Source organism: Macaca nemestrina, chromosome 6 (genome assembly GCF_043159975.1).
Source record: "Macaca nemestrina isolate mMacNem1 chromosome 6, mMacNem.hap1, whole genome shotgun sequence".
NCBI classification, from domain to species: domain Eukaryota; kingdom Metazoa; phylum Chordata; class Mammalia; order Primates; family Cercopithecidae; genus Macaca; species Macaca nemestrina.
The window spans coordinates 41,779,669-41,922,287 of NC_092130.1; the positions used below are offsets into that span (position 1 = coordinate 41,779,669).

The 142,619-nt window shown below is 46.5% G+C and overlaps 2 protein-coding genes, 2 long non-coding RNA genes, 3 other non-coding genes and 2 pseudogenes across 8 annotated transcripts in view; 5 read left to right on the forward strand and 4 right to left on the reverse strand.

The window, feature by feature from the left end:
• Window positions 1–524: 524 nt before the first annotated feature.
• Window positions 525–51,379, reverse strand: LOC139363761 (uncharacterized). Its single transcript, XR_011624654.1, has 4 exons — window positions 50,566–51,379; window positions 49,957–50,269; window positions 48,653–48,797; window positions 525–3,960 (listed from the first exon to the last, which is right to left on the reverse strand). It is a non-coding gene; the product is annotated as an uncharacterized lncRNA (long non-coding RNA).
• Window positions 35,437–35,540, reverse strand: LOC112424145 (small nucleolar RNA U13). The gene has a single exon (XR_003014816.1). It is a non-coding gene; the product is annotated as a small nucleolar RNA U13 (small nucleolar RNA).
• Window positions 36,330–39,777, reverse strand: LOC105467252 (large ribosomal subunit protein uL1 pseudogene; annotated as a pseudogene).
• On the forward strand, window positions 40,589–40,930 carry LOC112424077 (large ribosomal subunit protein eL37 pseudogene; annotated as a pseudogene).
• Window positions 51,380–54,164: 2,785 nt separating the features above from the next.
• On the reverse strand, window positions 54,165–78,178 carry LOC139363762 (uncharacterized). Its single transcript, XR_011624655.1, has 6 exons — window positions 77,948–78,178; window positions 76,251–76,350; window positions 65,053–65,208; window positions 57,119–57,232; window positions 55,898–55,959; window positions 54,165–54,678 (listed from the first exon to the last, which is right to left on the reverse strand). It is a non-coding gene; the product is annotated as an uncharacterized lncRNA (long non-coding RNA).
• Window positions 78,179–85,040: 6,862 nt separating this feature from the next.
• LOC105467075 (heat shock protein family A (Hsp70) member 9) lies at window positions 85,041–107,124 on the forward strand. The gene is made up of 17 exons (XM_071098361.1): window positions 85,041–85,218; window positions 86,328–86,386; window positions 86,598–86,685; window positions 89,724–89,905; window positions 92,079–92,203; window positions 93,763–93,836; window positions 93,924–94,030; window positions 94,325–94,487; window positions 94,762–94,854; window positions 100,022–100,231; window positions 102,329–102,556; window positions 103,770–103,874; window positions 104,455–104,572; window positions 104,937–105,031; window positions 105,620–105,712; window positions 105,891–106,031; window positions 106,361–107,124. Exons 1-17 carry the CDS (start codon window positions 85,138–85,140, stop codon window positions 106,436–106,438), a joined length of 2,040 nt encoding a protein of 679 aa, XP_070954462.1. The 5' UTR covers window positions 85,041–85,137; the 3' UTR covers window positions 106,439–107,124.
• On the forward strand, window positions 101,297–101,364 carry LOC112424138 (small nucleolar RNA SNORD63). The gene has a single exon (XR_003014809.2). It is a non-coding gene; the product is annotated as a small nucleolar RNA SNORD63 (small nucleolar RNA).
• Window positions 103,389–103,456, forward strand: LOC112424137 (small nucleolar RNA SNORD63). The gene has a single exon (XR_003014808.2). It is a non-coding gene; the product is annotated as a small nucleolar RNA SNORD63 (small nucleolar RNA).
• A 12,261-nt stretch (window positions 107,125–119,385) lies between the features above and the next one.
• LOC105467074 (eukaryotic translation termination factor 1) overlaps window positions 119,386–142,619 on the forward strand; it is a 39,156-nt gene continuing 15,922 nt past the window's right edge. Inside the window, exons 1-2 of one of the 2 annotated variants that reach the window (XM_011716428.2) lie at window positions 119,386–119,523; window positions 119,684–119,915. Coding sequence is in view for 1 of the 2 variants with exons in the window: in XM_011716426.3 (XP_011714728.1) it covers window positions 119,702–119,787 (86 nt within the window). In the remaining variant the exon portion in view is untranslated. The remainder of the gene's footprint in view (window positions 119,524–119,683; window positions 119,916–142,619) is intronic. The other variant, XM_011716426.3, reaches the window with a different exon arrangement.

Consider the following 142,619-nt stretch of genomic DNA (forward strand, 5'->3'; position numbering starts at 1 on the left):
CCTGAGCCCGCAGGAGGGGCAGCACAGGGGCCTTCTAAGGATGGTGCAGGTGGGAGCAAGAGCTGAGGCAGGGAGGAGTGGATGAATACTTCCGGGAGATAAAAGATTTGAATTGCACCTCAAAACCCAAAAGGAGGATGCATTGTTGAGGCAGGGAAGATAAAAATAAGCAAAGTGGAAAGCCGAGGATTTGAATTTAGACAGATCTGGGTTCACATTTCAGCTCCATCTCAAGCTGTGAAATTTTAGGCAACTTCTGGAGTCCTTGGTTTCCTCCTCCACGCTCCACAATGGTGATTATTCCATAGTGTTGTTGCAGCATTCAATGAAATAATGTACAAAAGAAACTTACCAGCCAGGTGCTGTGGCTCATGCCTGTAATCTCAACACTTTGGAAGGCAGAGGTGGAAGAATCACTTGAGGCTAGGAGTTCAAGACCACCGTGGGAACATTGCAAGACCTTGCCTCCACTAAAAATTTAAAAATTAGCAGTGTGCCATGTCAAAACCTGTGGTCCCAGCTACTCGGGAGGCTGAGGTGGGAGTTTGAGGTTACAGTGAGCTACGATCACACCACTGCACTCCAGCCCAGCCAACAAGTGAGACTTTGTCTCAATAGAAAGAGAGAAAGAAACTTACCAAGTTTTCTGGTATATATTAAGCACCCACTAAATGGCTGCTATTATTGTTATCACTATGTTGGTGATGGGGAGTCAAGAAGTGGGAATTGAAGAGCAGACCTTCTTGTTTGTAGAGACGGGCAACCAGAGTGAGTAGGGGAAGAAACCCCCAGACAGGGGTCTCTAACAGAAGCCATCTGTGGTCTCATGAGGGCCTAGCCTTGCCACTCTGGTGCTGTCTCGTTGACTCAGATATAGGCTTTGATTTCCTTGGAGAAGCTCAGTTTACAACAGGAATAAGCAGCATCTTGGGAAATTCGAGTCCCAGAGACTGGGCAGAGTCGCTCTCACTGTCAGATAAAGGGGCCCCTGTTCTGATTCCCGTCAGTGACAAAGGATGACGCTCAGGCTGCCACTGAGCATGAGGGCCAGGCCAGAAGGAACAGTGGTTGGGCAGGTGCCAAGGTCTTGGGAAAAAACTGAGGTCCCAAGAGAGAAACCAGAGCTGCCCCAGTGGGTACTGCCTTCCCTTTTGTGCCTCTCACTTTTTGCTCCCATCCCCAATTTCTTTTCTTTGCTTCTTCTTTTACTTTTTTTTAATAGAGATGGGGTCTCGCTATGTTGCCCAGGCTGTTCTTGAACTCCTGGCCTCAAGTAATCCTCCTACCTCAGGTTCCCAAAGTGCTGGGATTACAGACGTGAGCCACCACAACTGCTCCCCCAACCGATGTCTAATCCCTCCAACCCCTATCTCTGACAAGGAGGGTGGGACCAAGCTGAGATGTGTCAGGGTAGGTGGTGATGATACCATAGACACTGGGAGTCCTCTCCTAGAGGTGCTGGTTACAGTATTGGGCTTCCTCCTACATCACTAGACCTGGGGGACCCATAAAAGATTGGAGGGCCAGGAAAATGAAGTAGCAGTCCTAAAATCCTGAGAGTGAGAATTCACAGCTGTCGGCTTTCCCTCACCCCATTTCTTCTTTTCTTCTTCTTCTCCCCCCGCCCCCCTCGCCGAGAGAGAGTCTTGCTCTGTCACCCAGGCTGGAGCGCAATGATGCGATCTCGGCTCACTGCAACCTGCACCTCCAGGGTACAAGCAATTCTTCTGCCTCAGTCTCCCGAGTAGCTGGGATTACAGGCGCCCGCCACCACCCCCAGCTAATTTGTGTATTTTTAGTAGAGATGGGGTTTCTCCATGTTGGTCAGGCTGGTCTTAAACTCCTGACCTCGTGATCCACCCACCTCAGCCTCCCAAAGTGCTGGGATTACAGGCGTGAGCCACCGAGCCCGGCTCTTTTCTTGTTTTCTTCAACCCAAGTTTCCTGTTTCTTCTTTCTCTTCTCACTCTCTTTTCCATTCTCTTTTTTCTGCCTCTTCTTCAGACTCGCTTTGCAAGTTTTCAACTTCTGTTCCCAAACCCCCTTCACATACAGAAGAGTCTGTGTTTCTCCTGTCTCTCTTCTCATTTATGTCTCTGATTGCCTTACCCAGAGAAGGGACCCCTGCCTTCTCTGATGGAGGCTTAAAAGAGAGCAAAGCCCCAGGGCTGGGGTAGCTGAGGCTCAGCGGACCATGGGGGTGAGGCCTGGGCCACGTGGAGATGGAAGCATGAGCCGGCTCATGACTGCGTAAAGACTGGTATTGATTGGGCTCTGGTGACTCATCACTCAGCAGAGGGGTCTGGGAGAGTGATGTCACTGTTGACACTAGGGCTGCCCCATCCCTGCCCTGAGACCTTTTCTTGCCTTGCTGACTTCTTTTCACCTCCCTTTATAGGGCAGGGCTAAGGAAGCAAGTTTCACCTTTGATGACATTTAGAACCACAATGTGGTTTTTTTAAACCGAGAATTTCCTTCCCACATCCTCACCTCCTCCTCCTCCTCTGCCTGTCTTGCGGTGGGGGTGGGTATACTCATGTGCACGTGGGCATTCTCTGTCTCACACATGTGTGCACATTTCTTTTATGTATGTACAGCTCACGTGCATGCACACACACACACACACCCTCACTCACACTCACACATACTCCCACCTGCCATCTGTTTCCGTCAGTTGGGGGAATCACATAAACCGGGCCTCCGAACTGTGCAGGGGGACTGGAAGGGGCTGATTCTCCCAGATGGGGACCTGAGGAAGAACCCCTGTGTGCTCTTGTCTGCTGGCACCTCGATGCCATGTGCCTCTTGACTTCAGAGGCTGCACCCTTGAGTCCCAGTGAGCCCAGCATTTGGGTAGGCACATGTATCCTTGAGAAGGTGCGCTTCCAATTTCATAATCAGAAGAAAACTGAGGTGGAATTGGGTTGTGGGCTGTGAGTAGGGACAGTGGGGGTATATGGAGAAAGACATAGACTAGGAGGGCCAGAGACTAGAAACTGACTCCGAGACAAATGTCATCATTGTCCCTTCTCCCACCCTCCCCCAAATTAGATGTATATTTCTTTCCCTATACATTTTGAGAAGAGAGAAAGTTACATCTCTCTTGGTAACCAAGTCCCAGGAATCTAGCTTAAGCCAGGGCAGAGGAAGAGTTCCCAACATGAGGCTGAATATTAACGCTATGTAAATCACATGCAAATGTATTGAAAGCAAAAATAAATAGATGGTGGGTCTTGAAAAAGGAACAATTAGACTGAGGTGAAGGCAGTGGAGGAGCCACAGCCTAGTAACGGGGTAACTTCTGGAGTCTGGGTGCAGGCTGTGCACTCCTGTCCTCTAGAGATCCTGGCCTGTCAGTGGTTGGTAAAAAATGGTTTGTTTTGGCCATAAGCAACTAACTGACAAGTCCTTATCAAATGCATACCTGGCCTGGTGGCAGAGGTGGATTTTCTGGGAAGCTAATGAAGCTTGGGGGGCAGTGCTCCTCATTTGTACAGGCCCCTTCCAAACCCTGCACTTAATTCATGTTCATCATCTTGTATTTTTTTTCTTAAAGAGGGCCCCCCAAATTGTACAAGCTTTGGGCCCCACAAAACCTGGGTTCACCTCTGCAGTGAAGGGGATAATTGTGTAAAATGTTGACAAGCTCTCTGTTCTTGGTTTAATTAGCAGCCTCCTTTGAAATAATCTCTATCAGAGATGTGTCTGTATGCACAGCCTTATGCGCCCCTTTGCCTAGGTGGAGGGGGCCCCATGGCTGCTCCTGTCTCCAAGACACCAAGATTTTCTGCCTTGAGACTAGGGTAAGAGGAGGGTGAAGGAAACTGCTTTGTTTCTAAAGGGAATGTGGCGGAAAACCCCAAGGAACAAGTACCTGATAATAAATAATGATAATATCTTACCTTTGTAAAGCCTTTAAGAGTTTCCAAAGGGAATGTGTCATTTGAGCTTCACAATACCCTGAAGCAGGAAGGAAAGGTATTATGGAGATTTGTTACAGACAAGTAAACTGAGGCTCAGAGGAGTCTAATTACAATAATAATAGTTCAAAAGCACAAAGCTATTTTATCAGCTGGAACAATCCCGTATGTTCACTCATTGAATCTGCACAACAATTCTATGAGGTGGGTACAATTATTATCTTCATTTTAGAAACAGGGAAACTGCACAGAGAGGTTAGCCAAACTCAAGAGTAGCCCAGCCAAGATCCGAACTCAAACAGTCTGGCAGCTGAGTCCTCGCTCTCAATCAGTACGTCACTCCAAAACCTTGTACACAGTCATGGGCTAGACTTCAAGTCCTGAGCCGTCTGACCCGTTTCTCATCACCACTAAGCACTAACACGTCCCTCTGAACCAGAAACTCAAAGCCTAGAGGGAGGGGCAGGAGACTGGTGGGAAGTCCAGGTGACTGACCATAAGGATCAGAGTCTAGTCTTGGAAATGGCCCCTCAGGACAGATGAGTACCAGTGTTCCTCCTGGACCGAAAGCACAGGGCAGGAGGTGAGCCAGCAGGCACCAGCCCGCCTAGAGCCCGGGGAGACTTCTTAAAGAAGCTGGAATGTGTTGGTTCCTTTCAGGAAACAACGTTTGACCACCTCTCCCCACTCCTTACTTACAGTCAAGTAAACTGAGGCTCAGAGCTGTCTAATTACAACAATCATAGTTCACAGTCAAGCATGATGGCTCATGCATGTAATCCCAGCACTTTGGGAGGCTGAGGTGGGTGGATCACTTGAGGACAGGTGTTTGAGACCAGCCTGACCAACATGGCGAAACCCCGTCTCTACCAAAAATACAACAATTGGCTGGGTGTTGTGGCGCACACCTGCAGTCCCAGCTACTCGGGAGGCTGAAGCAGAAGAATTGCTTGAACCCAGAAGGCAGAGATTGCAGTGAGCCGAGATTGTGCCATTGCACTACAGCCTGGACGACACAGCGAGATTCTGTCTCAAAAATATATAATAATAATAATAGCTCATGAGCACAAAACTATTGTATCAGCAGGGACAATCCCCACTTCCCAGACCAACGATATCAAGATTATGGTCAGAAGTGTGTTTAGGGAGATTACCACGGCAACGAGGTAAAGGATGATGGACTAGGAGCAGGGGTGTGCTAGAGGGAGACTGGTTAGGAGATGGTGGCAGAAATTCAGGTGAGAAGTGATGAGGCCCCACTTGAACCAAGGTGGTGGCTGTGTGGCTGTGGTATAGAGAAGAGAGATGCTACAGGGGAGAATGAATGAAGGGAGAATAGGCATGTCTTCTTCAAATGACACAGCCCACATACAGGCCCCAGTGGAAGAAGCGGGGTAGACAGTGGGAAGTGCTGGCGGTGGCGGGGTGGTGGGGAGGGCAATAAACAATGAGGCCTGCAGGATGAGCAGCCCCTGGAAGCTGCCAGAGTTGCTAACATCCCATCTTCCTGCTCTCCCCCAGTCAGTCAGGCTGGCCCTGCCACTGGGCTCTGTGTGTGTGTGTGTGTGTGAGAGAGATGGTGGGGACAGGGGGGTGGTGCTGGGGCTGGGGAGAAAGGAGAAGTGTCAGCCCTGGGCTCTGGGGCCACATACAGGGAGGTGAGCTATGGGGAGCATCACAGAAGCGTGATTTAGAGTCTCATTCCCACCGCCCTTCACCGTGCTGCAAGGACAGTTCAATGTAATATATGATTACCGCCACCCCACAAGGCTGCACTGTACACAGAGCTCCCACCTTCCTCCCGCTCCCTCCTGCCTGCCCTCAGATTATAAATCAGTTTTCAATCCTGAATGCTACCTGTAAATGTTCGCACTCAGGATCCTCGCCTCATATTCCTATGTCTCTGGGGGGTGGTTCAGGATGTGAATGGCCTGCTTCCCCCAGTCCTGATTCTGACATCCCAGCCCCTGATTGATGGTGAGAGGAGCAGCAGGGAAGCTGGAATTGGCTCTAGGGTCTCTGGTGCCCTGGCCTGGGGAGAGGGGTGGGCAGCTCTGGATCTACCTGACTCAGCCAGGCCTGAAGTGGACACTCCCCAGTGTACAGAACTGTGGATATGCTCCGGACCAATTGGTGGGAAGGCACTGAAACTGACCCCTCCCCGAAAATGACAACTTTTTTCCAGCTTTGTCAGATGTGCCAGAGCAGGCAGGTGAGCAGGTTCACTAGAGTGTCCAGAAGACAGCAGCCTCCCCATAGGCTGATCTGGAGATGAAGAGGCACAGCCATGCCTTTCCCCGAGCTGGGATGGGAAATCCCACGATGCACCTTTGAGATGATGAAAGGACAAATCAAGAAAGAAATTCTTGGCCAGGCATTGTGGCTCATGCCTGTAATCCCAGCACTTTGGGAGACCAAGACAGGCGTATCACCTGGTGAAACCCTGTCTCTACGAAAAATACAAAAATTAGTGAGGCATGGTGTCACGTGCCTGCAATCCCAGCTACTTGGGAGGCTGAGGCTGGAGAATATCCTGAAACCTGGAGGAGGAGGTTGCAGTGACCCGAGATAACGCCACTGCACTCCAGCCTGAGCGACAGATCAAGACTCTGTCTCAAAAACACACACATACACACACACACACACACACACACACACACACACACACACACAGAAAGAAATAAATTTTTTCTTTCTTCCTTTTTTTTTTTTTAGGAGACAGTCACCCCAGCTGGAGTGTAGTGGCACGAAGCTGGCTCCCTGCAGCCTCAACTGCAGGTGTGTTATGTCACCACCATTTGCCGATTACCCCACCTGAAGAAGGCCCCCCGGCCCTGACCTATTACTTTCTATCTTAGCACCCTGTTTGTTCACTTTGTGGTACTAGTTATGATTCATAATATTCTATATTGTCTAGTGTCTTCATTTTTTGTGGCTTTTCACTCCTGGACTGGAATCTCTGTGAAGGCAGGGGCCACATTGCCTAGTCAATACTGTATTCCAGTGACTTAGCATCAAGCTTCACACATCACGGTGTTAGTTATATACTTTTTGAATGAACTGAATGCATGGAGCCGGGGTGGGGTGGCTGCCAAAGAGAAGGCCTTCAAAGCTGAGGCTGACTGTGCCTGCTCCCCTGTGGCAGCCCCATCTGCAGACAGCAGCTGGGCAGCTCCTTCCCAAGGAGACCAGGCTCACGACCCCGGGGGAATTGAGAGGCCTCTCCAGACCTTGGCCCCCTTCCTCTCCCTTGGAAACACTCCAGTTGTGACCCCTCCTAGCTGTCCCTGGAGCTGCCTTCTGAGGACCAGGGGTTAATGGCCAGTGTTTATCACCTCCCACTCCCTGACAAGATCCCCAGGTCGCTGGAAAGCTTGGCCCAGCCCAAACTGATACCTTGCATGGGCCAGGGACTCAACCTGGGGACAGCAAAGAGGGACTGAGGAGGAAGCTCCTCCAAGCATTATACTATCCATGAAGTGAATGCAAATGAACTGAAAGCACCTTTTGAATAAGCAGCTTTTACTGAGAGAGCTGCTCTAATCCCTAAATGGCTTTGCTGACAGGGAGGAGCTTCCTGGTGGTGGAAGGGGTGGGAAACGGGGTTGCACTGTCAGGAACCGGCTCTGCAGCGCCCTTGTCCTTGCACTTTTAGATTCCAGACACGCTTCTTGTGGCTAATGGAACTCGAGATCTCTAACCTTGGCCTCCCTATTCCACTCCCTGCCCCTGCCCCCAGAGTCTGCCGAGCCCGGCCTCTGTGTTTCCAGGAGGCTGAGGCTGCTGGGTGCTGGGTCTCAGTTTGAGTGATTCTCTGGGACTGGAAGCAGCTGAGCACAGGTCCAGTGATGTAGCCCTGTGGGCTCTCTGGTGACCACGTGAGACATCCCTGGGCCTGTGTATACAGGTGTGTCGCCGTGTGCGCCAGTGGGTTTGTGTCCATTTACACACCCCCTGGAAACAAGTGTCATTGTGTTTGTGCCTCTGTGTGTCCCCACCCCCACATCTCCATCCATCTGTATTCCTCCCCAGGTTAGAGGGGGCTGGCCTCAGCTGGGGAGTCATGCTTTTTCAAGGACTAATGACTTTTATCAGAATGATAATGAACTGACGACACAGGGAAGCCCTGGGCTCTGGAGAGAAGCCAGAGAGGGAGCAACTGGGGACAGAGAGGAGGCTTGCAGGGTTGGGAGCCTAGAGGACTATGCCTCCCAGAAAGGCCAGCCAGCTCCATTCAGCTTTCAGCGGGGGAAGGAGACAGGGACAGAGGAAACCCAGGGGATGTTGGAAACACATTCTCCATTTCCCTTCCCTGTCCCTCCTGCCTCTTCCTGAACCCGCCATTCCCTGCTTTGCTATTCCTCTCGCCCTCCCAAAGCACTCCCTTTGACTATGGGTCTGTGAGGCTAAGGCTGGCTATTCCCCCCAGCCCTGACCCAAAGCCAGGTCCTGCCCAGAAATGGAGCGGGAGCTGCTCCTAGAATTCTGAGTGGGCAGACACACATAGGTGGCCTGAGCAGGTCTTGAAGCACCAGAAACTGTAAAGCTGCCCCTTGGGCATGGAGCTTGTCAAGGCTAATTGGCCTCAATATTCTTTCATAATGAATGTAGGGCCAGGAGAGTTGTCAGTGGGGAAAGGAGAGGAGAATTCAGAAGCTCACAGAACATCCACACCAGGGACTTGGGAGATCACAAAACCAGGAACTGTTCTCATTGGTCAGAGAAGATAAGTGATACCCACCTCCCAAAGATTTTGGAAAGATTTCAAGCAGAGCCTGCAGCGTGCACGGGGCTCCCCGCACTGGAAAAGCTCCTTCGCCTGCTGCAGAGAGGCAGCCACCTCTCCCCAAGCCGGAGCGCTCCAGCCCCTTTAGCACAGGCCGGCATGCAGTGAATATTCAATAAATATCAGCTGTTGTGGATATTAGCATAATCTTCTGGTGCAAAAAGTCTCTGAGGGTGGTCGCTGCAGAGAGGGGTCAGTTTCTAGGACCCTGGGATTCAGAAGGAACGGGACAGTGCAAAGCAGGCGTGGTACCAAGAGACCCAGTTTAAAGACCAAGGAGACAGGCATGCCGGGCCCCTCCCATGGCCTCTCCTTCTCCTGCCCCAGTCTTTCAGGGGGCGTCCTCCCTCCGGGGCCTGCAGGGAGTCCTCCTTCTGTCCCAGGCAGGCCCAGTGACCTTTTGCTCAAGTCTGCAAATATATTCTTGTCTAGTCTTGGAAATGAAATTGTGCTCAACATTTGTATAGGGCTTTTCCATTGCCCAGCCCTTTACAGACATTAGCTAATTAAATGGAGGAGGGGTAGAAAGGAGCTGGCCTCTGTAGTCAGGGACCCCAGGCCCTTTGGACCTGGGCCCCAGTCTCACTCCTCCCTTCTTTCCTGCAAGATTGGCCTTCCTCTAAAGAGAAGGCAACTCCTGAGGCGTTGGCCACTGAGTCAGAAAGCAAGGGAAGCTGGGAGCTTGGTAATCATGGAGTGGGTAAGGGTCTTCCTGAGGTCATCCTGTCCCACAGCCACACCCAGCAACAGGCTTAGTCTGAAAGTGCAGGTCTGTGTCTGCCATGAGTGGGCCGAACACACAGGGCACACAGCTGTGTGGCCTGTTCTAGGGATGGGGCTAACCTCTCACCCTATCTAGGAGGCACAATTGTGGACAGCTGCTCCCAGCCTGGAGCGAAGCACAGAAGCCTCTACCTGCCCCGGTCTTCCTGGCCAGGAGGATTGGAGGGGAGCCATCCAGGGTCAGCAGAACAGCTTGCCCTGCCCACCCCTCCATCACCACCCTTCTAGAACTGCCCTCCAGGACACAGCAAGTGAACTCTCACCTGGGGAGGGTGGCAGGGGGGAATTGCGGGGGAGGGAGAGAGACCAGTTACGGAAACTGACATAGACATAGGGAGGAAATAGGCCATATTTCGAACTGAGACTGTGAAATAAAGGAAAGGAAGAAGACTAGAAGGAGAGACGGAGTAAAAAACATCTTCACGGGGTGCCCGTAGTGTCAAAGATTGAGGATTTCTTCGCGCAGCCACAGGCAGCCCCATGTTGGATTCCTCTAGCCTGAAAGAGCTCCCCCTCCCACCCCACTGCCTATTATCCCTCATACCCATAAGAGACGGCATCACGGGTGCCCACTTCACAGGCGTGGGCTTCTTCACGGGGCAGGCGGTGCACGTTTTCCTCCCTGATCCCGTCAGAAACTGGAAGGTGGAGACTCGCTCTCCTTCCGCGGCCTGACTGCACCCGGCTCACCCTGATCCCATCAGCCTGCTTGGAGCCAATTGAAGAATCAGCAATTCTGGAGACCCCGCCAGGTCCAGGAGAGGAGGACCTGACCTCCCCGCACCGTAATTATCTGTCTCATAAAAAACAGGCATTGAACTTCATAAAACCAATTAGGGCTACAGGGCCAGGTCATGGAAGCAAACGGGAATTTAGCTCTGGTGACAGTGGCAGTCAACTCCAAGGACAGAGCAGTATGTGACAGCTCCGTCCTCTCAGGCCCAGCCCCAAAGGCCACCCAAACAAAGCTCCTGTAGATGCAATAGAAGAGGTTGAGGTCAGACCCAAGGAAGGACTGGCTGGCAGGGGCAGGGAGCACTGGAGTAGCTTCTTCCCTTTGTGACAAGCAGCCCAACAGAGCCTGAGTCCTCCCTTCACAGCCTTCTCTGGTTCCAGAAAACCTCAAGAGCTTCCCATCATGTTACCAAGGCAACTGCAGCCCTGCAAGATTCACAGTGAGGATGGAGAGAGAGCAGAGACTGACAGGAAGCCCAGACAGAATGCCAAGGTGGAGGCACACATCTGAGACTGAGCAGGGAGGCAGGGGCTTTGGGCCAGAGCAAACAGCTCCTGCCTCTCTGTTTGGGCTGTTCCAGGATCTGTTTTCCTGCAGGCTGTGAGTTTGTTTTACACACCCCAGTCCCCTGTGGGCGAGAAAACAGCATCAAAGCTTCCTTCCCTGTCAGGTGGGGATGCAGTGGGGGCAAAGGAGGGCTTCTCCACAATTTCCCAGCATGGCAGATGCTGCAGCTCCTGGCCCAGCCCACGGGCAAGGGTTCTCCTGCTTTCAAAGGCCAGCAGGACCCTCCGCCATCACCACCTGCTTGCTCCACCATGGTCCCCTTGGGAGGCAGAGTCCTGCCAAGGGATCAGCAGCACAGGCTGCATTGGTTGGAATTGCAGAGAAGTGTGTTTGGCTCCTGGCTTGGTCATTTTCTAAGACTCCATGACCTTGGTGAAGTCACTTCTTGCTCAGATTGTTTCCTTAGATGAAAATGGGGATAATATGATGAATTCTTAGGATTTAATAATATCATATACGTCATGTGCTTACACCAGGCCTGGCACTGAGTCAATTTTTTTTTTTTTAAAGCAGTTTGGGAGTCTCTCTGAGCCTATTCTGGCTCGGGAGGCTGCCTGATTTAAAAAATAATAATAAGTTAAATGAAAAAGAAAAAAAAAGCTGTTAAAGGCTGGGCATGGTGGCTCAGGCCTATACTCCCAGCATATTGGGAGGCCAAGGTGGGAGGATCACTTGAGGCCTGGAGTTTGAGACCAGCCTGGGTAATATAGTGAGACCTCATCTCTTTTAAATTTAAAAAAAAAAAAAGCTGTCAAAATTTTATCATTATTGTTACTATTCTAATTTTTATTATAATTGTGTGTACCTCTGTTTACTCATCTATAAGATAGAAATCATGATTAGTCCTAATTCAATGAGTAGTTTGCAGATTTCATGAGAAAACACGTGAAATGCCTTGACCAGCACCTTAGCCATGGGAAGTGTCAATGAATAGGAGTGATCCCTACACTCCCCTCCTTACCCCTACCCCAGGCCTTCAGATTGCCTACTAGGGAGCCACCACCAAACTGGGCCAAACTCCCAGTTCCCTAAGTAGTAGGGGCTATGGAAATGCGGTTTCTGGAGCTGTAGTCAGGGAAGCCATTCCTTTTTGCTTTTCTTTTCCTCCTTCCCTGCCCTCTGGGGAAGTCATTCCTAATTGCAGTGCCAGTGAACTTCAAACTCACTCCTGGCCAGGAAGGAGCCTTTGACCTCTGTGCTTCCTCATTTCTGTCTCAAGCCTGAGGTTCCCTGAACAGGCTGATGTCCAGCTAATGCCCAGTGTCCTGGAGAAAAGGAGTAAATTCCATTCTAAATGGAAAAAGTTTTGCCCCTATACAGAGGGCCAGGTATCAGGCTCGGGGTGGGGAGACACACGGGGGATGGATAAGGTCTGCACCTCTTCCAGGTGCCTAAGTTCCCTGTCTTCTGTTGGCCCAGCTGAGGCCTTATTTCAGCAAGGAGATCTGAGATGTGACTGAGGAGGGTGGACTGCTCCCAAATCCTCACTGCCTTCTTCCCTGAAAATACCAACACTCCTCCAGGCCCCGTCATGCTTTTGACCTTTGAGAGGGATGAAGAGGCTGATTTGCGATGGGCTTTAAACTGACACAGTTTCCTCATCCTTGGCCCTTTCCACAGATGAGCACCTCACTGGTCCATTCCCATACTGGTTGCACAGGTGGGTGTCTCAGGGGTCTGCAGTGTGCCACGAGCTAAAGATGGGCTAGAACTGCAGCTGGCAGAATTTAGATGAAACCTCAGGGAAAACATCCTTGGTGAAAGAGCTAAGAGACACAAAGAAGGCTACAGGCCCACGCAATTTTCTTCTCCTCAGGTTTTCAATCAGAGAAGGCCTCTTCCCTACCCACTACTGCCCTAGAGAGCTCCAGACTTAATGCCTCAGTAGGGCTGATAGCTGTGAGAAAAAAAAAAAATCGCAAAAAAAAATCATGTTTTAAGAAAGTTTATGAATTTGCGTTGGGCTGCATTCAAAGCTGGCCTGGTGGCCCTCAGGCTGTGGGTTGGACAAGGTTGTGTATCCACCCATAGCTGTCAGGACATTTTTTTTTTTTTTTGAGACGGAGTCTCGCTCTGTCACCCAGGCTGGAGTGCAGTGGCCAGATCTCAGCTCACTGCAAGCTCTGCCTCCCGGGTTCACGCCATTCTCCTGCCTCAGCCTCCCGATGGGACTACAGGCGCCCGCCACCTCGCCCGGCTAGTTTTTTTGTATTTTTTTTTTAGTAGAGACGGGGTTTCACCGTGTTAGCCAGGATGGTCTCCATCTCCTGACCTCGTGATCTGCCTGTCTCAGCCTCCCAAAGTGCTGGGATTACAGGCTTGAGCCACCACGCCCGGCCAACTGTCAGGACATTTAAAGAGGGTAGGGCAACCCCACCCCACCCCAAGGCAATCCTGTGGCCCTGTGGGATGAGGTAGACCCCTGAAGGCCTGAGAGTTTCTACAGAGCCAGACTCTAAGGCAGGGGTGTCTAATCTTTTGGCTTTCCTGAGCTACGTTGGAAGAAGAACTGTCTTGGACCACACATAAAATATGCCTGTAATCCCAACATTTGGGAGGCTGAGGCAGGCAGATCACCTGAGGTCAGGTGTTCGAGGCCAGCCTGGCCAACATGGCGAAACCCTGTCTTTACAAAAATACAAAAATTAGTCAGCATGGTGGCGTGAGCCTATAATAACAGCTACTTGGGAGGCTGAGGGACGAGAATCGCTTGAACTGGGAGGTGGGGAGGTTGCAGTGAGCCAAGATTGTGCCACTGCACTCCAGCCTGAGCGATAGAGGAAGACTCCAACCTCACCCCTTCAAAAAAAAAACAAACCAACAAACAAAAAAAAACCCACTAACACTGATAGCTGTGAGAAAAAAAAAAAAAATCGCAAAAAAAAGTCATGTTTTAAGAAAGTTTATGAATTTGCGTTGGGCTGCAATCAAAGCTGGCCTGGTGGCCCTTAGGCTGTGGGTTGGACAAGTTTGCTCTGGGGGGAACAGATGACTTGGTCAGATAGAAGGGTCCAGATCTAGGGATGACTTGGGCCTGTCCCAAGTACAAGTCCACAGACTCCAGACTTGGGCCTGTGCCCTCAGCTCTGCTGGCAATGCCTTTGTCGGCAGCCCAGAGGTCCCATCCTCCACACCAACCACCACACCCAGGACTGCCCTCCATCCTTCGGACAGAGAGAAGTTGGAGGTGCTAGAAGCCAAAGAGCCAGCTACAGGCATCGTACCCCCCATGCCATCCCCCTAAGCCAATGCTCACGCAGGCCCTGTTATCGGAAGCAGAAACTCCTGAGTGTGGGAGGCTTTGGGGTGACAGGGTGGGGAGGAGGAAGCCAGAAGAAGACAACCGGGAAGAAAGTCCTAACAGTGTCAGCTCCGGGTGAGGAATGTGCTGTACCCCGCCGACCAGCTCAGTAGTCCAGGCTCAGCCCATTCCCATCTGATGGGGCCAGGAACAGTCACAGAGGACTGTAAGATCTGGGAGAAAGAGAAAAAGCCTTTTTTTTTTTTTTTTTTTTAAATGATGAAGAAGGTGATGAGCAGGTCATGGGCCATAGCAACACAGATTAACCTGGCGAAAAGTTCCGAAGAAAATTGGGACATTCAGTTCTGCCAAGACAGTCAGATCAGGGTGAGCTACTGGCGGCTGGCAAAGGGTCAGTGGTTACACTGTCCCCAGCCTAGGACCCAGCCAGCCTTGGCCATAGCTGGAGACTTGCCCCACTTGCTGATCTCCCAGAGGCAGAGGCCAGATTCCTTCCAGTCCAGGGAGTCTGGACAAGTCATAAAAGTGTTTCCTCCGAGTCTCTGTCTGGTCCTGCTAGAAGAAAATTTTTTTTTTTTTTTTTTTGAGATGGAGTCTCGCTCTGTCGCCCAGGCTGGAGGGCAGTGACCGGATCTCAGCTCACTGCAAGCTCCGCCTCCTGGGTTTACGCCATTCTCCTGCCTCAGCCTCCCGAGTAGCTGGGACTACAGGCGCCTGCCACCTCGCCCAGCTAGTTTTTTGTATTTTTTAGTAGAGACGGGGTTTCACCGTGTAGGCCGGGATGGTCTCAATCTCCTGACCTCGTGATCCGCCCGTCTCGGCCTCCCAAAGTGCTGGGATTACAGGCTTGAGCCACTGTGCCCGGCCGAAGAAAATTGTTTGTCCATCTGTCAGTCTGAAGGTGAGTGGGGCTGGGTGCTGTGATTAACGCCTGTAATCCCAGCACTTTGGGAGGCTGAGGCAGGAGGATTGCTTGAGACCAGGAGCTCAAGGCCACTTAAGCAACATAGACCCCATCGCTACAAATAAAAATGTAAAAATTAACCAGGTGTAATGGTGAGTATTTGTAATCCTAGTTAATAGGGAGGCTAAGGTGAGAGGATGGCTTGAGCCCAGGAGTTTGAGGCTGCAGTGAGCCATGATCATGCCACTGTATTTTAGCTTGGATGACATAGTGAGACACTATCTCTTTTTTTTTGGGCGGGAGGGATGGAGTTTCGCTCTTTCACCCAGGTTGGAGTAAAGTGGCATGATCTCGACTTACTGCAACCTCCGCCCCCCGAGGTCAAGCGATTCTCCAGCCTCAGCATCCCAAGTAGCTGGGATTATAGGTGCCCACCATCATGCCTGGCTAATTTTGTATTTTTAGTAGAGATGGGGTTTCACCACGTTGGCCAGGCTGGTCTCGAACTCCTGACCTCAGGTGATCTGCCCGCCTCTGCCTCCCAGAGTGCTGAGATTACACATGAGCCACCACCCCCGGCTGACGCTATCTCTTAAGAAAGAAAGAAGAGAAAGAAAGAGAGACAGGTGACCGCGCCAGTCACCTTCAGATTGACGGACAGACAAAATTTCTGATGTTCCAGGAGCCACGGCTAAGACATCAGCCCAGAATCCTCTTCTCGGATGACTCAGGAGCGCCCCCTTCTGTCTGGTTTGGCTGAAACCAGTGTGGGGGACAGGGAGAAAGAATTGTTAGATTCTAATCAGAATGCCCAGACAGCTGCTGCAGGAGGAGGCCCCACCAGAAAGGTCCTCACTTTAGGCTGCCCCCCTGATACTCCCACAGCCTGAATCAGAGCTGGACTTCCCCAGGGGGGATGAGGACCAAGGGGAGAATGTCTAGAGTGTGGTCGACCCGAGAGGACGCCTAGGCTGTCATACCTGGGCCTGGCAGCCTGGCCTGTGGGCACATGCCCAGAGCTCTGGAGGGCTGTCCAGCCTGCAGATGTCCCTGGCTTCATGAGAAAAGTCATGGTGTGGGTAACAAGACCAGGCTCTTCTTCTGAGCCTAAGAAAGAAAGGGCTGAGACAGTCATTTATCTCAGGGCTATGAGTGTGTTGTAGGGGGAAAAGCCAGCCATGGGAAGCACAAGAGGGGAGACGCTGCTTCTCTCCAGCAACTCCCCCCGGAGCCAATGAGACATGTTTCCCAAAGGACCTCCAGCTTCCTGTGTGCAGGTGCAGAAGAGACCTGCAGACTCCTCTGGTGTTTAGTTCTAACATTCCATGACCTACAGGATTGCACAGCTCACCCCCAGGCAGCGGCTGCCTTGTCTCCTGGACCATCCACTGCTCCCCTTTCCTAGTTTATTCCTTAGTCTGATTTTTAAAAATTTATTTATTTATTTGCCATATAGAGTCCACATTGGATCTTCAGTCTGATTTAAATCTATCTTGCTGCATCTAAGTGGCAGCTAGAAGAGAGGGAGGGGGAAAGCAAAGGGGATGCTGAGAAACTGAGGAGGAGAAAGACAAAACAAGGAGGAGTGGAGAGGACTGAGGAAGACCCGAGCAAATATCTGAGAGGATCCATCTGCCTGGTGGAGAACAGCTTCAGCATTGTCCCTAGTCACTCTCCCTGTCAACACTTCATAGCTGCAAGTCCACGCTCACACTACATGTAGGTGTGGACACACACACACACACACACACATCACATACTTAGGCTGTGGGGAAGACCTGGCTGTGTGTGGGGCTCGAGGGAGCAGTCTGCCCCCACCTGCATACTTATCTTCTCCTCCTCACGTCTCCCCAGCCCCCAGCCTTCCAGCACTAGTTCTTTGTGCTTTCAAAGCAGCTCCCTCCCAGAATGCTACCTCCAGGAAGTGCTGAGCTGAGAGAATGGGGGAATGGAAGGAAAGGGAGCTAGTCCTCTTCCCTCCAACAGCACTGCTCCATCAAACAGCACCCCCTCCTCCCCTCACCTCCACCTCTTTCATCACTGCCACTGACAGCTGCAAAAACAGCCCTTCTCATCCTGAGCAGTGGGCTGCGGGGATGTGCCCATCTATTTCCTATCCACTTCCCGGGGCAGGAGACAGCTGAGGACAGGGTAGAGAAGCAGCATCGCTATCCGCGCCAATACCCTCTCCCTCCCTTCCCCCATAAGTAAAGAAACAAAAGAGAATGCCCTCCAGCCAGGCCCTAGAACCAGTGTGCAGTCACCCCAGCTTTCTAAAATCCCTGTCCAGGCTGCCCCTGGCCCTGTTCTCCCAAGGTAGACTCTATTTCTCAGACCTTGGAAAGTCGCTCTAGGATATCTCACCGTGAAAGATCCACTCTTGGAATGCTGGGAGACAGTGATGGATTCGCCCACACACTAGCAACCTGCTTCCATTAACTCCTATGTCCAAATAATTTCTTTAAATCACCAAGGATGAGGCTGGGGAGGGGAAGGCAAGCCTGTGACATCAATCTCCAGCAGGGATTCCTCCTTCAAACTTGGCCAGGGCCAGGCAGGAAAAATACCCAGCACATTTTTCTGGGACCAAACTATGGAAATGAGACCCCAGCCCACCCCGCCACCCACAGTGCCTCTTCTCACCTAAGTTCTTGTCCACCCTCTCCCTTGGCTCTGTGGAAAGACAACACAGAGGCTTTTCCACCCCTTCCTGGAGGTTTCAGGGCTCTGGCTGCTCCTTGGCAAGGTGTGGGCTGCCTCCTGGGGCATCCCAACCCCCCTAGCAGCCAAGAGAGCATCTCCTGTGTGACCAGCACCCAGGGTGAACCAAAGGGCAGGGCACGAACTAAAAGCTAAGAGCTGTACCTCAGTTACCAGTTTACCATTCCTTCTCAAATTACCCCAATTGTTGCCCTCGTTTTACAAAAGAGGAAGTGGAGACTTAGAGGGGTCAACTTGTACAAAGGTAGCTGCTAGAAAGGGACAGATCTGAGTCAAGCACAGGTCTTCCGTCTCCAAAGTCTGCTGTTAGGGAAACCATGTCCCAGTAGGGAGGGGGAGCAGGAAGCAGGTGACATTTCAATTGCTTAGTGTTCCCATCTACCCTTGGCTCTGGAACACAGGTTCATCAGCTCACACCTACTGTTTTAGCCCCAGCCCGGCTTACCCTGCCTGCTGCTAAGCCAGCCTCCAGCTAGGAAGTTTGTACATCTTGGGGATGGGCCAGGTGGGGCCTGGAAGGCAGAGGGGAGAGAGAAAGGAAGAGCTGGCATTTTGACAGGGCCCAGGAGCAGGCAAGGGGAAGAGAGCTGGGCAGATGGGCCTGAACCGGCCATGTGGGGAGGCTGGGCCTTGGGAAAAGCGTAGGCATAATGGGGCCTGGCTAAAGCACGGCTTCACCCATTTGGCACTTCTTCCTTCCTCCATTGTCCCTATTGCTCCGAATTGTCTGCTTTAGATGTGATTCTTTCCAAATGGGCACCCTCCACCTACAAAGGGACTGGCATGGGAGAGATTACTGACATCATAGTCTTCTTCCAGTAGCAACAGCAGGCTGGGGAACTGGCGGCCCAGACCACCACAGGAGCAGTTTGTGATGTTCTGTTCCAGCAGATTGGAGAGGGTTTTCCGTGGCTCAGACCTGAGGCTGAGGAGCCAGAATAGAAAAAGCAGGAGAGAGGAGGCCCCTGAGCTCTTGGACAACCAGTGGGCTTGTTGATGGCCTGGAATACAGGTATCCGTATAGGCTTTCCCCTGCGAGAGGGAGAAAAGTCAGCACTGTCCAGCCCTGTGGCTCTGATGACAGTGGGACTTAGTGCGGGTGTCCCCCTTAGAGGTGCTCTACCTCTTGCAGGCCCTGAAGTTCCCATAAATGAAGGGAGAATGAGCAAGAACCAGTCACTGGCACTTGCTGGTTTCCATTTCTCTTATGTTGTTTGCAACCTCTGCCTCCTGGGCTCAAGTGAGCCTCATGCTTCAGCTTCCCAAGTAGCTGGGACCCCAGGCATGCGCCACCACACCTGGCTAATTTTTTTGTATTTTTTGTAGAGATGGGTTTTTGCCATGTTGCCCAGGCTGATCTCAAACTCCTGAGCACAAGGGATCTGCCCACCTCGGCCTCCCAAAGTGCTGGGATTAAGGGTATGAGGCACTGCACCCAACCTGTTTTTTCTTTTCTTTTTTTTTTTTTGAGATGGAGTCTTGCTCTGCTGCCTAGCCTGGAGTGCAGTGGTGCAATCTCAGCTCACTGCAACCTCTACCTTCTGGGTTCAAGCGATTCTCCTGCCTCAGCCTCCCGAGTAGCTGGGATTATAGGCATGCACCCCCACGCCTAGCTAATTTTTGTATTTTTAGGAGAGACAGGGTTTCAGCACATTGGCCAGGCTGGTCTCAAACTCTTGGGCTCAAGTGATTGGCCTTTCTTGGCCTCCAAAGTGTTAGGGTTACAGGCGTGAGCCACTGCACCCAGCCTGTTTGTTTTTTCTATAGTCCTTTTTTAAAGCATGACTCCATGTCTCTCTGAAGCAGAAACTCACCTCCTGTCTCAAGTGTTTCATTGAGTGGAGGTGGAGTGGTATATCTTTCCTTTCCAGAATCTGGGAGACCTGCAGTGGTTTGAGTCGTCTAGTGGAACTGCCTTAGTCAGTTCAGGCTGCTATAACAAAATACTGTAAACGGAGTGGCTTATAAACAACAGAAAATTTTTTTCTTTTCTTTTTCTTTTTTTTTTTTTTCAGAGAGAGAGTCTCACTCTGTGGCCCAAGCTGGAGTGCAGTGGCACTATCTCGGCTCACTGCAACCTCTGCCTTCCAGGTTGAAGCAATTCTCTTGCCTCAGCCTCCCAAGTAGCTGGGATTACAGGCGTGCACCACCATGCCCAGCTAATTTTTGTATTTTTAGTAGAGACAAGGTTTCACCATGTTGGTCAGGCTGGTCTTGAACTCCTAGGCTCAAGTGATCTGCTCGCCTTGGCCTCCCAAAGTGCTGGGATTACAGGCGTGAGCCACCGTACCTGACCAGAAATTTATTTCTCAAAGTTCTGGAGGCTGGAAATCCAAAATCAGAATCAAGTTCTGGGAGGGGCCTTCTTCTTCCTTCAGATGGCCAGCTTCTCATTGTATCCTCAGCTGGCGGAGCACAGAGAGAAGAGGCAAGCAAGAAGCAGCAAGCTCTCTCAGGACTCTGGTTTTAGAGACCAGGTCTTGCTCTGTCACCCTGGCTGGAGTGCAGTAGCACAAATAGCTCACTGCAACCTCCAACGCCTGGCCTCAAGCAATCCTCCTGCGTTGGGCTCCTGAAATGCTGGTATTACAGGTATGAGCCACCATGCCTAGCCCCGTTCATGAATGAAGGCACTAATCTCATTCATGAGGGCTCCAATGACCTCATCTAATCCTAGTTACCTCCAAAAGCCCCACCTCCTAATATCATCACTTTGAGGGGTAGGGTTTCAACGTACGCATTTAGTTGGGGAAACTTAGTGTACAGCAGGGACCAAACACATCATGTCAAGAGAAGCAAGAGACAAATACTTCGAAACTGGCCTTGATCCTTAGAATATCATCTGGTTACTCTTAAATAAGGGCTCTCCAAATGCTGCCTCTGTAGATCAAAGCCAAAGAACCCAACTCATCAAGAGTGGCTGCAAAAGGCACAGCCCACACAGTCTGAGCACTAGAGAGGATCCCTAGGCATCCCCTAGATTCCAGGCCAAAGGCCCTCACCACCTATTTGGTGACAGACTCAAGTATGAGCTTATGGATTTTGAAATGGAAAGCAGCTGGTTCGGGAAGGAGTCCTTTGCACATAGAGGTGCCCAATAAATGCTGGATGCTGGGAAACTAATATACTCCAAAGGAGGCCAATGTTCTGTAATTTGAGGAGAGGAGGCTGAGTAGGAGTAGGGGGTCTTGCTACTTCAGTCAAGGTAACCCGGAAGCCTACTCTGCACCCCTACCAAACTGGAGGTGGGAGGACAGGTTACCATTAGGTCAGATCAGCCTCCTAAGCTGGTGTGAACCATTCTCAGGCCACCGCTGAGCCTACCTAGGCTCTGGTCTTGTCTAGACACTTCCTCTCCAGCTGAGGCTGGGAAGCAGGTGTAGTCACTCACAGCCTCACTCTTCACGGTGCTGCCATTAGGACCCTGATTAGTAGAGCCCCATGCCGGGTTGCTAATGGGTTGAGGACATTAAGCATAAATGCTTTCCCAGATATGGGCTTGAGCAGAGCCCAGGAAGAAACAAATATTTTAATCTCAAATAAATAGAATGTCGGCGGGGAGGGGTTGCCTCTGCTTACTTGGCATCTGTTGTCCTCCCATCCTCCACCTGCCACAGTTGCTGCCATTCTCAAGTCCCAGGAATTCCCTGTCCAGGCAGTGGGGTTCATGGCAGATCTTCACTCACCCAGGCATATGAGAATGGAAGAGATTCTCAAGTTTTAGAGGGAGGGGACTCTAAAACTTGTGGACTGCCTTGTCCTATAACCCTGATGGTCAAGAAGTCCTTGACATGGAATTTGGATGACTCTTGTGATAACCCAAGCACACTTCCCCTTGGTTGGGGAACTGGAGAAAAGGACTGAAGATCCATGAGGGACACCTTTTGACACAAACTAGTTGCTTTAGACCAGTGGTTCTCCCAGTGCGGTTGGGACCAGCAGTATTGGCATCCGCACCAGCTGGGAACTTACTAGAAATGTAAGTTCTCAGGCCTACCCCAGACCTACTGAATCAGTTCTGGGTGTGGCAGCAGGCAAACTTGTTTTTTGATTGTTTGTTTGTTTTTGAGACAGTGTCACTCTGTTGCCCAGGCTGAAGTGCAATGGCACGAACACAGCTCACTGCAGCCTCAACCTTCTGGGCTCAGGTGATCCTCCCACTTCAGCCTCCAAAGCAGCTGTAACCATAGGCACACACCACCAAGTCTGGGTAATCTTTTGGTATTTTTAGTAGAGATGGGGTTTCACCGTGTTGCCCAGGCTGTTCTTGAACTCCTGGGCTCAAGTGATCCACCTGCCTTGGCTTCCCAAAGTGTTGGGATTACAGGTGTGAGCCACTGCGCCCAGCCCAAACTTGTTTTAACAAGCCTTCTAGTGGTTCTTATCCACTTTCAAGTTTGAGAACCGCTGCTTTTGGCTCTCCCTCTCGGACTGAAGGGGAATGTCAAGAGAAGAAAGAATTATGAGGGATGCAACAAACAGTCTCATCGAAGGAAAAAAAGAAATTGGAACTTTCCCAATGTGGAAATCTTGAGCCAGGCCTCAGAAGAGGCCTCTGATCCTCTGCGGCTGTAAATGTCAGAGCAGTGTCTAAGTGGCCCTGTGAGGAGGGAGTCTGCGGAAAAATAACCAAGCATGACCTTTCGCATTTTGCTCAGAGCAAGGCAGGATAATGGAGCAATCTTTTCAGGTCATTTATCTCCTACTCAGCTTCAGCTTTTCTCAGCTACCTTTCCCTCCAGCTGGGGCCCCCTAAAGCCCAGCCCTCCTCTCCTCCACCAGCCCTCTGGCCAGGCCCCCTGCCCGTCTATCTTTCCCCCTCCTCCATCAAATGAGAACTGGTTCAAACTGTTTCTATTTTCCTTCCTTCCTTTCTTTCTTTCTTTCTTTCTTTCTTTCTTTCTTTCTTTCTTTCTTTCTTTCCTTCCTTCCTTCTTTCCTTCTTTCTTTTTCTTTCTCTCTCTTTCCCCCTTCCTTCCTTTCTCTCTGTTTCCTTCCCTCCCTCCCTCCCTCCCTCTCTCTCTCTCTCTCTCTCTCTTTCTTTCTTTCTTTCTTTCTTTCTTTCTTTCTTTCTTTCTTTCTTTCTTTCTTTCTTTCTTTCAGACAGAGTCTTGCTCTATCACCCAGACTGGAGTACAATGGCACAATCTCAGCTCACTGAAACCTCTGCCTCCCTGGTTCAAGCAATTCTCCTGCCTCAGCCTCCCAAGTAGCTGAGATTACAGGCACTCGCTATCACACCTGGCTAATTTTTGTATTTTTAGTAGATTCAGGGTTTCACCATGTCTGACCTTAGGTGATCACCCACCTCGGCCTCCCAGAATGGTGGGATTACAGGCCTGAGCCACCGTGCCTGGCCTCAAACTGTTTCTTAAGCAGACCAGCAAGGAATGAGGCCCTATTCCATAGGGAATAAGAGGGAGAAAAAAAAAAAAAACACTATAACCTGTAATGGGGCAGCCTCTCTTCATACCCCACCCCCTTTCTTTCCTTTTCCTTTTTTTTTTTTTTTTTTTTTTTTAATGGAGTTTTGCTCTTGTTGCCCAGGCTGGAGTGCAATGATGTGATCTCAGCTCACTGTAACCTCCGCCTCCCCAGTTCAAGCGATTCTCCTGCCTCAGCCTCCTGAGTAGCTGGGATTACAGGCATGTGCCACCACGCCCAGCTAACTTGGTATTTTTAGTAGAGATGGGGTTTCTCCTTGTTGGTCAGGCTGATCTCAAACTCCCAACCTCAGGTAATCCACCTGCCTCGGCCTCCCAAAGTGCTGGGATTGCAGGCATGAGCCACTGCACCCAGCCTCCTCCCTTCTTTCCTACTCAGGCCATACCAGTTCATCATTCCTCCGTAAAGAGTGAAGCCACCCTTTCCCTGGCCTTGTACACAACACCTGAATGGTCACACTTGCAAAGAAAGAAAAGGATAAAATCTAGGCTCCTAACCAATCCATATGTTTCCCAAGGGCCAATAGTGCTCTATAGCTTATTCTCCTATAACTGCCATACTAGATAACGAACACACTAGATTCCTAATGAATATTTCATACATTGAACTCAAGGGAGCTCCTAGAAGCAAGAAACTAAGGAGTCTGTTTCCAAATTGGACCCACAAGAGGAATCAAGACATGGGTCCTCCTGAAATGACTAAGGAAGAAGCAGCCTTCTGCTGCCTGTGTGCCCGTGCACTGCTGTCTTCATCTGTTCATTCACTCCACAAGCATGTATAGCACACCTGCTATATGTGGACCCTAGATCATATGTTCTAGTGGGAAAAACACATATGTAAGTAAACATATAATATTTCAGGTGATGTTAATTGCTTCAGAGAAAAACAAAGGATGGTAAGGGGAATAGGGATGGTGGGAATGGGGTCCAAGAAAAACCTCTTTGAGTGGGTGTCATTTGAGCAGGATCCAAAAGGAAGTGAAGGAGCCACATTTTCAGCTATCTGGGGAAAGAATGTTCCAGGCAGAGGGTATAGCAGCTGCAAAAGCTCTGAGGTGGGGGTGTTTTACAAGGCTTGGAGTGAGTGAGGCTGGAGTGGAGGAGTAAGGGTGAAAGATGTAGGATATGAAATCAGAGAGAAATTGGTGCTCAAATTATGTAGGGCCTTGTAGATCATGGTAAGGATTTTAGATTTCTTTCTGGGTGAGAGGGGAGGTCATTAGAAGGTTCTACACAGAAAAGTGACACGTTCTGATTTAACGGGACTACTCTGGCTGCTGTGTTTAGAACAACCTGTAGGGGGCAGAGCAGAAACAAGAAAACCACCCAGGAGACTATGTCAGAGCCGGGAGTTTTCCCCTCAAATTCATCCTTTCCTTCCACATTTTAGCTGGGGACATGGCTGCTCAGAAAAAGGACTACATTTCCCAACTTCCCTTGCAACTAAACGCAGCCATGTGACAAAAAGCCCGCAAAGAGGATGTGAGCGGACCGGGCGCGGTGGCCTACGCCTGTAATCCCAGCACTTTGGGAGGCCAAGGTGGGTGGATCACGAGGTTAGGAGTTCAAGACCAGCCCGGCCAGAGTGGTGAAATCCCATCTTTACTGAAAGTACAAAAATTAGCCGGTCGTGGTGGCAGGCGCCTGTAATCCCAGCTACTCGGGAGGCTGAGGCAGGAGAATTGCTTGAACCCAGGAGGTGGAGGTTGCGGTGAGCCAAGATAGTGCCACTGCACTCCAGCCTGGTGACAGAGCAAGACTCCGTCTCAAAAAAAAAAAAAAAAAAAAAAAAAAGGTAAAACGTGAGGTGATGGATATGTTCATTAGTTTGAAAATGGTAATCATTTCACAATGCATACAGATACCAAAACATTACATTGTACAGCTTAAATAATATATACAATTTTAATAGAAATGGGGTTTCACCATGTTGGCCAGGATGGTCTCGATCTCCTGACGTCGTGATCCGCCCACCTCGACCTCCCAAAGTGCTGGGATTACAGGCGTGAGCCACGGTGCTCAGCCTCTAATTCTTTTTTTGAGAGAGTCTTGCTCTCTTGCCCAGGCTGGTGTGATAGCTCATTGCAGCCTCTGCCTCCTGGGTTCAACCGAGTCTCATGCCTCAGCCTCCCAAGTAGCTGGGATCACAGGCACACACCACCATGCGTGACTAATTTTTGTATTTTTTAGTAGAGATGGGGTTTTGCCATGTTGCCCAAGCTAGTCTTGAACTCCTGGCCTCAAGTGATCTGCCTGCCTTGGCTGGAATTACAGGCATGAGCCACCGCCGTGGCCTGTATTGTACCTAATTCAAAGGCTCAAATTGCCTGTAATTTCCCAGGCAAGCAATGACACTGGGTGGTTCTGATGAGGGTGATAGTGGTATAACTGCGGATAAGTGACCAGATTCTGGCGATAATTTAAAGGGTAGAACTTGACAACACTTCCCGAGGGATTGGATAAGGGGACATGAAAGGAAGAGAAGAACCAGGAATGACTCCAAGACTGGGGCTCTAGTAGAACAGATTTGCATTTATTGCCCTGGGGAAAACTGAGGGACTGCTGAGTCTGAGACGACTATGAGAGAGATTTACATGGGGATGGCAAGTAGCCGCTGGATATGACCACGACCTATCAACACAGCTGGCTTTAAAGTCCAGAGATAGATGGAATTAGTTAGGGAGTGAGGATGGATGAAGAAGAACAGAGGTGTAAGGACAGCCCTGAGGCATCCAGAGATGGGGAGGTGGAGCCAGCCAGGATATGATGGAGGTAGGAGGAGAACTGGGCGTGTCATGGAGGCCAAAGGAAGAGCGTGTTTTATGAAGAAACCATCCATGTCAAATGCACTGCTAGGATGAGTAAAATGGGGACTCAGAAATGACAGGTGAAATTAGCAACATGGAAATCACTGGTGAGACTGACAAGAGAATTTGCCGTGGAGCACTGAGGACAAGCAGGGATGGGAAGAGAGGAAGTGGAGACAAATACAGACGATTCTGAATTCCTGGCAGGTAGAAATCATTAAAGCATCTAATTTCTACCCTTCCTATCATAGTTCTAAGCCTTCTAAAGGACATGAGGGCACCCAGCAACTCAGTCTATCCAGCTCCCCTTCCACGTTGGTCTGAAGGGCTCTGCAGTCTCTCCTCTCCCAAATTCACCCTGTTGCGGGGAGCCCCAGCCTGCCTGCAGCTCTGCCTCTGCCCTACTGGCTCCCAAGGCCGCTCTCAAGGACTACCTTGGCACGTTAGGCAGCCAGGCCTGACTCTCCTGGATCACAATTAGTGCTGCTGCTAACGATGTTTGGCCTCTGTGGAATAGCAACCTGGGAAGTTCTGATACTTCCAATTTTCCCCCTCAGTGCTTTCGCAGATGCAATTTCCCAGCCAGTGCCTTGTGCTCTCCAGCCCTAGGCCCTGGCTGCCTCCTTGCCAGGGAGAATTAAGCCTGTGCCTCAGATGCCACTCCAGAGGGCCTCAGCAGTTAGGTAAAACCATCTCCTGGCCACTATCATGGCATTATCATATTAACACAGGCACTGGCTTTCAGGGAGGCAGGGGGCTGCTATAAGGAAGAGGTGGAGGAACCAGGCCAGCCCTACACAGCACACAACGAGCATTGCTAGTCAAAAAAAACGGATGGCTGGAGATAAAGGAGCCCTCCCAGATGAACTCTGGAGTTTTCAGTGGAGATGCAGCTCAACCATCTCCTCTTTCCTGATGAGGAGCCCACCCAGTGCTCCTCTCTCCAGCAAGGGAGGGCTGCAGCAGCCAGAACCCTGGACACTGCCCCACGGCCTGGCGTCCTGGGGCTGGCGCCAGACCTGGTCAAGACGGGCCCAGCTCTTCTCAGCCACAGCAGTACCAAGTCCTGGACTCTTGCCTTGAAAGTGCCACTCATAGGAGTGTCCTGATCTCCCAGGTCTGGAGACTTTACTTCATTGCTCTGATGGGCTTCCAGCTCTCTGGGGCATGGGGCTGTGGTGGGCTCTACATCTCAGGGTCTTGAAGGAGAGGCCAGAGGGTTGCCTTGGGTTAAGGGCACTGGAATGAACTGGACTTTGGCTTCTGCTACATGGGATAAAGATGAAAAATCAACATTTCTAAGGTACCTACTACATGGGAGACCAAAGGTAAGGTCTTTTTATTGTTGTTGTTGTAGTAAAATATACGTAACATAGGCCAGGCACGGTGGCTCATGCCTGTATTCCCGACACTTTGGGAGCCCAAGGCAGGTGGATCACCTGAGGTCAGGAGTTCAAGACCAGCCTGGCCAACAAGGTGAAACCCTGTCTCTACTAAAATACAAAAATTATCCAGGCATGGTGGTGGGCACCTATAATCCCAGCTACTTGGGAGGCTGAGTCAGGAGAATCACTTATATATATACACACACACACACACACACACACACACACACCATAAAATCGACCATTTTAGCCATTTTAAAGTGTCCAGTTCTGTGGCATTAGGTGCACTCATACTGTTATACAACCATCACCATGATCCCTCTCCGGAACTTCTTCATCTTCTCCAGCTGAAACTCTGTGCCCATTAAACACCAACTCCCCCCAGTGCAGGATCTTGCATATTTATCTCTTGTGATTTTTGTTCTGAGGTAGGACATATCCCCCCACCTTTCTTTTCTTTTCTTTTCTTTTTTTTTTTTTTTTTGAGACAAGGTCTTGCTATATCACCCAGGCTGGTCTTGAACTCCTGAGCTCAAGTGATCCTCCTGCCTCAGCCTCCTGAGTAGCTGGGAACACAGGTGCGTGCCACCATGCCTGGCTCCCAGTTTTCACAGACGAGGACACTGAGAGGAAACACAGGAAAAGCAGTGCTGCCTTTCCCAAGGACAAACAGTCAGGAAGAGGACTGGAATCCTGGTCTGCCTGATTCCCAAGCTCTCTGTGGTTTCCCATCCTGAGCTGACCAAGATTTAGGGCCACTATGGGAATGGCATCATCGAGTGATGTCACTGATGATTAGTGATTTCATACATGATGTCACAGACTGAACACAGTGGCAAGGTTTCTAGACAGCATGGCTTATACTTCTCAGGAAAGCTTCCCAAAGCAAGGCCAGGTGCTGTTAGTCTTTGGCCCACCACAGAGCGTTCAGAAAGTGAGGATTCCTCACACTCTCCTTTAAATTAGTGCCTGGCTCCAAAGCTGGCTGTGCTCATTCCCAGGCAGTGAGCCCTCGACACCACTCAAGGGCTCACCCTCTGTGGAACAGTGAAAGGAGGATGGGCTAGGGAAACAGACAGACTTGGGTTCCGATCCTGGCTCTGTCACTCTGTACCCATTTGAGGTAGACTCTTACGGGAAAAGAGACCCCTTGAGTTAGCTCAGGCACAGAAGCTTAGTATAAAAATACATGCGGAACCACTTCTGGCCTGTCAGGAAACTCCAGGGGCAGGTGCTGAAGCTGGGGAGAATCTGGATTCAAGACTCCTCAGGGAGGCCAAGCATGGTGGCTCATGCCTGTAATCCCAGCACTTTGGGAGGCCGAGGTAGGCGGATCACGAGGTCAGAAGATCAAGATCAGCCTAGCCAACATGGTGAAACCCAGTCTCTACTAAAATACAAAAATTAGCCGGGCGTGGTGACACGTGCCTGTAGTCCCAGCTACTCGGGAGGCTGAGGCAGGGGAATCACTTAAACCTGGGAAGTGGAGGTTGCAGTAAGCAAAGGTCGCGCCACTGTCCTCCAGCCTGGCGATAGAATAAGACTCCGTCTCAAAAGAAAAGAAAAAAAGACTCCTCAGGAGCTCTTCAGAAATGAAAAGGTCTTCCTTCTCAGGCTATGCCTGCCTGCCCTCAATGTGATTCTGCCACACTGGGCACATCTGCATCTCTTCCAGGCTGTGCTCCCTGCTGGGGAATTCTGCTTCAGGTTGAGGTTACTAAGAGGGAATCCTATTGGCCAGCTGTCTTTCCGCACCAGGCAATAAGTCAGAGGAGACTGGCTAGCCCATGGATCAACGGGCTAGGGTTAGAACCTCCCTCTGATGTAATCACCTAGGGCAGAAGAGGCAGGGGTAGGTAAGTGGTGATTTAAACAACTAGGGTAGAGGTGATGTCATATGGTATGTAATATGGCCTCCTGCAAAGTCTTTGCCAGTACAAAGTCCCTTAGAAGGGATCGTAGGGTGGGTAGGTAAACAGCACTAATACACTATATTGTGTATCTTTAGGCAAGTTACTTAACCTCTCTGGGCCCGTTGTTTTCTCATCTATACAAATGGGACCATAACTCCTACCTCATAGGGTTGTTATAAAGATTAAAAGCCCACTGGAACTCCAAGAAAAGACGAAAGGGGACAACGAAAGTCTCAAAGTGCCTGGCACATAGTAGTTGCTTGATAAACATTGGTTTCCCTTCCCTTCCCTTCCCTTCTGTAGGAAAGGCCGTATTTTGTTCTCTCTTGTTCCCTTTGTTCTTCTTTTGTTCTCTTTTAATACATTTTGTTCTCTATCGCAGAAATGGGCCTCCTAGCCAACCACCTAGTAGAAGAGAAAGAGCCACCTCTCTCCTTTTTTTTTTTGTTTTTGTTTTTGTTTTTGAGACGGAGTCTCGCTCTGTCACCCAAGCTGGAGTGCAATGGCACGATCTTGGCTCACTGCAACCTCTGCCTCCCGGGTTCAAGCGATTCATTCTCCTGCCTTGGCCTCCCAAAGTGCTATGATTATAGGCGTGAGCCATTGCTCCCAGCCGGAGTCCTCCCCTCTCTTATAATCCTGAAGAACCACTATTACTAACCCTCTTCAAGAACCATTGACAGGACGAGTGATGGGGAGCAAAGAGGGCGCCTATGTCAAAAGGAAGATAAATGTGCCTCATGCTTAGGAAGACACTATGATGGAATGCCTGGACAAAGCAGCATTTTTCTTTGAAATGCTATGAGACGATAAAAATGAAAATAGGTCTTCTCCAACTCGAGGGCCTAGGGTAGAAGAATTATTTCTCAGTGGTTAATCCATGCTCAAAGGAGTTGTCCTAGGCCTCATTCAATCATTGACTCAGCAAATATTTATAAAATGTCTACTATGTGGCTGTCTCTGCTTTCATAGAACTTACAGTCTCATCAGGGAGAGATAATAATCAAATAATCTGACTAATGAATATACAAATACAAACACGATGAGTGTTATGAAAGAAGGGGTCAAGATTCTATGAGAACTTTTAGAATCTGACCTAGATTGGGGAAACAGACCATGTTAAAGATTTGGACCTTTATTTTGAGAGCAATAGGAGGTTGCTGAAGGGTTTAAACAAGGTTTTGGCATAATCAGATTTGCGTTTTGAAAAGATTGCTCTGGTTACAATGAGGAGAACAGATTGAAGGAGGCCTGTTGTGGTAATGCAGCAAGAGATAATGGTATCTTGCTTTGGTAGTGGTGATGGTGGTAGAGACAGAAGTTATGGATTAAAGAGATATTTAGGAAATAACAGCGTTGGCTGGGCGCAGTGGCTCACGCCTGTAATCCCAGCACTTTGGGAGACTGGGGTGGGCAGATCACTTGAGGTCAGGAGTTCGAGACCAGCCTGGCCAACATGGTGAAACCCCATCTCAAGAAGGAAGGAAGGAAGGAAGGAAGGAAGGAAGGAAGGAAGGAAGGGAGAAAGGAAGGAAGGAAGGGAGGAAGGAAGGAAGGAAAAGAGAGAGAGAAAGGAAGAGGAAGTAACAGCATTTACAGGACTCAGTGATTGATTAGATATGGGGTGAGGAGGAACATGGTGACAACAAGGATTTGGGCTTATTTAAATGCATGGAAGACCAGAAGTAAAGTCTTAGACATATTGCCTTTGAGACACCCAACTGCCAAAATTGAGCTGGCAGCTGGATACACAGTCTAGAGCTCCAGGGAGGGGTCACGGGTGGAGATGACAAATGTGTGGGTCATTTTCTCAGAGGCAGTTCAAAGGCAGTAGATGAGCTCGCTTAAGGAGAGAGTAGAGTAAGAAGAAAAGAGGTCTAGGACCAACTCTGAGGAACTCAGACATGTCATTTAGGGCAGTGGATCTGAAAGTATGCTCCATGGAACCCTGGGGGATCCCCAAGACCCTCTCAAGGGTCTGTGAAGTTAAAACTATTTTCTTTCCTTTTCTGTTTTGTTTTTGTTTTTTTCAGACAGGTTTTCATTCCTGCTGCCCAGACTGGAGTACAGTGGTGCGATCTTGGCTCACTGCAACCTCTGCTTTCCCAGGCTCAAGTGATCCTCCTACCTCAGTCTCCCGAGTACCTGGGACCACAGGTGTGTACCACCATACCCAACTAATTTTTGTATTTTTTGTAGAGATAGGTTTTGCCATGTTGCCCAGGCTGTTCTTAAACTCCTCGGCTCAAGCCATCACCCTCCCACCTCGGCTTCCCAAAGTGCTGGGCTTGAGCCACCGTGCCCAGCTTAAACTATTTTCATAATAGTGTAAGATATGATTTGCCTTTTTCATTGTGTTGACATTTGCACTGATGGTGCAAAAGCAATGGTGGGTAAAATAGCCTGCACCTCAAAACAAATCAAAGCAGTTGTGCTAACCTGTGCTAGTAGTCATAGTACAATTCACTGCCATGCACATGCACTAAAAAAATTTCACATTTACTTAGGAATGTTCTTCATCAAATGGTAAAGATTATTAATTTCTACTAAATCTCAATCCTTGGGTACTTCTTAAAAAATATTCTGTTGGGCGCGGTGGCTCACACCTGTAATCCCAGCACTTTGGGAGGCCGAGGCGGGCAGATCACCTGAGGTCGGGAGTTTGAGACCAGCCTGACCAATATGGAGAAACCCTGTTTCTACTAAAAACACAGAATCAGATGTGGTGGCTCATGCCTGTAATCCCAGCTACGCAGGAGGCTAAGGCAGGATAATCGCTTGAACCTGTGAGGCGGATGGTGCGGTGAGCCAAGATCATGCCATTGCACTCTAGCCTGGCCAACAAGAGCAAAACTCCATCTCAAAAAAAAAAAAAGAAAGAAAGAAAGAGAGAAAGAGAGAAAGAGAGAGAGAGAGAAAGAAAGAAGAAAGGAAGGAAGGAAGGAAGGAAGGAAGGAAGGAAGGAAGGAAGGAAGGAAGGAAGGAAGGAAGGAAGGAAGGAAGGAAGGGCCGGGCGCGGTGGCTCAAGCCTGTAATCCCAGTACTTTGGGAGGCCAAGACGGGCGGATCACGAGGTCAGGAGATCGAGACCATCCTGGCTAACACGGTGAAACCCCGTCTCTATTAAGAAATACAAAAAACTGCCGGGCGCGGTGGCTCAAGCCTGTAATCCCAGCACTTTGGGAGGCCGAGATGGGCGGATCACGAGGTCAGGAGATCGAGACCATCCTGGCTAACACGGTGAAACCCCGTCTCTACTAAAAAATACAAAAAACTAGCCGGGCGTGGTGGCGGGCGCCTGTAGTCCCAGCTACTCAGGAGGCTGAGGCAGGAGAATGGTGTGAACCCGGGAGGCGGAGCTTGCAGTGAGCTGAGATCTGGCCACTGCACTCCAGCCTGGGTGGCAGAGCGAGACTCCGTCTCAAAAAAAAAAAAAAGAAATACAAAAAACTAGCCGGGCGAGGTGGCGGGCGCCTATAGTCCCAGCTACTCGGGAGGCTGAGGCCGGAGAATGGCATGGCGTGAACCCGGGAGGCGGAGCTTGCAGTGAGCTGAGATCCGGCCACTGCACTCCAGCCTGGGCGACAGAGCGAGACTCCGTCTAAAAAAAAAAAAAAAAAGAAAGAAAGAAAGAAAGAAAGAAAAAGATATTCTGACAGGCAGGCGCGGTGGCTCAGGTCTGTAATCCCAGCACTTTGGGAGGCTGAGGTGGGTGGATCACCTGAGGTCAGGAGTTCGAGACCAGCCTAGCAACATGGTGAAACCGCCTCTCTACTAAAAATACAAAATTACGCTGGGTGTGGTGGCTCACACCTGTAATCCCAGCACTTTTCGTGGCCAAAGCGGGTGGATCACGAGGTCAGGAGTTCAAGACCAGCCTGGCCAAGATGGTGAAACCCCATCTCTACTAAAAATACAAAAATTAGCCAGGAGTGGTGGCAGGCATCTGTAATCCCAGCTACTCAGGAGGCTGAGGCAGAGAATTGCTTGGACCCAGGAGGAGAAGCTTGCAGTGATCCAAGATCCCGCTACTGCGCTCCAGCCTGGGCGACAGAGCGAGATTCCTCTCAAAAAATAAATAATAAAAAAATAAAAAATACAAATACAAAAATAAAAATAAAAAATTAGCCTGACATGGTGGTGCGTACCTGTAATCCCAGCTACTCAAGAGGCAAGGCTGGAGAATCGCTTGAACCCAGGAGGCAGAGGTTGCAGTGAGCCGGATCTCACCATTGCACTCCAGCCTGGGCAACAAGAGGGAAAACTCAGTCTCAAAAATAAATATATATATATATGTGTGTGTGTGTGTATATATATGTATATATATGTGTGTATATATATGTGTATATATATGTGTGTGTGTATATATATTCTGACAAAATAGGAAGTACACATAAAGCATTTCTGCTGTATCCCAAGTACAACGATAGTCTCCAGGAAAAGCACTTTTGCAATTGTTTTGAGTTTCAAGCAGAACTAGCCTTTTTTTTCATGGAACACCATTTTGTTTTGTTCTGTTTCTTTTTTTTTTTTTTTTTTTGGTTGTTTTTGCTTTGTTTTGTTTTTTGAGGTTTTTGTTGTTTTGTTTTTGTTTTGAGACAGGGTCTCACTCTGTCACCCAGGCTGGATTCCAGTGGCATGACCTTGGTTCACTACACCCTCGACCTCCCGTTCTCAAGCGATCCTCCCACCTCAGCCTCCTGAGTAGCTGAGACTACAGGCACACACCTGGCTAATTTTGTTTATTTTTTGTAGAGACAGGGTCTCACTCTCTTTCCAGGATGGTCTCTAACTCCTGGGCTCGAGTGATTCTCCTGTCTCAGCCTCCCAAAGTGTTGGGGTTACAGGTGTGAGCCATGGCGCCCAGCAAGGAAAATTATTTTTACTTGAAAGTATAACAGAGAGGCAAACTATGATTATTCAGATTTGAGTGTTTGGCAGATAGTTTTCCAAAAATGAACAAAGTAAGCTTATTACTTCAAGGAAAACAACTGACAGTATTTGTTGCCAATAATAACATTCAAGCTTTCAAGTGAAAAATTAGAATTTTGGAACACTTGTATCTGTCACCATGAACTTGAAAACTTCCCAATTCCTAAAGACTTCTTTGATGAGATTGATAGTGATATAATGAATGTGATTTAAAAAGTATTGTATAATGAAATGCATCAGCATTTAGAAGCTATGTATAATTCAGTGGACCTATATTTTCCAAATGACCAATACACAATGTTACAAAATCTCTTCAAAGTTCAAGATAAACCAATGGATTTTAATGTCATAGAATAGGAATTGATTGACACGGTCTTAGATTCCACATACCTTTAAGAAACTACTATGTGTCCTCATTAGTATAGTGTGAGTAAAAAGGAAAAGAAGAAAAAACTACTGTGTGTCAACTTTTGGAGTAGTGTCCAAGAAAAACTATCCACAATTATCTGAAGACTAAAATATTCCTCACTTTTCTAACTCACTGAGGCCAGATTTGTTTCATGTTATGGATTAAAGAGATATTTTGGAAATAACAACATTGACCAGGCACAGTGGCTCTTGCCTCTAATCCCAGCAATTTGGGAGGCCAAGGCAGGTAGATGACTTGAAGCCAGGAGTTCAACCAAAAAAACATATTGAAACTGATTAGGCCAGACATGGTGGCTCAGACCTGCAATTCTAGTACTTTGAGAGGCCAAGGTGGGTGGATCACTTGAGGTCAGGAGTTTGAGACCAGCCTGGCCAACATGGTGAAACCCTGTCTCTACTAAAAATACAAAAATGAGCCAGGTGTGGTGGTACACACCTGTAATCCCAGCTACTTGGGAGGCTGAGGCAAGAGAATGACTTGAACTGGGGAGGCAGAGGTTGCAGTGAGCTGAGATCACACCACTGCACTCCAGTCTGGGTGACAGAGAGAGACTTTATCTCAAAAAAAAAAAAAAAAAGAAAGAAAAAAGAAAGAAAGAAAGAAAGAAAAGAAATGGATTCATTGTAATAAGAGAATCCAGGTATTTTTGATTAAGCCAGTTATTAGAGATTTGTAAAAATGTAAAACATGCCAATTTTGTCACTATTTTAGGGGGAAAATATAGCACTTTTTTCACCAAAATGTGTTAGTTATGTTAACACATAATGGTTTATTTTTGTTATTTTAAATTTAAATGGATTAATAAATATTCTTTCAACTTCTCAGGCTGTCTTTTTTTTTTTTTCACATCAGATGGGTAACCTGCCACCATCATAACAAGGTTTGAGGGAAGCACATCTCACGCACAAGCATGAAAACCCAGTCATCATGCTTATGAACTACAAAAGGATCCCAGTTTTCATTTTGAATATAGTAAATATCAATAGCGATAACCATATAAACAAAAGCTCTTGGAGACGTCAGTCATTTTTCGGAGTATAACGGAGTTCTGAGACTGAAAAAATTTAAGAATCACTTATTTTTTTGCTTGTTTCGTTTTTGAGACAGGTTTTGGCTCCATTGCTCAGGCTGGAGTGCAGTCGTGCAATCTCAGCTCACTGCAACCTCTGCCTCCCAGACTCAAGCCATCCTCCCACTTCAGCCTCCTGAGTTGCTGGGACTACAGGAGGGCAGCACCACACCCAGCCAATTTTTGTATTTTTTAACAGAGACAGGGTTTTGCCTTGCTGCCCAGGCTAGTCTCAAACTCGAGAATTGCTAATTTTAAAATAGCCATCCACAAGGCACAGTGGCTCATGCCTGTAATCCCAGCACTTTGGGGGGCCAAGGTGGGCGGATCACCTGAGGTCAGGAGTTTGAGACCAGCCTGGCCAACATGGTGAAACCCCATCTCTACTAAAAATACAAAAATTAGCCAGACGTGGTGGTGCGTGCCTGTAGTCCCAGCTACCTGGGAGGCTGAGGCTAGAGAATTGCTTGAACCTGGGAGGTTGAGGTTGCAGTGAGCTGAGATCGCGCTGCTGAACTCCAGCCTGGGCAACAGAGTGAGAACTCTGTCTCAAAAAAAAAAAAAGAAAGAAAGAAAGAAAGAAAAGAAAACAGCCACCCATTTGTTTTAAATGATTTATCATCTCCATGGACAAACAGCTGGAATAAGAAATCTCTCCTGGCCGGGCACGGTGGCTCACGCCTGTAATCCCAGCACTTTGGGAGGCCGAGGCGGGCGGATCACGAGGTCAGGAGATCGAGACCATCCTGGCTAACACGGTGAAACCCCGTCTCTACTAAAAATACAAAAAATTAGCTGGGCGTGGTGGCGGCGCCTGTAGTCCCAGCTACTCGGGAGGCTGAGGCAGGAGAATGGCGTGAACCTGGGAGGCGGAGCTTGCAGTGCGCCGAGATCGTGCCACTGCACTCCAGCCTGAGTGACAAAGCGAGACTCAAAAAAAAAAAAAAAAAAATCTCTCCTAACTTGTAAGTATCTTGAGGGACAAGGAAACCTTACAACTCACAAACACACGTGGTATTTTGGAGCTCTGGAGATGGACTCCATCAGTTCCAAAAAGCCTCCCACAGAAGCTTCCCATCAAAAAGCCCCACCCTGTCCTCATCCCAAGCAATGGCTCAAACGATTTAGTGAAACTCAACATCTTATTCAATCAATGCCACCCTCTCTTCTCACCAGCACATTCTACCTTTGATTTATCAAGCTGAGATTGGTCAGGAGTAGGGCCGCAGGAAGGGAGGATGAAGGGGGCAGATAGGGTCAGACCTGGTGTTCTAAAACACCAGCACATTCAATTCGTTGGGTATTTTGCATGAATTTCCTCTTGAGTTCACAGGCTCCTAACTCAGCAGAATTAAAATGGGATGAAGTAATTAGAGCAGCAGCCTGTGAGGATGTTTTGGGCCTGGTGTGCATAGGGAATGTGGGGCAGGGGGAAAGAAAAGAAACAAGAGAGCCTTAAGGCAGAAGATGAGGAAAGAAATGCACCCCAAGGGTCAACTCCTTGGGAAAGACTCTCCCAGCTTCCCTGGGTCACTGGTCGGCAGCCCTCTCCTTGGTTCTGCTTCCTGAGAACCTACTCCTGGTCTGGCCCTTCACAATCAGGCTCCAACCTCCCTTTCTAGTCCCCTTTTCAGGCACTTCCACCAGATGCCCATGACCTCTACCCACGCTAAACTCATTACCCTAGCCCTTCACTACGGTCTTTTCTGTCTTTTTTTTTTTTTTTTTACTTGGAGATGGGGTCTCACTCTGTTGCCAGACTGGAGTGCAGTGGCGTGATCTCAGCTCACTGCAGTCTCTGCCTCCTGGGTTCAAGCCATTCTCCTATCTCAGCCTCTGGAGTAGCCAGGACTACAGGCGTGTGCCACCACGTCCAGCTAATTTTGTATTTTTAGTAGAGATGAAGTTTTACCATGTTGGCCAGGCTGGTCACGAACTCCTGACCTCAGGCCTCCCAAAGTGCTGGGATTATAGGCATGAGCCACCGCGCCCAGCCTGCTTACACATTTACCTCTCCTATGAGATGATTGGTTCCCAGCCTCTGGATGTCACGCATGCATTGCATTTTCCTCCCTAAGCAAATCACCACCTCATGATAAGACTTTCCCCCTTTGGTCCCCAGACTGACTCCTAAATTAGTTTAAACCCACAAGCTTTAAGTTATAAGCAGCGTGATGCAGACTTGTGGGTGTGTCATAGTTTGAGTTTAGGTGCTAATGGTATGTTGAGAGCATGCATGTGACTATTTCAGGGATATAATTTGAAGGGATTGGTTTGTGGATTATTTGTGCCTGGGCCATGGAAACTCTGAGTACCTGGCTAATTTTGATAAAAGCTGGTGACCCTATTCAGTTACCCTATAAAAGAGCCAGAAGCTCCTCCCTGGGGCAGCCTATTCACGTTTCACCAGTTTTTCCTGCCAGGTCCCTCTGTAGAATTGCTGTCCTTCTCCAACGAGATAGGATGAACCCAGATCTCTTGGGCCTGTAGACTCCCGGAACATCAGCCATCTCCTCTGTGATGTCAGGGGGAGCAGCCCTTGTCTAGAAAGGAGATTGCTGAATCCCAAGTCTTTCTCTGTTTATCTCTGTCTCTCTCTCTGTCTCTCTCTTTGTGGCACTAAGATTTATTAGAATGTGCCTTAACATAGGCACTGGGGCTTTTGCCTATGGTGTTCCTGACATATAAAGCCCGGATGTTCTGCCAGTTCTTCCAGAGCAATGATACCTGGAAGCTGAGAGCCAGATGGACATTGTACACAAGCTCGTCGTCTGTCATCCGGACATGGCCAAGAGCCATGCCAGACAGAGCCCTTTCTTCCTCTGGAACTTGATTGTGGACTTCCCCTCATCAACTTTGGCCACCATGTCTTCACTGTACGTCAGCAGGGAAGGGAATCTGCCTTCCTTATTTAGGCCTAGGCCCAGGATTTGTGGGATCTGCCTGATCACAGACCCTGAGGCCAAAAAGGCATCATACTTGTTAAGCAGCTTCTTGTTCTTGTCAAGTTTCTTCAGCACCTCGATGTCCACGTGGGAGACACCCACAGCCTTGGCCTCATCCCAGTGCTGCTGGTCCCCCAGGACACATGTGGAGAACGTGGGGCGGGGAGTGGACTTCAGATGACAGTGCCCAAGAAGCGTTCATCTTTCTGAGGGTCACAGTTCTTCAAGCGGATCTGTAGCTCCAGTGTTCCCAAAAGTTTCTGGCACTTGCACTGGTTCCTGTCCAGGACTTCCCGCACTGCCTCCTACAGGGTCTCAAGAGGCTGCTGCTCTTGGTGTCTTGCGCAGGGGTAACAAGAAAAGAGCTAATCCTGCCTCTCTTGAGGCCTGGGGCTCTCCCATTTCCTCCCTTCTGAGTCTAAGGAGGGTGGGGAGTGGCATGAGAGCCTGCATTTGTCATGTCTGGTAAATCCATATTCCCTGAATAAGGTCCACTTTATTAGATGAGAAAGGGTCACTCTTAGTCCCACTTTGGTTTTGTTTGTTTTTGTTGTTTTTTTGTTTCGTTTTGTTTGAGACAGTCTTGCTCTATTTCCCAGGCTATTGTGTAGTGGTGCCATCTCAGCTCACTGCATCTTCCGCCTCCTGGGCTCAAGTGATTCTCCTGCCTCAGCTTCCCAAGTAGCTGGGACTACAAGCATGTGCCACCATGCTCAGCTAATTTTTTTGTAGTTTTAGTAGAGATGGGGTTTCACCATTTCACCATGTTGACCAGGCTGGTCTCAAACTCCTGATCTGAAGTAATCCACCTGCCTCGGCCTCCCAAAGTGTTGGGATTACAGCCATGCCCCGCCTTAATCCCACTTTTGAAATAATGAGGAAATGAATCTTTAACCAGTAACACCACTTAACACACACATGCACTTTTTGTGATATGACAAAAGATTGCTTAATTTTCATTTTGGCAAGCAAGGAAATAAACAAATCAGTGATGACTACCATCTACTATGAACATGTTTTGAGGAAAGAATGTACATAAGAATATAACTTCAAACTAAAGAGAAAAGATCTTATATTGAATACATTTAATTTTATGTAAAGACTCACTACACTGTCTCTTGCTTTTTCTCATTTCATCATGCTAGTGAAATGGACCAGTGAATACCCTAGCATGGAGTCTGGAAAGAACATAACTAGTCCGTGATCTCCTCTAAGCAGGGAGTGGTATTTGTTCATTTATGTATTCGCAGAACCTAACTCAGACCTAACTCACAGCACTCACTACATCTTTGTGGAATAAAGGAAGAGAAGAACGGAGAAAAGAATTCCTCATTTGAGGACCAGGATAGGAGACAGCTTAAGCCCCACTGGACTTGGGACCCTGGAACAATTGCCTCCACCAAATTCTACTCTGTGACCTCTTTTTTCAGGGATGGGGGATGGAAGACAGAGTTTCACTCTTGTTGCCCAGGCGTGATCTCGGCTCACTGCAACCACCGCCTTCCGGGTTCAGGCAATTCTCCTGCCTCAGCCTCCCGAGTAGCTGAGATTACAGGCACGCACCGCCACGCCCAGCTAATTTTTGTATTTTTAGTAGAAACAGGGTTTCACCATGTTGGCCAGGCTGGTCTCGAACTCCTGACCTCAGGTGATCCACCCACCTCAGCCTCCCAAAGTGCTGGGATTACAGGCGTGAGCCACCTCACCCAGCCCTGTATTGTGGTTTCTATCCCTGTCTCCCCTACAAGACCGTGGTTCTTGAAAGGCAGGTACCATGATTTTTTCCATTCTCACATCTCCAGTGTGTGACACCACTTCTGAATAAATGACTGGAAGGAAAAAAACCCAAGGAACCAACTAACATCCTTTTTTTCTGGGCATTTCAGAATCAGAGGCAACTATGGATTAAGGGACTACAATTAAGTTCTGTGAAAGTTGTCAAAATGAAAATAAAGTCACTAATGTTAAGAAAATCCGGCTCTCTGGTCTCGGCTGCAGAAGCGAGATGACAAAGGGAACGTCATCGTTTGGAAAGCGTCGCAATAAGACGCACACATTGTGCCGCCGCTGTGGCTCTAAGGCCTACCACCTTCAGAAGTCGACCTGTGGCAAATGTGGCTCTGCCAAGCGCAAGAGAAAGTATAACTGGAGTGCCAAGGCTAAAAGACGAAATACCACCGGAACTGGTCGAATGAGGCACCTAAAAATTGTATACCGCAGATTCAGGCATGGATTCCGTGAAGGAACAACACCTAAACCCAAGAGGGCAGCTGTTGCAGCATCCAGTTCATCTTAAGAATGTCAACGATTAGTCATGCAATAAATGTTCCGGTTTTAAAAAATAAAAAAAGAAAAAGAAAAGAAAATCCGGGCAGGGCACAGTAGGTCATGCCTGTAATCCCAGCATTTTGGGAGGCCGAGGCGGGCGGATTACGAGGTCGGGAGATCAAGACCATCCTGGCTAACACGGTGAAACCCCGTCTCTACTAAAAATACAAAAAATTAGCCAGGCATGGTGGCACGCACCTGTAGTCCCAGCTACTCAGGAGGCTGAGGCAGGAGAGTCACTTGAACCCTGGAGGCGGAGGTTACAGTGAGCTGAGATTGCGCCATTGCACTCCAGCCTGGGTGACAGAGCAAGGCTCCATCTCAAAAAAAAAGAAAAGAATAGAAAACCCTGACAAACAGAATCAGGGCAGGCCATGAAGAGAGGGTTTTCATGTTTGTATGCTTGATTTAAAAAAAAAAAAGTCACAAAAGACTGTAAAACTCACAACCTTGCATGAAGGCCTTCACAACATTACATAAAAAATACTTATGCAAGGACATCTGCCCAGCAACTGCCTGTCCAAGCTCAGACTGGCATCACCCTTGGTATTGATGTTTAAAGCCAAGGATAATTATTTTAAAATAATTACGGAATCTTCTTAATTTTTCCTTTAAAAGCCTTTATCAGGTTGGGCACAGTGGCTCACACCTGTAATCCCAGCACTTTGGGAGGTCAAGGCGCGCAGATTGCTTGAGTTCAGGAGTTTGAAACCAGCCTGGGCAACATGATGAAACCCCATCTCTACATAAAATATAAAAATTAGCCAGGCATGGTGGTACACGCCTATCGTCCCAGCTACTCGGGAGGCTGAGGTGGGAGGATTGCTTGAGCCTGGGAGCCAGAGGCTGCAGTGAGCCAAGATCATACCACTGCACTCCAGCCTGGGCAACAGAGCCAGACTGTGTATCCAAAAAAAAGGAAAAAAAAAAAAAAAAAGGCCAGGCGCGGTGACTCACACCTGTAATCCCAGCACCTTGGGAGGCCGAGGCAGGTGGATCACCCGAGGTTGGGAGTTTGAGACCAGCCTGACCAACACGGAGAAACCCCGTCTATACTAAAAATACAAAAAACTAGCTGGCATGGTGACACATGCCTGTAATCCCAGCTACTCAGGAGACTGAGGCAGGAGAATCACTTGAACACAGGAGGCAGAGGTTGCAGTGAGCTGAGATCACGCCATTGCACTCCAGCCTGGGTCACAGAGCGAGACTCTGTCTCAAAAAAAAAAAAAAAGCAAGACTTTGTCTTTTACTCACACAGTTTACTATGGCATGCATATTCGTATTCCCATTGCAATGTCCATTCCAAAATAAAGACCTTTTCTTTTAGAAAGCCTCTCTGATCGTTATTTAGGTTTACAGTTCCTTCTCACATAGGGTATAAAAAGTGGTCTGAGACAACTCCACTCCCTGACCAAAACACCAGTGCAGATTTCATAGCCTTTAATGCCTGAGGCAGTGCTGAGGCTGGGCAAGGAAAATTCAAGTGTCCTTTCATCCACAAAGTCACTAACACAAACCCATTCACCCTCGCCTTGAAGCTACTAATGCCAAGAGCACCAACAGAAGCCTTAGTGCTCAGGAAAGAGAAAAAGGGCCTGGGTCGAGGGCATCAAATTCAGGTTTTCGTTGAAACTGAAGTTGTAGCTGGAGAGTAGTCTGGGTGTGTTGATCCCTCCTAAGCCCTCGCCAAATATAGAATGTGGGAAACCATATGATCTTACCCATGAAACTGTCCTTGCCTATGGTCTTTTTCTGCTTGTTCCTAATTGCTATTGTAATTTTAATGGGTCCCCCTTCATCAATTCCACATTCCATATCTTTCAGCTATTATACTAAAAAAGTAGGGTAGGCAGGAAGTTGAGGCTGCAGTGAGCCATGATCATGCCACTGCACTCCAGCCTGGGTGACAGTGCAAGACCCCATCTCTAAAAAGAAAAAAGAAAAAAAAGTGGAATAGGATGTGCTCATTGACACATAACTTTTATGTAACTTGGGCATGCCCAGATTCCTCTGACCCAGGCTCCACCTGCCTTCTGACAGATTAGCTCTAAAGGAGTTCAGAAAATGCCACCCCAAAATATGCTGCTTTGGGCCTCAAACTGAGGACACTTGGGAAGCAAATACAGGGAGACGCTTTCTCTGAACTTCCCTCATCTGCCTAAGGACAGATTTTCCAAGAGGAACTCCATTGTCATGAGTCCCCTCCCCAGAAATTTCATCAACCAGGGAAGATTAACCAGGAGAGGAAACTAGAGGCCCACTTCATACCCAGACCGTCTCATGATGTCACCTGTTCTTCTGAGGGCCCATTAATCTTTCCCCAAAATCATTTACAGTCCCCTAAGTTGCCTATATCTCCCCTCACACCTCCCCCCACATGAACAGAGCATGTAAACATCTACATCTCACTGGGTTTGGAGGTACTCATTTTTCTTTCATGCAATGCCCCTGTGCACATAATATATTTGTATAATTTTCCTCCTGTTAATCTGTTGTCAGTGTACTTCATAGACTCAATAGTTGAATCTCAAAGGATAGAGGGAAAGTTTTCCCTCCCTTACAGCTCATTCCAGCAATTTCTAACTGGAAAATCAGGGATACATGTGCCCATCCAACACCAGACACACTTGCAGGATCACAGAATTTTAACCTTCTCTGGAGCCCTACAGCAAGCTGGAGGTTATCATCCCCCAAGGGCAGGGAAGGAGTTGGGAAAACCACGGGACAAAGTGCCCAGAGGTTAGGGAAGACCAAGTGGGAGAATGAAAACAAAGACTGCCATACATTCAGCGGGGAAAATAACCAAAGGGGCCCGGTGAGGTGGCTTAACGCCTGTAATCCCAGGACTTTGGGAAGCTGAGGTAGGAGCATCGCTTGAGCCCAGGAGTTAGAGACCAGGCCTGAGCAACATAGCAAGACCTCATTTCTACAAATAATAAAAAAGAATTAGCTGAGTGTGGTGACCCGCACCTGTCATCCCAGCTACTCAGGAGGCTGAGGCAGAATCACCTGAGCCAGGAGGCTGCAGTGAGTCGTGTTCATGCCACTGCACTCCAGCCTGGGTGACAAAGCGAGACTCTGTCTCAAAAAAGAAAAGAAAAGAAAATGACTAAAGGAAGCAGGAAAGAGCCAGAGAAGGAAGATGACAAGAAAAGAGGAGGGAGTGTGTAGAGGTGAATGATCACATGGGTGAAAACAGTGAAGAGGGAAAAGGGCATGAGGAGGGGGCCAAACCAATTAGAAGACACGTTAATTTCCTCAAGAGTCAGAGCAGTCTCATATCTGTTTGTTTTTCTCGAATCCCCTATTTAACCCCCGAAAAACGTTCAATACATACTTCATTGATTCCAGCTTGATTGATTGATTGATTGATTTTGAGATGGAGTCTCACTCTGTCACCCAGGATGGAGTGCAGTGGCTCGATCTCAGTTCACTGCAACCTCTACCTCCTGGGTTCAAGCAATTCTCCTGCCTCAACCTCCCAGGTAGCTGGGATTACAGGTATGCGCCACCACACCCAGCAAACTTTTGTATTTTTAGTAGAGACAGGGTTTCACCATGTTGGCCAGGCTGGTCTTGAACTCCTGTCCTTGGGTAATCCGCCTGCCTCGGCCTCCCAAAGTGCTGGGATTACAGGCATGACCCATCAGATCTGGTCTCCAGCATTATTTATGAACCATGCTTCCAACAGGAGACTCCAACTCTCTGGTTCATCAGAATCCTGTGCCTGAGACTTCTGACATTCATGGTACCATCTAAATTCTCATTCTATCCCAGGTTCTCAATGTTGCCTTTGAAAGGCAGGACTTTAGGTTGTATACCTAAATACAACCCCAGGGGAAAACTGCTCCCTGTGCTAGGTCTGTACACCTAAAAGAAGGCTACAGACCTTGGTTAACCCATCAAATTGTGATTTTGCCCATATCTGCCAGCTGTTAGTAAATAAATTCCTTTGCCTGGATGCAGAAAAGATCCAAAATATCCATGTTGAAGATACCTGGTTTCTGGTGCACACTCTGCCTGTCTCCCCTTGCTGGGAGTAAGCCTTCACAGTAACTGTTGTTGTTTTTTTGTTTTTTTGTTTTTTTTGAGAAAGGATCTCACTCTGTTGCCCAGGCTGGAGTGCAGTAGCACAATTACAGCTCACTGCAGGCTCCATCTCCAGGGCTCAAGCAATTCTTCCACCTCAGTTTCCCAAGAAGCTGAGACTACAGGTGCATGCCAACACACCTGGCTATTTTTTTATTTTCTAAAAAATTATTTATTTTCTAAAAAATATAGAGGAGGTCTATCTATATTTAAATAAAAATATAAAAATATAAAAAATATATAAATATAAATATAAAAAATATTTAAAAATATAGAGGAGGTCTATCTATATTTCTCTATGTTGCCCAGGCTGGTCTTGAACTCCTGAGCTCAAGTGATCCTCCCACCTTGGCCTCCCAAAGTGCTGGGATACAGGGCAGAGAACTTCTAATGCATTTCAGCATAGCGGCTGCTTTCCCAGGCTAGGTCGCTGAGCCAGCCTCCGTCTCTATCCTCCTCAGCCAGCTATTGCTGGAACTGCCTGTACCCGCTGCTCCCTGCCCTGGCTGCCTCTAAGAGAGTGCTTTAAGGCTGGGTTGCTTCAAGCACTCTCTGCCCTCAATGCTAGCTTCTCAGTGGCTTGGCAAAGGTGCTTCCAACTCTTTTCTTTCTCCCTAGGGTCATCTTGGTAGGAATACCAGCATCTTAATTTCCTCTTTTATAAATCCTTACCTGATTTCCCTTCAGTTTTGCAGTTAAATCTACTGGTAATTGTGAAATAGCTCATGTGAAAAAAAAAAAATCCTCAGAGCCTAGAAGCCTGGTCCTCAACTTCCAGCCCTCTTTTCTCATGACCAAAATATCCTAGAGCCTTCAAGTGTTCAGTACAGGCCCTGTTGGAACCTCTTTGAGCTCCACTGTTTATCTCTAGAAAAGCACTGAATATAGCAAGAGGCTAGAGGCATGCTGACATCTGCTCGTCAGCAGAGCAGAAATGATGGCTTTAATTTCCTTTCTCAATTAATTCATTCCCAGGCTGTTCCCTCCCCACCTTCATAAGCTGGTTCTTATTTCAAAAAGTGAAAGTAATAAAGCTGCTCTCCATTACTCATTCAGTTGCTTCCTCCAGCTGCACATACCCCACATGCTCTTCCTCAACCTCTCCTCATCACCTTCTTTTTCCTCCCTTCTCCCTCTCCCTCACCCCTTCTAGAGGGAGTGCAGGGTCATTGCTCTTCCTCCAAGTCCTACACTCTTCCTACAACCTTCTGAGCTTATTCTCGCTGGGTTGGTTTTCATGGTGCTGAATACATACCTCTTGATATGCTTTGCATTGATTGATTTCCTCATGCCAATGTTCCAGGCATACTTCTCTCAGAGATGACCCTAAGAAAAAATCTGCTGCCCCAGAGAAACTGAAAAATCCCAAAAGATTGAGTGCCTAACAGAGCTGGATTTATTCCCTCATTCCAACAACAGGAATTAAAATCTCAGAGCTGGACTGACCCATAATGCCCAGGCACTGGCCCTAACAGTGGGTCTGGACCAGGAGCCAGGATTTTTGTGGGGACCGCCCTCTGTAGGCACCTGGAGGCACCTGCATGCTGCATGTTTGGACATGTTTGGGCAGTGAAATATAAAGAAATGGGCCGGGCGCGGTGGCTCACGCCTGTAATCCCAGCATTTTGGGAGGCCAAGGCGGGCGGATCATTTGAGGTGAGGGGTTTGAGACAGCCTGGTCAACATGGTGAAACCCGGTCTTTACCAAAAGTACCAAAAAATTAGCTGATCATGGTGGCGTGCACCTGTAATCTCAGCTACATGGGAGGCTGAGGCTTGAGAATTGCTTGAACCCAGGAAGCAGAGGTTGCATGACCTGAGATCATGCCAGTGCATTCCAGCCTGGGTGACAGAGTGAGAGTCTGATTGAAGAAAGAAAGAAGGAAGGAAGGAAGGAAGGAAGGAAGGAAGGAAGGAAGGAAGGAAGGAAGGAAGGAAGGAAGGAGAAAGAAAGAAAAGGAAATGCAACTGAGCGTATAGGGTAAGGCATGGGGCTCTGGACTCAAAACTCAGATTTAAGTTCTGCCCTGACATTTATTACCTACCTGACCCTGGTTAAGTTACTTCTCTACCCCTTAATTGTAAAATAACAGTACTTCCCTGGCTGGCAGGACCAAATGAGAGCATGTATGTAAAGCATTTAATGCAATGTCTGGTGCATGAAGAGCATTCATTAATTGTAAGAAGTTATTATAATCATAAGTGAATAGACATCACTAAGCCAGATAAGCTGTTAAAACTCATTGTAGGCCTCTAAATTAAAAAAAAATACAGCCTTGCTATTTTTTAAAAGTATTGCCTCTAAGAGTTGCTTTAATAAATTGCTAGAAAGGAGTGATTTATAAGTATCATATTGTTGGAATGCAAACAGATACTTCAAAGAGGTAAAAGTAACTTGTTTTCTTGAGTGGGATAAATATTCCCCTTGGGATCTTGTTTACAAACTCAAATATCTTGTAAGCAAATGATGCTAAGAGAAACTCTAGCCCTTACTTAGGGGAAATGATCACAAAAACTGTATTCTGAGCTTTGAGTAAATGAGGTTTCTACCCTGCAGAAAGGAGCCATTGCCCAAATGAAATACCCTGATTTCAAAAGCATGAGGAAAAATTGTCAATCTTGAGGTTTTCCATTGTATACATGTTTATTCTGATGCCGCGCAATATTGGGTAATGGCCAACCTACTGCACAAAACAGTTTTCAAGTATTCATGTGTAGACTATCTAAAGGCAGCTATCTAACCAACCTTGTATATGATGCTTTTTGTTCTGTCTGCTTATATCTTTACTGTTTCCCAACACACACACATGCACACTCACCCAATTCACATCCACACTCACACAGACACACATATTAACACACATTTACTCACAGGCATGCATAAACTAACACACTAACACACACGTTCCCTCACTTTTTTTTCTCTTCTACACACACATACACACACACATACACACACAACCCCACTTTGCCCAGAGCAAGCAGAGCCCAGAACTCTGTCTTCTGGTGGCTATGGAAGGATCCCATGACCGCTCTGAAAAGCATCTCTTTGTTCCCTTTCTCCCCTCACTGTAATATTTCCTTTTCCTGAATATCACGCAGCAAGGGGCAGGGAGGGGGAAAGGAAGGAAAGGAAACCGTGGTCTCCCCCGAGCCCAGCAGTGCAGGCTGTGTGAAGCAGAAGGCTCCTGCTGCTGGGTGCTGGCATCTCTCCTGCCATTTTTTCTGAAACTTTGGGGTGTTTTTCTCTTCGCAGCACCCACGCTCCCCTCCCTTTCTGCCAAAGCTCCTTGTTGTGACACAGTGAGCGGCTGGTGGGTGGGGGGAGGGGAATCAGCTAGGTGGCCTCCCGGCTGAGTTACAGCTCCCCCTCCAGGAGCAGGGAAGGCAGAAATGAGACCACAGACAAATCCTAGAAGCCCCCCTAGTGCTGATCCCCCTACATACCCAGAGCGTCTGTGCACCCCCCGACACCCACCCATACACAGACACACACACACACACCCCAGATGAGCGTGGCAGGCACAGCCACACAGTCAGTAACACTCAGGCGGGAAACCCCATGTCACATTGCCATGGGTCTGCCCAGAAGCAATCCATGCCCCACGCCCCTCCTTTGATCTCTCACCCCTTTGCTGGGCCACAGAATGTTGCTGAGTGCTGGGCCTTGGGTGCGTGGACTCCGATACCACCGGCACTTCAAGCACAGGGACCACCAGCGGCAGCGCCAGCGGCTGCCCAACCCCCTCCTCCCAGGGCTCCAGCAGTACACCCTGAAAAACACACACAGTCCTGGTTGGGGGCGGGGCAGAGGACGTGTGGGGTACATCTCATGGGCTGTGGCCTCGCTCCCCTCGGGTTCAGCTGATGGCCAGCAGTCCCTGGGCTTGTCTGAGGGAGAGACATCACTACAAGAGGAAAGGAGAAAGGATTCAATGACCTCTCAGAGCTCTCTCAAAACTCCGGGAGAACCAGTCAGTGAGAGCCAAGTGACAGGTCTGAATACCGGAGGACCCCGCGTTGCCAAGCTAGGTCCTGGGTCAGGAAAGTCAAAGGACATTGCCTACTGTGCGGTGATAAAACAGGAGACTCTGTGGGCTCAGCTGCAAGTACCCAAAGATGGGCTCCATCATTTTCCTTGCTGGCCACTGGAGGGCCAATACCCTGCCCTCCTCCCTCCCCAAGACCTTCTTTTTATCAGGCTGTTTCTCTAGCCCCTCTGCTTTAGGCACATTATTTTATTTTAATTTACATAACTCCACTGGGTGTTACTGTAGAAAAAAAATTAAAAAAAAAAAAAAAACCAGGCCAGGCACGGTGGCTCAAGCCAGTAATCCCAGCACTTTGGGAGGCCGAAACGGGCGGATCACGAGATCAGGAGATCGAGACCATCCTGGCTGACACGGTGAAACCCCGTCTCTACTAAAAAATACAAAAAACTAGCCGGGCGAGGTGGCGGGCGCCTGTAGTCCCAGCTACTCGGGAGGCTGAGGCAGGAGAATGGCGTGAACCCGGGAGGCGGAGCTTGCAGTGAGCCGAGATCTGGCCACTGCACTCCAGCCTGGGCGGCAGAGCGAGACTCCGTCTCAAAAAAAAAAAAAAAAAAAAAAAAACAAAAAAACACCAAACACAACTTGTGGTTCAGGGATTTTACATGATTTGATCAAGATTACAGCCAAGTGCGCGGTGTGGCGTGTGCCTGGAGTCCCAGCTATTTGGGAGACTGAGGCAGGAGGATCACTTGAGTCCAGGTCAGGAGTTAGAGTGCAGTCTTCATCCTGGGTAATATAGCAAGACCTCATCTCTCAAAAGAGAAAGAGAGAGAGATACAGAGAGAGAGAGAGAGACAGAGAGAGAGAGGGAGAGAGTGAGCTAGAGAGAGAGAGAGAATACACAACTAGCAAGTGAGGGAGCCAGGGTTTGCCCCCATACCTGGGTAACTTCGTAACCTTGGCCCTTCCCACTGCTTCTCAGGAGCTCGCCACTGGAACCTTCCCAGCTTCCTCTGAGTGAGCTGGAGAGGGAGTCTGGTGTTGAAGAGAGTGTTGGGGGAGGTAGAAGAGGCATCTGCCTACTGACTTTCTTCCAAGGGAACAAAAGTAGCACAGCCTGGGAACCCTCTGCGCCGTCTTCCAAGCCTTGGGAGGCAGTGCCCCGTGGCTCCGGTGATTCTCTAGAGCTATTTCTCCTTCAGGACCCCACACTTTCTTGGCCAGTGTGCTACATGGCTGCAAAGATCCCAGCCCTGGACAGGCAAAGAATGTGTTGATTCAGAAACAGTTTTTAAATTAATAAGCACATGGTGATTCAGGCTGTTTGTTCAGGGCAATGTGCTGCCTAAATTGGAATGTGCCAAACTCCCTTCTCCCCCTTCCCCTCACCTTCTCCCCCTTCCCCTCACCTTCTCCCCCTTCCCCTCACCTTCTCCCCCTTCCCTTCACCTTCTCCCCCTTCCCCTCACCTTCTCCCCCTTCCCCTCACCTTCTCCCCCTTCCCCTCACCTTCTCGCCTTTCCCCTCACCTTCTCCCCCTTCCCCTCACCTTCTCCCCCTCTCCAGGTCCTGGCTGTTCCCCATGTCATTCTGGTAGTCAGAATTCCAGTTCCTCCATACCCTCAGGTGGGGCAACTGTTAGTCTGCAAAGCCCAACTTGCCAACTGAGCAGCTTCCCTGGGCTCTGAGGTCTCTCGTGTGTGTGTGTGTGTGTGTGTGTGTGTGTGTGTGTGTGTGTGTGTGTGTGTGTGTAAGGTGCTTTTTCTTCTTAAATTGAAAAGTGATTAATCCATCGGTTCTCCTCTCTTCTGGAACATGTCCTAGGAGGACAGGTACTACTCAGTTTCATATCTGCTGTCAGGAAGTAGGCATAAGCAGCTCCTCCTTGAGGCAAGACCTACAGGTTGGACTGTCTTGAGGATGATCAAACTAGAAATTATTCTTCCTAGAGGGGCTGCCATCAGAAGTTTATCTCATCTTATCTCCCTTCAAATAGAGCTGCTCTTCTCTTCAGCCCAGACAAACATAATACATTCAAATACTCATTCGACAAGTATTTATTGAGTCTTTATGAGCCAGAAATGGTTCCAGGTATAGGCATATTGTGGTAACGAGACAGAGAGGCACCCTACTCTCACGGGGTTTCATTCTAGTATATGGGGGTGGGGAGAGGCAGATAAGAAATGAGGAAACCAATAATCAGTGCCAGGATATATATCAAATAAGATATGATAGAGCAGGGATCAGATCAGCAAGCTATAGCCATGGGCCGAATCTGCCTACTACCTGTTTTGTAAACAAAATTTATAAAGTAAATGAAGAGGCTAACACAGTGGTTCATTCCTGTAATCACAGCATTTGGGGAGTTTGAGACCATCCTGGGTAACACAGCAAGATCCCCATTCCTGCAAAATAAATATTTTTTAAAATACCCAGGCAAACTTGGTGGGCACACACCTGTGGTCCTAGCTACTTGGAAGGCTGAGGCCAGAGGATCATGAAGGTACAGTGAACTGTGATCACACCACTGCAGTCCAGCCTGGGGAAAAGAGTGAGACCCTGTCTCTAAAAAAGAAAGAGAGAGAAAAAAAGAAGAAAGGAAGGAAGAAAGGGGAAGGAAGGTTGAATGCTCAGCAGGGGCCTACTTTATTTTCTCTTTTATTTTTTAATTAATTTTTGAATAGATAATATATTTAATGAATCTACATTTTAAAAAAAATAGAAAAAGATATGCAGATAAGTCTATTTTCCTGCCCTGTTTCCTAGCTATCCACTTTCCTTCCCCATAAGCAACAAAATGTTAATTTCTTGTGCCTCCTTCCAGAGAAATGTATTCATACAAAAGCAAGTACATGTGTATAGTCTATGTTTTTGCCCCCAAGGAAGCTATTTTAAATTGGAAGATCGGGAAAGATTTGTGATTTAGGATAAAATTTGAATAAGAAGGTGCCAGCCAGGCAAAGATCTCAGAGCAGCAGCTTCCAGGCTGTGGGAACAACTAGTACAAAGGCCCTAAACTAGACCTGACATGGCAGGCCCTGAGATGAGAAAGGAGGCTCATGTGTTTGGGACATGCTGGGCCAGAGGGCAGTGATTTGACATAAATTGGAAGAAATTAGAAAGCAGGAAGATTCTACTCTTAAAGGCTCTATAGGCCAGGCATGGTGGTTCATGCCTCTAACCCTACCACTTTGGGAGGCTGACGCAGGCGGATCACGAGGTCAGGAGTTTGAGACCAGCCTGGCCAACATGGTAAAACCCTGTCTCTACTAAAAATACAAAAATGAGCCAGGCATGGTGGCACATGCCTATAATCCCAGCTACCCGGGAAGCTGAGGCATGAGAATTGCTTGAACCCGGGAGGCGGAGGTTGCAGTGAGCTGAGATGGCGCCACTGCACTCCAGCCAAGGAGACAAAGTAAGACTCCATCTTAAATAAATAAATAAGGCTCAGCCGGGTACGGTGGCTCATGCCTGTAATCCCAGCACTTTGGGAGGCCAAGGCTGGTAGATCACCTGAGGTCAGGAGTTTGAGACCAGCCTGGCCAACATGGTGAAACCCTGTCTCTACTAAAAATACAAAAATTAGCTGGGTGTGGTGGCACACACCTGTAGTCCCAGCTACTTAGGAGGTTGAGGCAGGAGAATCGCTGGAACCTAGGAGGTGGAGGCTGCAGTGAGCCGAGATCGTGCCACTGCACTCCAGCCTGGGAGACAGAGTGAGATTCTGTCTCAAAAAAAAAAAAAAAGAAAGAAAAAGAAAAGAAAAAGAGCTAATATAAATAAAGAGAACAGCAATTAGCACAGTAACCACTCAACAACTTTCTCCCCCTCCTCCTCCTCATTACTTGGTTTACAAAACACTTTCTCATCAATTATCTCATTTGATATTTGCAATAACCCTGTGATTGGGCATGGCAGGTGTTACTGTTTCCATTTCACAGGTAAAAACATTGAGGCTCAAGATGATTAAATACATCGTCCAAGTCACAGAGCAGAAACAAACCCAGGTGTTCTGACTCCACATAGCGCAAGCTTCTCTCCTTATGGGGAGAGCAGAGGGCAATGTAAGCAGGCAGAAAAACAGGAACAAGAGAAAGAAGCAGGCAGCTTTGGTAAACCCAATTGCATGTCATTTGCACCAGGCATGCTCTCTCAAGAGAAGCCTGCAACCTCTGCCTTCTGGGTAGTCTCCATATTCCCAGATCACAAGTCCTAGCTCAGGAAAAGGAGCAGCTTACTGATGGACAGCCTCAACAGAGCAGGAAAATTGTGAACAAGAGAAATTCACCACCTCTATAATCTCATTAACACTGCAGACCTACACGCACATGCACCAGACCTGCAGGTTGTCAGCGGTTAGTTACTAAGCCTGAGGCCTGAAATAAATTAGGCTGCATCTCAGAAAAACAAGGTTATGTTACTCATATTAAGTATTCGTGTGGATTAAAATGCCATCTACACCTTTCTTTTCTCAGGGCCCTGCTGAGTGGCTAGAAGGGCTATCTTCCACACGCGCCACTCAGACTCTGTCCTGTCGCTTCCCAAAGGGGACTGGCCGAATTGAGCCACCTACCCCTTGTCTATCAGAGCCAGGCTATGAGGCCCCCAGGTAGGGGCTTCAGTGTCTGCCTTTGGAATGAAGTTGCCTTCTGGGGTTGCCCCTGGCAACCAAACTGCTTGAATGTCTGTATCTCTTAGAGGAGACTTGGGAGCTGGGGAGGAGGAGGAATCGGTCCCTGAACAACAGGATGCAGGGAGCATGTCAGGCATTGTCCTCCTTTCCACCTTTCAGCCCCTAGACCCCACCTCCTGATGAGAACAAGTGTTGTCCCCTCACCTGGCTTCTGCAGGTCAGCAGAATTAGCCTGAGATTCTCCCTGAGGACAGGGAGGTTGGGGAGAACCTGCCTGCTTAGCCTACTGCAAAGATCCAGGTACCCAATACATCCTTGGTCAGTTCCTGGCACACCATATGCCTTCAAACGCCTTACACCATTTTGTTCTTTAAGCTTCAACATCCCCTTCTCCAGGAAGCCTACTCTGACTTGGCTTTTGGCCCCAGGCAGAGATAGTGTCCCTGCCTGTGAAACCCTGAGTATCACTCTATCATAATACACATCACTCCATTGTAGATGTATCTGTTTTTATTAGCTCCTCGAGGTTAAGGAGTGTGTATTATTCTAGCCCAGGACCTGGCACATAGGCACAAAATAAATGCTTATTGAATGGGTGACTGAGTGAGAACACAAGACTGTGACAGGAGAGCATTTCCCAAACCAGCAGTCCTGTAGTCCATTGCAGATTAGTAGGAATGTCGCAAAAAATAAAAAGGATTTCTCTGCTTAGATAATGTTGGGAAAGAAATTCCCTCCCTTCCTGAAGCAGGAAGATCTTCAAGCACTGGCCGGAGGAAACAGAATGTGTAGAGCACAGAGGGGCCTGAAATTATTCAGCTCCAACCACAGCATAGGGTGTGCAGAGGGAACAAGGAACCAAGACAGTCCTGAAAGCTGAATTAATACATTTGGGACAGGCAAGTGGCAAGCTCCAAGCCTCATATTAGGAAGACAGATCTGGCCAGGTACGTAGGGTGGACTGGAGGGAAGAATCAGCTGGCAGGGACACTTGTCAGGAAACTGTTGTGACAGTGCAGACTTGATCTGTAAAGGGTGTAGACAAGAGCAGTGACAGAGGGAAATGAAAGCAAGAAATAAACTACCCAACTCTATTGGATGGCTTCTTCATCAGCCCGGGGATGGCAGCTGCTGCCTGACCCTGGTTAATTGCCAGCCTGTGGTTGCCATCTGAGCTGACTGGCCACCAAACACTTGGTGCCCTGCAGAAATCCTAGCTGCCATTACCCCTGGTGCTGAGTAGTGTGGGGTGGAGGGTAAGTCTAGGAGAGCATTTCCCAAACCAGCAGTCCTGTAGTCCATTGTAGATTAGTAGGCATGTTGCAAAAAATAAAAATGAGTTCTCTGCTTAGATAATGTTGGGAAAGAAACTCCAGAGTTGACAAAGGGAGAAAGTTTCTCTACTGGAACATGTCAAGGAGCCATGTACCCCTTTCCTCAGTGTTTATCAACCTGAAATGGCAATGGAGCCCTTTTCATACCAGCCCCATTCACAGCTCCTAAGAGAGCACTCACTTCCTTAGAGGTACAGCTTCACTCACACTCCTACCTCAGAAGCAGTACAGAAGCTGCTTACAAGCTCTGGCTCTGAAGTCAGTGGGTCTGGATTCAAATCCTAGCTCTACCACTTGATGGTTATCTAGCCTCTCAGTTTGCTTGTCTACACGATGGGGAAAATATTAGAAGCTACTACAGTAGGGTTGTTTAGAGGATTATATTAGCGAGATATGCACCTAGCACTGTACCTGGCACATAGGAGTCCCTCAAAATTTTTGAGCTACTGTTTTTATCCTATGCAACCATGTGCTCTATAATGAGAGTTCAAGATCTGAACCAGGGCAACCTGGTGAGGGGAGGGTGTCAAATTATCTCTCTGGAGATTTAGAAGTGGAACGCAGGGCCAAATGGTTGGCAGTGGAAATGAAGGCGGACAAGATGCATAAAAAGAGGAGCCAGAATCTGAGATCGAGGCCTGAAGAGTCACAGTCAGCACCTCATCACGAGTCTGCCCCTCACTCTCTCCCCATGCTCACAACCCCATTTTCTGGCTGCCCTTGTTTGCCCTCCCTGTATCAGAGCAGCGTCAGGCCCTCGGATGTTTCCAGCCAGTGGCCTCCACCAGGTGCTTATTGACTCTTACTGTGTGAATGAGAAGTTCATGTCATGTCCTCATGACTACAAGGAACACCCCTTCCCCTATCTTTTACTCCCCCTTCCTCTCTTCTTGTCCTCACTGCACACGCACCTTTCCAGATGCTTCCCTTGAACCCGATAGCTGTCACACCTTCCCAAGAGTGGCCTTTGGATCTGGAAGACAGAATGAATAAAGGAAATCATTCCTTCCATCAATACAGCATTTTGCAAAGTGATTTTATATGATTTTGATAACACTGTGAGGAAAGTATTATTATTTCCATTTTAGAGATGAATAACTAAAACTTACAGAACTTAGCAATATCTCAAGGTCACACAGCTACACAGGATAGAATCAGGACCTGAACCCTGCACTTTTCACCTCTAAGCCAGGGTCATGTCCACTGTACCCTCCACCCTGGCCTCCCTGCCAACCCAGGACTCAGGGTCAGGCCACTATGGCTGCAAATCACAGCCTTTATCTAAGAACTTGTCTCTGGGCAAGTCACATACAGTTCTGTGTGTTCATGGGTAGGCACCACCCCCAAATACCTAGCTTTGTCTCTGAAAGTGACTTTTAAGAAGAGGTGAGCTAGTCAGGGTATTCAGGGATGCCAGGAGCAAAGTCTTGGATCAGAGCTGCTCTGCCTGCTCGTGTCACACTGCTCTCCTCTGGGGGAAATCCCCAGCAGCTGTGATATGCTTAGGTTCAAGATTCTGCCCTAATGTGGTCTGACAGCAGCTAAAAGGCTGGAGTGGGAAGATCTAGGACTGAAAATCCCTCAGTGGAAACCTGGTTTCCTGTTACTACCCTTTGTGTTCTCTGTATTTGAGGGACTCAGGAAGACTCAGGCACCATGATTATCTGGCAGGTTTTGAGTCTCATTCCTTAGCCATGGGAAGAGGCACCTCCTCCTCCTCTCCATCCAGAGAGGGCCTGAATCTAAGCACGCCAGGTAGATGAGTCTGTGCTTTCCGTGTTCCCCCTTAAGACCTGGCCCTCTTCTCCTCCTGCAATGGCCAGTATCTTGTCACTCACGACCCCGCTTCTGGATCCTGGGGCCCGCCTCTTCCTTCCCTTCCCTCTCCTTATATGCCAGCATCATCACAGAATCGCTCTGAGGGCACCCCAGAGTCCCTCATGTTTTTATCTTGTGAATTCCAGAACTGACAATTTCTTCATTACAAAGAGGAAAGGGTTGACTCCTGTAATCCCTGGGAGACCAAGGTGGGAGGACTGCTTGAGGCCAGGAGTTTGAGACCAGCCTGGGCAACCCAGGAAGACCCCATTTTTACAAAAATTTAAAAATTAGCCATGTATGGTGGTGTGCACCTGTGGTTCCAGCTACTCAGGAGGCTGAGATGGGAGAATCACTTGAGTTCAGGAGTTTGAGGCTGCAGTAAGCCTTGATTGTGCCACTGTGCTTCATCCTAGGTGACAGAGATGCTGTCTCAAAACAAACAAAAAACAAAGGGGAAAAGATGTATTCCTTATCATCTTCCCTAGCCTGTGGGGCTGAGAAGGCAGGTGGTCTGAGCCCCCCTTCTACCCTATCCAAATTGCTGTCCTTCCCAGCTCCACCTCAGCTGCCAAAGTCTGCCATGGTGCACAGACAAAGGGAACCACAAAGCTCCCCCAGGAAACCAAAAATGCCAACACAACAGATTTATAACTGTGAATAGACTCCAAGAGATCATGGAGGAAAACTCCAAGCCTTTTTAGTTTCTACACACACACACACACACACACACACACACACACACACACACCAACACACTCTTTCCTCCACCCCCAACAGCCCTCCCTTAAGAGAGATGTTAATGGAGTCGTCCATTAAATGCAGCAGCTGCCAGAGCATTCGGCTGACTGGGCAGAGGGCCTGAACCCATTTATTCCAAACTGCAGCCCCCATCACATATCTCAGGTTTTTATCTTTTCATTTCCACACTGTGCTCCGGCCAGGTCGCTGAATGCCAGCTCCCGGCCTGAGAACCCACACACTTCCATGGAGTACACACTAATGCCTGCCTGCCTAACAGCCACAAAGGCCGTGCATGGAGGGATGGGAGGGAGGCCAGTGGGAAGGGTAAATCAGTACTCATATCCCAAAGCCCACTCACAGTCAAGAAAATGTTGCTTAAAGAGCCCCACTGTGGAATCTTTATCTATGACAATTACTTATAACTGAAAATTTGTTACAATGTCACAACATCTAAAATCCATTCTCAGCCTGGCACGGTGGATGGCTCACACTTGTAATCCCAGCACTTTGGGAGGCTGAGGCAGGAGGATTGCTTGAGCATAGGAGTTTAAGACCAGCCTGGGAAACACGGCAAGACCCCATCTCTATGAAAAATACAAAAATTAGGTGGTCCTGGTGGCATGCATCTGTAGTCCCAGCTACTCCGAAGGCTGAAGTGAGAGGATTGCTGGAGCCTGGGAGTCAGAGGCTGCAGTGAGCCAAGATGGTACCACTGCACTTCAGCTTGGGTGACAGAGTGAGACTTTTTCTCAAAAAATAAAATAAAATTCACTCTCAAGAGGAAGACTGCCTGTTTCTGAAGACTCTGTCCCCAAGACCAGTGTCACCTGTCATTTCTAATGGGTCCCTGTCCTGTTCTCCATTGTGAACTATTATAAAGCCAAATACTTTACCAGCTGTTTAGAATGAAGGCAACAAAACAAGTTTTATATAGTGTGGGAAAATTCTAGAGTATCAGCTGTATACAATCTGGCAAATTGCAGGAACATGGCTTGATGGAAGAGTGGGACTCTGACTTAGCACAACAGTCTGCCTTCAGTTCTTGGTTCTTCCTGCTTCTCTCAGCTTTCTCTTTGACCTTCTGACTCTTGGAGTAGCCATTCTACAAACATTATCTGAGTGCTGCTATGTGCAAGCTGCTGCTCCTGGCACAACCCTTGGGTTCATGGCAAGACTGCCTCCTCCTCATGGTTCTCCAATACCCCTAGCTGGCTTTCTGGACCCTATGACTAGGAGCTGAACTGATTTGTTCCTCTCTTATACTGACCTTGCCTTTCCTCACACCTGAGTCTAGAAAGTACCTCTTATAATTGACTGCTGAACCCATCATTTATGTTCCTTTTTTTTTTTTTTGCGATGGAGTCTTGCTCTTGTCGCCCAGGCTGTCACAACAGCATTATCTCAGTTCACTGAAACCTCCGCCTCCTGTGTTCAAGTGATTCTCCTGCCTCAGCCTCCCGAGTAGCTGGGATCACAGGCACCCGCCACCATGCCTGGCTAATTTTTGTATTTTTAGTAGAGATGGGGTTTCACCATGTTGGCCAGGCTGGTCTTGAACTCTTGACCTCAAGTCATCCACCCAACTCTGCCTCCCAAAGTGCTTGGATTACAGGCATGAGCCACCGCGCTTGGCCCATCATTTGTGTTTCTTAAGCAATTTCATTTGAATGAGCTAGATGTACTCTACAGTCAAAAAGGCAAAAAGACAATGCATGCTGTAATGGACACAAGTTCCTCCCCAAGTGTTGCTTCCTTAGGGGATCAGTCTCCTTAGTTATTCCAAAACCACATGGTCCTGGGAGTGGCAAGATCCTCCCCTCGACTTCAGGGGTAAGGACATGACCCAGGCCTAGCCCATCAGATTACTCCACGCTTCTAGGCACAGCAACTGATTCAGAGGAGGACACAGAACTCAAACCAGACAAATCACAGTGGTCTCCGGGCTTCTCCAGGAGCTATAGGGGAAATACATACTCTCTCTGTGGAATGGTGAGTTCTGAGGGTAACGCTGGTTTGGAGCTGCTGGTGGCCACCTGACTGCCCTATGTGGAGAGTCTGTCTGACCCTGAAGCAAGGCAGCAACAAGCAAAGCCAAGGAACAGAGATAGTCTGTACCCCATGCACCATTTGTTTTCTCTCTCTCTCTCTGTGTGTGTGTGTGTGTGTGTGTGTGTGTGTGTGTGTTTGCTTCTTTATTTTCTTTCCTGAGACACAGTCTTGCTCTCTCACCCAGGCTGGAGTGCAGTGGCACAATCTCAGCTCACTGCAACCTCCGCCTCCCAGGATAAAGTAATTCTCCTGCCTCAGCCTCCTGAGTAGCTAGGATTACAGGTGTGCACCACCACACCTGCCTAATTTTTGTTTTTTGTTTTTTTGAGATGGAGTCTTGCTCTGTCACCCAGGCTGGAGTGCCGTGGACCGCTCTCGGCTCACTGCAAGCTCCGCCTCCTGGGTTCATGCCATTCTCCTGCCTCAGCCTCCTAAGTAACTGGGACTACAGGCGCCGGCCACCACACCCAGCTAATTTTTGTATTTTTAGTAGAGCAGGGTTTCACCGTGTTAGCCAGCATGGTCTCAATCTCCTGACATTGTGATCCGCCCGCCTCGGCCTCCCAAAGTGTTGGGATTACAGGCGTGAGCCACCACTCCCGGCATTTTTGTATTTTTAGTAGAGATGGGGTTTCACCATGTTGGCTAGACTGGTCTCAAACTCCTCACCTCATGATCCACCTGCCTTGGCCTCCCAAAGTGCTGGGATTACAAATGTGAGCCACTGTGCCCAGCCTGTTTTTTAATAAGCTGGTGTTTTGAAATTTTTATTTATTTTTGTAGAAATGAGATCTCACTATGTTGCCCAGACTGCTTTTGAACTCCTGGTTTCAAGCGATCCTCCCACCTCAGTCTTCCAAAGTACTGGGATTACAGATGTAAGCCACGACGCCCTGGCCATGATGCATCATTTGAAGTCATGGATCTAGTCTTCCCAAAGCCAGTCGACCATTTTGCTGGAGATGTTTGAAAGAAAACAGCTACCTTTTAGTTAGTTGTCCCTCTGGGACACAGTCCTTATACTACCTTCCTGTTTGTTTGTTTGAGACAGAGTCTCGCTCTGTCACTCAGGCTGGAGTGCAGTGGTACAACCACAGCTCACTGCAACCTCTGCCTCCTGAGTTCAAGTCATTCTCATCCTTCGACCTCCCAAGTAGCTGGGACCACAGGTGTACACCACCATGCCTGGCTAATTTTTTTGTATTTTTGGTAGAGACAGGGTTTCACCATGTTGGCCAGGCTGGTCTTGAACGCCTGAGCTCAAGTAATCCACCTGCTTTAGTTTCCCAAAGTGCTGGGATTACAGGCATGAGCCACCATTCCTGGCACTACCCCTATCTTATTCCCTCCCACAAAATATGTTGGGAGAAAAGTTATGGAAATGGATAAGAGTTATCCAAAATTTTCCTTTTCGCCTCTAAATCAAAGCACAAGATTCCAGATCTCTTGAGAATAAGAATCAGAAGCCACTCTGATTCTAGAAATAGTGAGTCAACTAAGTGCTTGCTGAAGAGGTCAGAGATATTTGAGGTGTATCCCTAAATATTTGGGAGCATCTTGATAAACATTTACTGTGCTCTCTGTCTCACATTTTCCCTGGGGATCACTATCAAAATAGATGGGTCAAGGTACCACCCAGTGGCCTTGCTGGAGAGAGTTCTTCACCCCCTCGCCAACTCCCTTCCCATCCTCACCACTAGTGGGAAGGAGGTCTTCAACATAACAGTGCATTGAAGTTAAGCTCTAAGAGGTGACAGAAGCAATGAGGAATTGTCTTGGAGATGCTTTATTGGAAGAACATAAGGATCCACCTTCATCCTTCCAAAATAGAGCCAGACCTTGGCCAGGCACTGTGGCAATAATGCCAGCACTTTGGGAGGCCAAGGTGGGTAGATCACCTTAGGTCAGTAGTTCAAGACCAGCCTAGCCAACATGGAGAAACCTCATCTCTACTAAAAATGCAAATTAGCCAGGCGTGGTGGCACATGCCTGTAATCCCAGCTGCTCAGGAGGCTGAGGCAGGAGAATCGCTTGAACCTGGGAGGCGGAGGTTTCTGTGAACCAAAATCATACCACTGCACTACAGCCTGGGCGACAGAGCAAGACACTATCTCAAAAAATTAAAATTAAAAAATGGAGCCAGACCCAATCTCACAGGCCCTAATAATGAAGCCTAGACTCAGAGAAGCAAGCAGGGGGTAGAAAGCAAAGAGGAGGAAAATTAAAGGGAACAATTGCAAAAAGATTGAAAAAGAAAGCCCCAAGAACAAAATAGCATCACGAAGAGGCCAAGAAGCTGAGTAAAACATAGCAGAGGGATGACAAGACCCGAGTACCTGGGGCCTTTCATCAGAGCAGCCGGTTCCCTGGGCAGGTGCTGGGCTTCTCCTTCCAGACAGCTCCGGACCCTGCCCAGGGGAGTGTGGTGCTCAGGGCGCAGCTGGCTCCCAGGCATAGTACAGACCTACCCAGATGACTGTCTAGTCATGGCTCAAAGGTTCTTCCAGTCAATGTGCTTCCTTCACTGGTTAAACCTGTGGAACCTCAGCCTGTGGCTCTCTCCTAACAAGGCTTTTTACGCCCTTGCTAGCACAGCTGTCTGCCAGATGCCTATTGAAGGAGTCATGTATTGCTAGAAAAACACACTCCACTTCTTTCTCAGTGGGCCTTTACTCCTCTATGTTTTCTGAACATAGGGAGAGGGGCTGTTGTTCCCAATGCTCGCTGTCATTGGGCATTAATCATCACTATACTCACAGGGCTCTCTACAGTCATTTGGGTTGCTCAATACTCTATCATTTGGGAGAGCAGCTGTATTAGGTCAGGTTCTCTAGAAGCAGAGCCTGAGACAGGATTCAAGGCACGTGATTTATTGAGATGTGACTTCAGAAGAAAGAGAATGAAGGAAGCAGGGAAGGGTAGGAGAGAAGGATATGGCTGGAACTTTGTATTTAGCCTCAGCCTGACTCCATGGGGGGAACTCAAGAGCATAAATAGCACCAAGGAACTGATCCTTTCTTGCAATGAAGGGGCTGGTCCTTGTACCCTCTTGGCTGAAACCTGAAGGGAATGGGTACAGGAGGGTACAAAGGGTCTCCTACACACTGGGAGCAATTTTCTGGAGGCGGGGAGATCTGTGAGCTATTGGAGTCCCAGATAGCAGCTGGGATACACTGAAAAGGTAAAGGGAATCTGAGCAGGGTACCAATGGCATCTAATACAGCTACATGTTAGTTGGCCTGGGCTGTTAAAACACAATACCATAGATTGGGTGACTTAAACAATAGACATTTATCTCTTACAGTTCAGGAGGCTAGAAGTCCAAGAAGGGGGCAGTAAGAGGGGGAGAGGGGGAGGTGGAGTAGAGAAACCAAGCCCTCTGATGTCTCTTTCTATAAGGGCACTAATCCCATCCTGAGGGCCCCATCTTCATGACCTCACTTTAATCTGACTGCCTCCCCAAAGTCCCACCTCCAAATACCATCTGGGCAATAGGGCTTCAACATATGAATTTTGGGGGCACACAATTCAGTCCACAGCAGCTACCATTTTCCAAACAGGAAAAACAGACAAGCATTCCATGAGAGCCATTTCCCCACCAGTCATTTCTCTGCTACCTAAATTCCTCTGGGAACCCCATTGTTGACTGATACGGAAGAGTTAAGTTTAAACCCCAGCTAGCTGAACCAGGCCTAGGATCTCCCAACGGCTTCTCTTTCTTCTGCCTTAGCAGATGCTCTGCTTGATCTGGGAAAATCAGGCTGGGAATGTTTGCAAGCCTCAGTCCTTGGTAAGTATTCTGGAGGTGACAGCTGAGGCATGTGCGTGCACTCCTACCCAGCTCAGGCTTTGAAGCTCGGGAGCAGAGCCATTAACATTCTCTTCAGCCTACAGACAGTTCTCTTCAGCCCTTGTTAGTCTCATTTTCTTCCCTCCTGACTTTTTCATCAAGAGCAGCAGCTTTCTTGTTCCTAGAACCTTTTCTTCTCTTCAAAGAGCTCTGGTCCCCAGGGAGGCCTGTGGCCGAGAGACTTGCCAGACACCTCTGGATTCCCAAAGAGGAGACTATGCCACCTGCTTTGCAGCTAAGAACCCAAGCACCCCCACTCCCTTCACAGATGCCTTCAGGATTGAGCAAAGGACCAGCCAGAGGTGGGGGGCCCACTTGCCCCCTGGTTTCCTGGGCATCTGCAGTGGTTAGGCCATGGGCTAGAGAGACTATCCTGCTGGGTCCTCAGGTCCACTCCTACTTCTAAATTTGGGCTATTTAAATAGAGGAGGTCAGAGAGGATAGTTACAGAGAGTAGGAATCCATCCACTGCCCCACCTCCATTCTGAAGCCATGAGAGGAGGTGGAGAGAGCTCCTTTCACAGAAGGCCTCCTGTAGGCTGGAGAGGGGCAGAGAAGTGTTCTCAGTGGGAGCACCATTCACGCCTCTGTGATTTATTAAGAGCTACTATCTATCAAGCTGTGTGGGGGGTGCTTAGAGAATAGGAAAAAGTAATCTCGGGGAAGCTTAAATTCTACTAGCCCCAAAGCAAATTTCCTAAGCAGTCTACAGATGTTAGTAAAAGGGACTCCAGTGCTTGCAATTCAGACAGAGGAGAGTAAGTCAAGCAGATGATAATTCACCATCATTGTCTAAATTTTCCTCTTAGGGCTGCCCTTTCTCCAAGAGCCACTGGTTGTATCCCTGTTCCCCCACGAGGTTTTGCAGGGGTGAGGGAATTGTGCCATGTTCCTCCACTACCCAGGACTTGGTTCTGTCATCTCTGCATCTTCCCTGCCCCATGCCCTACAGTTATCTCAGGCATCCAAGCACTCCCTCCTTACAGTTGCTTCTGCAGTGATTCCAGAGAGACACATGAAAGCAATCTCCCCAGGAGCATATTTTACTGAACTCCTGTGCAGACAGGACAACAGTTATGGCAATGAGGTGCCATCATTTTTATTAATTTCCCTGTCCCCTCTGGCCGCAGAGCTGGGCCCAGCATCACGTTGCACGCCAGCCCAGGTAGGCCCAGCGGCACACAGAGGACTGTGACTCCATCTGCTGGCTTGACAGCAGCTCCAGATCAGAACCTTTGAATTCCTTGCAAGGCAGGCTCTGGCTCTGAACTAGAAGACCAAGAAGTCCTTTCATCATGATAGAGTAAAGATATTCAGCCATTTTGTCAAAGGCAATGACATCTACCCCTCCCACCTTAAACCCATAGACACAGATACAAATACACCAGGGAAACACTGAGCCAAGGATTATTGATCTCTCTGACATGAGGTGGGGAAGGCAGTCCAGCAGCCGCTGGCTGTGTTGTGCATAAGTATTGCTTTGGGGGCTATAATAGAGACCTTCATACAACAAGAGGACAGCTCCAAACCGAGGTGGGGGGATTAGAAAAACACTGATGAAATTAGCGTTTTCTTCTTTCCATCACACCCTTCACCTCTACTTACCTTCTTTATGGAAGAGGCTCCCTCTGTAGATTACTTAACTATTCCCAAGGGCCTGTGGTCCATGCAGAGTCATCTTTATCCTCAAGATTTCTTACTGCTCTTACTGAGCAAGGAAAGGATGAGGGCCCACTTTAGAGATGAGAACAATTAAGCTTCCTTGAAAGAAGACAGGAGAATGGTAATATTACCTACCTATACTCAGAAAATAACCACTCGGTTCCCGAAATCCCTTGTTTGATGACATTGTGTTATTTGGAAATTTCAGTAAGGCTCCAATATGCAGTATCCATGTCATATCAAAGTGAGGTGCCAGCAATGATGCAAATTTTCACAGGAAACAGTTGACAATCACTTATGGGACTCTCAAACTTTCACCCCTATCAAGGGGAAAAGAAGTTGTTGGATATGAAGAGAATGTTTCTGAAAAGGATTTATTTGGTGCAAAGTATTGCTGTGCTATGGGTACCCACTCCAAAAGAAAGAGGATACCTGTGTTTCACTACAAACCTAATGAGAAGGGCTTTGAAGGGACTCCTTGGAGAGTTTGATATGTGTCTTCTCCTGCAGTTATCGGGGCAGAGTGGTCTAATTTCTGACTCCAGCCTGAAAAATGTAGAAGCCACCATATGTGCTAGCAGCTGCTTTGTGATGCTGGGATTTGTTCAGAGCTTGTGTGGGCAAAGAACCTGTTTCTCACAGACCCAAGGTGGGGCACATGTATAGGGGGATGCTTTAGAGAGCATTTTAGATCTTGACCAATAGGAATGTCAGAGGGCAAACAGGCCTGAGCAGAAGAGAAACTGGAAATGGACTGTTACATTATGAGGGGCCAGAGCGGGCAAAAGCAACTGACAGAGGGGAGTGCACTTGCCCAGGCCACTGGGAACTGCAGCAGCAGCAGTGTGTGTTTGTGTGTGTGTGTGTGTGTGTGTGTGTGTGTGTGCAGATCTCCGAAGAGAAGAGAAGAGAAGAGAAGCACCACAAAAGTGCTTTAGGAGGAAGCAAGATTTAAACATTGGCCACACTGGAAGGTGGGAGAGTGCAAAGCCAGCTTTGACATGAGACAAGCACCATATTTTCTGTCACCTCTTACTTTCTTGTGCTCTAATTCTGGAAGGATCAGAAATTTCAGAAGAGAAAGACTACACCCTTTCTTTTCACTTGCAGCAGGCCCTAGATAGGAAGGATAAATAGCAAATAGCTTAAGCTTCAAAAACCAAAAAGAAACATTGATAATACCCAGCTGAACATTTTTTTTTTTTTTTTTTTTTTTTGAGAAGGAGTCTTGCTCTGTCACCCAGGCTGGAGTGCAGCAGCGCCATCTCGGCTCACTGCAAGCTCTGCCTCCCAGGTTCATGCCATTCTCCTGCCTCAGCCTCCCGAGTAGCTGGGACTACAGGTGCCCGCCACCACACCCGGCTAATTTTTTGTATTTTTTTAGTAGAGTTCAGCTCCAGCTGAACATTTTAAGTGCCTAATTGAAATCATGCTGTACTGCATTCAGTGGCTATAAGGCTTCCTAACACCTCCAAGGGATCCTGAAAAGTATTTGTCCAGGAGCAGACTTAAGACCATCACTACAAAGCAGGTTTAAAGAAACAGTGGGGCCAGGCGCGGTGGCTCACGCCCATAATCCCAACACTTTGGGAGGCCGATGTGGGCGTATTGCTTGAGGTCAGGAGTTCGAGACCAGCCTGGCCAACACAGCGAAATCCCGTCTCTACTGAAAAAAAAAATTTAAAAAATTAGCCGGGCATGGTGGCAGGCACCTGTAATCCCAGCTACTCAAGAGGCTGAGGCAGGAGAATCGCTTGAACCCAAGCAGCGGAGATTGCAGTAAGCTGAGATCACGCCACTGCACTCCAGCCTGGGCGACAGAGCAAGACTCTGTCTTGAAAAACAAAAAAGAAAAGAAGAAACAGTGGGAGCTGAAAATAAAGTTTCTGTTATGATTATACCCCATCAGTCCTGCTTGTCATTGTTCCCGTTGCAGTTATAAAAGTTGTTCTTCAACCTTTATTTTAAAAATAATTAAAACACCGAAGGTCTCATAAGAAGAGGAGCTGTTGTCAGAGCTAACAGTTCTCCTTGGCTTAACAATGCTTCAATGTCCTTGTGGAAAATGAAGCTTTGAGCTCAGCCCACTTCTCCTCTTTCTTCTTCATTTCCTGAAGGCTCTCTCTTCCCTCCTCCTGTTACTCTGCAGTATTTTTTTTTTTTTTTGAGCCGGAGTCTCACTCTGTTGCCCAGGCCAGAGCACAGCAGCACGATCTTGGCTCACAGCAACCTCCGCCTCCCAGGTTCAAGGGATTCCCCTGCCTCAGCCTCCCCAGTGGCTGGGATTACAGGTGCGCGCCATCACATCCGGCTAATTTTTGTATTTTGAGTAGAGATGGGGTTTCACCATGTTGGCCAGGCTGATCTCGAACTCCTGACCTCAGATGATCTGCCTGCTTCGGCCTCTCAATACCTCCTCATTCTTTCCCTACAGTTGTGGGATGAGATACATACGCTCATACCCACATACAAAACACCATGCAAAGAAAATTCTATACCTGGATTCTAGCCCCTTAGAAATGTACAACTTAGGATAGTTAACATTAAACAGACAAGCATAAACATATAAACAATAGAAAAACAACATTAAACCAATACATGAATGAACAGCAGGGCAACTTCATGATTGAGATGGCAAGCAGGCAGCCAGTCGATGAATGTTTACTGAACAGCTCCTAGGTGTCAGATGTTGGGCCAGGTTTTGGCAATAAAATTTGAACAAAACAGACACAGTCCCTGCACACATGGAGAATCAAAATACTAGAGAAGATAAATACTAAACAATTTTTTACTAAAAAGTAGCTTATAGGCTGGGCGCAGTGGCTTACGCCTGTAATCCCAGCACTTTGGAAGGCCGAGGTGGGCAGATCACCTGAGGTCAGCAGTTCGAGACCAATCTGCCCAACGTGGCAGAACAAAAATACAAAAATTAGCCGGGCGTGGTGGCAGGCGCCTCCAATCCCAGCTACTCAGGAGACTGAGGCAGGAGAATCACTTGAACCTGGAAAGCGGAGGCTGCAGTGAGCCAAGATCGCACCACTGCACTCCAGCCTGGGCGACAGAGTAAGACTCCATCTCAAAAAACAAAAAAAGGTATTATAGGTGTAGACAGTGCTGTGGAAGATAATATGCAGGACTGGTCTAGGCCTTAGGAGTCTAATCTATTCTGGGGGCTGGAGAAGCTTGCCTACACAAGTGACATTTATATTGGGACCTGAAGACTAAATAAGGTTAGACAAATGGCTGGTGGGGAGAAAGTGATCTAGGGACAAGTGAGGGCCTATGGAAGTGCAGAAGCAACACTTTCAAGGACCTGAAAGAAGGCCCGTGTTGCTGCAGTGAATCTATCAAGGAGGGGTTGCTGATATAAGGAGGTTGAAGGGACCAGCAGGAAGCTGGGAGCTTTTTTTCTTTTTTAAGAGAAGGGATCTCACTATGTTGCCCAGGCTGGAGTGTGGTGGCTATTCACAGGCGCACCATCATTGCACACTACAGCCTCGAACTCCTGGGCTCAAGTGATCCTCTTCTCAGCACTACAGATGTGCACCACCACACCCAATTCTGGTTTTTTTTTTTTTGTTTTATTTTTTTGAGACGGAGTTTCATTCTTGTCACCCAGGCTGGAGTGCAATGGCACCATCTTGGCTCACTGCAACCTCCACCTCCCAGGTTCAAGCGATTCTCCTAACTCAGCCTCCCAAGTAGCTGAGATTACAGGCAAGTGCCACCATGCCAAGCTAATTTTTGTATTTTTAGTAGAGACGGGGTTTTACCACGTTGGCCAGGCTCGAATTTCTGACCTCAGGTGATCTGCCCTCCTCAGCCTCCTAAAGTGCTGGGATTACAGGCGTGAGCCACCACGCCCAGCCTTTGGGGGATTTTAAATGTTAATTAAGAACAAGCAAGTAGGTCAGGAGCAGTGGTTCATGCCTGTAATCTCAGCACTTTGGGAGGCTGAGGTGGGCAGATCACCTGAGGTCAGGAGTTCGAGACCAGCCTGGCCAACATGGCAAAACCCCGTCTCTACTAAAAATACAAAAACTAGCTGGGCGTGGTGGCCAGCTCCTGTAGTCCCAGCTACTCTGGAGGCTGAGACAGGAGAATTGCTTGCACCTGGGAAGCAGAGGTTGCAGCAAGTCAAGATCGGTGCGTGAGCCACAGAGTGAGACTCCGTCTCCAAAAAAATCCAAGCAAGTGGAAAGTATAGAATCAAAGACTTGCAGGATGGGCAGTCACAGGATTTAAAGGTCATCTAGTCCTACCACCCAGATGATGCTAGTATCTCCTCTGCTCATTTTCCATCACCAGATGAATACAAATGGAGGCCAGAGAGGGGCTAGCATGAGGTCACAGCAGGCTGAGGTAAGGGAGTATCCATGCTGAGGCAGGAGGGTTCTGGGTTCCATTTCTCTGACCCGAGTATGAGTTTGAGCTGGTCTCTGGTCAAACTGCCTATTTGCGTGAGGACGCTCACAGGATCAGCCAAGGAAAAGCGGATAACAACCATTCGTGTTTATTAACCATAGCGCATTGGAAGGCTAATTGCTCTGAGCAGGTGTCGGGGAGGTCGATTTGTTCAAGAGGGCCTGGCTAGTTTGTATTCGTGACAGAGAAATCTATTGTTGAGAGCTGGGCAAGACAGCCTGTGAAGAAGCCAAAGAAGGGCAAAGCCAGCCTGACCAGCACCCAGAGGAGCTCTGGCCCATGGACTCTGATCAAGGGAATTTGTTCATCATTATCAGGGCAAATGCTTCTTCCTGCGCTGGCAGCAGGACAAACAGGCTACTCCTTGGTGATACAAACCAGTGAAATATTCATGATTATATGGCAGTAATGAACCTGGCCCCTTCCTCCCTTCATCTTCCTGATTCTCACTGTGTGGCAGGGCTGCGTGTGCTCAGAAAGAGTCCCGTGTCCATGTCATTATCATAATTAATCAACATTTAATAAGTGCCCCCCACACTATGAAAAGCCCTGTGGTGGCTCAGGATACAAGAAAGTGGTGGTCTCTGCACCTGAGAAGGTTCACAAATCTAAATAAAGTAGAAACATGCACCAAAAGGTAACCTATAACCAATACATGGCTGCAGTGACAGGAGTTTGGGATTTAAAAGGCCATCAAAAGGCCAGGCGCAGTGGCCCACACCTATAATCCCAGCACTTTGGGAAGCCAAGGCAGGAGGATCACTTGAGCCCAGGAGTTGGAGACCAGCCTGGGTGACAGAGTGAGGCTCTGTCTTTACAGAAAAAGAGCCAGGGTTTCTCACTCTGTCACCCAGGCTGCAGCATAGTGGTGCAATCTCTGCTCACTGCAGCCTCTGCCTCCCAGGTTCAAGCAATTCCCCTGCCTCAGCCTCCCAAGTAGCTGGGACTACAGGCGTGGCGCCATCACATCCAGCTTTTTTTTTTTTTTTTTTTTTTTTTGTATTTTCAGTAGAGATGGGATTTTGCCATGTTGGCCAGGTGGTCTCGAACTCCTGGCCTCAAGTGATCCACCTGCCTCAGCCTCCCAAAGTGCTGGGATTACAGGCATGAGCCACCACACCCAGCCTACAAAAAGTTTTTTTAATTAGCCAGCCATGGTAGTACATGCCTATAATCCTAACTACTTGGCAGGCTGAGGCAGGGGGATCACCTGAGCCCAGGAGGTTGAGGCTGCCGTGAACTGTGATCATGCTACCGCACTCCAGCCTGGGTGATAGAGTGAGACACTGTCTCTTAGAAACAAATAAAAGTAAAAGTAAAAAATAAGTGAAAAATAAAAAGACCATCAAAGACTACTGTAGAAGAACAAGACAGAGGCTAGAGTTTAAGGAAATTGGCCTCAGAGCAGCATGATGCAGGAAGGTACTTCAAGTAGACTAGAAAGAGATGCTTTGGGGCCAGGAATGAGAATGTTTGTAGGTCCTGGAACAAGGGGACCCAGGCCTTGATCCCTGGCATGGCAGCACCTGAGAAGGGAGCAAGACCCTAGAGAGGCCTGGCCTCATGATATAGCTAGGAGATAGGACCCCAGGCCATAGGATGAGGCAAGGATGAAGAGCAGGCTGTCAGTACCCGGGCCTGAAGTGATGGTGCGAATGATGAGACAACTCAAAGCTCCCTCCAATCTCATCCAAAATATAAGATCTTGGAACCATAATGGAAGCTTGAAGACAAGAAATAAGCTAGGTTAACTTTCTCACCAGTCAGATGGAATCAGAGCGTATAATTGGAGTTTACCTTTATTTAAGAATATAAATAAATGTGATACTTCCTACACACATGAATTTATAAACTGAGAGTCATACCTGCTGCAGTTGCTACAGTTCAGGCGTGAAAGGATGAGAACTAGATTAGAATGATTTCAGCGAGAAGACAAAGACATAAAAGTCTTAGTGATACACAGGAATAAAGAACAGAACTAGATTTGCCCAGAATCTACAGAAAATCCCAGGACACATTGAGAATGCACGAAGTTTCTCCTTGTTTCGGTCGCTCTCTGCCTGTAGGCATCCCTACAGGGGACTCAAGTCAATGCTTTATGAGTTAGTCTTGGCATCCATAAGTTATGATGAAATGCAACTTAAAAAAAGCTTTGTTCTCTCCCAAGGCTGCATGTTACTGCTCAGGTGGACAGGGTAATAATAAAAAAAAAAAAAAACGAGAAAATTTAGTCACTGAGTTTCTACTTTGTGTTAGAAATGGTGAGGGCTAGCAATACCAAGATTACTAAAACTCTCTTCCTTCCCTTAACATGCTCATTATCTATTCAGAGGAATGGCCATTCCAGCAAATAATTAAATCCTCTGTGATATGTTGTGACAGAACTGTGGATAAGTTCTCTAGAAGCACAGAGGATCAAGTGACAAGCTCAAGAAGCCAGAGAAGGCTTTACAGAGAAGGTGAGATTTAAGTGGTGGGCTTTACAGGATGAATAGGAGCTCACCTTTTGTTTTGTTTTGTTTTGTTTTGTTTTGTTTTGTTTTGTTTTGAGGCAGGGTCTCGCTTTGTTGCCAAGGCTGCAGTGGCATGATCTCAGCTCACTGTAAACTCTGCCTCCTGGGCTCAAGAAATCCTCCCACCTCAGCCTCCCGAGTAGCTGGGACTACAGGTGTGCACCACCACGCCCAACTAATTTTTTTATACATCTTTTGTAGAGATAAGGTTTCACCATGTTGCCCAGGCTGGTCTCAAACTCCTCACTTCAAGTGATCCTCCCGCCTTGGCCTCCCAAAGTGCTGGGATCACAGGCGTGAGCCACTGAGCCTGGCCCAACATTTGGATAAGAAAGAGAAGAGCATTCCAGAGAGTGAGAACAGTACACAAAAAGCATGAAGGCACAAAAAAAGGGTGAGCTTGCAGTGTGGAGGAGGGAGAGGAGGGGTGAAAAAGAAGTTGGCAGGAAACTTCTTCCAATATTTTCACAAGATTAATTAAATTACAAAGATCATATAAGTAATTCTGCAAATTCACAAGTTGTTAAGGAGCTATATCCAAGCCTCAGAATTTGGATTCACAGGGTAAGAGGGATTATCACAACAGAGGGAAACTCGATTGTATTCCACGAAAAAAAGATGTTTTGCCTAGAGTTGGCCCTTACACTTTCTTTTCTTGAGATGGAGTCTCCCTATGTTGCCCAGACTGCACTAAAATTCCTGGGCTCAATCAATCCTCCTGCCTCAGCCTCCCCAGTAGCTGGAACTACAGGCACATACCACCACCACAGAGGGCTGGCTCCTGCCATTTTTCACCAAGGACAGCTAGCCCAGCTAGAAGGGGCAGCTGTTCACATATTCACCACCAATGGACTTCTGAGGTACACGAAAGGGAAGAAGTCACATGTTATCTGCCATATGGCCCTGTGCTGGAGACCCCACAAAGAGATAGTTTACACAGACCTTTACGTACCCTTAGAAAACCCACTAGCCTCCAGCAAAATCATTTTCTTCTCTTTTTTTCTCTTTCAGAGCTTCTCACCAAAAGCACTGGTAGGTTTTCCTTCCTCAATAATAGCCAGCCCCACAGCTTTCTTCATTTATCAAGTGAGCACCTTTCAGTGAAAACACTTTGGTTTAATATCCACATCGCAGGAGTCTGGATAAAGCCTGAGACCTTACAGGGGCACATCCATACTGCACAGCTTCAGCACGCCATCCCAGGTATCACATGTCTACATCCATATTGCACAGCTTCCAGCACACCGTCCCAGGCATCACATGTCTATATCCATACTGCACGCCATCCCAGGCATCACATGTCTACATCCATATTGCACAGTTTCCAGCACACCGTCCCAGGCATCACATGTCTACATCCATACTGCACGCCATCCCAGGCATCACATGTCTACATCCATACTGCACAATTTCCAGCACGCCGTCCCAGGCATCACATGTCTACATCCATACTGCACAGCTTCCAGCACGCTGTCCCAGGCATCACATGTCTACATCCATACTGCACAGTTTCCAGCACACTGTCCCAGGAATCACACTCTTTTTTTTTTTTTTTTTTTGAGACAGGGTCTCACTCTGTCACCCAGGTGGGAGTACAGTGGCATGATCACAGCTCACTGCAGCCTCAACCTCCTGGGCTCAAGCAATTCTCCCACCCCACACTTCCAAATAGCTAGGACCACAGGTGTGCACCACCACACCCAGCTAACTTTTGTATTTTTTGTAGAGACAGGGTTTCAACTGAAACTCCTGAGCTCAAGCCATCCTCTGGCCTCAGCTTCCCAAAGTGCTGGGATTACAGGTGTGAGCTACCACACCCAACCTGGGATCACATCTCTTTTTTTTATTTTTATTTTTTATTTTTTTCAGACTGAGTCTCACTCTGTCGCCAGGCTGGAACGCAGTGGTGACATCTCAGCTCGCTACAACCTCCACCTCCTGGGTTCAAGTGGTTCTCATGCCTTAGCCTCCCAAGTAGCTGGGATTATAGGCACACGCCACCACACCCAGCTAATTTTTGTATTTTTAGTAGAGACGGGGTTTCACCATGTTGGCCAGGATGGTCTCGATCTCCTGACCTCATGATCTGCCCGCCTTGGCCTCCCAAAGTGGTAGGATCACAGGCGTGAGCTACCACACCCGGCTGGGATCACATCTCTTTAGGCCCTACTCTTTCCTGCCTTTGCCCCAAAGAGGCAGTGTGGAAGAGAGCTACCCTTGCTTACTAAGATCAGTATATCTTTAATCCGTGGCAACTTCATGTAAAATATGGAACAAGAAGAAAATAACCCCCAAACTCCAGAGGGTTTTTTCCTAATAATGTGCTTCAAGATTTATTGAAATGTCTGAATCTCATTTTCAGCACATTAAAGATCTGGATTGCAAATGTACAGGTTATGTATTTTGTGATGTGTTTCTGATAGAATTCAGGGATCAGGGAAGGAAAGATATTATTACTGATAGATTATTTGAGGGTGAAGGGAAGGTCTTAGGAAACTGACTTCAACTTAAAAAAAGAAAGGTAATTTGGTTTTAATCTTCAAATAAAAAGTGCATTTGATTTTGAAAAACAATCATCAAGATTCACATTTTTGTGTTTAACAACAACCTTGAAATTGGTCTGCCTCAGAGGACAGCATGATTCTAGGCTACCTTAGCATGAATGATTTATGACATTCATGAACTTGGCAACTACATCAGTTTTTCTAAACCTGGCACCCAACACCCCCTGCATGTTAAGTGAAGATTTATGATTTATAAAACTCACCTCATTATGCAGAGGTACATGAATTGTCTTCTATCTGTAATCTATAACTCCCAAGACAGATAAGAAGGCAGCTATGTCACAGAATTTATGGCTCCTACCCACTAAAGCTGAAGTTTTGGAGAAAAACTACAGAAATAACTGGCCCCTTTGGAGAAAAATAGCTTTAGCTAACCATTACACCCCCAAATGATGAAATGGCTATAACCCACCATTATATCTTACATGAACAAAGAGGCTAACGGCGAAAGTCACTTTAATCACAGCACTGAACTATGCCTCCCTTTTGAATGCGGCGGTGATACACAGAACCTAAGTGACTTCTTGGAAATATCAAGCATTCTGTCAGTTTAATTTTTTTCCCCAGTTTGGTGTCTGAGACCTCTTGCTGAGATTTCTCATCAAGTGGCCCAGCCAGAGCCACAGACATGGACTTCAGGGAAGACAATTCAATACCTCGTTGTGTCTAATGGCTTCCTGCATACACCCCTAAAGTGAAGAAGATCACATGCTGATTTGAGTTCTGAAATGCAGCTTGTTTTCAGAGATATTTTAGAAATGCAGCCTCTCTCTCCCTATACCCTGAAAAAATAAAAAAATAAAAACTTGGAAGAACAGAGCATTCAGTGGAATAAACTTATGTATCTTATGGAATAAGATTATATAGCTAGCCATTAAAAATGACAAGTATATGGGACCGGGTTGACATGCAGAAATCTTTAGACAACAGTAAACAAAACAAGCAGAACATAAAATGATAGGAAAAAAAATGATGTTTCAATCCTAGAGATTTTCAATGGTATAAAGCTAAATGAAAAACAATAAAACCCTAAATAATTTATTGTCAAATTTCCCTACCAATAAGGAAATAGATATATACACATGGCTGCCGACCGCCCTGAATCTGAGAAGCACCCCACGCCTCCCTCTTCTGCAGAGCTCTCCAAAGAACATCCTACTCTCTCTGGCCTTTGAGAGTATAGAACACCAGCACTCAGATACCCAGGTCCACCGAGGAAAGCTGAAAATGTAAATGTCTTTACGTAGCAGGAGGAAAATCAATCAGAAAAAAGAAGGTAGGAAACCTACTTCCATATTTGATAACTAAATAAACCTTTTAGGGAGATTGTTCTTTTTTATTTACTTAGTAACCTGATTTCCAAAATGTGTCTAGGATTCTCCCAGTTCTGACTTTGGGCTCTAGTGCCAGTGTGGTCGCTCTAACTCATGAAAATGATACTCCACTCACAAAATGGTGTCCTAGAACAAGAGGACAGTATCAATGAACAAGATTACACACCAGGAAAAGTGAAACCTCTTTGGCAACTGGGACTATATTCGAGAGCAGACAGATGCACAGATAGACCCCAGGGAAGAATTGCATTTGGGTTCAGGGACTCAGTTACCACTCCTCCTTAAGCGGCCTGCTGATACTTTACCACTCAAACACAGATGCTGTTCTCCAGGGCTCTGGGTGCTGGTCTGTCGGCCGCCTTTAATCCTGAGAGTGACTTCCCCAGTTCAGGCCAGGGATTCATGCTGTAATGGAATGAGAGAGAAGTGGGCCAGTACCATACACACATACACCAATGCACACACCCAACATAACCTAGGGCAGAGCAGACTTCCTTTGGGAAGTCACGTGAAGTTGCAGAGCACAGGCAGGATGGCCTCATCCATGGCTTCTGCCCATTGGCATGCTTAGAAACAGTTCATTGTGGCAGGGTGCAGTGGCTCATGCCTGTAATCCCAGCATTTTGGTAGGCTGAGACGGGTGGATCACCTGAGATTAGGAGTTCCAGACCAGCCTGGCCAACATGGTGACACCCTGTCTCTACTAAAAATACAAAAATTAGCTGGGCATGGTGACGCATGCCTGTAGTTCCAACTATTCAGAAGACTGAGGCACAAGAATTGTTTGAGCCTGGAAGGCAGAGGATACAGTGAGCCTTGGTTGTGCCATTGCACTCCAGCCTGGGCAACAGTGCAAGACTCTGTCTCAAAAAAAAAGAAAAGAAAAGAAAGAAACAGTTCATTCTTTTATGGAAGAGAGGTGTTCATGGGATGCTTATGCAAACAGATCCCCTTTTTCCCTGAAGAAATGGTCAAAGGGATCCTTCCAGGTAAACTGGCTTGCTTCAGGTCATGGCACACACACACACAAGCCCTCTCACCCAACCCCTCAACCACTAGTTGAATAAAACAAGCAATTGTCACTTAAACCAAAGGCCGGGCCTGTAAGCTAAACCAGTGACCCTTGTGACACCTTGGCACTTTTCTGGGCCTTTACTCTGCCCAATAAGGCTTTCCATATGGGATGATGTAATTCAAGCCACGCAGAGGAAGGCAGCACGGGTGGTCTATACCAGAGATACTTTGGGGTATAGGAAAAAAGTATTTAAATCTATTTCTATTTTATCTCTTTCATTTTTGTTTTCTATTTTTATGTATTTGTAATAATAGCACTATATACACATACGTAGTTTATAAATACATGAACACCCACATAATAGGAGTATGTGCGCCAATATTTTTCTAATAGGGACATGTAATGAAAAAAATTAGAGACAAGAAGACACCACGGAGCTTGGGCTATTTCTAAAAAGACATGGTCCTTAATCTCCACCTCACCATCAGAATATCCCTTTATTAAACATGCAGATTCCACAACCCATCTCAGACCTGAATGTCCAGAGGTAAGATACCAGTGCTCTGCATGCTTAAAGAACTGCCCAGTAATTCTGACTGCTACTGAAGTTTGGGTACCATTGCAGTAGAATTGGAGAAGCTAACATAAAAAAGGCTGAGCTATGAAAAAGGCAGAGTCAGTGCAGATGAGAACACCAGAAATCCATTTCTAAGAAGAAAACAGGTAACTGGCCGCTACAGCTCCTGATGGAGCCTAAGAAGTCCCTGTTCTTCCAGCATTCTGGCTGTATTGGTATTGAGACAATGGCTGTACTTTCCCAACTAGTCTTCCATTAAACTCTCATCTCCTAAGGAAATCTGGGTATTTCCACTCTTGACAGTTGAGGAACAGGAATGGGGAAACTGAGAAACTGTCTTGGTCAGCTCAGGCTGCTGCAATAAAATATCATAGACTGGATGGCTTAAACAACAGACAGTTCTTCCTTACACTTGCCGAGGCTGAAAGTCTGAGACGAGGGTGCCAGCATGGTGGGTTCTGGTGAGGGCTCTCTTCGTGGGGAAGGGGAGATCATCTCTCATGTTTCCTCTTGTAAAGGCACTAATTTCGGCCGGGCCCGTTGGCTCACGCCTGTAATCCCAGCACTTTGGGAGGCCGAGGCGGGCGGATCACGAGGTCAGGAGATCGAGACCATCCTGGCTAACACAGTGAAACGCTGTCTGTACTAAAAATACAAAAAATTAGCTGGGCATGGTGGTGGGCACCTATAGGCCCAGCTACTCGGGAGGCTGAGGTAGGAGAATGGTGTGAACCTGGGAGGCGGAGCTTGCAGTGAGCTGAGATTGAGCCACTGCACTCCAGCCTGGGTGACAGAGTGAGACTCCGTCTCAAAGAATAAATAAATAAATAAATAAATAAATAAAGGCACTAATTCCATCATGAGGGCCCATCTTCACGATTTAATCACCTCCCAAAGGCCCATTTCTAAATACAATCATATTGGGAATTAGGGATTCAACATATAAATTTGGGGGACACACACATTCAGTCTATAGCAGAAACCAACAGCTCCTTGCATAGAGAGAGCATATAATCTAAGAGAACTGAAAAGGCAACTGACGTAATTTCACTAATCATGTGCCTGAAAGGGTGAGGACAGGATAGGAGGAAGAGGGTGATGAGCCAGAGTTGTCTGTAAGCATTTGAAAAAGATCCTACACTGACCAAACATTTAACCTGAAGTCATGTGGGTGATTTCTAAAAAGCATAGCCAAGTTAAAAGAGGAGGTTGTAGAGCAGAAGCTGGAACAGTCTATGTGACCTTGGGCAATTCACTGATTCTCTCTGTCCTTTATCTAAGGTTCTTTCCAGGTTTCTAGAACCCAAGTTCAGGCTCAACTGCTAGTTCAGGATTTCTTCCACACTATATCATGCTGGTCAAGAATAAATTACTAATTTGGCCCTCTAAAGCAAAAAATCCAGAAAAGCCTCCTACATCTTTAAGAATTAAATTTTAAATAGATCTTCATGAGGAGCAAATCTCTTGTTTTGTCAGCCCTCCTCTCCTCCCGATAGGAACTTCTTGCACAGGGCCTTGACCTATCCAAAAGCCAACTATTTCCCAAACCTGAATGAAAATCCAGAGTGAGTATAACTGACTGCTTTCTACCTTGAGCAATGAGACTACATTGTCACTGGAATGTAAATGTCCTGTCTAATCAAAGTGACATCTTATTTTGATTTATTGCTGCCTTACTTTTCTTTTAGGGTCATCCTGTATTTCTCTTTTCTCCTACCAGAAAGAGGGCAGGTTGGTGGGTTACTAGGCATTCACCATAGAATGAAACTTGCTAATTGTCACCACTTCTGTGGCCAGGGACATCACCTGCCATAATTCTTCCTACACTTTGCCGGGGCAAGCTCTGTTGAACCAGACTTGAGGGAAGCGACACTGTGTAATGCACTCCAATAGAGTGTAGCTAATGCCAAAAGAGGGAACTGTCTCCTGAAATCTGCCGCAGGTACATGAAAAATTCCAAGGAGAACAAAGGTGACAAATCCCTGCAGTATGCCACATTTTTATTTCCTGAAGATAGAAGGTGCCACAGCATGCTATTCATCTTTGGGGAAACTGAATAAAATGTCTTCTGAGTCACCAGTTTAAAGAGACTTTACTTTAAAAATGTAAACTTGATCCTATGAGTTATAATACAGATTGAACTTTATAGTTGTCCTGGAACCTAAATAATTCTAAAAAAGGTTAAAGTATTTCTAACTTTTTAATTCTGTTGCCTAAAATAACTGCTATTAATAATGTATTAGGCCAGTATTATAAAATGCACCTTCTGGGCCGGGCGCGGTGGCTCAAGCCTGTAATCCCAGCACTTTGGGAGGCCGAGGCGGGCGGATCACGAGGTCAGGAGATCGAGACCATCCTGGCTAACACGGTGAAACCCCGTCTCTACTAAAAATACAAAAAGAAATTAGCCGGGCGTGGTGGCGGCGCCTGTAGTCCCAGCTACTCGGGAGGCTGAGGCAGGAGAATGGCGTGAACCCGGGAGGCGGAGCTTGCAGTGAGCCGAGATTGCGCCACTGCACTCCAGTCTGGGCGACAGAGCAAGACTCCGTCTCAAAAAAAAAAAAAATAAAATAAAATAAAATAAAATAAAATAAAATGCACCTTCTGGATATGTGAAAGTAGAGGTAAAAGATAACACCCAGCTTGGTTATGAGGCAGCAGAGCCTAGTGATTAGTAGTGCAGGTTCTGGAGTAAGAGAGTTTGGCTTCAAATTCTAGCTTCGCCATTCAGTTGCTGTGTAACCACTCTAGGCCTCAGTTTCCACATCTGCAAAATGGGAATACCAATAATATTTACTTGAGACCATTGTTGTGAATATGCCAGTAAATAATGTATATGAAGCATTTGTGTGGCACTTAAAATGAACGCTCAACAACTATTGGTGATTACTATTCTAATGACAATTCCTATTAATGAATGAGGGTTATTTAAATACTTAAAAGGTGAAACTAGTTACCTGTCTTCAAATATGCTAAACAATCATGTCAGTTAGAATATTATTAAAAATATAGGCCAGGCGTTGTAGCTCACGCCTGTAATCTCAGCACTCTGGGAGGCTGAGCCAGGGGGATTGCTTGAGGCCAGGAGTTTGAGACCAGCCTAGGCAACACAGCAAGACCCTATCTCTATAAAAGAAAAAATAATTATACATATATAATTATTTCCTGAATAATATATATGTTTGGTATACACGGGTATTGGACAGCCACCTGTTCTGTTTGGTAAACATTTATCCGCATGCAGATTATGCATTAGCTCCTTCCATTTCCCTATTTTGCACTGAAATGACAACAGAAGTGAAATACAGCACTGTGCTGCAGAAGAATTATACCATTTAGCTATGGATATGTCCATTCTTGCTCATCTGAACCTTTATACGTTTTTAGATTCAGGTTCATTTCCTTGAGCCTTCAGGCTGTAGGCCATGTTAATTTGCAAAGCAGTCCAGTAGCCTGTCTTCCTGCTGAAGATACTATAAAGCTTGCGCTTTCAGTATCTAGCGCTACTACATCCCCCTTGTGGTCGTGGAGAGTATTTGCAAGGCGCCTGAGAAACCACCAGAAACAGCAAACACACTGAATATACCCATAGGATCGTAATTTCCGACACCCTTAGATAACATTTGATTCCAGGATTCTTTTGTTTAACACTTCGTGGCTTTTTAACATATGGAACAAGAAGAAGGAAAGCAAACTCATCGCTGGGCGCGGTGGCTCACACCTGTAATCCCAGCATTTTGGGAGGCCGAGGCAGGCGATCTCCTGAGGTCAGGAGTTCAAGACCAGCCTGGCCAACATGGTAAAACCCCATCTCTACTAAAAATACAAAAAAAAAAAAAAAAAGGAAAGAAAAGAAACACTCTTAGGAGAACCAGTTAATAGAAGAGAGAAGTGAGAAGTATGCAGTTACTCCAATTATTTCTACCTGCCCTTCTCCTCCCCATCATGTACAACGTAAGAACATAATGTTTTTTATTGCGTTTAAATGTTCAATAGTATTTGTCACTCCTCTCTGTCTTCTTTTCTTCAGTATATTTTTTTAGAATCTAAATCTCTACAAACAGGAATCATGAGCCTGTAACTTGGATAGCCTTTAAGGAAGCCTGCCTTCTCATTTTTCTTCCTTTCCTTCCTTTCTCTCTCTCTCTCTTTTTTTTTTTTTTTTTTTTTTTTTTTTTTTTTTTTTTTGAGACGGAGTCTGGCTGTGTCACCTGGAGTGCAGTGGTGCAATCTCCACTCACTGCAACCTCCACCTCCTGGGTTCAGGCAATTCTCCTGCCTCAGCCTCCCGAGTAGCTGGGGTTACAGGCACCCACCACCACGCCTGGTTAATTTTTGTATTTTTAGTAGAGACGAGGATTTCACCATGTTGTTCAGGCTGGTCTCGGACTCCTGACCTCAGGTGACCCACCCACCTCAGCCTCCCAAAGTGCTGGGATTACAGGTGTGAGCCACCACACCCAGCCGCATCTTTCTTTCTTTTCTCTCTTTCTCCTTCTTTCCTTCCTTCTCTCCCTCCCTCCTTCCTTTCTCCTTTCTCTCTTTTTTTTTTTTTTTTAACGTCTCCCTATGTCACCCAGACTGGAGTGAAATGACACGATCATAATCACGACTCACTGCAGCCTCGACCTCCCTTGGCTCAGGTGATTCTTCCACCTCAGCCTCCCGAGTAGCTGGTAGCTGGGACTACAGGTGCACCACCATGCCCGGCTAGTTTTTTGTAGAAATGGGGTTTTGCCATGTTGCCCAGGCTGCTCTCAAAGTCCTGAACTCAAGTGATCCTCCCACTCCAGCCTCCCAAGTAGGTGGAACTACAGGTGCTGGCTATCATGCCCAGCTAATTAAGGAAAAAAAAAAAATTGGCGGGCGCAGTGGCTTACGCCTGTAATCCCAGCATGTGGGATGCCGAGGCGCGTGGATCCCTTGAGTTCAGGAGTTGGAGACCAGCCTGGGCAACATGGTGAAACCCCATCTCTACCAAAAATACAAAAATTAGCCAGGCGTAGTGGCGCATGTCTGTAATCCCAGCTACTCGGGGGAGTGGGGCGCTGAGGCGGCAGTGGAATCACCTGAGCCCGGAAAGGTCGAGGCAGCAGTAAGCTGGGACTGCACCACTGCACTCCAGCCTGGGCAACAGAGGCTAAAGATGGGGTCTCACTCTGTTGCTCAAGCTGATCTTGAATTCCTGGGTTCAAGTGATCCTCCCACCTCGGCCTCCCAAAGTGCTGGGATTACAGGTGTGAGCCACCACCCGGCCACCCCTGCCTTCTGAGAGAATTAAAAAACAAGAGAAATGAAGTGTTAAGTAACTAGTGAGGATAATATAATAACAGCTGACAGTTAAGAGTGTGTGGGAGGCTTTTTTAAATCTTTTAGAATCTGTATAATCTATAACCTATGTTACGTTAAACTTTATTTTCTTACTCCCACTGCCATCCCCCTCAGAATGTAAACTCTTCAGTTAGCTTCTTTCCCTCCCCAACCTTCTCCAACATTTCCTTCACAATTCCTCACCCAGGGGTGACTACTTAATATTACTGATCTTCCTGAAGAGATAGGGAGTCTGAAGCATTTCTCTTTTTTGAAAGAGGGCTTCCAGGACAAATTGCTTCATCTCCAAAATCAAGCTCAATCTGTCATCATCCATTCATTCGTGTTTTGCTTTTGCTGTATTCCCACCACCTAGAAGAGTGACTGACACGGTAGGCACGCCAGAACATATCTTTTGAATCAATTAATTCTCTTCTTAAAAATCTAAAACTGGGCTGGGCACGGTGGCTCACGCCTGTAATGCCAGCACTTTGGGAGGCCAAGGGGAGCAGATCACAAGGTCAGGAGACTGAGACCATCCTGGCCAATATGGTGCAACCCGGTCTCTACCAAAAATATAAAAATTAGCTGGGCGTGGTGGCGCGCTCCTGGAATCCCAGCTACTTGGGAGGCTGAGGCAGGAGAATCGCTTGAATCAGGGAGTCAGTGGTTGCAGTGAGCCTAGATGGCGCCACTGCACTCCAGCCTGGCGACAAAACGAGACTGTCTCAAAAAAAAAACCCAAAAACCTAAAACTGGTCACAGGGTAGAGTAGTAGTTGACATCCTGCCAGCAGCACAAGGTTTGAAAAGGGCCAGAGGAGGCCGGGCGCGGTGGCTCAAGCCTGTAATCCCAGCACTTTGGGAGGCCGAGACGGGCGGATCACGAGGTCAGGAAATCGAGACCATCCTGGCTAACAAGGTGAAACCCCATCTCAACTAAAAAATACAAAAAATAACTAGCCGGGCGAGGTGGCGGGCGCCTGTAGTCCCAGCTACTCGGGAGGCTGAGGCAGGAGAATGGCGTAAACCCGGGAGGCGGAGCTTGCAGTGAGCTGAGATCCGGCCACTGCATCCCAGCCTGGGCGACAGAGCGAGACTCCCTCTCAAAAAAAAAAAAAAAAAAAGAAAAGGGCCAGAGGAGTCTCAAGTCAGGCCCAGCACAGTGGGGAGAGAAAGGGCCTGAAGCTCAGCTATTTTTTTTTTTCTCCTGCAAGCTCCGCCTCCCGGGTTCACGCCATTCTCCTGCCTCAGCCTCCTGAGTAGCTGGGACTACAGGCGCCCGCCACCACGCCCGGCTAATTTTTTGGTATTTTTAGTAGAGACGGGGTTTCACCGTGTTAGCCAAGATGGTCTCGATCTCCTGACCTCGTGATCCGCCCGCCTCAGCCTCCCAAAAGTGCTGGGATTACAGGCGTGAGGCACCGCGCCCTGCCAAGCTCAGCTATTTTTTTTCCCCTTTGTGCAGGCGAATTGGCCTAATGTTATGTGTGAACCAAACGCTTTGTAGTTGGAAACCCAAGACCCCTGTGATAAAACGCAACACGAAATTGTTTAAGCTCTGCATTCCAAGTATATTTCAAGTTGTGAACAACGGGCGGCACCAAGCAACAAAAGTACTGACGTCCTCACTTAACAAAGCCACAAGACAAGATGGCGCCACCCTCCAAGAGCGACAGGGGGGAACACTTTCACGCCCGCGGGATGTGCACGCGCCCGGGCTCGCCCCAGGCAACGCTGGCGTGCGCTCAAGCACCCAATGAGCGATGTAGTTAGTCTCCACCCACGTTTGCCGCCACTCCCTGGGCACATGCGCTCCAGGTTCTTAGCGGGATGCCTATTGCGCAGGCGCAACAGGCTCCTCCTTCCGCGCAACTGACGCAAGAAGACTGTAATCGGTTCGCAATTTATCCCGTGTGACCTTGAGTCTTTCCTGTCGCTGAGGACCAGGGCTGTCCGAGGTGCCGCCTTCATACCCCTCTTCCTCCCCTGGACTCTTTGTGGCCCAGAGCCGCCGCAGCCGGGACGGGAGGGCAGGCGTTCTCCAACCATCATGCTGCGGAGCATATTACCTGTACGCCCTGGCTCCGGGAGCCGCAGTCGAGTATCCTCTGGTCAGGCGGCGCGGGCGGCGCCTCAACGGAAGAGCGGGCCTCTGGGCCGCAGTGATCAACCCCCGCCCCTCACCCCACGTGGTTGGAGGTTTCCAGAAGCGCTGCCGCCACCGCATCGCGCAGCTCCCGGCCGCCTGAGCGCCTGTTTGCTGCCTCGTACTCCTCCATCTATCCGCCATGATAAGCGCCAGCCGAGCTGCAGCAGCCCGTCTCGTGGGAGCCGCAGCCTCCCGGGGCCCTACGGCCGCCCGCCACCAGGTGAGGAACTGTCGGACCTTCCCTAATGGGGTCACGGCCTCGGGCCTCGGTGCGGCAGGCCGCGCGCCCTTTAGGGTTTGAGTTCTCCGGGATAGGTCAGGCGGGAAGGAAGGTGACGGACCTTCCGTAGCTAGCGCTGCCGGCTCAAGATTTTGCGGAAGGTTTTGCCTCCGGCTTAGGCCCTGCTGAGTCACACCCCTCGCGATCTAGAGTATCATCTCAAAATTACCAGGTAGTGGTCCTGATGGCTCGTTCTGTGGCTGAATGGAAAGATTTGGCCTTGGGGGTGAGGGATGCAGTCTATTAGGAAAGCCGCTATTTTCAGTTTTGTTTTCGGCTCCTCTACAGAATACGGAATGTGTAAGGATCTCGTTAATAAGGTGAACTTTCTTATCTTAAGAAAGTCCTGAGTCGGAAATAAAACTCCAGTTTTTGTGCTTAGCAACATTTTCTCAAAATCGGTGGTGTAAGATTGTACTCGTTTGTTACTTAAGGACAAAAAGCAGATCGGGGGGCGGAAAAAAAGCTATGGAGTGGTTACTTGTTTTCTAAAATAAAAGATAAATATTTTGGAGAATAGGAATTGTATATGGGCATTAAGGAAGGCTTGGAAGGAGCCTGAAGTTAAATCGTGATAAAGATCTTTTATCCTAGTGGAAGGCCACTACTTAATTTTTCTTTTTAAAAGACTTACTAATCCTAGTTCTCTTAAACTAATTGCATGGCAAGGTCAGGGGAAGTGTTTTCCCCCAGGGGACATCTGGCAATGTCTGTGGATATTTTAGGTTGTCGCTAACTTACTGGGGTTCTTATTGGTTTCTAGGGTGTAGAGGCCAGGGATGCTGCTGTATATCCTACAATGCACAGAACAGCACCCACAACAAAGATTTGGCCCAAAATTAATAGCGCCACGGTTGAGAAATCCTATTGTAATGTGATTTTAAGGCCATCTTTTATTTACCTTTTATTATCTTACTTATTTGGGAAACTTTAATATTTACTGTTTTAGTAGCTTAACGTATTTTATATGCTAAATGAGCCCAAGTTTTCTTTTTTTCCTCTCAGGATACACATTGGTTGGTGACTGAGTCAGTTTTTTTCTTTTTTAGGATGGCTGGAATGGCCTTAGTCATGAGGCTTTTAGAATTGTTTCGAGGCGGGATTATGCGTAAGTATAATTTAATTTCCTTTGAGAGGGAATACATATTAAACTTCATAGCAGTGTTTTCTACATTTGTGATTAACTATTCTTCTCTAATTTATCTGTGTTAGAGATTATGTAGTATACCACTGTTAATTTTCCAATTAAATATTATCTTTAAGTGACTTTGGTCTATCAAGATAACAATAGCTGTGACGTTGTTCTAAATGTCTTACAGATCAGAAGCAATCAAGGGGGCAGTTGTTGGTATTGATTTGGGTACTACCAACTCCTGCGTGGCAGTTATGGAAGGTAAACAAGCAAAGGTGAGCATGATTGGTAACTAGTACCCTATCCAGAACCTATCCAGAATTCTGTGGTCTTTTTCTTAGTTAAAGAATTTGAGAACCTGATTTGCTTTTTTTTGGTGGGGGGGAGATGGTCTCTATAGCTCAGGGTGGAGTGCAGTGGCACGATCTCTCCTCACTGCAACCTCTGCCTCCTGGGTTCATGCAGTTGTCCTGCCTTGGCCACATAGCTGGGAATGCAGGCGTGAACCACCATTCCTGGCTAATTTTTTGTATTTTTAGTAGAGATAGTTCCACTGTGTTGGCCAGGCTGGTCTCGAGCTCAAGTGATCCGCCCGCCTTGGCCTCCCAAAGTGCTGGGATTATAGGCATGAACTACTGAGCCTGACCTGAAACTACTTTTAACTAAAACAACAAAAACATGACTATAGATCAAGGCTTGCCAGGCATAATGACTCACGCCTGCAGTCCCAGCACCATGGGAGGCCAAGGGGGTCGGATTACCTGAGGTCCTGAGTTCAAGACCAGCCTGGCCAACATGGTGAAACCCCGTCTCTACTAAAAATACAAAAAATTGGCCGGGCACAGTGGATCACAAGGTCAAGATATCGAGACCATCCTGGCCAACATGGTGAAACCTGTCTCAACTAAAAATACAAAAATTAGCTGGGCATAGTGACACATACCTGTAGTCCCAGCTACTCAGGAGACAGAGGCAGGAGAATCGCTTGAACCCGGGAGGCGGAGGTTGCAGTGAGCCGAGATTGTGTCACTGCATTCCATCCTGGCGACAGAGCGAGACTCCATCTCAAAAAAAAAAAAAAAAAAAAGGCCAGGCGTGGTGGCCAGCACCTGTAATCCCAGCTCCTCAGGAGACTGAGGCAGGAGAATCACTTGAACCCAGGAGGCAGAGGTTGCAGTGAGCCAAGGTCACATCACTGTACTCCAGCCTGGGTGACAGAGCGAGACTTTGTCTCAAAAGAAAAGAAAAGACTATAGATCAGGTTTTTCATACCCAGTGTTGGGACAAAAAGAAAAGACTATAGATCAGGTTTTTCATACCCAATATTGGGACCCAATGTTACTTCCACATGGAGAATTATATCTACTTCTAAATTTTTGGGGGGGTTGGCCACAGATTTCAGGCATATAGGAAAAATGCTAAGAAGCACAAATTAGGGCCAAGAGAAGGAATAATCTCGGTGCCAAACAAGTGGGATAAGAAGACCATAGACAGTTCAGGTGATTTCAGAAGAGGAGATGGGGGAAAGAGGAAGCATGAGAGCAAAAGAGGCCATGAATGGAAGAAGCAAGAGTCAAGAATTCCCGGTGCTCAAAATCTTGCTAAGAACCCAATAGGAATAAAAGTTCAATATATAGAGTAAGGAGGCTTCAAAAGGAATAGCCTGCTCCAGTGAACAACATGCATTACTTCACATGTGAAGCTCCACTTCTAGTCTGTCTCTGCACCTCCAACTTTGGTTCAGTTTAGAAAATGCAGCACTTTGGTGGTTACCAGAGTAACCAAACAGTGCAAGCCATTCCCACCCCTCTTAATAGTAAATTAGTAGCCTACCTCTATACCACATTTAAATCCTTTTCTGGGAAGTTAGATACATACAATTATCAGCACTACAAAGGTTCACCTATCAAGAGTCTTAAAAGCAACCAAAACAGCTTTTGTTTTGTTTTGTTTTGTTTGAGACGGGAGTCTCGCTCTGTCGCCCAGGCTGGAGTGCAGTGGCCGGATCTCAGCTCACTGCAAGCTTTGCCTCCCGGGTTCATGCCATTCTCCTGCCTCAGCCTCCCGAGTAGCTGGGACTGCAGGCGCCCGCCACCTCGCCCGGCTAGTTTTTTGTATTTTTTTAGCAGAGACGGGGTTTCACCGTGTTAGCCAGGATGGTCTCGATCTCCTGACCTCGTGATCCGCCCGTCTCGGCCTCCCAAAGTGCTGGGATTACAGGCTTGAACCACCGCGCCCGGCCCAAAACAGCTTTTAAAATGTAAATCAGGGCCAAGCCTGTTGAGTCCTACTTGGGACTCAACACTTTGGGAGGTCACTTGAGTCAGAGTTGAAGATCACCCTGGGCAACATAGCAAAACACTTTTGAAGACCTGGGCTACAGAAAATTAGCCAGGCACAATGGTATGCACGTGTGATCCCAGCTACTCTGGAGGCTAAGGTGGGAGGATCAGCTGAGCCTGGCAGGTCAAGGCTGCAGTGAGCTATGACAGTGCCACTGCGCTCCAGCCTAGGTGACAGGTGAGACTCTGTCTCAAAAAAAAAAAAAAAAGACAGGCGGTACCTCACGCCTATAATCCCAACATTTTGGGAGGCCAAGGTGAGCGGCTGACCAACTTGGCAAAACCCCATCTCTACTAAACGTACAAAAAAAAAAATTAGTTGGGCATGGTGGCAGGCACCTGTAATCCCAGCTACTCGGGAGGCTGAGGCAGGAGAGTTGAACCCAGGAGGCGGAGTTTACAGTGAGCCGAGATCGCACCACTGCACTCCAGCCTGGATGACAAGAGCGAGACTCCATCTAAAAAAAAAAAAAAAGGGTAGTTTGAAAGTAAAGGACTAAAGATATGTTAAATATCTACTGTTCATTAACTATCAGCAGTAAAGCGTGCCCAGTATTGTTCATGCACATTTGTTTCATAATTTGGGAGCTGTTTTTGTGTCTTAAATGATTGCTGCAAAGATACCAGTGATAGGCTGGGTGCAGTGGCTCATGCCTGTAATCCCAACACTTTGGGAGGCTGAGGCGGGCGATCGCCTGAGGTCCGGAGTTCAAGACCAGCCTGGCCAAAATGGTGAAACCCCGTCTCTACTAAAAAATAACAAAAAATTAGCTGGGCGTGGTGGTGCACGCCTATAGTCCCAGCTACTAGGGAGGCTGAGACAGGAGAATCACTGGAACCCAGGATGCAGAGGTTGCAGTGAGCCAAGATTGTGCCATTGTACTCCAGCCTTCGCGACAGAGTGAGACTCTGTCTCAAAAAAGATACCAGTGATAACTACAAACTTATTCTGTCACATTTTGGGAGTTTAGGTGCTGGAGAATGCCGAAGGTGCCAGAACCACCCCTTCAGTTGTGGCCTTTACAGCAGATGGTGAGCGACTTGTCGGAATGCCGGCCAAGCGACAGGCTGTCACCAACCCAAACAATACATTTTATGCTACCAAACGTCTTATTGGCCGGCGATATGATGATCCTGAAGTACAGAAAGACATGTGAGTAGTAGCAAAAGTGCAGTTACTTGCAAGGGCTACACAGAAGAGCCTCAGCATGTTGATTAGGATCCCTGGAGCACCTTACCCTAGTCGTTTTACTTACTGTCCCTAGGGGAAATCTATACCACTGCCAAAAGGGTAATTTCTTTAAAAAACTCATTTTTGGGCCAGGCGTGGTGGCTCACGCCTGTAATCCCAGCACTTTGGGAGACCGAGGTGGGCGGATCACAAGGTCAGGAGATCGAGACCATGGTGAAACCCCGTCTCTACTAAAAATAGAAAAAATTAGCCGGGCGCAGGGGCGGGCGCCTGTAGTCCCAGCTACTCGGGAGGCTGAGGCAGGAGAATGGCGTGAACCCGGGAGGCGGAGCTTGCAGTGAGCCGAGATTGCGCCACTGCACTCCAGCCTGGGCAACAGAGCGAGACTCCGTCTCAAAAAAAAAAAAAAAAAATCATTTTTGTCCGGGTGTAGTGGCTCATGTCTGTAATCGTAGCGCTTTGGGAGGCCAAGGTGGGTGGATCACTTGGGATCAGGAGTTCAAGACCAGCCTGGCCAACATGGTGGAACCCTGTCTCTACTAAAATAAAAAAATTAGCTGGGCATGATGGTGGGTGCCTGTAATCCCAGCTACTCGGGAGGCTGAGACGGGAGAATCACATGAACCCAGGAGTGGTTGCAGTGAGCTGAGATCACTGCCATTGCACTCTAGCCTGGGCTGCTCAAAAAAAAAATCATTTTTGTCTTTACAGATTAGGTCTTTGTTATGTATTGACATGATATATGAAAATTTGCAAAGCATTCCTAAACCACATAGTTCAGTGTTGAATACATATGGCAGAAATGGCACAGGTTCTATCATGTGTTGATCCAGTACAGAAAAAAACTTGATTTTTCTTTTTTTCTAACCCCCTGCCCCCCAAAATAGAGACGCGTCTCACTATGTTGCCCAAGTTGGTGTTGAAATTCTGGACTCAACTGACCCTCCCACCCCAGCCTCCCTAAGTATTGGAATTACAGGCGTGAGCCACCATGCCCAGCCTACTTTTTTCTAAAATAGACATACTAGAGGCTAGAGGGGGTGGCTCACACCTGTAATCCTAACACTTTGGGAGGCTGAGGTGAGCTCAGGAGTTCGAGACTTGGGGAAAAGCCGCCTCTGCAAAAAATACAAAACGAGCTGAGCTCGGTGGTGCGTGCCTGTAGTCCCAGCTATTAGTGAGGCTTGAGCGTTGGGGGACGGCAGTTCCAGTGAGCCAAGACCATGCCATTGCACTCCAGTCTGAGTAATAGCAATGAAACCCTGTCTGAAAAAAAAAAAGCACCAGAAGCATAGGTAGAGCTTCCTGTTGTATACAAAATTTTTTAGGCCTGGAGTAGTGGCTCATGTCTGTAATCCTAGCACTTTAGGAGGCAGAGGCAGAAGGACTGTTTGAGGCTAAGAGTTTAAGACCATGTAGGCCAACGAGGCAAGAGAGTGTATGTGTGTGTCTTTCTATATATAAACACTTAAAACTTTAAACAGCTTTATTGAGCTTGAGTAGAATATGAATTCTGTATGCAAGGAGTCGCGTGGACTTCTCTGACTGGCTTCTTTCACTTAGCTTGTTTTCAAGGTTCATCCATGTTGCAGCATGTGTCAGTACTGCATTCCTTTTTATGGCCAAATAATACTATACTGTATGGACATATAGCACATTTTGTTTATCCGTTTGTCAAGTGATGGACATTTGAGCTGTTTCTGCTTTTTGGCTGTTAGAAATAATGCTGCCTTAAACATTTGTGTACAAGTTTTTGTGTGGACATAAATGTTTCCATTTCTCTTAAATAGTAGAATTGCTGGATCATACAGTAACGGTTTCATCGTCAAATTATTGTAAAGTGGCTGCAAAAATCTTCTGCCTGGGGTGCTAAGTAAAAAATGTTGAGGTTTCATTGTGATGTTTTTTCTACGTTAATGATTGCTTTCTTTTTATTTATTTACTTCATTTCATTTTGCCGTGTAATCCTCATAAACCACGTTAGTGATTGCTTTCTGAAAAATTTCACAAACTGTCATTTATTGGCCATGAATGAGTCTCTTGGGGTGGAAGATGGATGTTCATGGTGTGTGGTAATTTTGTCATATGAGGTTGTTCAGGCTAGTTTTCTCTAATAGAATTTTTGTTCTTACAGTAAAAATGTTCCCTTTAAAATTGTCCGTGCCTCCAATGGTGATGCCTGGGTTGAGGCTCATGGGAAGCTGTATTCTCCAAGTCAGATTGGAGCATTTGTGTTGATGAAGATGAAAGAGACTGCAGGTGAGTTGAGTGGGTTTAGTTCACATCTGGGAAAGTTCTAAGAACAGAATGATTCCTGTGAGATCACTAGCACCCTGTGCCCCAGCATCCTGTAGATGAATCTGTGGTCCCTTTTGTATAGAAAACCTAGGAATGGCAAAACTGTGTTACACTTCATGCTTTCCCTGCAGATGAATTTATCTTCAAATCTCACTAATGGTGGCTGGCTTGTTTCTTTTTTTCCAGTAGGGGGTATGTTCTATCTATATTGAAAGCCACAAGACTACACATTAAGCTTTTGTCCCTGTTAGGTATAAATTAGAACTTCTTATTTGAAGTGGCTGTTATAAGTCTAAAGGTCATTGTAGTTTAGTGAACCTTCACTAAAATGTTGAAAGACTGATCCTAGGGGTTTTGGGTTTTGGGTTTTGGTTTTTTGTTTTTTGTTTTTTGTTTTAGACGGAGTTTTGCTCTTGTTGTCCAGGCTGGAGTGCAGTGGCGTGAACTCGGCTCACCAAAGCCTCCACCTCCCGGGTTCAAGCGATTCTCCTGCCTTCCACCTGGCGTAGCTGGGATTACAGGCATGTGCCATCATGCCTAGCCACTTTTGTATTTTTAGTAAAGAGACGGGGTTTCTTCATGTTGGTCAGGCTGGTCTCGAACTCCCGACGGATCAGGTGATTCGTCCGCCTCAGCCTTCCAAAGTGCTGGGATTACAGGCATGAGCCACCGTGCCCAGCCGGCCAGTCTTGGGTTTGTTGGGTTTTTGTTGTGGTTTTTTTTGAGACAGTCTCGCTTTGTTGCCCAAGCTAGAGTGCAATGGCGCGATCTTGTCTTACTGCAACCTCCCCCTCCTGAGTTCAAGCAATTCTCCTGCCTCAGCCTCCCAAGTAGCTGAGATTACAGGCATGTGTCACCACACCCGGCTAATTTTGTATTTTTTTTTTTGTTTCTTTGGTTTTTTTTTTGTTTTTTTTTGTTTGTTTGTTTGTTTTTGAGACGGAGTCTCGCTTTGTCGCCCAGGCTGGAGTGCAGTGGCGCGATCTCGGCTCACTGCAAGCTCCGCCTCCTGGGTTTACGCCATTCTCCTGCCTCAGCCTCCTGAGTAGCTGGGACTACAGGCGCCCGCCACCGCGCCCGGCTAATTTTTTGTATTTTTAGTAGAGACGGGGTTTCACCGTGGTCTCGATCTCCTGACCTTGTGATCCACCCGCCTCGGCCTCCCAAAGTGCTGGGATTACAGGCGTGAGCCACCGCGCCCGGCCCTAATTTTGTATTTTTAGTAGAGATGGGGTTTCTCCAATTGGTCAGGCTGGTCTCAAACTCTCAACCTCAGGTGATCGCCCGCCTCAGCCTCCCAAAATGCTGGGATTACAGATGTGAGCCACCGTGCCCAGCCCGATCTTGGGTTTTTAACCAGTATATTTACTTGGGGTGTTTTCCTGCAAAGACATATTAGGTCACTTGTCAAAAGACTGATGAATATTGTCTGTGGCTCCAAAAGGATGACACAGGTTGTTGGACTATGTTAATAATTCTGTTCTGACAGAATTCCATGATTGAATTTCATTCTTTTCCAGAAAATTACTTGGGGCACACAGCAAAAAATGCTGTGATCACAGTCCCAGCTTATTTCAATGACTCGCAGAGACAGGTAAGGTCGATTAGCATTCTTATTCACAAAAAGGAACGTGCCTGGGATGGAAAGGTACAAAAATGCTTTTCTCTTTGTTTTCTCTAGGCCACTAAAGATGCTGGCCAGATATCTGGACTGAATGTGCTTCGGGTGATTAATGAGCCCACAGCTGCTGCTCTTGCCTATGGTCTAGACAAATCAGAAGACAAAGTGTAAGTTTATGCTATAAATTTCTTACCTGGATGTGTGAAACTAAAGTGTCACTTGATTTCTTAGTGATTGAGCCTTTTATTTAAATAGTGCTTTTACTGATTTTAAGTCTGTATGATCTTTTTTTTTTTTATTTCAAAACCATTCCTTTGTTTTCTTTTGGGCCATGGTAATTTAACTAGTATATACCTCAGGGAAAAGTTTAGATTATCTGTATTTGGTTATTGAAATTTATATTCTGGTGATAGGATTTGTTCCTTAAGGATTTCTTTCTTTCTTTCACAAATCATTTACAGCATTGCTGTATATGATTTAGGTGGTGGAACTTTTGATATTTCTATCCTGGAAATTCAGAAAGGAGTATTTGAGGTGAAATCTACAAATGGGGACACTTTCTTAGGTGGGGAAGACTTTGACCAGGCCTTGCTACGGCACATTGTGAAGGAGTTCAAGAGAGAGGTGAGTTACCAATGTGGTTAATATGTAGATGTTAGGATATTGAGAATTTGTTTGTTCAGATTGCTCTTTGCTTTGTTTACGAGTTCAGTTCAACCCCCTTATTCTAGACACAGATACTCTTTTCAGAATATTTTTTCCCTACACATTAAGGGTAATAAAAAGTAATCATCTTGTATATAAAGGTTATGATTCCATTTTGTGTTGTTCCACCTTATTACTGCAGTTTAAATTTATTACCTCACTAATGCTGGTGTTCAATGTCTTCACTTTATAGACAGGGGTTGATTTGACTAAAGACAACATGGCACTTCAGAGGGTACGGGAAGCTGCTGAAAAGGCTAAATGTGAACTCTCCTCATCTGTGCAGGTGAGACACGAAAGATTTGAGCGGTCTTGATGGGTATTTTCAGCCAGAGTTTATTTAAATAGTATTTTCTAATTGGCCTAATGTCAGTTGAGTTTTTTCGTTTGTTTTTTCAATTTTCTGATTTCTAGAGACCTTTGTCGTGAGCACAGGAACAGTAAGGTGTTTAGTTTCTTTATGAGCTGAAATTTTTTTAACCACCCAAATCAGGTACATATACTGGAGCTAAATAATATATGAATGATGCTGGGTATACTTGTTTGCTTTTCAGTTAAACACATTCATTTGAAAACCTGCTCTGGCAGTGTTTAAAACTAGAATTACTAGCTTGGAGAAACTGCTCTCTTAACTGACAGTATTAAATAACCTCTCCTTGTGAATTGGAGAGTCTCTGCGTGTCTTTTTTTTTTTTTTTTTTTTTTTTTTGAGATGGAGTTTTGCTCCTATTGCCCAGGCTGGAGTGCAATGGTGCGGCGATCTCGGCTCGGCACAATCTCTGCCTCCTGGGTTCAAGCGATTTCTCCTGCCTCAGCCTCCCGAGTAGCTGGGATTACAGGTGTGCACCACCATGCCTGGCTAATTTTTGTATTTTTAGTATAGACAGGGTTTTGCCATGTTGGTCAGGTTGGTCCTTGGACTCCTGACCTCAGGTGATTAACCTGCCTCGGCCTCCCAAAGTGCTGGGATTACAGGCATGAGCCACTGAGCCCGGCTAATTGTCTCTCACTTAATAAATAATTTGAAAAATTACCTGGTCATAGTCTACACAGCTGTAGTCTCAGCCACTCCAGAGGCTAAGGTAAGAGGATTGTTTGAGCCCAGGAGGTTGAGGCTGCAGTGAGCCGTGATCACACCATTTCATTCCAGCCTGGGTGACAGATGAGACCCTGTCTCAAAAAATGACAATAATTTGAACCACCAGTCTAGAAAATGAGCTGAAGCTTGTTCAAGTTTCCGTCTGTGAGCATCAGATTTACTCAGTTTGTTTGTCAGCTTGATTAGCTCCAGTTCTGAGAGGTGAAACTTCACTTCACCACCAAGAGTAGAATTGTATAAACCATGTTAGATCTGTGTTGGAGACCCATAAAGACAGAAAGCAGCAGATCTCTTTCCGGTGTCTTGGGTGACAGTAGGAAGAGCAGAGCTGTGATACCTTTATTTTGATCACCCACAAGGGAAGAGGTATTTATGATGATTGTCATTGTGTTGGTAAAGTGGTTGCTGCTAATGAACATTCAGTCAAACCTGGATTTTGTTTTTTTAAGTGGCTGTGAGGAATGACATAGTTATACACACGCATGCATGGTCTTGCTGATGTTACTTTGCCCCTGCTATCATGGAGTGGCAGAACATTGCAAGGTTGGTTAAGGTTGAAGTTGAAATATGTGGCACTGCCAGAAGATAGTTTGTAATTCTTCCCAAAGATTTTATATTTGGGGTAGGGGATGCAGGGTGTTGGAAGAGATTGGTTGGTTTTAATTAGTGTGGCTGCATGCTATTGATAGACATTTTGATTGTTTTCCAGCGTTTATTTTTTTATTTTATTTTATTTTATTTTTTGAGACGGAGTCTTGCTCTGTGCCCCAGGCTGGAGTGCAGTGGCGTGATCTCGGCTCACTGCAAGCTCCGCCTCCCGGGTTCACACCATTCTCCTGCCTCAGCCTCCCAAGTAGCTGGGACTACAGGCGCCCGCCACCTCGCCCGGCTAATTTTCTTGTATTTTTAGTAGAGACGGAGTTTCACCGTGTTAGCCAGGATGGTCTCGATCTCCTGACCTCGTGATCCGCCCGTCTCGGCCTCCCAAAGTGTTGGGATTACAGGCTTGAGCCACCGCGCCCGGCCTTCCAGCGTTTATTATAGCAAGATGTATTGAGCATCCTTATACATTGTTTTGCATAGGTGATTTTAAATGTATAGAATAAATTCTTAGCGTTTATTACCCTCATGCAGATTATATTGTGGTTTGGAAAGCTGGACATTAATTAGAACAGATTAGTAAATGTTAAACTAGAAGTGATACAAAGTAAAGGTTAAGGGTGGTTCTGCAGGCATTCTGCTGGGGTTCGAGTCCCCATTGTGTGGCTTATTAATTGGTGATCTTGGATGAATTAACATTACTGTTACTTATCTACAAAATAAGGATAATACTGGTACTTTACTCCTCCCCTAAGAGTTCTGAGCATTACCAAGTTCATAAATATTACACGCTTAGGAAAACATAGGAAATTGTGAATACTCTTAAATGTAAGTTACTATTAATGTAACAAGTGGTAAAAAGGCAATTATATTTATAATTTAAGAAGGGGCCGTACTTTGGGTGGCCAGGGCCAGGAATATCACTTGAGCTCAGGAGTTGGGGACCAGCCTGGGCAAAATAGTGAGAACCCCATCTCTACAAAACTAGCTGGGCGTGGTGCACTTCACCACAGGTGCATGCCTGTAGTCCCAGCTACTCAGGAGACTGAGGCACAAGAATCCTTTGAGCCCAAGTGTTTGAGGCTGCAGTGAGCTGTGATTGTGCCACTGCACCCCAACCTGGGCGACAGAGCAGGTCTCTTAAAAATAATCTAAGAAGGGCCAGGGTGCAGTGGCTCACGTCTGTAATCTCAGCACTTTGGGAGGCCAAGGCGAATGAATCACTTGAGGTCAGGAGTTCAAAACTAGCCTCGCCAACATGGCGAATCCCTGTCTCTACTAAAAATACAAAAATTAGCAAAGCGTGGTGGCGGGCGCCTGTAATCCCAGCTACTCAGTAGGCTGAGGCAGGAGAATCGCTTGAACCCAGGAGGCAGAGGTTGCAGTGAGCCCAGATGGCAGTCCAGCCTGGGCAACTGAATGAGACTCTGTCTCAAAAAATAAAAATAATAAAAAGAATCTAAGAAGGTACCTGAGAGAGGTGTTCAGCATAACAAGAATAGCATTTGAGGCCCGGCGCGGTGGCTCAAGCTTGTAATCCCAGCACTTTGGGAGGCCTAGACAGGCAGATCACGAGGTCAGGAGATCAAGACCATCCTGGCTAACACGGTGAAACCCCGTCTTTACTAAAAAATACAAAAAACTAGCCAGGCAAGGTGGCAGGCACCTGTAGTCCCAGCTACTCGGGAGGCTGAGGCAGGAGAATGGTGTAAACCCGGGAGGCGGAGCTTGCGGTGAGCTGAGATCGCGCCACTGCACTCCAGTCTGGGCGACAGAGCGAGACTCCGTCTCAAAAAAAAAAAAAAAAAAAAAATAGCATTTGAGAGATGAGTTTATCAGAAAAAGATAAATGGGCACGTGTAAATGGGTTAAGTGTAAGGCTCTCAGGTGAAGACCTGAGAAAGGGCCAGAGTGGCCAAAAGGGCAGAGTGAAGATTGGGGTCGGGTGTTGGTGGGCATGGAAAATGAGGTTAGAGCAGGCTTGTCCAACCTGCAGCCCAGGATGGCTTTGAATGCGGCCCAATACAAATTCGTAAACTTTCTTAAAATATTGAGAGTTTTGCTTTTTGTTTTAAGCTCATCAGCTATTGTTAGTGTTAATGTATTTTATGTGTGGCCCAAGGGAGCCAAAAGATTGGACACCCTTGGACTAGAGACTTTATAGATTTGGGATTTGGCGTCTCTCCCAAGATAAGTAAATACAAACCCCAGAGGAGTTGAGGATAGTAACATGGTCATGTGTCGATTTGTGAAAAGCCCTTTGGCTGGAGTAGAGTGGAGAATTGTTAAGGGCAGAAGGCAGCCTGAGTGGGTGTGGGGAGGGTGTTGGTAACCATGTGTTGAGAAAGGACTTGGATAAGAGAGTGTGAGACATAAGTGGTTGGGTTTGAGAGAGGAGGTAAGGAGAGAACATTGTGATGGATGTTGGACTCATTGTAGAGAGTTGAGAGTTAGTGCTGAAGATTTTCAGGTTGCCATTAGCTTAGAGTTGTGCTACTATAATAGCCAAATGTGGGTTTTGAATTAATTAAAATTAAATAACATTTAAAATTAGATTTCTTAGTTACCCTAGTCTTATTTCAGGTGCTCAGTAGTCATGTTGTTAGTGGTTGCTGAATTGAGCAACATAAGTAGCATTTTCATTGTCACAGAAAATTCTACTGGATAGCATTGATTTAGATAATTGTGTATTCTGATTTGGTTAATCAACATTTTGTAAAATAAGAAATTGTCAATAATATTTAGATAACACTATTCTACAGATGGTGCGTTAACTCTGTTAATTCTATTAAGTATTGAAATGTCTAGGATACTTTCTTCTAAAGAAAGATGGTTAAGATCTCACTCTCTTCTTAGTTACACATTGTAAGATCCTATGTTGTACTGGGATTTGGGATTTATTAAATACTGGATGTTACATGGTGTGACTGTCAGCTGCTGTCCATGGATGTGATGGCCATACAAGTCAGTCCTCATACATTGAGAGTATGTCTGTAGCTTTCGTACCACTTGTAAATGTCCTGGAACTTAACAGAGCCCAGGGTTGATGGCATGTTACTTGGTTCAGAAAATAACTTTGACATTTCACCTACATGGGATATTTTTAAAACTTGGTGAAGGAAAACATCAGTAATGTGGTTCTAATGAGTATTTAGTGGCAGAATAGCTCTTTATCTCTTGAATGGGGATTTTTTTCCTGCTTATCTGCTGCATTCTTGTTAATAACTATAAACTTCATTAAAACAGATTCTATAGTGTTTATCTCTGGGGAGATAAAACATTGCATCTTAAAGAGTAACTATTCTTGGCCGGGTGTGGTGGCTCACACCTGTAATCCCAGCACTTTGGGAGGCCAAGGCAGGTGGATCACGAGGTCAAGAGATCGAGACCATCCTGGCCAACATGGTGAAACGCCATCTCTACTAAAAATGCAAAAATTAGCCGGGCATGGTGGCACATGCCTGTAGTCCCAGCTACTTGGAAGGCTGAGGCAGGAGAATTGCTTGAACCTGGGAGGCGGAAGTTGCAGTGAGCCAAGATCATGCCGCTGTACACCAGCCTGGCAATAGAGTGAGACTCTGTCTCAAAAAAAAAAAAAAGTATTCTTGGTGACTATTCATTTAAATTAGGTCTCACCCTCCCTGTGGTTTTCCAAGTCTTCTGTCCTAGGGCATGGTCATATCTTAGTTGAAATAATAAATGTAACTGTCATTTGGCCTGCTCACTGACATGCAATTAAACATTTCCTTTGCAGACTGACATCAATTTGCCCTATCTTACAATGGATTCTTCTGGACCCAAGCATTTGAATATGAAGTTGACCCGTGCTCAATTTGAAGGGATTGTCACTGATCTAATCAGGAGGACTATCGCTCCATGCCAAAAAGCTATGCAAGATGCAGAAGTCAGCAAGAGTGACATAGGAGAAGTGATTCTTGTGGGTGGCATGACTAGGATGCCCAAGGTATGGATCCATGGAATTCTGTCATGGAGGGGACTGGCACATAGTGTATACTTGGGACAGGTGCCATGAATATATGGCCTGTTCTGCTGGGGTGACCTAAAAGGGAGATGAGATTATATCCTCACTAAAGAATTCTTTTCTGTTTGTTTTGTTAAAATTGAAGAATAGGCTGGGCATGGTGGCTCACGTCTATAATCTCAACACTTCGGGAGGCTGAGGTGGGCAGATCACATGAGTCTGCGAGTTTCAGGCCAGCCTGAGCAACATGGCAAAATCCCCTTTGTACAAAAATACAAAAAATTAGCTGGGCATGGTGGTACATACCTGTAATCCCAGCTACTTGGGAGAATCACCTGAGCCCTAAGGTCAGTCACTTGAGTGAGTTTGGGGCTGCAGTGAGCCATGATCGTGCCACTGCACTCAGCCCAGGCAAGAGTGTGACCCTGTCTCAAAAAAAAAGAAAATACAGTGAGCCGAGATCGCGCCACTGCACTCCAACCTGGGTGACAGAGCAAGACTCTGTCTCCAAAAATATAGATATAGATAGATATATATATATGAAAAATTAGGAGGGGCAGAATTTCTTTAGGGGCAGTAGCAGGGAGGATCCCGAACTCAGTCATAGAATTTTTAGGATTGAAACAACGTTTGAGGTCAGAGACAGCATAAAACCTTGGTAATAGGCCGGGCGCGGTGGCTCAAGCCTGTAATCCCAGCACTTTGGGAGGCCGAGACGGGCGGGTCACGAGGTCAGGAGATCGAGACCATCCTGGCTAACACCGTGAAACCCCGTCTCTACTAAAAAATACAAAAAACTAGCCGGGCGAGGTGGCGGGCGCCTGTAGTCCCAGCTATTCGGGAGGCTGAGGCAGGAGAATGGCGTGAACCCGGGAGGCAGAGCTTGCAGTGAGCCGAGATCTGGCCACTGCACTCCAGCCTGGGTGACAGAGCAAGACTCCGTCTCAAAAAAAAAAAAAACACCTTGGTAATAACGCTCCCCCCACCCCAGCCACCGTCTTTGTACATGTGTCTTTGCAGCATAGTGCATCTCTTCGACAAAGATTTGTGCGATGATGTATTTTATTCAACACATCATTCTGAAAGAACATGTGGAAAAATAATGACTGAGCACAAACCTGTTGAAGATGCAGTTCTTCTTAGTAGCCTAAATAGGATTATCTTGGGCCTAAGATAGTGACCTTGTTTTTTTCTTAATTTTTCTATGGAAATACATGACCTTAAGGAAATACGCAAAAAAAAAAAAAAAAAAAAATGAACCTGGAAACAAAAAAGGCCCTGGACCAGGTGGATGCCTCTGTAAATGATCCCCAAGGCCAGGCGCAGTGGCTCATGCCTGTAATCCCAGCATTTTGGGAAGCCAAGGTGGGCGGATCACAAGGTCAGGAGATCTAGACCATCCTGGCTAACACGGTGAAACCCCATCTCTACTGAAAATACAAAATATTAGCTGGGCATGGTGGCGGGCGCCTATAGTCCCAGCTACTTGGGAGGCTGAGGCAGGAGAATGGCGTGAACCCAGGAGGCGGAGCTGGCAGTGAGCCGAGATAGTGCCACTGCACTCCAGCCTGAGCCACAGAGTGAGACTCCATCTCAAAAAGAAAAATAAAAAAAGAAATTATCCTCAATACTATTCAAATGGAACTTTATCACTAATAAATACAAGGGAAGAACATGCCCCACGTTAACAATGCAAATTATTACTACAGCTGCGTATGATAATTTGGTCTTTAGTTGATAATATACAAGAAGATGTGGACTTCTAAGTCCCCTTGCCTTACATCCTGTTTCAAATGATTTAATCTGTTACATGGGAAACCAGATAATAAAACTTAGGAGAATCCTTCCCAGATTTACAAGGGTCATGAAGGAGATACTCCTGTAAGTATAAAGTGTATGAATGTTACGAGATCATTAGCAGGAACCCAACTATGAAATGGTCATTTGAATAAACATTCTTAGATTTGAGTTAGCCTGTCTTGAGATTTGGCTGGGACCGAAGGACACGTGTGCTGTCTTTTGTTCTGCTCAGGTAGTTCCCAAGTGTGGGCTGACAGGTTCTTTTTCCTTGATGCTCAGGTTCAGCAGACTGTGCAGGATCTTTTTGGCAGAGCCCCAAGTAAAGCCGTCAATCCTGATGAGGCTGTGGCCATTGGAGCTGCCATTCAGGGAGGTGTGTTGGCCGGTGATGTCACAGATGTGCTGCTCCTTGATGTCACTCCCCTGTCTCTTGGTATTGAAACTCTAGGAGGTGTCTTTACCAAACTTATTAATAGGAATACCACTATTCCAACCAAGAAGAGCCAGGTAAGAGCTATCACTTCCTACCTTGTCACATGGGTTTTAGGTTCTATGACGGATGTGATTGCAGCCACTTTCATGAGCTTTTTCTAGAAAACTTCAGTTTTTCGTTTTGCTGTTTAGAATAGTAAATAGTTAACTGTGGGTGGTGAGAATCCTATGTGTTTTTTTGTTTTTTTTGGTTTTTTTTTTGCTACCAGAAAAGTTCTTACGTGTTAGCTGGTAGTGATGGTTATAGGAAGGACATCAGTAGTCTCCTCCACAGGATTAACATAATTTGTTGAAAGGGATCTCAGTCATTTGAGACTGAATTCCCTGTAGTCTTCTGTTCTCAAAGACGGTAAAAAGGATAGTCTGGACCAGACTTAGGGGAGTGTTCTTATGAGTGAATGAAGGGGGTGGTATGGGGGTGCCGAGATATCCAAGCAGGGCTATTTGGACATGGCTTGTTCTTGAAGTAGGAATTATTTCTGGCTGGGCGCTGTGGCTCACACCTGTAATCCCAGCACTTTGGAAGGCTGTGGTGAGAGGATCGCCTGAGCTCAGGAGTTTGAGACCAGCCTGGGTAACATGGTGAAACTTCTTCTCTCCAAAAAGTTAAATTAGCCGGGCATGGTGCTGTGTACCTGTAGTCCCAGCTACTCAGGAGGCTGAGGTGGGTGGATCACTTGAGCATGGGAGGCAGAGACTCCAATGAGCTGAGGTCATGCCACTGCACTCCAGCCTGGGTGACAGTATGAAGTGAGGCCTTGTCTCAAAAAATATGCATATATATTATTTCCTGACTTCCCTAATCTTGTGGATGTTTTTCCATAAAACTATGGCTGTTGGTATATTTGTGCAGTGATGTATTTGTCAACACATCATTCTGAAGAAAAGTATGTGGTGACTCTGTGACTGAGCACAATACATCTTCTTTCTCTGATCCCGTTTCCCCAGATGAGCATGTTTCAACATTTTAGTTCCTTTTTTGAGGCCTTCTCTCCTATTGCTGCATCTTAGGAGATGCATTTTCTTAGCTGAAACAATTGCTATTGTATGCCCATTTGCTGTACTATTCCTAGTCCTATTCCCTATAAAGACATCAGCCTTTGTTCTGAACATACTGTGAATTAGGAGCCTTCCAATCTTGGAATGTGAACCTTTGGCTTTCATTTTTTCTATAGAAAGGGAATAGGTTAATCAGATTGCCAACCCAGGAGGTTTTCTTTTTCCCTAGGTATTCTCTACTGCCGCTGATGGTCAGACGCAAGTGGAAATTAAAGTGTGTCAGGGTGAGAGAGAGATGGCTGGAGACAACAAACTCCTTGGACAGTTTACTTTGGTAGGTATTGTGAATCCTGAATACTATGGCTCCTTCACTGTAAAGTGAGATAATATCCTAAGCCATAAAAATATTAGTATAAACCGCTGGCATACACATACATACTGAGTAGTCTTGAGAAGAGGGGATGCAGACACTTTGTGCAACTGGATACCCATGGCATCAGTTTTTACCTGAAAGCCTTGCTTTTTCCTTGTGCCTTAGGAATTTCCTCAGACATAAACTCCTGACTACTCATTTAAAAGACACTTGATATTATTACTGGTTTCTGATCAGCATTGCTTATTGGTTATTGATGAGGTGAATAATAGCAGGGAGGTTTGCTGTCTGTCATTTAGTGTGTCCACAGGTACATACAGCCATTATAGTTACTTGCTATAGCTAAATTTCACTGGTATAAAACCGGTTGATTTCAGGCAGCAAACTACTACTGTTGCTTATAAACTGTGTTTTTGTACATTAAATCACTTGTTTTTCCCAGGAACCAAGTGACTTGTTTACTATAAAACCATATAGATTTGAAAATAATAGCACTGGACCCCTCTGTAAGAGGACCTTACTCTGGATTTATTTATTTTAGATTGGAATTCCACCAGCCCCTCGAGGAGTTCCTCAGATTGAAGTTACATTTGACATTGATGCCAATGGGATCGTACATGTTTCTGCTAAAGATAAAGGCACAGGACGTGAGCAGCAGAGTAAGTCACTTTATCAGACCCTAAGAGTGAGGTGAGGGAGGTCTTGGGAAGAGACCCTCTTAGGATGATGAGTCCTCTTTGCCCCTCAGTTGTTCACTTGTAGAAGTGTAGTGTTTATTCCCCCCAAATAGGCACTGAGCCTGTGGATTGCTGAAGTTTTCATGGGCAAACAGGCCAGTTGGTGTTTGTGTATGTATTGGGTCCTTGGTTTCATTTTGCTTTATAGGACTATAAAGTTATTTCTCCTTTTCATAATTTGTATCAAGATTGGCTGCTATGAGCTGGAGTACTCTTAATGCAATGGAGGAAGAAGAGGAATATACCTTTACCTGGGAATTAATGAAATGCCTTCTTTTTACTACAGTTGTAATCCAGTCTTCTGGTGGGTTAAGCAAAGATGATATTGAAAATATGGTTAAAAATGCAGAGAAATATGCTGAGGAAGACCGGCGAAAGAAGGTGATTACTTTTTGTCTTCTGAACTTTAATCTTAGTAAAGCTCGGTCTTGAGAGTTTGGGGCTGGGCGCGGTGTCTCACTCCTATAATCCCAGCACTTTGGGAGGCCAAGGTGGGCCGACTGAAGTCAGGAGTTGAAGATCAGCCTGACCAACATGGTGAAACCCCATCTTTACTAAAAATACAAAAAAATTAGCCGGGCATGGTAGTGCATACCTGTAGTCCCAGCTACTTGGGAGGCTCAGGCAGGAGAATCACTTGAACAAGAAAGTGGGAGAGTTTGGACATGTCATAGGTTGTGGGTAAGAGAAAACCCAAGATCAATCTATTCTTCCTTCCCTGTTGCTTATACCTTATGTGTGCAGTGCCTTTATTATTTCTTCTGTTCTCCATCACAATTCTGATGTTAGAAAATCTAGCCCAAATCTCTCTCAAAGCCATCCCAGACTAAAGCCGCTCTGATTTCTCCCTTACTCTATTTTTACTCTGTAACTGTATGCAGCACATAGCTTACTGTCTTACTGAGTATAGACATTCAGCAAACTTTGGTTGATTGGAAAGTCTTCGTTTAAACTTCTGATTTATCTAAGGAACGAGTTGAAGCAGTTAATATGGCTGAAGGAATCATTCACGACACAGAAACCAAGATGGAAGAATTCAAGGACCAATTACCTGCTGATGAGGTGAGTTCTATTTTAAAGTAACTCAAGAGGTTGGACACATTTTTACCAAAGGCAGTGAAGTTTATTTTTCTGTGGATTTTGATAGGGGTTTAATTATTTTAAAATGTTTCTAAATAGTATTTCTACTTGTAATGGTACAGGAGACCTGGAAAAGTAAGGATTTTTTTCTTTTTTTAAGTGCAACAAGCTGAAAGAAGAGATTTCCAAAATGAGGGAGCTCCTGGCTAGAAAAGACAGTGAAACAGGAGAAAACATTAGACAGGCAGCATCTTCTCTTCAGCAGGCATCATTGAAGCTCTTCGAAATGGCATACAAAAAGGTACAAGGGCTGAAGTGGATTTTGATCCTAACTTGATCTTGATGGAACTATTCTTTCTGACCGTTACTGGTGGCTCCCTCTATAGCCATTTGTGGAATTGAAAGTGAGATTAGAGTTGGAGATATTCTCCTGCCGTCTCGACTCTATTTTGACATTGGGGGTAGTGTCAAAGGGAAGGAATCCAGAAGCAGGGTAGAAAGCGGGGAGGGGGAGTGGAATATATATGAATGATGAAGAATATGTGGGTCCCTCATCTTGGAGTGCAACAAAGAGCAAATGGTTAGCCCTAACATTAAATCTGAGTGGCTTGAAAAATGTTTTCTTAACAGATGGCATCTGAGCGAGAAGGCTCTGGAAGTTCTGGCACTGGGGAACAAAAGGAAGATCAAAAGGAGGAAAAACAGTAATAGCAGAAATTTTGAAGCCAGAAGGACAACATGAAGCTTAGGAGCGGACAGACTTCCTGAGCAGAAATGGGCAAACTTCAGTCTTTTTACTGTGTTTTTGCAGTATTCTATATATAATTTCCTTAATTTGTAAATTTAGTGACCATTAGCTAGTGATCATTTAATGGACGGTGATTCTAACAGTATAAAGTTCACAATGTTATATGTCCCTAGCCTGTCATTTTTCAGCTGCATGTAAAAGGAGATAGGATGAATTGATCATTATAAAGATTTATTTTATGCTGAAGTGTCAAGGGGTGAAAACATCTCGCACACAACAATTAAGGTAGTCATCCGTAGACTTGAAATGAGACGACATGGGGATGAGATAGATCCTTCTAGTTAGCCTAGTACTGCTGTATTGGCCTGTGTGTACATGGGGTCCTTCAGCTGAGGCCTTACAAGTCAAGCTGGCTGTGCCATGTTTGTAGATGGGGCAGAGGAATCTAGAACAATGGAAAACTTAGCTATTTATATTAGGTACAGCTATTAAAACAAGGCAGGAATGAGGCTAGACTCTTAACTTCCATACGGCATACTTTTCTAGCTACCTCTGCCTTGTGTCTGGCACCTACATCTTGATGATTGTTCTCTTACTCGTTCTGGATTTTTTTTTTTTTTTTAAATAAATACAGAAAGCATCTTGATTTCTTGTTTGTGAGGGGTGATGCCCTGAGATTTAGCTTCAGGAATATGACGTGGTTCATGTTTCCCATATTTCCCAAGTAGGGAAATACACGATTCTCTAACACTGGTTAAAAATGCAAATTCAAGGCCGGGCGCGGTGGCTCAAGCCTGTAATCCCAGCACTTTGGGAGGCCGAGACGGGCGGATCACGAGGTCAGGAGATCGAGACCATCCTGGCTAACACGGTGAAACCCCATCTCTACTAAAAAATACAAAAAAAAAAAACTAGCTGGGCGAGGTGGCGGGCGCCTGTAGTCCCAGCTACTCGGGAGACTGAGGCAGGAGAATGGCGTGAACCCGGGAGGCGGAGCTTGCAGTGAGCTGAGATCCGGCCACTGCACTCCAGCCTGGGCGACAGAGCGAGACTCCGTCTCAAAAAAAAAAAAAAAAAAAAATGCAAATTCAAGATTTGGAAAGGCTGGTATAATGAAATAATGAGCAGTATCAGCATGTGCAAATCTTGTTTGAAGGATTTTATTTTCTCCCTTTAGACCTTTGGTACATTTAGAATCTTGAAAGTTTCTAGATCTCTAACATGAAAACTAAGGTGGCTATTTTCAGGTTGCTTTCAGCTCCAAGTAGAAATAACCAGAATTGGCTTGCATTAAAGAAACTGCATCTAGAAATAAGTCCTAAGATATCATTTCTATGGCTCAAAAATAACAGGAACCCAGATTTCTTTGCCTATTTCTGCTTTTCTGTCCTCAGTGTACTGGCTTGTCCCAAATTCTCTGATGTAGTTCTAATTATCCTGTGTTGACAACTTAAGCAGAAAGGAGTCTACATCTTTATTCAATGTTAAGATTTCCCAAAAGTCTCCCAGCACATTTCCCTTATGTTTCATGGACTAATGTCATATGCCATGTTCAAAGGAGTCCGTTATCAAGATGGGCTTAGAATATCAGATACAGTGGCTCCTTGTATAATGTTTTTTAATATGTAGAAATGAGATTATTTCCAAAAATCAGTATAAGAAATCAATTTGCAAGTATGAAGGAAGTGATTTAGACAACATTTTTGGAAGATTCAGTGCTTGTTAACACCCATGTAAAAGATTGTTGGGATTCATGTGAAAAATAAATTCTAGGCTCAGGTTTCCAACCATATGAACACTCAATGGGAACATTGTAGGATTATGAAGGATTGTTATTTGGTGTGTCAGAAGATACTTAGCATTTCTGGTTGGCCCTTGCATACTGCCTCTGCTGTCTCCTAAAGATAACTTTAAAAGCCCTCCAGGACTTGCAAAGTACTCCAGTTGAGAACTACTGGCTTATATTAGTTAAGATTCATCCTTGGGATCAGAGAGAGGAGCCAGATTTCCCAAGCAAAATATATCTTTGAGTTCTATTAGGAGGGAGAAGTTGCTTGGGTATGAGCGGAAACAGTATTTCAGTAACCTGTTGGTAAAGCTCATAGTAGTATAAATAGCAAGAAGGTATATGGAGATTCCCTATAGAGCCAATAGGATATAGATCTAGAATGAGATTTACTATAAGATATTGGCTCACACAATTATGAAGGCCAAATCCCACCCACAATCCACTGCTGGGAAAGCTGTTGGGGTAAAATTGCAGCAACCAGGAACACAATGGTGTCCTAGTCCAAAGTTAGAATATGGATGTCTTAGCTCTGGCAGTTCTATATGGGCCCTTAACTGATTAGATGATGTCCACTCACATTAAAGCAGAGCAATCTCCAATTCAATACTAATCTCTTCTGGAGACAGACAAATGTTTAACCAGTTAAATGGCATCAATGGCCAAACTGACACACAAAATTAACAACTATCACAAAAGGCAAAAAGAAATGATCGGTTTTATTCTTTAGTAGAGCCTCCCTTTTGTGATTGTAAGTACTTGCTTAGGTCCCAAGAACTTACGGTATCCCTCTTACACCAACCTCCTGTTTTGGGGTTTGTTACTTTATGTATTTTATTTTTTTTTTAGTTTTTGTTTTGAGATGGAGTCTTTCTCTGTTGCCCAGGCTGGACTGCAGTGGTGTGACCTTGGCTCACTGCAGCCTCAACCTCTGCATCCTGGGTTCAAGCAATTCTCCTGCCTCAGCCTCTGTAAAGGTGCCCACCACCACACCCAGCTAATTTTTTTTTTTTTTTTTTTTTTTTTTTTTTGAGACAGTCTCCTGTTGCCCAGGCTGAAGTGCAGTGGTGCGATCTCAGTTGTAACCTCCACCTCCCAGGTTCAAGCCAATTCTCCTGCCTCAGCCTCCCTAGTAGCTGGGATTACAGGCACCCTGCCACCACAACCAGCTAATTTTGGACTTTTAATAGAAATGAGGTTTCACCATGTTGTCCAACTGGTCTTGAACCTCTGACCTCAGGTGATCCACTCCCCTCGCCCTCCCAAAGTGCTGGGATTACAGGCTTGAGTCACTGTGCCCAGTGTAATTTTTGTATTTTCAGTAGAGATGCGGTTTCACCTTGTTGGCTAGGCTGGTCTCAGACTCCTGACCTCAGGTGATCCACCGGCTTCAGCCTCCCTGAGTGCTGGGATTACAGGCGTGAGCCACCGCACCCGGCCTCCTTGTGTTATGTTGTTTTTTGAGACAGGGTCTTGCTGTCACCCAGGCTATAGTGCAGTGGTGCATTCATAGCTCACTGCAACCTCAAACTCCTGGGCTCAAGCAATCCTCCTGCCTCAGCCTCCCAAGTAGTTAGGACTACAGGTGCACACCACCACACCTGGCTTATATGTCTTTTTCTTTTGAGGCAGGGTCTCTGTCATACAGGCTGGAGTACAGTGGTGCCATCACAGCTAACTTCAGCCTCAACCTCTCGATCTCAAGTGATCCTCTCACCTCAGCCTGTGGAGTGGCTGGGACCACAGGCGCACGCTACTATGCCAGGCTAATTTTTTTTTTTTTTTTTTTTTTTTTTTTTTTGGTAGAGACAGGGTCTCACACTCCTGACCTCAAGCAATCCCACCTCAGCCTCCCAAAGTGGTGGGATTACAAGCATGAGACACAGTGCCCAGCCTGATTATTTGTGTTGAGTGAGGTATACATTATCAGTAGAAATACTACATACATGTGTACATAATGTGTCAATTCTCAGGGAAATCAAGACGTCGCATTTCTTTGATCCACATAACATTTATAGTAGTGACTACAGCAAGATGGAGCAGCAGAAATAAAAGCAAGTTCTTTCAAACAGTGCATGAGAAGACTGGGTATGAAGAAACAATTCAAATTTTGGAAATAACCAATATTCAAGAGACCCTTCACCACTTCAGATACCATTGCAACTCTATTCTCTTCTCTGGTCATAAGGCCAGGTTTTTTGTTTTGTTTTTTTGAGACAGTGTCTGTCACCCAGGCTGGAGTGTAATAGTGAAATCTTGGCTCACTGCAACCTCTGCCTCCCAGGCTCAAGCGATTCTGCTGCCTTAGCCTCCTGAGTAGCTGGGATTACAGGTGCGTCCCACCACACCCGGCTAAATTTTGAATTTTTAGTAGAGACGGGGGTTTCACCATCTTGGTGAGGCTGGTCTTGAACTCCTGACCTCGTAATCCGCCGCCTCGGCCTCCCAAGTGCTGGAATTACAGGCATGAGCCACCGTGCCCGGCTCATAAGGCCACTTTGTAAGGGCTTTGTCTTCTCCCTTTCCCCACCTCTAGTATCAGAACACAAAATGAGTGAAAGCCCTGGGAACAGATAAAGGAGCTATAGGGTGCCCTGCACTCTGAACAGCATGCAGGAGCTTTACTTTAGCAATTACAGAATTGCTGAAACAGGCATTTGAGTAGATAAACAATTGAATATCACCAATTTCTTATAGTTAAACCTATGAGAAGGAGCCATTTTTGTTACAGCAGGTCAGGTAATCTGTCTTGATACTAAAGACTGCAGCTGAACATCAAACCAGCCTTTAATGTAGGCATCATCACTGCAATTAGGAATGGGAAAGTAAAATGTTCTGCCAAACTCACAGGCTCTTAAACAGATTGTTGAAGCCCCTGACTGAGAAAGTGAAGATTAGGGTCAAAGGTGATGGGGGTGTGGGGTGGAGAGTCCATAAGGGACTGATTATAAAGTGCAAGATTGTGAATATTGATTATTTTTAGGAAAGTGGTCCATCGCTTTCACTGGTTCCTTGGAGTCTGTCCCAAAGAGGGTTAACCATTACATGGAAGATTTACTAGCTTAAATGGCTTCAAATCATATCCTACCGGTCACCCCTTTGCCATTTGCCATCCCCTCAATCCTGTGCATTTATTTAGCATCCTTGGTCTACCATCTACCTCCTTGGTATACCTTCCCCACTCAGCTCACACAGATCATTTCACTCAACTTCTTATGCTCTTTTTTTTTTTTTTCTTTTTGAGCTGGAGTCTCGCTTTGTTGCCCGGGCTGAAGTGCAGTGGCACGATCTCAGCTCACTGCATCCTCCACCTTCCAGGGTCAAGCGATTCTCCTGCCTCAGCCTCTGGAGTAGCTGGGACTACAAGCGCACGCTACCAAACCTGGCTAATTTTTTGTATTTTTAGTAGAGACAGGGTTTTACTGTGTTGCCCAGGCTGGTGTCAAACTCCTGAGCTCAGGTGATCTGCACGCCTTGGCCTCCCAAAGTGCTGGGATTACAGGCATGAGCCATGGCACCCATCCCTACGCTCATTTTTTAACATCTTAATGTTCCATTTAGCAACTTCATCTTTTTGTTCTTTTTTGTTTTTTTGCAGTCTTGAGACTAGTCTCAGACTAGAGTGCAGTGGCACAATCTCAGCTCACTGTAACCTCTGCCTCCCAAGTAGTAGCTGGGGTTACAGACATTTACCACCACACCCAGCTAATTGTTGTATTTTTAGTAGAGACACGGTTTTGCCATGTTGGCCAGGCTGGTCTCAAACTCTAGAGCTCAAGTGATCCGTCCACCTCAGCCTCCCAAAGTGCTTACAGGTGTGAGCCACTGTGCCTGGCCTTCATCTCTTTTATGACATTTTTCCCTACCTTCTGGATTATTCTGAAGCAAATTCTAGAATTCATAATTTGACTCAAAGTATATACTTTTTTTTTTTGACACGGAGTCTTGCTCTGTTGCCCAGGCTGGAATGCAGTGGCACAATCTCTGCTCACTGCAAGCTCCGCCTCCCAGGTTCACGCCATTCTCCTGCCTCAGCCTCCTGAATAGCTGGGACTACAGGCGCCCGCCACCATGCCTGGCTTTTTTGTTTTGTTTTGTTTTGTTGTATTTTTTAGTAGAGACGGAGTTTCACCGTGTTAGCCAGAATGGTCTCGATCTCCTGACCATGATCCGCCCGCCTCGGCCTCCCAAAGTGCTGGGATTACAGGCGTGAGACATTGCACCCAGCTGACTCAAAGTATATACTTCTAAAAGGATTATACTACAAAATATATCATTGTCACACCTTTTAACATCTTTATAGCAAAAAAGAGTATGCTTTTCCCAATAGTCTCATAACTTTAAAGTTTATCTGAGTCAGGAACCAAGGGTCACACCCACATTGTTTGACATGTCCAAGTTCCTTTCAATTTAGGCTTCCCTGCCTTTTTTCCCCTTTGCAATTTATTTTAGAAACTGGACCACTGGTCCCGTAGCGTCTCCTACATTCTAGATTTTACTAATTGCTTCCCTGTGATGTAATTTAATGTATTCCTTTGTCCCATTTAATCCAATTCAAGTTCAGTTTTTTTGACATAGGATCTCACTCTGTTCCCCAGGCTGGAGTGTGGTGGTGCTATCATAGCTCACTGTAACCTCAAACTCCTGAGCCCAAGCAATCCTCCTGCCTCACCCTCCCAAGCAGCTAGGACTACAGGTGCTCACCACCACACACAGCTAGTTTAAAATGATTTTTGTAGAAATGGCACCCTTGCTATGTATATTGTTCGGGCTGGTCTCAAACTCCTTGAGCCAAGTGATCTTCCCACCTTGGCCTCCCAAAGCACTGGGATTACAAGTATGAGCCTTTCACCCAGGCTGTTTCATTTTTCTACAACAGGTGATGTGTACTGCCATCAGAATTTAAAATATTAACATATGAATTCCAAACATAATTTCAGTTGGCTCTTTTGTCATGTTAGTAGCCACTGATGATCATTACCGAAATCTCTAATTTCATTAAAGGTCTATTATTTTACTTCTGTCTTTTCATTTTTAGTTGGAATACCTCTATAGTAAGAAAATTCCCCTTTTAACAAGTACCACGTTACACTGCAATGTAACTATATATATAAGGGAAGACCAGTTAAATGCTCAGCTCTTTTCCTTAATTTACTAGTTTTCACAATTAGTTCCATAATCAAAAGTGGGGAAATTAGGTTTCTTGGTTGTCACTGTGAACTCATGGATTTCAACTTATTTTTATGTTTCACTTCATTGCAACTTTTCTTAGTGATACTCAAATTGTTCTAACCTTGGCGTGAGAGCCTCTTCCTGTTGGCTCTTAAATCCTTTTGACAAAACCCCAGTAGTCTATGTTACTTTCTTTGCTTACTGATATAACAAGATGTTCCAGGCTCACCTTGTTCATTTCTGCTTCAGTCCAAGAAACAACTACTTACTTTATCTGTTATCTTACTTATTTAACATTCCTGTCTCCCCTGCACCTCCACGAAAGACCATAAATATAAGAACTGAATTACATCTAAAAATTTTCAGCACTTGTCTCAGTGCTGGACCAAAAAAGTGGCATGCAATAAATATTTATGGAATTCAACTAAAAGATTAGCCTCTGTCTAGCTATTCTACAGGTGTCTCTATTGAGTCAAACAAGGCACCACTGGCAACTGGCAGAATTAAGCACTTGCCTCTTCAGGTGGGTCAAGGGCAGGGTTCAGGCTCTCCCTATAAATACTCTTATATGCTAGAGGTAGACCCCAGCTAATGAGCTCTCCCTAGAACAGGTATTCTCACACACACACACCTTTTTTATACTGAGAGAATGAGAAAAACTAAGTTTTAGTTCTCCATGGGCCTTATTTTCTTAAGGAGGAAATCATTACAGAGTAAAGCATTAATGGCCAGTATCTGCTTAATTTAACAAGACTACAAATTCATGTAAAGATGTCTGATCCTCTAGAGAGGAAACTGTCATTCCTTAGCTGCAGTCCCCCCTCCAACTGAAGAATTACATTTCACCACTAGGTGTCCACAGGGGAACAAAGGATACCTTACACTTGCCCATTCCAAGTCCCTTTCACACACACTGCACTCCATAAACAACTTGTCCTAGGTCAATTTATAAAAACCTTAAATCTTGTTTTATGTTGTACTACTACAGCTTAGGTCTTCATTTATTGTAACTTATATCCTGGCCAGGCGCAGTGGCTCACACCTGTAATCTCAGCACTTTGGGAGGCCGAGGCAGGTGGATCACAAGGTCAGGAGTTCCAGACCAGCATGGCCAATATGGTGAAACCCCGTCTCTACTAAAAATACAAAAATTAGCCGGGCGTGGTGGTGCGTACCTGTAGTCCCAGCAACTTAGGAGGCTGAGGCAGGAGAATCACTCCCTTGAACCCGGGAGGCAGAGGTTGCAGTAAACTGAGATCGCGCCACTGACTCCAGCCTGGATGACAGAACGAGACTACGTCTCAAAAAAAAAAAAAAAAAAAAAGAGAAAACTTTCCTCTAACAACCATACTGACTTCCAGAAGAGTCAAAGATAGCCCTTTAGCAAATCTCACCACAACCATCCCTTCCTTCATCTTGGCTACTCTTTTTTTTTTTTTTTTTTTCTCTGAACTCCAGTGATCCTCCTGAGTAGCTAGGGACTACAGGTGTGCACCACCATGCCCAGCTAAATTTTGTAGTATAGATGAGGTCTCGCTAGGTTGCTCAGTCTGTACTCCAACTCCTGAGTTCAAGCAATCCTCCTGCTTTGGCCTCCCAAGGTCCTAGGATTACAGGCATCAGTCACTGTGTGTGTCTATCTTCGTTACTCTTAAACTTATCTTCACATTAGTAACCAATAACCTCATTCTGTAGCTATTTTTAGGGGGAAAGGGTCTTGCTCTCTCATCCAGGCTGGAGTGCAGTGATCACAGCTCACTGCAACTTCAAACTCCTGGGCTCCAGTGATCTTCCTGCATCAGCCTCCTCAGTAGCTGGGACTAGTGGCACATGCTGCTGTGCCTGGCTGATTTTTTTTTTCTTCTTTTTGTAGAGACCAGATCTCTCTAAGCACAAAGACTTATTTCTGCTTTCAACATCAAAACATAACAGGCCTGCAATCCCAAGCACTTTGGGAGGCTGAGGCAGGTGGGTCACGTGGGGTCAGGAGTTCGAGATCAGCCTGGGCAACATGGTGACACCCCATCTCTACTAAAAATACAAAAATTAGCCAGGCATCACGGTCTATGCCTGTGGTCCCAGCTACTAGGGAGGCTGAGGTGGAAGGATCACTTAAGCCCTGGGGTCGAGGTTGCAGTTAGTCATTATTGCACCACTGTACTCCAGCCTGGGCAACAGTGAGACCCTGAATCAAAAAAAAAAAAAAACGAAACAAAAACTTACCTACCCCCACCTAATTGGCAAGGAACATCACCTATATCCCAATATCTAACTTTGTAATTGTTTGAGCTGAGGAGGAAGTTCTGAGATCATACAGAACAATGTCTTTATTTTTCAGACAATCTGTGTGCTTAGAGAGTTTATATATTCTGTTCTCACCATTTAGGAGTTTGAAAAATCTGTATCACTTTTATATCACAGAACATTCCTCCTCAACAATGTATCGTCATGGTCCCATTTAAAAAGCCTTGATGCAGGCACTACCATCCATGCTCCATACCTCCCAAATCTCTTCAGGTAGATAACTATCCCAGCTTTTGCTTTTTTTTTTTTTTTTTTTTTTTTTTTTTTTTTTTTTTTTTGAGACGGAGTCTTGCTCTGCCGCCCAGGCTGGGGTGCAGTGGCCGGATCTCAGCTCACTGCAAGCTCCGCCTCCCAGGTTTCCGCCATTCTCCTGCCTCAGCCTCCCGAGTAGCTGGGACTACAGGCGCCTGCCACCTCACCTGGCTACTTTTTTGTATTTTTTAGTAGAGACGGGGTTTCACCGTGTTAGCCAGGATGGTCTCGATCTCCTGACCTCGTGATCCGCCCGTCTCGGCCTCCCAAAGTGCTGGGATTACAGGCTTGAGCCACCGCGCCCGGCCCCAGCTTTTGCTTTTAATGCACTGATTTCTAATTCTAAATGCAGAGATGGTGAATCTGCAGCAACTAGGCCAAGAGCTTTTGGGGCTACCTGGACCTGCAATTGTCTAAGAAATAAGAAATTCAGAGACTGACAAACAGCAGTCCTACTTGGGATGTCATCATGCTTACTTCAGGCTGAATCACACAGAAGAAAGCCTTCAAGCATGGACCTGAAGCAATGCTGTAAACACAAACATCAAAACGAAGAGGAGGCCAGGTGTGGTGGCTCACGCCTGTAATCCCAACATTTTGGGAAGCGGAGGCAGGCGGATCTTCTGAGGTCAGGAGTTCAACACCAGCCTGGCCTACATGGTGAAACCCTGTCTCTGCTATTTAAAAAAAAAAAAAAAAAAATTGGCCAGGCGTGGTGGCTCACACCTGTAATCCCAGCACTTTGGGAGGCCAAGGCAGGCAGATCACGAGGTCAGGGGATCAAGACCATCCTGGCTAACACGGTGAAACCCCTTCTCTACTGAAAATACAAAAAATTAGCTGGGTGTGGTGGCACCCGCCTGTAGTCCCAGCTACTCAGGAGGCTGCCGCAGGAGAATCACTTGAACCCGGGAGATGGAGGCTGCAGTGAGCCAAGATCATGCCACTGCACTCCAGCCTGGGCAACAGAGCGAGACTCCGTCTTCAAAACAAAACAAAACAAAAAAGAGAACAGGAAGGGTAGAGTAGGACAATCTAATATGGAAATAGGGCAAGAGGAATGAAGGAAAACCTTGGACACAGTTGATTCCTAGTTAGTAAGTAGTGTTTAAGACTAAGGCAGCCCCTCCGTTCACTACTAAACACAGTGGATGACACACACACAGCAGGAGTACAATATTATATAACAAGTGAACATATGCCAAAAACTACAAAATGGAAGAGGTTCCCAAAGAAGAGGTTCCAACCTGAGATTCATTTCCTGGGGGAGAGAAGTATGACCGTGTCCCCACCCTATGAAAATATAGGTAATGGGGTCACTGTATAATACACTGGACACCAAACATGGAGTCGGGAAGCCATAAACTAGCTGTGGGACTCTGAACAGGTCCCTTTCACTTTTCTTTGCCTCAGTTTCCCCATGTATGAAATGGAGGTCATACCCCCATCTTCAAAGTGTGGACAAACTTTATAACACACGAAAAAAGTATTCAAAGACCACACAAATGAAAGCACATGATTGACATCACTACTTACATGTCTCATAAGCAATCTCAAACTTAACAGGCCCAAGATGAAATTCCCAATCATCCCCCAACACCTGCTCCTCACCTTTCCTACCTCAGTAAATGTCACCACTTCAGTACTCTGGGAACCATTCTTGGTTTTCCTCATCTAATCCATCATTCAGTCCTATTCACCCCTTTTTTTTTTCTCCCCTTGAGACAAGGTCTTGCTCTGTCACCCAGGCTGGAGTGCAGTGGTGTGATCTCAGTTCACTGCAGCCTCGAATTCCTGGGTTCAAGGGGTCCTCCCACCTCAACCTCCCAAGTAGCTGGGACTACAGGCGCGGGCCACCACATCCAGCTAATTTTTTGTACTTTTTGTAGAGACGGAATCTTGCCATGTTGCCCACGCTGCTCGCAAACTCCCGGGCTCAAGCGATCCTCCCTTTGGCCTCCCAAAGTGCTGAGATTACAGCCGTTGGCCACTGTATCAGGCCCTTCATTCACTTCTATCTGCACTGTCAGCACTCTAGTGTAAGAGAAAATCATCTCTCACATGATAATGAAGCAGCCAAAATGGTCTCTGAGCTTCTCCTGTGCTCTCTCCAGTCCAAACCAGGGCTCTAAACGCTTTAAACTACCCACTGTTCTTGAAAGAAACCAAACTTCTGAATCTGGCTTAAAAGGCCCTACATGATCTCTTCCCCTGCTGCTCCTTCAAACCTCTCCCCGTCCCTGACTGTGCCAGCACACTGGCGTTTCTGTATTTCTCAACTGTGTTCTGCTTCCTCCTGACAAACTCTTACTCACCTTTTGGGTCTCATTTCAGAGGTGCGTCCCCGCCATACACTCTCAGAGCACCCTGAAGTACTGAAGCATGTGTGTAGTTATTTTATTACAAAAAATATAAAATCACAAACGGTTAGAAACCCAATCGACTACAAGCTCCATGAGGGGTAAGTACTGTCATCTGTTTGGTTCACCTCTGTATCCCCAGGAAAACAGGGTCCAGCACACGGTCTGGGCTCAATATTTGAACCCAGACGAGGTGACAAAGTAGCCACCTAAAAATCCTAACTCAAAAAGATAAAGTTCTAACCGTATGTGGATGCCCATTTTATTTCAACTCTCTCCACCTCCGTTCTCAACGGCTCAGGCCAAACCATACATGGGGTCAGATACCTCAGGTCTCCAAGCTCAGGCAGCCCCCGCTGTCTTCCACCCCATAAAGTTCTAAGTCCAAAGTGAGCCCGTCCTAGCTCCGGGGCGAGAGAAAACAGGCCTCTTTCGCCCCTGCAGGTGAGGGTCCCAGACCGCCCGGAGGCAGGCTCCTCATCCAGACCTACAGGCCAGGATTCCTCCACACTATTCCGGGCAGCCGTGACGCACGCAGACCGCAGCACTTCGTCAGCGAAGAAGCCGCTGGGCGCGAGGCGATTCTTCGCGGCTTCTCAAGCTTCAAACCGCGCGTCGGGTCCAAGTGCCTAGCTTCGCGTCACAAAGCCTCAGATGTCCATCCTATTAATGGAGAAGGGACTGAAAAGACGACGACCCCGGTCGTCTCTCTTTAAGAACCACCCCCATTCGAGCCTGACGGGGGGGGGGGGGGGGGGGGGGCTCTCAATAAACTCGCGAGAGCCACCGGCTTCCGCCCGCTTCCTCCTCTCGGCTTGCCGGGCCGGAAGAAAGGTGGCACCTCCCACCCCCCCAGCCTCTACCTCACAAGACAGCGCGGACCCAGCTGCGGCCAATCGGCAGGTTCATTGTAGGCTGCGGGGCAGAGAGCCAATGAGAAGTCGCGGCGGACGCAGAGCTTCTCCTCACTCGCACCGGCCCCCTCCCTTCCGCCCGCCGCCTTCCACTCCGCCCCTGGCGGAGGAAGTGATGTCACAGGCCCCATGTGAGCGGATTGCAACACATGCAGCTGCCTGGAGAGAGGGAGCCGGTGTCCTACGTCAGAGCCGCCGCCGCCGCGGAGCCGCCGCCGGGGAGGAGCAGCCGCTGCCGCCCAGGACTGGGCCCTTAGGTAAGGCACGGGGAGGGAAAGGCCGGCGACCTCTGTGGCGAGCTGCGCCGGGCGGGAGGAGAGGGCCTCTCGGGGGTGGCGAGGAAGGGGGCCGCTCTGCCCCAGCGGCGGCGCTAACTCTGTGGTCTTGGTGTCTCCGGGCCCCGCCGGGCCGCTCTAGGGAGGAGGAGGCGAGAAGATGGCGGACGACCCCAGTGCTGCCGACAGGAACGTGGAGATCTGGAAGATCAAGAAGCTCATTAAGAGCTTGGAGGCGGCCCGCGGGTGAGCGCCGCGTCCGGCACCCCCCGTGCCCTCTTGGTTCCCGGACCCCTCAGGATGGACGCCCCCGCGCCGCATGGCCAGATGAGGAGAACCAGGCACTAGCCAACTCCCGCCTTCTGGATCTCTGGGTAGTAGCCCCTGACCCAGGGGCGAGGGTCGGTGCGGTTGGCCCAAGAAGGGGTCCTTTCCCCGCATGGGGGTAAGGGGCCCGCGCTCCCCGGGTTTAGATCACTCGGCCCCCCTCGTGGTAGGCCACCGCTACTTTTTACCCCTCCTGGGCCCTTAAGTCCAGCTCCTCCCTCTTCGGGCTCCAGGTGCTGCCATCCGACTCGGGTACTATTGTGGCAAAGTGCTCGGCCTTCCTTTCCCAACGCCCTTCCCTGATTTCCTCTTCTCCCTTCGTTCCTCAGCCAGGCCTCATTAAAATGGCCTCTCCCTCCTGGGCTTCTGAAACCCGGGTGGGTGAAGTTTGGATGGGACGGGAAGCAGAGGTGGTCAGGGACAGCTTGTTTCTGATTCGTGATTGCTCTGGGTTTTCCACCTGTCCCAAGATGACTTCTCCCAAGTCCTCTAATTACCCTGGAGCTTCCTGGTTTTAGCTGTTCCAGGACCCACCTATAGACTGAAAATGCCAACGTATGCGCGATGTAAGGAGTGTTGGGTAGGTTTTGGTTAATGAATCTGCATGTGTATGTCCAGGAGAAATATGGATCAGGAGGTCGTTTGATAGAAGTCATAACTACAGAGTCCCTGCTGGCATTTATCTGAAACTGGTGGGGATATCGCTGTAGAGAGGCTTCTAATGTACTTGATGCTTGTTGAGTGAGATTCAGAATTGAATTAAATGAGCTTTGAGTCTTGTACATTTTGATAAGAAACTGTAGGTGTGTCCATTGTGGGAAGAGTAGGCTAGATTAAAATTAACTGTGTGTGTGTGTTTTGTTTTTAATGTTGTTCGTTTGAGGAAGGTGTGCCAGAGGTATTCCTGTTTCCTTTATTACTTTATTTTGTTCCTTTCCCAGTCATAGAAACTTTTTATTTACAGGAAGTGCCCCCCCCCAAAGAAAAAAGTGTTTGGAACATTATTACATACTTGTGTGTCTGAGCATTCTTAGAATAGTAGAATGGCCTGCCTCAGGCCATGTGAAAAGTTGATTTCAGCACAAGAATTTGACATTCTGGTTTCCAGCCCAGGATTGTCGTTTATGGGTAGATTTGCAATTTTAGAATGACGGCCCCTTCAAGCTCTTCATTATTACTGTTTTATGAAACAGGATGTGCTTAATTGTACTGAAGGCCCAGTTCACAAGTTGGTTTTGCTAGTGTTTTGTTCTTAATAAATTAGGGACAGTTCTGTTTGGAATGAGGCTTCTAAAAGTTTGGCCCCATTCAGTGACTTGGGCTTGTGCTCACTCCTTCGGTTTACTGGAGAAACGTTTGTTTAATATGAATCGCAGACAGCAGCTCATTTTTTAGTCCTTAAGTTTTTCTTTAAATTTAATAGAATATTCAGACCTTCTTAATAATCTTACAGAAACTTGTGCCATATGGTAGAGTGAACAGTTATTCCCAAAATGTGAGAATACCATACAGAAAGGATAATATAGGTCACGACCCATTATGTTGCACTACCAAGAATGAACCAGGTTCTTTTGTTTCGGTAAGATCTTCTGTTTTGTTACTTGAAGCTTTCTTTTTTTTTTTTTTTTTTTTTTTTGAGACGGAGTCTTGCTCTGTCGCCCAGGCTGGAGTGCAGTGGCACGATCTCGGCTCACTGCAAGCTCCGCGTCCCAGGTTCACACCATTCTCCTGCCTCAGCCTCCCAAGTAGCTGGGACTACAGGCACCCGCCACCTCGCCCTGCTAGTTTTTTGTATTTTTAGTAGAGACGGGGTTTCACCGTGTTAGCCAGGATGGTCTCGATCTCCTGACCTCATGATCCGCCCATCTCGGCCTCCCAAAGTGCTGGGATTACAGGCTTGAGCCACTGCGCCCGGCTTACTTGAAGCTTTCAATCCAGTATTGCATTTTATAGATTGCTGTTGTTGCAGTATTATATATAGGTGGATGTGATCTGTGGATTTATTCTTACTACTTTCATTAGCAGGCAGGTTCACACATTTTAATTTGCATACGTTATATTCTCTGAAACAGTCCAGAAAATTAAATCATGACTATAATTTACTTGTTTGAATGAAGTAACGTTGAAGATGACATTGCTTAATAAGTAACACCATTCCTTTCTACTGCTTGATGAAGGAAACTCATTCTTAAATTTTGTTCTACCCATATTACCTAGCGACTAGAAACTTTTAAGCCCCTCTTTAAGACTTTTGAAGGCTTTACCTCTTTGTTTAGCAAAGTTCAGTCGAGTTTAAAGCATGCTAAAAATGAAGTTATAAGGCACAACTTGTTTTCGAAGTTGTTGAGTTTTGATATTTTAGACATGATTAAGCTGTCTAAAATAGCTGGAGCATCTTCCTCTAAACATTGTGGTTAATAATCGTGTCCTACTTTGCTTTTAATCAGGATTTGGTTGCATCTTGATCCCATGGAAATTTAAAATTTTGGCCATCTCTGAGTATTGATAAGGGAGTCAGAAGATTCCCCAGTACATACCAGTTTTTGGAGGTGGGGAATATTTTCATTGCCAACTTGTGTTAAAGTCAGACTCTAGATTTTCATAGATAGGGTACAGTGAAAAATGTTCTTCCTACTTTACCTAGTGATAAAATATTTTTAGGAGAATTGTAATGGGCTTTAAAGACAAAGTGGATGGCAAAATGAATCTGTATTTGCTGATGTTTTGGGGGTACTCTGGTTTTCAGGAGGAAAACTGAGGTTGTTTTCAGGCATGGTTGTTAGCACAAGATAGACTTAGTGGTGGAGTAACAGTATTGTTTTGGAAATGAAAAAGCCCTTTCCTCCCCTTAGCAGTGTAGAATTCTAGGCATGGGAATCAAGGATTGGTTTTTAACAGTAGTTATTAAAAGATGCTAGAATAAGAGTGATTTTGAAATTAAGATAATCTTATGTGGTTATCTCTTGACATATGACCCAAATTTAATGTAGCTTGAAAAAGAAACCACCTGCAAAATGGGCTCACTAACTACATCTTAATAAAGGGAAATATGTTGGCAAAATAATTTATTTAAGCACATACCATATTATAGACTGTGCTACAGTACATTATTAAGTCATTTAATCCTCACAAGTATTGCCACCATTTGGTAGACTAGGCACCTGAGGCTAAGAGATAATTTGTCTAAGATGTCACAGCAAAAATGTAGCACAGTTCAGCACTTAAACCAATGTGCTATACGAGGTATATTTTATTTTCAGAAAATACAAAACTAGATTTCCTTAAAATATAGTCTGAGCTATAACAAATTCTATTTTATATTACATGTGTGTGGAAGAGCGTTTATAGAAGCCAAATTACTAAAATGGGGAACTTGATAGTGTTCTGTTTTGTAACCAGCATCATATTTAATCTTCTGAGTTGAAAGGAGTGTCATGCATAAACTTGATTTTTAATTTGGGTAGAACATTGTTACTTGGTTTCAGATAAGCCTGGTCGAATGTTAGTTTGTGTGTGCTAGTAAAATAACCAGTTAATTATTTTGGTAGACATAGGCCCCACTTAAAGTTGATGGTAGTTCTTCCCGGTTCATGATTGCTCCTGGTATATTCTCCACAGTTGGCTAATGAAGGATAAATGTATACGTAAACCAGTACTGTGGTTGAGGGTATCTTGAATAAGGAACTGAAACAGGTGAACGTATGTTGGAAAAAGCGGGAGAATTATTGGTTGTTTTTTCTCGGTGTTTTCTGTGCAGGCGAGTGGTGGCCTCAGAAATAGTTTTGGACACTATCGTTTTAAGGTAATGTTAATAAAATCATAGCTAGAGCCTGTCCTAGCCAGGGACAGTGGTGAATATGACAAAGGAATGGACAGTGTTAGTTTGGGTTAGATTGTGTCAGTGGGTGTTAAAATGTCTTTTCACTTATCTTCACTAGGAAACCTCATGTGTTTCATATCTAATGAACACTTGGTCAGATAACCCTCATAGCCATAACCCTTGTTTGAAGGTCAGTGCAGCTTGCAAACTTCTGCTGTAGTGTTTGGGCATTTTAAAAACTGGTTACTTAAAAATAACTTGTTGATATCTTAACTCTAAATGAAATAAAATTAGTTGTTCCTGCCCCCAAATATAACCATTTTTAAAGAATCCCCACTGAATTCCTCACATTATACAGAATTAAAAGTTAACGTTTTGGCGAGATCATTGAATAGGTTAATGTTTTAAATCTTAGAGATAATATGAACAGCTTGCTTAATTTATATACTTTGAATAAATTAAGGTATGTTGGATGTGTTTGAGTACCTTCCCTAAGTAAAAATTGTTGGTTAATAGAATATTCACCTAAATGGTGGTGGTAATAATGTTCTCAAAGCACTGAATTTCACATTTTTTTCCCCCTCACTATCCTCAAAGGGCTGGTTGTAGCTAAAGTGCTACTTTGTGGTCTTTGATACAAATACCTGAACCATTTAAAGTTCAGGCTCATAAAGAAGACCTTTTTTGTCCTCTATTGTGGCTCTTTCCATGCCTCCCTCCCCCCAAACTGATGGTTAGACAAGTTAAAAGACCACATGAGGACTAGGCACATTGGCTCATATTTGTAATCCCAAGAGTTTGGGAGGCCAAGGTGGGCAAATCGCTTGAGGTCAGGAGTTCAAGACCACCCTGGGCAACATGGTGAAACCCTGTCTCTACTAAAAATACAAAAATTAGCTGAGTGTGTGGTGGCTTGCACCTGTAATCCCAGCTACTTGGGAGGCTGAGGCAGGAGAAATGCTTGAACCTTGGAGGCATAGGTTGCAGTGAGCCGAGATTGAGATTGCGCCACTGCACACCAGCGTGGGCAACAGAGTGAAACTCTGTCTCGAAAATAATAGGGGCTGGGTGCGGTGGCTCATGCCTGTAATCCCAGCACTTTGGGAGGCTGAAGTGGGCAGGTCACAAGGTCAGGAGATCAAGACCATCCTCTCTAACAGTGAAACCCTGTCTCTACTAAAAATACAAAAATATTAGCCAGGCATGGTGGCGGACACCTGTAGTCCCAGCTACTCAGGAGGCTGAAGCAGGAGAATGGCGTGAACTTGGGAGACAGAGCTTGCAGTGAGCTGAGATTGCACCACTGCACTCCAGCCTGGGCGACAGAGCAAGACTCCATCTCAGAAAAAAATAATAATAATAAAGACCACATGAGGAAAAAAGTCAAGAACTAGACTATTTTAGGTTTTGTGAGAAGAGATGAATATAGAACAAACAACTACAGACCTCTCTCACTCTTTCCAAATTTTGGTTTCCACATGTGTGACTATGGACATTACTCTTGGATTAGGTGGTGACAGTGAGATAATATGGGTTAAAATATCTACCACCACATTTGCCACATAGAAAGTGCTCTGTAAATGTTAGCTCTTTCCTTTTCTATATGCAAACATTGATTCTGCAGAGATATCCTAATGGAGAATTGTATTATTAAAGGATCAGGATACAGATGCCACAGGTCTGAACTATGAGAAAGGGAAGAAATAAGTGAGAGAGAAAAGAGGTAAAGGGAAGAGGGCAGAGTATATATGTTAGAAAGGATGTGGTGGTGGTCCTTAGTTTCCTCCAAGTATGTAGGCTGCCTGCTTCAACTCAGAACTAGTCCTAACAGCTGTTGTATCTGGCATGGTGTTTTATGCACTGTGAACCTAATAAGCAATTACTCCTTTTGAATTTCAAGTCGTGATAGACTTCCTATTATAATAGCAGATATACTTACCCTTCCTGGGAAGGAAGGCTTACTCTGGACATACTGCAAGGTAAGCGAGAGTACATAGTTAGAATACCATTTAAGGCAGGGTGCTGTGTAGGTTATAGGTCTTTCCTATCTTCCACACCAGTTGTACCCTTTCTTCAGAGGGCTTGTTTTCTTTGAACTTGAGATTGAGGGTCAGCCCAGTACAGCACCACCCCCTGTCCTGGGATGGTACTTCGTTGTTAAAAAAGTTAGTGTCATCTTTGCAGCAGGGCTAAATGGTCTTAGATCTTATTTGAAGAGTAGGAAGGAGAAATTTGCCTTCCCACTGCTGGATCTGTTCAACTAAGAGGCTGGACAGTAGAAATTACTTCTCAGTCCAGCCTATTCTCTAGGGATCTCAGAATAGAACCTTCTCCTAGGATACATTCTGTAGGTGTCTTTCAATTCTTCAGCAGCCTGCTATCTTAGTGAGGGGGAGAAGGAATTAGGAAGGTTCAGGCTTTTTTTCTCTGGCAGGTTAGAAATTGAGAGTCTGAGGTTTCTCACTGAGTACAGTCCTCAGAGAGTATGATGAAGCTTCCTCTGATACGGTTTTATCTTATGCCATTTGACACACATCCTTGCCCACTGTCTTTACTCTTCTCACAATCCTTTCAGGTTCAGAGGACTTGACATTTTCAGGTGCGTGACAACTGGCTCTTGTCATACAGATAACTCTGCATGTTGAGTTTGTACTCTTGATTTCACATTTTCATTTGTTCTTCTAAGATCTCCTTTAGAAGAATGATCATAGGCCGGGCGCGGTGGCTCACGCCTGTAATCCCAACACTTTGGGAGGCCAAGATGGGCGGATCATGAGGTCAGGAGATCGAGACCATCTTGGCTAACACGGTGAAACCCCATCTCTACTAAAAATACAAAAAAAAATTAGCCAGGCGTGGTGGCGGGCGCCTGTAGTCCCAGCTACTCGGGAGGCTGAGGCAGGAGAATGGCGTGAACCCGGGAGGCGGAGCTTGCAGTGAGTCGAGATCGCGCCACTGCACTCCAGCCTGGGCGACAGAGTGAGACTCGGTCTCAAAAAAAAAAAAAAGAAAAAAAAGAAGAATGATCATAGCCAAAATAAAGGTTCTTTTTGTTTTCCTGCCGTGTCTGTGACCTTATAAACTAGATTTTCCTCCAAAATACACATATAAGTATATGAATATGAAGCCCAGAAATGCACTTTTACTGTTAACCAGTAAGCTAATGGGCTTCACCAAACACCTGCTGTGAGTTGGGCACTAGATATTTTGGAAGAAAATGTAATAAAATGAAAACATGATCTGCCACACAACCATGGAATGATAATATAAACCATTTTCAGCTCCGTATTAGTGAGTACAGAATAACAGTACATGTTGAAGGGGATTTAGTATAAGCAGATGATTAAAGTCTTTTTTTTTTTTTTTTTTTTTTTGAGACGGAGTCTCGCGCTGTTGCCCGGGCTGGAGTGCAGTGGCCGGATCTCAGCTCACTGCAAGCTCCGCCTCCCAGGTTTATGCCATTCTCCTGCCTCAGCCTCCCGAGTAACTGGGATTACAGGTGCCCGCCAACTCACCCGGCTAGTTTTTTGTATTTTTTTAGTAGAGATGGGGTTTCACCGTGTTCGCCAGGATGGTCTCGATCTCCTGACCTCGTGATCCACCCACCTCGGCCTCCCAAAGTGCTGGGATTACAGGCTTGAGCCACCGCGCCCGGCTTGAGACAGAGTCTTGCTCTCCCGTCCAGGCTTGAGTGCAGTGGTGCGTTCTCGGCTCATTGCAACCTCTACCTCCCAGGTTCAAGCAATTCTCCTGCCTCAGCCTCCCGAGTAGCTGGGGTTACAGGTGTGTCCCATCAAGCGTGGCTAATTTTTTTTTTTTTTTTTTTTTTTGAGACAGAGTCTTGCTCTCTTGCCCAAGCTAGAATGCAGTGGTGCGATCTTAGCTCACTGCAACCTCCACCTCTCAGGTTCAAGCGATTTTCCTGCCACCGCTCCTGGCTGAAATTCATCTTTTATTAAAAGGAGATTATAGTGAGCAGAGACTTTGTCACTGCACTCCAGCCTGGGCAACATAGCCAGTCTCCATCTCAAAAAAAAAAAAAAAAGCCAATTATTCATCCATTGGCTTCAGTTTCCCCATCTGCTTCATGGGTGAAATAATGTTTTTTTTTTTCTTCTTCTTCTTTAAAAAAGGTAACATTGGCTGGGTGTGGTTGCTCATATCTGTAATCCCAGTACTTTGGGAGGTCTTGGCAGGTGGATCACTGAGGTAAGGAGTTCGAGACCAGCCTGACCAACATGGTGAAACCCTGTCTCTACTAAAAATACAAAAATTAGCCGGGTGTGTTGGCACGTGCCTGTAATCCCAGCTACTTGGGAGGCTGAGGCAGGAGAATTCGCTTGAACCCAAGATGCAGAAGTTGCAGTGAGCCAATACCAGCCTGGGCTATAGAGGGAGACTGTGTCTCAGAAAAAGAAGAAAAGAAAAGTAGTTTTCTGAGGATGAGTAGCATACATTTTGACCCCCCCTTATAACAGCTCTGTGTGAAAAGCTATTATTGCCATTTCATGGATAAAGAAGTTAGAGTACATACAGGGAGTAAATAGCTGCCTAATATCACAGCCTTTAGTAAGGGTCAGTGCCAAATTCTGTACTCCTTTTCTGATTTCAAAGCCTGTGGTGCTAATTTATACAACACTACCTTGCTCTTTGGCAAGTATTTATTTTGCTGAATAGAGATGTCTCCCATTCCCTTCTGAAAGGAAGACTCTTGTCCATGGACATTTGTAATTTTGTAGAAGGAGCAGGTGTGCTGAGACTCAGGTGCAAAGATTTAAAAGAAAACAGGCATGCTATTTCCACCCTAGGAAGAACTTGGATACTGAACGTGTTTATTCTTGACGAGTATCAGGGGAGAGAGAAATAACTTGTTGCAAAATCCCTCCCCAGAAGCTCATTCATATATTAGAAAGAAGATCCAAGTAGTAAAGTGGTGAATCCTGAACACTGGTTGTGATTGCAGTCTCTTGCTTTGCACTGTTGTAAGAACACTAGAGAAATTTTCCAGCTTCGAAGCTGCTTCCTGATGGAATATTCCACTGGGTTTTGTGAAGATCTTTTAATTTTTCTTTTTAAGACTAATAATGCCTATCATTATAGAAAAAGTGTACACACTCTACCAGATGTGTACATTTTTGTTTTAGTTGACTGAGTAAATCTTTGTTCTTTGGGGGATAAAAAGCTAAAATGAACCTTTGTGAACTTTATTCTGAAAATGTTTGGATATCTGAGTTATTCTGTACCCTAGGGGGGAGGTTGCTGTAATGTCTCAGTAAGTTCCGGTCTTGGTATTTCTCCCATTTGGTAATAGCATCTGACTCTAAGGTCAATTGCGTAAACCAATTTCAGGTAACTTTCCTAGTCCCTTTGAAGGGTAACAGAATCATCCCTCCTAGTGCTAAACCTTTTATAAAAGGCAGCCCCATCCACCTCCTAACCTGCCTCATAGATGGTAGTAGCAGCGGGAGTGGGGTGGCATTAATGTGAGGATCAACAAAATATTTGAGATATTTCATAAGGGGTGGTTTTGTTTAGTGCTGGTTTTGTTATGGTAAACGCCTAATAGTATGATGGTTTGAGCTTTTAGGTGCAGTGGAAGTTGGGGACAGTTAGTCAATTTAAGGCACATTAGTTCCTCTCCAAGGACTGACAGTTTGTTGTTGGTTTTTGTTTTGTTTTGTTTTGTTTTTGAGACAGAATCTTGCTCTGTTGCCAGGCTGGAGTGCAGTGGTGATCTCGGCTCACCGCAACCCCTGCCTCCCGGATTCAAGCGATTCTTCTGCCTCAGCCTCCTGAGTAACTGGGACTACAGGCGCCCGCCACCACACCCAGCTAAGTTTTGTATTTTTCGTAGAGACTGGGTTTCACCACGTTGGCCAGGATGGTCTCGATCTCTTGACCTCGTGATCTGCCTGCCTCAGCCTCCCAAAGTGCTAGGATTACAGGCGTGAGCCACTGCGCCTGGCCAGATTTTTTTATTGGTATTTTATTTGGTAGTTTAGAATAAATCTCTGATGTTTGCTTAGAAGAGTATATAGAGATGATGGTAGGAATTGGCCATTTATTCATTTGTCAGATGTTTGAGTGCTGCTATGTGCTCAAATGATTTCTGCCCTCAAGAAGCTTATATACACTTGGGCTGGGCGCGGTGGCTCATGCTTGTAATCCCAGCACTTTGGGAGGCTGAGGTGGGTGGATCACTTGAGGTCAGGAGTTCCAGACCGGTCTGGCCAACATGGCGAAACCCTGTCCGCACTAAAAATGCAAAAATTAGCCGGGCGTGGTGGTCCACACCTGTAATCCCAGCTACTTGGGAGGCTGAGGCACGAGAATTGCTTGAACCCGGGAGGCGGAGGTTGCAGTGAGTTGAAATGGCACCACTGTACTGCAGCCTGGGTTACAGAGGGAGACTCCGTCTCAAGAAAAAGAAGCTTATATAAACTTACTGTAAACGGTGTGTATCGTTGTTTGATACTTGGTGGAAGAGAAGAGAGAAGTTGGGTATCAGGTCCCTTTGAAGTGACTGGCCATAGGTTATATCAGAATACTGAACTCATGCCACAAAAGTTTTAGAAAGGAATGAATTTCTGTGGTTCTCCCTTATGATAAATTACAGAGTTTCCAGTGTTCTGGCCATATTATTTTTGGTGTAGCTCTTTTTTTCTGTGGAAGATTTGGCAAGTCCTGTAATCCCATAAAGGTGACCATCATCTGCTACTACAAAATCAGCTCATACTTCAGGGCTTAACAGGATTCAAATAAGACTCCAACCCCATCTGATATTACCTCTTTCCCCTCCTCATTTCTAGTTGGGCTGCGCTGCTACTTTCCAGCTGGTACTACTGGTGGAGGGGAGGCAGTACTAAAGAACTAGAGCTCCATCTCATTACCATTTAGTGATCAGTTACTATCTGTTCTCCAAGCTAGGCACTTGACATATATGATCTTGTAGAATCCTCATAACCTTGTGAAGTAAGTAGAAACTGAGACCCACAGGGATTTCTGTGGTTTGCCTTTGGTCACACAGCCATTAAGTGATAGAGTTGGACATGAGTCTGAATCTGGGCTCCTCCTATTCTGTTCCCATATTAACTCCATATAAAAAAGACCATCTTAATTTAAAAGTTTAAACTTAGTTTTACAAATTTGGGAAAAGAAAAATAGAAAACACACAGTGAATAAAACAATGACAGTTTTGGAAATGGAGTAGAAATTGAAGAGAAACTGATTTTCAGGTGGTGATCCATGTAATACTGCTGGCTTAGTGACTCCCGGAAATGATCTGGCTGAGATTGATTGATTGATTTTTTTTTTTTTTTTTTTTTTTTTCAGGCGGAGTCTCACTCTGTCGCCCAGGCTGGAGTGCAGTGGTGCAATCTTGGCTCACTGCAAGCTCTGCCTCCCGGGTTCATGCCATTCTCCTGCCTCAGCCTCCCGAGTAGCTGGGACTACAGGCGCCTGCCACCACGCCCGGCTAATTTTTTTCTATTTTTAGTAGAGACGGGGGTTTCACCTTGTTAGCCAGGATGGTCTTGATCTCCTGACCTCGTTATCCACCCGCCTTGGCCTCCCAAAGTGTTGGGATTACAGGCGTGAACCACCGCGTCTGGCCTCTGGCTAAGATTTAAATTGAGCTTTGTGAGGTAGGCACAGATGGGAGCTTGAAAAGGGAAGTGGTGAAAAATTTGGCCATCCATTCCTTCGGCACAACCCAGCCATCAAACCCTGGGATGAAAGCTTCTTGGAGAGCATATACTGTACATCCCAATTAGGGAGTATAGTAGGCAGTCTCTAAAACATTCCTGGTCCTAACCTGAAAGTAGTTACGTGACTTACAAGTGATGACTTGGATGGCAGAGTACTTGAGGGGGAGTGAGTATTCGGGCTGGTAAAAGTTGAGTATCTCTGAGCTGTCACAATTCATTATGGTTGTATTATAGCTAGGTTGTCTTAGGTTGTGGGGGTTTTTTGTTTTTTGTTTTTGTGCTGCTATAACAGAATACCACAGATTGATGTTATGGTAAGGGCCTGCTCTCTGCTTTTAAGATGGCACCTTGAATGCTGCATCCTTTCTTGGGGAAGAACACTGTTCCTCTCGTGGCAAGAGAACAAAAGAGAGATGGCCCACTCTTACAAGCACCTTATTTTATCGTGTGTGTGTGTGTGTGTGTGTGTGTGTGACTATAGCTCTCAGGTCTTACAAGCACCTTATTTTATCTTTTGTGTGTGTGTGTGTGACTATAGCTGTCAAGTCTTATAAGCACCTTATTTTAAATAGCAGCATGAATCTGTTCATGAGGGCAGAGCCCTCATAACCTAAACACATCCCATATGCCCCACCTTTCAATACTGTTGTGCTGGGGATTAAGTTTCCAACACATGAATTTGGGGGGACACCTTCAAACCATAGCATAGGGTAAATGCAGCAAGTGACCTCTCCGGGTTCTTCTTCTTTGGGTGGAGGTGAGGTTGTGGAAGCTTGTTACCTTCAGCTGACCTAGAGATGACCCTGTGAAGAAAGCAAGCAAGATGCAGTGATTCTCAACCCTAGTTCTGCATTTTAGAATCTTTCGTATTTGAGGCCAGGCACGGTGGCTCACACCTGTAATCCCAATTCTTTGGGAGGCCAAGGCAGACAGATCACTTGAGGTCAGGAATTCGAGACCAGCCTGGCCAACGTGGTGAAACCCCGTCTCTACTAAAAATAGCCAGGCATCGTGGCGTGTGCCTGTAACCCTAGCTACTTGGGAGGCTGAGGCAGGAGAATCGCTTGAACTGGGGAGGTGGAGGTTGCAGTGAGCAGAGATGGCGCCACTGCACTCCAGCCTGGGCGACAGAGCAAGACTCTGCCCCAAAAAAAGACCAGCTGGGCATGGTGGTTCACACCTGTAATGCCAACACTTTGGGAGGCTGAGGTGGTTGGATCATTTGAGGTCAGGGGATCGAGACCAGCCTGGCCAACATGGAAAAACCCCATCACTATTGAAAATACAATTAGCTGGGTGTGGTGGTGGGCGCCTGAAATCCCAGCTACTTGGGAGGCTGAGGCAGAAGAATCGCTTGAATCCAGGAGGCAGAAGCTGCAGTGAGCCAAGACCACACCACTGCACTCTAGCCTGGGCAACAGAGCAAGACTCTGTCTCAGAAGAAAAAAAAGAATCTTTCATATTTCAAAATTGAGACTCTCTCACCCAAAATCATCACCACCCTCTCTCTCCCTATTTGGAAACTATTGAGTCAGGATGGAGGAAGAAGGGATCTTTTCTGTTTGAGCATGTATTCTTTTATTTTGCTTTTTTAGAAAGCTCTAAAAGGATTGGGGGCGGGGAATTATGCAGACTGAAGTGTTCTTGAGCATTGTTGATGATGGTGAACATTGATGAAGATCCTTGGGGGTCAGGCGGGCATGGTGGCTTGCGCCTATAACCTTAGCTGCTCAGTGAGTCTGAGGTGGGAAGAGCGTTTGAACCCAAGCGTTCGAGACCAGCCTGGGCAGCCTTGTGAGATCCTGTCTCTAAAAGAAAAAGAAAAATTAGCTGAGCATGGTGATGCGTATCTATAGTCCCAGGCTAGGGTGGGAGGCTCACTTGAAGCCAGGAGTTTTCAGGCTACAGTGAGCTATGATTGTGCTAAAAAAAATAAATTATCTTTCTACTTGAGTTTTGTTTGGGATTTATTTATTTGGTTTAGTTCTGTTTACAATTCCTTGTTTTCACCGGTTTGATTTTTCAGAAGTTAATCCTCTGAGTGAAGCATTGATGAAAGCTTTGATAAGCCAAAGTGCCCCTAAAACCAATGAGAACAAGAAGGGATCTGAGTACAGAGGTCCCTGGGAGCTTTGAGGGATACTTTGCTGTATGTTGTCTCTTTTTTTGCCCAGTTTTTACAACCTGCATGTGAGTCATTGCTGTACCCCATGATTCACTAGTTCTTTGATTTTTGGGAGAAAAGTATAGGGACAGTAGAAAAATGAAGGAAAACTATTAACGGTTAAAGAAGGTCGTAGATTGCCTATGTAGCCAGTATCTCCTTAGTGAGAGCTTTATTTTTCATTCTCCCCTGAAGGGTGTTCACTTTAAAAGTCATGGAAGTATTCAACTTCCTTAATTTTATTTTGGGTGTTTACACAAACTGTTCTAACAACTTTGATTGGCTTGCAGGGGTGAGGGTAAATGAATGTTTATCTCATTTGGAATCTTTACTGGAAGAACAATCTGCTTGTTTTGTTTGTTTGTTTTTTGAGATGGAGTCTCTGTCACCCAGGCTGGAGTGCAATGGTGGGATCTTGGCTCACTGCAACCTCTGCCTCCCGGGTTCAAGCCGATTCTCCTGCCTCAGCCTCCCGAGTAGCTGGGATTACAGGCATGCACCACCACACCCAGCTAGTTTTTGTATTTTTAGTAGGGATGGGGTTTCCTCATGTTGGCCAGGCTGGTCTCCAACTCCTGACCACAGGTGATCCACCCACCTTGGCTTCCCAAAGTCCTAGGATTATAGACATGAGCCACCGTGCCCAGCCCAGTCTGCTTGTATTAAACCTAACATACAAAGCATGAGAAGTTATTAAACTACCCTTTAGGCCGGGCGCGGTGGCTCAAGCCTGTAATCCCAGCACTTTGGGAGGCCGAGACGGGCGGATCACAAGGTCAGGAGATCGAGACCATCCTGGCTAACCCGGTGAAACCCCGTCTCTACTAAAAAATACAAAAAACTAGCCGGGCGAGGTGGCGGGCGCCTGTAGTCCCAGCTACTCGGGAGGCTGAGGCAGGAGAATGGCGTGAACCCGGGAGGCGGAGCTTGCAGTGAGCTGAGATCGGGCCACTGCACTCCAGCCTGGGCGGCAGAGCGAGACTCTGTCTCAAAAAAAAAAAAAAATAATAAATAAATAAATAAACTACCCTTTAAATTTTTAAAGTAAAAGCCATCCATTTAATCATCTGCATTTCCCCTCCCTAGTCAGGTGTCTTATTTTAAAAATTTAGAAACTTAATGTTTCCCCCACAGAAGGTAGGAGGAGAGGCACGCAGGGAAACTAGTGAAAGGTAATTTTTTGCACCTAATTCAAAAGGAATAAGAAGCCAAGACTACCTTTCAAGTTTTGTTTCATTTATCAACTTTGCAGAAATCTACCAAACAAAAAACAATTCTTAGGCAAGCTACACTTTTGAGCCATTTTTTAAAGTGGAATCCTATAACAAGATTACATTCTTAGGTATATTTGCTCCTTGGTCCTCTGGAATGTTACATGGATGTGGAATGCAAGGTTGCCCAACTGGGTTATACAGTAGGGTTGCTTAATGAATGTTTATCTTCTTAAACTATCAGCAGTGGAAATTAAGTAGCTGCTTATCTTAAGGTCATTGGTTTGCCCTCCACATCATTATCTTATTTGAAGAGTTGCCCTAAGGCATTTTGAGTTCTCTCAGTTAATTTGTCCCAAATTTCTCCCCTTTTTAGCCTTAAACTTTCCAAATCTTTGGGGTTTGTTGCCTGTTCTTCCTCAGCTCTGAGGCTTCACCTCTGCTATCCCTTTACATTGCATTCCCTGCTGACTGCATCTTAGGAAGCTCTTCTCTGTAAGTCAGAGCATGTCAGCTTTTTAAAAAAACAACCCCTTTTAAGGAAGAACTTCCAGGCCGGCATGGTGGCTCACACCTGTAATCCCAGCACTTTGTGAGGCCGGGGGGTGGGGGTGCGGGGTGGGGTGGATCACCTGAGGTCGGGAGTTCGAGACCAGCCTGACCAACATGGAGAAACCCAGTCTCTACTAAAAATACAAAGTTAGGCCGGGCGCGGTGGCTCAAGCCTGTAATCCCAGCACTTTGGGAGGCCGAGACGGGTGGATCACGAGGTCAGGAGATCGAGACTATCCTGGCTAACACGGTGAAACCCCCATCTCTACTAAAAATACAAAAAAAAAAAAAAAAAAAAAACTAGCCAGACGAGGTGGCGGGCGCCTGTAGTCCCAGCTACTCGGGAGGCTGAGGCAGGAGAATGGCGTAAACCTGGGAGGCGGAGCTTGCAGTGAGCTGAGATTCGGCCACTGCACTCCAGCCTGGGCGACAGAGCGAGACTCCGTCTCAAAAAAAAAATACAAAATTAGCCAGGCATGGTGGCGCCTGCTTGAAATCCCAGCTACTCGGGAGGCTGAGGCAGGAGAATTGCTTGAACCTGGGAGGCGGAGGTTACAGTGAGGCGAGATTGCACCACTGCAGTCCAGCCTGGGCAACAAGAGCAAAACTCCATCTCAAAGAAGAAAAGAAAAGAAAGAACTTCCTACAAACCCCTACGGTTGTAAGCCCCTTGAGAATTGACTTACCAAGCATAAGCCAGTAAAATTGGTACTCAAGTGTTTTCCCCATCTTTTCTCTTCATATTCTCCCTGTGCATGAGTGGACCCCTGTGTCAGGTAGGTGGCACCTACAATCTAGATTGTGATGGAAGTTCTGTTTAGTTGCCCAACATTTCCAGCCTCTCCCAAAGCAAATGTCTTTTCCCTCCATTGGCCTGTGTGTAGAATTTGACATAACTCCAGAAAGAATTATCAAAATTTTTTTTGGAAATTACAGTTTAGAAGCCCTAGCAAGTGTTTGTGATGATAACTTAATCAGTGTATCATAAATTTCCTTGATTCCGTGGTTTGGCCAGAATACTTGCTCCCCTATCCAAGGGGTGGCAGCAGAGCACACACCATACTCTCCTGTGTACTGTCTTTGATTAGCTTCTAATTCATTGGGGAAAATAGCACAAAAGTTTATGAACCAGCCTTCAAGGTAGACACCCAAACACAATTCTGATTTTTGGAGATATAACTTTGACTGCCAATCTGAGAGTAACTTTTTGATAGTGGGAGGACTGGACAGCCAGCTCATCTACTTACAAAGAAAACTTTTTTCTGGGCCGGGTGCGGTGGCTCACACCTGCAATCCTAGCACTGGGAGGCCAAGGCAGGTGGATCACAAGCTCAGGAGTTCCAGACCAGCCTGACCAACATGGTGAGTACTTTGGGAGGCTGAGGTAGCCAGATCACAAGGTCAGGAGATTCAGACCATCCTGGCTAATGGTGAAATCCCGTCTCTACTAAAAATACAAAAAAATTAGCTGGTTGTGGTGGCATACACCTTAGTCTCAGCTCCTCAGGAGGCTGAGGCAGGAGAATCGCTTGAACCCGGGAGGCAGAGCTTGCAGTGACTGAGATCACGCCACTGCACTCCAGCCTGGGCAACTAAGCGAAACTCCATCTCAAAAAAAAAAAAAAAAAAAAAAAAAAAGATTAGCTGGGCGTGATGGTGCACGCCTGTAATCCCAGCTACTGCAGAGGCTGAGGCAGGAGAATTGCTTAAACCTGGGAGGCGGAAGTTACAGTGAGGCCAAGATCGTGCCACTGCACTCCAGCCTGGGCAACAGAGCAAGACTCCATCTTGGGGGGCAGGGAGCGGGGGGAAGAAAATCATTTTCTGCCTGGAAAACCTGTGGAATTAACCACTAGGAGAAAACTTCCAGGGCAAGAGCTCCTGTTAATGAGATCCCTTCCCAATGCAAATACCGAAGACACCATAGTACACGTTTATGAAATTTTGCTTTATAAAAATAAGCTTTCTAGGACCCAGTTTGAGACATTTTCATATTTTAAACACCTGTAGTTAAAAGTTAATATAGGGGGTTTATTTTGTTCACAGTGCTGCTTCTCTTCTTACTAGTCACTGAACACATAAGCCCATTTAATTTGACTTTGTAACCAGCTTTCTTCTTGCCAGCTTCCAGTGGACTCTGTATAGGTGAGATTCTGTTAAAGCTGGCATATTGGGCTACTGTGAGATTATGCATGCTCAGTAATTAGGGGAAAGTTTAGATGGTTCTGGCAGTCTTAACTACAATATTAAACCTGTTATATACTTGGTTTTGTTTTGTTTTGTTTTGTTTTTTGAGACGGAGTCTCGCTCTGTCACCCAGACTGGAGTGCAGTGACCGGATCTCAGCTCACTGCAAGCTCCGCCTTCTGGGTTTATGCCATTCTCCTGCCTCAGCCTCCCGAGTAGCTGGGACTACAGGCGCCCGCCACCTCGCCCGGCTAGTTTTTTGTATTTTTCAGTAGAGACGGGGTTTCACCGTGTTAGCAAGGATGGTCTCGATCTCCTGACCTCGTGATCTGCCTGTCTAGGCCTCCCAAAGTGCTGGGATTACAGGCTTGAGCCACCACGCCCAGCCTGTTACATACTTTTAAGAGTATAGATCCGCCGGGCACAGTGGCTCACACCTGTAATCCTAGCACATTGGGAGGCCGAGGCGGGCGGATCACGAGGTCAGGAGTTCAAGACCATCCTGGCTAACATGGTGAAACCTCGTCTCTACTAAAAATACAAAAAATTAGCGGGGCGTGGTGGCGGGCACCTGTAGTCCCAGCTGCTGGGGAGGCTGAGGCGGGAGAATGGCGAGAACCCGGGAGGCGGAGTTTGCAATGAGCTGAGATCATGCCACTGCACTCTAACCTGGGTGAGAGAGTGAGACACTGTCTCAAAAAAAAAAGAGTATAGATCCAATAATCTATAAGGATCTCAGGAAGTAACTTTTATTGACTCATGAAATATCAGGTAGAAACAGTTTATAAAGCAATACCACATTTCTTTTTTTTTTTTTTTTTGAAACGGAGTCTCGCTCTGTTGCCCAGACTGAAGTGCAGTGGCACGAGCTCTGCTCACTGCAACCTCTGTCTCCCAAGTTCAAGTGATTCTCCTGCCTCAGCCTTCCAAGTAGCTGGGATTACAGGCGTGTGCCACCACACTTAGCTAATTTTTGTATTTTTAGTAGAGATGGGGGTTCATCATGTTGGCCAGGCTGGTCTCAAACTCCTGACCTCAGGTCATCCACCCCCCTCGGCCTCCCAAAGTGCTGGGATTACAGGTGTGAGCTACCATGCCTGGCCAGGTGATACCACATTTTTTAGTGTGCTTTGGTTCATATCAGATCAGCCTTTGCCTTCAAGATGTGAGCAAGCTCAATTTATACTGATAGCTGTTGTACTAAAGCCAGCTTTTAGATCAGGTCAGGGCAAATTTGAGACTTCTAATTTCCTATATGTTGTAGTTTTCATTCTGTTTATACTTCTGCTTGTTCTCCTTATAAAATTACTAATAGGCGAGGCGCGGTGGCTCATGCCTATAATCCCAGCACTTTGGAAGACCGAGGCAGGCGAATCATGAGGTCAGGAGTTCAAGACCAGCCTGGCCAACATAGTGAAATCCCCCGTCTCTACTAAAAATACAAAAATTAGCCAGACGTGGTGGCGCACACCTGAAGTCCCAGCTACCTGGGAGGCTGAGGCAGGAGAATTGCTTGAACCCAGGAGGTGAAGGCTGTAGCAAGCCAAGATCACCCCACTGCACTCCAGCCCAGGCGACAGTGTGAGACTTCATCTCAGAAATATATATATATATAAATAGCTGCTTTTCTTAACATGATAAAATTAGAATTTATTGATAATTTAGTAAAAACACAAATTAATACTCCTCGAGAAAACATGCTTTGACTTTTATAGAGGAAACTGTCAGGTTGAGACCAAGAGACCTTAAAATAAATATCCTAGGTCCTATATTTCTAGTCATGATGAATGTATTTTGTATACCATCTTTATATAATTAACTTCCACAAATTTAAAAAAAAAAAAAGAAAGAAAGAAATATCCTGGCTGTGCACAGTGGCTCACGCCTGTAATCTCAGCACTTTGGGAGGCCGAGGCAGGCAGATCACAAGGTCAGGAGATCAAGACCATCCTGGCCAACATGGTGAAACCCCATCTCTACTAAAAATACAAAAATTAGCCGGGTGTGGCGGCATGTGCCTGTAGTCCCAGCTACTGGGGAGGCTGAGGCAGAATTGCTTGAACCCAGGAGGCGGAGGTTGCAGTGAACGGAGATCATGTCACTGCACTCCAGCCTGGCAACAGAGCGAGACTCTGTCTCAGAGAAAAGAAAGAAATATCCTGGCCGGGCGCAGTGGCTCAAGCCTGTAATCCCAGCACTTTGGGAGGCCGAGACGGGCGGATCACGAGGTCAGGAGATCGAGACCATCCTGGCTAACACGGTGAAACCCTGTCTACTAAAAATACAAAAAACTAGCCGGGCGAGGTGGCGGCGCCTGTAGTCCCAGCTACTCGGGAGGCTGAGACAGGAGAATGGCGTAAACCCGGGAGGCGGAGCTTGCAGTGAGCTAAGATCCGGCCACTGCACTCCAGCCCGGGCAACAGAGCCAGACTCCATCTCAAAAAAAAAAAAAAAAAAGAAAAGAAAGAAATATCTTATTATGTACTGTCTGTATCATTTCCGTGTGTATATATATATATACACACACACTTTTTTTTTTTAAGAGACACAGTTTCACTCTGGTTTCCAGGCTGAAGTGCAGTGGTGTGATCACAACTCACTGCAGCCTCAACCTCTAGGGCTTAGGTAATTTTCCCACCTCAGTCTCCCAAGTAGCTGAGATTACAGGCACATGCCACCATACTGGCCTAATTTTTGTAGAGACAGGTTTCATTATATTTTTTTGGTTTTTGATTTGTTGTTTTGTGACAGTCTCGCTCTGTCCCCCATTCTGGAGTGCAGTGGCACGATTTGGGCTCACTGCAACCTCCATCTCCCAGGTTCAAGCGATTTTCGTGCCTCAGACTCCCAAGTAGCTGGAATTACAGGCGTGTGCCACCACTCCCAACTTTTTTATTTTTTTTATTTTTATTTTTTTTTTAGACAGAGTCTCGCTCTGTCACCCAAGCTGGAGTGCAGTGGCACAATCTCAGCTCACTGCACTGCAGCCTCTGCCTCCCAGGTTCAAGCAGTTCTCGTGCCTCAGCCTCCAGAGTAGCTGGGATTACAGGCATGAGCCACCATGCCTAACACGCCGAGCAACTTTTTGTATTTTTAGTAGAAATGAGGTTTCACCATAGTGGCTAGGCTGGTCTTGAACTCCTGGCCTCAAGTGATCTGCCTGCCTCAGCCTCCCAGACTGCTGGGATTGAAGATGTGAGCCACCATGCCCAGCCGGTGTCTCACTACATTGCACAGGCTGGTCTCAAAACTCCTAGGCACAAGCAGTTCTCCTGCCTCAAGCCTCCCAAAGTGCTGGGATTACCAGTGTGAGCCACCTCGCCCAACCTTTTCCCCTTTAAAGTGCATTATTTCACTGTTTTCCCAGAGCTATGCAACCACTAATTTAAAAATATTTTCCTTAAAAAAAGAAAAAGTGTTTCCATCAACCTAAAAATCCCTATATCCTTTAACAATCACTCTGCATTCCTCCCTGCCTTCAGCCCCTGGCAACCACTAATCTACCTTTGTCTCTCTGGAATGCCTATTGTGAACATTTTGTGTAAATGGAACTATACAATATGTGGTGGTTTTTTTATTTTGAGACAGAGTCTCACTCTGTTCCCAGGCTGGAGTGCAATGGCGCGATCTCGGCTCACTGCATTCCCCCACCTCCTGGGTTCAAGCGATTGTCCTGCCTCAGCCTCCCGGGTAGCTGGGACTACAGGCGCCCACCACCACGCCCTGCTAATTTTTTTTTTTTTTTTTTTCTTGAGGCGGAGTTTAGCTCTGTCATCCAGGCTGGAGTGCAGTGGCTCCATCTCAGCTCACTGCAACCTCCGCCTCCGCCTCTTGGGTTCAAGCGATTCTCCTGCCTCACCCTCCTGAGTAGCTGAGATTACAGGCTCACGCCACCATGCCCAGCTAAGTTTTGTATTTTTAGTAGAGATGGGGTTTCACCATGTTGGTCAGGATGGTCTCGATCTCTTGACCTCGTGATCCACCCACCTTGGCCCCCCAAAGTGCTGGGATTACAGGCGTGAGCCACTGTGCCCTGTCTACAATATGTGTTCTTTTGTGACAGTTTTTACTTGATGTACTGTAAGTTAATGCAATATGTCATTTCTTTTATTGCTGAATAGTTTTTCATCATATGAATGTACCAGATTTTGATTATTCGGTTATCAGTAGGACATATGGGTTTTTTGTTGTTGTTTTTTTAATGTTATGAATAATGCCTCTGTGAACATTGAAGCACAAATTTTTGTGTGTTACATATTTTGTCAATTCCCTTGGGTATATAACTAAGAGTAGAGTGGTTGGGTCATATGGTAACTCTGTGTTTAAACTCCTAAGGACTGCCAGACTGTTTTCTGGAAGTATTGTACCACTTAACATTCCCAATAGCATTGGATCAAGATTTCGATTACTTCACATGCTATGTCTTTGTAGAAATGTCTCCTCACACCCCTTGCCTATTTTTTATTTGGGTTTTTTGTTGATGAATTATGAGTTCTTTACATATTATTTATATTCTTTACATAAATCTTAAGAGATAATATGATTTGCATATATTTTCTCCCATTCTGTGGGTCTTTTTACTTTCCTAATGCTATCCTTTGAAGCCCAAAGGTTGGTTTTTGTTTTTGGGGGTTTTTTTTTGTTTTGTTTTTTGTTTTGTTTTGTTTTGTTTTGAGAATGAAAGCAAGTATATTAGAGAAGGAAAAAAAAAAAGAATGGCTACTCTATAGTATTTTTATTTTGAAGTCCATTTGATGTAGACCATCTAAAATTTTAAATAGTCATTTATCCATGTTGTGTCTAAACTAAGAAAAATCAGGATGAGAAAAACGAAACTCACAGGAATCCTTTTTGAAAAGGAATCACGTGGAATGAACTCCCCAGACGATTTTCATCTGCAGCAAATTGAGAACTACTGTTTTGGGGAAGTGTGTGCTCTAAAAAACTTTAACTTATAGCCTAGGCACTCTGGCTCACGCCTGTAATCCCAGCACTTTGAGAGGCTGAAGTGGGTGGATCACCTAAGGCCAGGAGTTCGAAACCAGCCTGGCCAACATGGTGAAACCCAGCCTCTACTAAAGATACAAAGAAAATTAACTGGGCCTGGTGGC

What these genes read in the sequence shown, in the direction of transcription:
- LOC105467075 (XM_071098361.1), top strand. Translation starts at nt 85,138, where the DNA reads ATGATAAGCGCCAGCCGAGCTGCAGCAGCCCGTCTCGTGGGAGCCGCA. An exon ending in CCTGAAGTACAGAAAGACAT is followed by an intron (nt 89,906 to 92,078) that starts GTGAGTAGTAGC and finishes TTGTTCTTACAG; the next exon opens with TAAAAATGTTCCCTTTAAAA. An exon ending in CACAGGACGTGAGCAGCAGA is followed by an intron (nt 104,573 to 104,936) that starts GTAAGTCACTTT and finishes TTTTTACTACAG; the next exon opens with TTGTAATCCAGTCTTCTGGT.